Here is a 144,179-nt window from a genome sequence, read left to right on the forward strand (position 1 = left end):
AGCATACATCCTGTCAGCAGTTGCTGGCACAAGTTTCTGGGGGAAAGGCACTGTCCTAGGCTTACTGGGGTTATAAGAAATCAAGAGATACAAAATAGTTCATGTGGCTGTATCCATGGAAGCATCAACTCCCATTTTCAGCATCCTCTATGTCAGCCACATTAAATCATTGCTTTTTATACTCTGAGGTTTCCTCCTTTTTAAAGACAGAGCTTCAGCTAAACAATCTTGTTCATCTACCTATACAACTCCCTGATCACTTAGCACACACACACACACACACATTCTGCACACAACTGGAAACAAACAAATAAAAAGAAACCCAGAATAAAACAACACTACTAGGAAGTATCATCAGTTCCATAGCCAAGACCAACTAGAACACAAATGAGGTAAAGCAGTTGTCATTCAGAGTTCACCTCTCGGCGAACTGAGGTAGATAGTCAGCAAAAGGGCCACCAGCCTTCCCTTTGCTCCAGTGACACATTTTTAACTTTAGCCAGAAATCTTTACAGTCTTTTCACATTTGTTGACCACTGGACATTCAAAATGAGTGAGTTTTTAAAAACAAACCAACCAAACAAAAAATACCAACCAAACAAAAAAGACCAAAAAAAAAAAAAACCCAAAGAAAAACCAAAACAACAAACCAAAAACATTCAACAGAACTATGGGATCACCTGCTAGGTTAGTCAGGCTTCCCACAATAAAACTTTGGCTCCCTGTTCATTGTCCTTCGAACAGACATACTGCAAGAATGTCTGGCGTGGCCCCGAGGATGTCAGTTTTGCACTGCAGAGTGTATCTGAGGAGGTGAGGTAGGAGTCTGGTCAGTAGCAAAGGGCAGAGGAGACTCTGTGCAGTTACTTGTGGCAGCACTCGTGTTCGTACCCACATCGCTGTTGGCAAAAGGACTGGCAGAGGGAGGGGTGGCACTCGTCACAGAGGAGAGGTGTAGCTCATCATTGGACTCATGAGAAAACCTTCCAGAATCACCAGTCTCGTGGCTTCCTTCACTGTTGGCTGAATGCTCCGTATCAGCAGCAATACTGAAAGGCACCTGAAAATCAGACTGCTGTGCAGGAGAGCTGGGGGAGTCATCCTCACTGATCAGCACAGTGGTGCCTGGCTGATACAGACACACTGCCTGGACAAATCTTCTCTGAGGCTACATCAAAAGCAGAGAGAAAAAGGTCATTCAGCCTCTGAAAAGCTGCACCATAATTTGAATTTTTACTGCATTTCCTGTCTCCTATTCCACCAGAGTGCTTCTAACAGCATTGGCTCAGAACAATCTGGGCTTTCCTAGCTTTACAGGAGCTAAAAAAGAATCAATCACAAATCTTGTTCATACTTGTCCATAACACATGAAATAATCCCTTCTTGCTAAGCACAGCTAATCAAGAATGATTTTACAGGAGAGACCTGAAAGGTATTTTAAAAACATGCTTGGTAGAGCTTTCTCCTATCCCTCCTCTCCCTTTATGCATGTTCTTAAATGGGTGGCAGCAAATAGTTTGCTTATTGTGGCATCAGAAATATGCATCTGCTTCTAGAAATATTTTGGAATATGAATTTACAACATGGATATCAAGACTTCCTATTCCTTAAGCACACAAGAGTACAATACATATTACAATGCAATAAACATTAGTTATATGCCACAAGGTGTGAATTTGCATGATAGTGTTGAGTTTTAAATGGTTATTTTTCTTCTCCAAACAGCAAATGTGTCTAGAGCAACAATTTCAGGAGCCAGATAGCTCTGGCTCAAATACTTAATTTCTTCAGAAGTGGGTAAACAATTTAATTTCCTTATTTTGGTTTCTCTTCAGCAAACAAGATTTTAGCTGTCAGAGTAAGAGGGGATTCTTTGTATTTTTACAATCTTTTTACTTTTATTTTTAAATACATATTAAACATATTTAATTTTAATTTCTATCTATGCAAAGTCTCTGCAGATGTAGTACTGTAGATTTTATGCACAGACCGAGTACACAGAAATCCACTTGCTCACAGATAAAAGGGCAAAACCTAGAGAGCAATCCCTTAATTTTAAAGAGTTACAATATTTGACAGCTTGGGACAGAAAATGAAACTTGAAGGAGACTTTACTAGTAGGTAGAACACCATCAGCCTCCACACAAGTGAAACTATCCAATGAAAATGGATGCTTTTCAATAACTAGAAATTGACATCCTTTGCAAACAGTGTAAGATTGTGCATCTCTGTGTATTAAACAAATTACCTCCTCAGGCTTCATCTTCTTAGTATCTTGGAAGAACAGCCACCTTTTCTTGCAGTTAGCCTTTGTGACAGGCCCATAGCTGTTAATAATCAGATCAGATCCCCCCTACAATAGAGGGAGACACACAAGCATTTATTTTAACAAACTAAATTTCTAAGATATTTGAAAATATTTTTAATTTCCCACCTAGTGGCTCCATGTGGAAAAGGAAGACAAAAGAAATCGTAGTGCTCAGTCACATTTTTGTGGTCTGGTATTCATCTATTGCTTGAGACAAGTCAAGAACAGATCTACCAAAACTGGCAAACTCACAGACCAGATACTACATATTAGTAATACAGCTATAGTATAGCAAACACAGGGCAAAGCATTCCAGCCACTGCTCTTGCTCTGTTACTTAGAATGTGGCCAATTCACAGAGAGTGTCTGTGTCTGCACTGGAACCCATTTCTAATTCCCAGCTCTTGCATTTACCCTCAGACAGCAGCTCTATCCAAGTCTGCAGTGTGGCCAGAACAAGCCTCACATCAGTACCTCTGCAGATGCACACCTCAATCCTCAACAGTAAGATTCTACTCATCCACTGATACATCCTACCATCTAGACTAATTTATGATCAAACAAGAGTTACAAAATTTGACTTTACCTTATCAGTAAATATACAGAAAAAAATTACATTTTCATTAATACCTGCTTAGTGTCACACTTGACCAGATCATGCACAGGCATTAAGTGACCTAGGTGCTGACAAGGACTCTGCCACCTATCTCCCTGGACTATCAGACACCACCCAGGAGCCTAAAGTCTATGGAGCTGTTATCCTCTGACACAGTGCCATAGACTAACTGCAGAGTACAAGTGTAGGACAAATCTGCTCAATCAGATCTCTAGGAGAACTTTAAGATAAGTCTTGAAAATTTGACCTCAGATTGCCAAACTTGTGCTTGTCCCATTGAAAATAAACCTGCTGTGGATTTGTAATGTACACATTTTAACTTTTATGACTGAGATGTAATGGCAGTGAATTCTAAAGAAAAATTTTGGTTTGTGAGTGAGTAAAGCTTGCAGTACCTTAGCATCGATGAAGTTGTTTCCCACAATCATTGGCAATAATGATTCTTCATTCTCAGCAATTCCTTCAATGCTCTTCTCCACCTCATTAGCACTGGCTAATGAGATGCTGGTATGTGACAGCTGGTCAGTGCTTTGCTGCACAGGTTTAGGAGCAGATGTTTTCCTACACAATGTAAAACAGGAACAAAATTGACCCACAGGAAGTAAATACAAAAAAACCCCAAGGATCAACTTCAAAGCTATTGTTAATCAAGTATTGATATATTCTTGGTATTTACATTATGCTGTATGATACTCCTAACTCTCTTGTGGAATTTATATGTTGTTGCTTGTGATAAAAACAATATCTGCTTCCAGTTAACCATACACAGGGGGCTACAAGCTCATGTACAGACAGGAATTGTCATGATGAGCAATACTGGAGGAAGTTACCACTCAGACCTTTCTTCCATGCTACACAGGGCCTGTCTCCCAATCCATATTTTTCTCTGCATGTATGCTTAAATGCCCTTGTTACTAAAACATATTTTCAGACACTTTTAAAATTTATTATTTCAATTAACTTTTTTTTTTTTTTTTTTTTCTGATACCAAAGTTATGGGCAGGGTTACTGGGCCAGTTTATGGCCCGTAGAAGCTGATAACATGACAGCTGGTGGCTCACACCTCTGAAAAGAAGCAAATGGATCATGGAACTGCTTTATGTCAGAGATCCTCTTGCCCAGCAATACCAGAGGGTTCCAGACTTGCAAACCAAGTCCGGGCAGGCTGGGATATGAAGCAGGAGGAGGAGATGATGTAAAGCAACATATTTATCTGACTCAGAAGGGTTTGGAAATGAGCTTTATACTTAGTTGCCAAAGCTCCACTGACACACTCTGGGTTCCTCCTTCTTTTTATTGGAGGAGAGACTCAGGTAGAATAGAAAGAGCCAACAAAGTCTTTCTGCTGCTGGTAGGAATATCCAAAGCAACAGAGTATTTCAGAGAACTTTTGACTCTTTGAAAAGAAGGCATGTGACAACAATCAGTGCACTGAGAAAGAGCTTGGTCTACAAAAACAAAAACATACCTTGCTTTACTTCGATAAATTAAGATCAGGATGCAGATAAGGATGCAGGTCAATGCTATGCAAACCCCAACAACAATGCCAGTCATTGATTTCTGGTCCAGATGGTAATAGTCAGAATAAGCTACAACAAAAAGAGCATAGGAAGTAAAGAAGGAGTTACCTCCTGCTTCCTGTCAAGAAATTAACAGTTACAGCCATAACAGAGACAAATGCTCCCTTTTAATGAGATTTCCAGACTTTCTCTGTCATACATTTTGACACTTTCTAAAACAAAACTTGCAGACCAAACCAAGGAGTGTGTGCAGTGTGGGAGGGGAAGAAGGGACTGCCCTACACCACAGCCTCTTCAGTGACCTGCAACGTAGAGCAGAGGAGCTCTCTCCAACACCTTCCTTACAGGATGCTCCCAGACCACAAAGGGAAAAGGCTTGGAGAATTCCAGACACTGTCACCTAGAAGGGTTCACTTTGTTTATGCTTTGACATAATTTGTCTATCAACCTAATCCCGAGGGCATGCGTATTGCTTATTCAGCCCTAAAATGTAACTGGATTCCAGGAAAGAAAGGTTAAAAGGTTCCTGTACCTGAATAGCTCTTGTCTCCCCAAATACCTTTAAAAGCTATAACAAGGCACAAGGATAAATCTGCTTCTATTTCAGACAGTGTGTTCTCCCATTCAACCCACTGATGTTACCTTAATTCCTGCAAGGTTTTCCTGCATTGTTTTCCCCAAACAGTTGCAACTGGGGCTGACTTCTGTGGTGAAATATATGCTGGTATCTCACTGACAGGTTGCTTTGGGTTGCTGGAATACCAGGAACCAGCATATTTCCAGCATATTTCGAGATGCCATCTCACCTCTGCTGAGCTGTCTGGTTCTGCCTGGCCCAGTGCTACTGGTATCTCAAGCCAAATAAAGGACTTAAAGGAGATGCCTTGGAAGGGTGGCTGCAAAGTTGATTTTGTTGTATAATTCCAGTTATGTACTCTCACTTGAAAGGGAAACTTCCAACTTCTGAGCAAAAGAATCAAACCAGTTTTGAGTTAACTGGGATAAAATTCCAAAACAGTTTCATTTAGAAGAAAACATTATGCTCTTGGGACACCTCACAGAAAACAGAATGGTTTACCCAGAAAGTAGTTACCAGCTAAAACAAATAGGGATCTTTTTTCCTGGTACTTGTGACAGGAGTAACTAAAACATTGCTACTGACTTGTGGAATCTCCTGAATCCAAACGTTTCGGCCTCTGATTAGACTCTGATGTCTCCTTTGGCAGGACAGCAAGTTCTACTGCATTTGAGAAGGGTCCTTCTCCCACTTCATTGGAAGCTGCTATTTTGACCAAGTAGACATTTCCTGCTACAAGGTTTTCCAGCAACGCCATGGTCATGGCTCCTGTAAAAAAGATTTGATAAATAGTCCCAGTTAGACAAAATCTCTGGTAACAGACTAAGATTTACACACTGGGACCTACACTTTCTTTCCAACACCAACTTCCAATCTTGTTTGCAGACTGCGATCACTTCCGTACATTCTGAGCTGCATAGAGAGGGCGTAAGGAGAACAAACACTGGGGCTGCCTGCTTCTGTCTCCTGTCCTTTCCTTGCACACAGCAGGCTGTGCAGTGTCATTGTAACTCAAACCCCAGAGTGGAGTAGTGGCTATGACTCACAGCATGCTAATCCTATACCTGGTGCTAATGCATGTCAGTGTTACAGTGTTTATGCTGTGATTGTGTCTGTGCTCCAAGCATTAACCAGACTTTGAGGCAGAGAAAGCAGAATGTTAGACCTCACTTGTATACTAAGCTATGTGAATGAAAATTGTTATAACAAAATAATTCAGGTTCAGTTTATCAATTTTCAGGTCTAGTTGGTAAAATGAAAAGGACAGATTTGGAAGAGTACCTTATACCATGCTTTAAAATAAAATTAAATCCTATCTAGAGCTGTGTAGGCTTCCTTGATTCCTATGCATCTAAGCTGTGCTACTAAAAATATTACAGAAAATGTCTCTCTCACATGCTAAGGATTAATTTCCTAAAGTCCCTGAAGGCAGACAGAACTGCTTAAGAACATAAATAGGATTCACTTGCATCATCCTTAGACAGGCAAAACTCCTGTCAAAGTTAATGAGAACTTTGCCTGTCCAGGGGACTGCAAACTGCTGCTCAAAATTCAATTCCTTTCTCAAATGCCTGTGTTCCTTCCTACCACAGGAATATATTGTGTTTTTTATATATTTTCTAATCTACTGCAAATAGTTGCAGTTAAAGGACCAAATCTATGCCTTGTTCTTTCACATAACCCATTGGCTTTCTCAGACTTAAGTCTAAATTTCAACCTTCCAAATCAGTTTCAGAAGACAGAATTTACAGTATCATGGAAGCATAAAAAATAACAGGTTGTTGTGCTGACAGAGAAGATTGTACATTTGGCAGAAGGGAAGGTACTTCAAAAGCTATTTCAACTCTTCCATAAAAAACACCCATTAGCTGAAAGCATTTGAAGTAAAATGTGAGGGACCTGTAGCCACAGGAGCTGTAATATTTAGCACCAGCAAGGGTGAGAGGTCACCTTTCAATATTACAGGCTCTTTCCCACCAGCTCCTTTCAAATCTGCTGCGTTGCTAAAGCAAGTAAGCACTTGGTACTGATTTACTGCACACCAAGTGTGCAAAGGCTTCAGATCCACTTGAAGAGAACTAAGGAGAAGGGGGAGGTGACTGGCAGATAACCCACATCACAAACCAACAACAAACTGCTGTTATATTTTCTAGTTTTGTCACAGTTAACACAAGCTCAGTCCAATTACAGGGTTTTGTTTTAAGCTGGTGGATTGGTGGAAATTTTTGTGCATAAACTAAAGCCATGTTAAGACTTCCATAGGTGGTAGGGTTGGGTTTGTGGTTTCTGCTTTGGTCTGGTGGGTTTTTAAATCTTACTTAGTTTCTTATTTGGGGGGTTGTCTTTGGAAGTATGGTAAAAGAAAGGGGTTAAGATTTCACAAATCCTCTGCAGAGGATTTAAATTTAAATGTCAAGACAAAACAATGCTATTTATTCCATTGGGTTAGCTGACCTTTTCAGAATAAAGGCATAAAAACCCTGAACCCTGCTTCTGCCTCGAATTACCTATGAAAAGACTTTCACAGGACTATTACAGTATTTGCCCAATTTTACCTGTACATATTTATTTTCTGTCACAGGCATTTCCATCTGTACTTTAACTAAGAGCACTACAGATTGTCCTAGCATGTCAAGGTGACAAAATTCCATGCCATGCTTCAAACCCTAATACAGTTGTCAAAATACAAAATTAGTTACTCTAACATTGATGGACACAGTACTACACTGAGATGTATAGCTCTCCATTTGCTCATTTTCTCCAGCATTTTCAGCATGGGAACACATAAAAATGTTTACAGCTACTGCCATCCCCTCATCCAAAATAGCTATGATAAAATACTGTTTGAGAAGCTCTTCAGATTCATGGCTGAGCTGAAGTTTGTGCCGGGAAGCAATTCAGCCACTTTGCTGCACACAACAAATACAGCATATCATCACTAGAATGATGAGATTTATTCAAATACAAGCTCTGTGCATTTAAAAGCTGCTAGGTTTTTAGTAAGTGCAAATTCTATCACTCATTTCTTGAACAATTTTAATTATGAAAAACCATAGGTTCAATCTTCCCCCAGCAGTTAGACCTTGCTGACATTTCAGAGAGTAGTTATTTTTCACAAACTTTGCCTAAGATGACCATTTTATTTGAGGCCAACAAGGACCATTCTGCTCCAGCAAGGCCAAAGCAGCACTGACACCTTTCAAAATGGCTGTGGGTCCTTTATCTCTCTTCAGGAGCAGCACAAAGGACAGTCCCTGGCTCTGCACTAGCCCAGTTCACTCTCACTGGCAGTGAAATGAAATTTATGTCTTCTGTGAGCAAACCCATTAAGTTTTACATATTTTCTCCACAGAATATTTCCAGACTGAGTCTCTGCTGACAACTAAGCTTTCTGCCATGGAACAGCACAGAGCAACAACACAGTGACTTTTCCTGGGCAATCCTCTTAAATAAGCTACTTAAGCACATGACTTTCAAGTGTAACACTGAGCCTCCCTCTCTGGTTTAACACACTGTTAGAACATTATATATTCTGAACTGACTCTGTCTATTTTGAAGACCAATCAAACAGTAAATGTCTTTTTTTTTGGCTATGATAGAATTCTGTGCTTGATGGAGCTTTTCAAATTGGAGTATTATTCTGGAAAGGACCTATAAAAATTTAGACTATATTGACATCCAATCATGAAGATGTGGCTGCAGTTCATCTCACCACACTTGAGTTCCTGTTAGCTTAGCTAGCTGGGCTCAGCAGCAGAAAAGAGCCAGAGTTAAATTGAATTTGCAGAGCAATTTACTGGGAAGTAGGGGAAAGTTAATTAAGCAAACTGAGCTAACTGGACTGGCAGTGATTGAAAGAAAAATATAAACCCATAAAGCCATACTTACAAGTTTATTTCTGGAGAGTGGGGCATCTCTGAGACTTCAGATTTGAAAGAGTCCATTTACAAAATGAAACACTGACAATCATGGTTACACCAGAACTAAGATGGATGTAATTAGATTTATGAGACATGTCAGTTCATGTGCACGCACTGAGCTCCAAAGCAGCACAGACCTTTGCCTCTCAGCCTCTGAGTATTAATTGATTTTTAACATGTTTTCATTGCAACCATGAGATTAATCCTAAACCAATTGTAACTTTCATGTAAACTTTTATACATATTTCTTTCTTATTGTAGTCCAAGGGACCTGAAAGTAACAAAGTATCTTATAAAGCATCATTGTCCAGTTCATCAGTTTGTAATTTTAGTTTACCTTCTCTGTGCAACACTTGCCATTCTCCAGCAATCCAAGACTTCCTGGATGCATAGAGGATAGTGTAGCGTGTGACAACTGTTTCAGGGCCATCAGGTGGCTTCCAGGAAACCAAAGCAGTATCATCCTCTATCAAAGTCACCTTCACTCCTACTGGAGGGCCAGATGGTGCTGTGAGAACAGTAACACAGTGCTATTAGGCTAACCTCATTCACATGCAATTAAATGGCTCAGAAAGAAAGTGATGTGCAGACCTAATGGTTACTGCTACATCCCAGATAAATAGCATATATATCAACACATACTGCTCCTCAAAAAAAGTTCTCCTTTAGCTCTGATCTGGCCAATAGCTTAGATTTTGTAAAGGTTAATTTCATATTTTTCCTCCATTTCCAGAAGGAAACAGTACTGGACAAATCCCCACATCAGTACCCTGTGAAAAGGTACATCCCAAACATTGCCACACAGAGACCAAGAGGCTGAAGTTTTGAGTTCCACTGACAAAAAAGGAAACCAGCAGCCAGAGCAGCAGATGTGTGTGTTACAGTTTCTAAAACTTCTGGGGTTTAAAACATGTTTTCATTACACCTATGAATCAGCAATGCCTCTTTTTTTATATATATTTTACATTTTTATTCAAGTTACTTCTATTTAGTGGTTACTAACAGTATGAGTATATGGTATTGTATATATTAAAAGTAATTTCACAGTTCCAAAACAAGGATTTTCCTGATAGCATTTCTGTATCTCAGCTTACTGAGAAGAACAGTAGCTGTATCTCAGAGGAAAGTATTTCTCCTACAGACAACTTAAAAATAATACACAATTTTTCAGGTGTTTTGATGTACAGAACTTTCCTTTCAGAACCATGTGGTCCTCTCCTAATGGCTTACCTTCTGGAAGGGTGGTGTGGTAGACTACTGGACTCCAGGGACTGGAGAGCTGGTCCACATGCAGCCGAACTGCAAATTCATACATGGTTTTTGGCTCAAGACCTTGAACTAACATGTGAGTCTCTGAACTGTGTAGATGAAAGAATAAAGCAAATTTAACAGCAGCAGTTGACCTGAAGAACGAAACTCATACACTATCTCCCAGTCACTGTGAGCAGATTCATGTGATGAGTTCAGTACAAGACAAACCAGCTCAAGCTCAGACACAGGTGCATCCATCTGTGCTGTCTACTTGACAATGTAACTGTTACTAAACCTGGAGGATATTGTGTCTTCTGTCAGTTAAATTCAGCTCAGGTTCTCATACAGGGTGTTTGGGCAGCTGGTGCACAAGCAAGTCCAAGAATATTCTTGCCCAGATCATCAGCAGGTATCCCAAACTGAGTTCTTTCCACATTTGTCCATAGCTTCTACCTAGAATACCACTGAAACTACAGCCAGCAGTGCAGCTGAAAACGCACACACTGCTGGCTCTGTCAGCTTTTCCTGGATCTGCTTCTCAGTCCTCATAACAGACGTAGGTCATGATTGCAACTTCCCCTTCTATCACCTCATGTTTAGGGGATCTCTGCAAAATATGTTCCTTACTCATCTTGTAGTCATATTTGGTTATTTATTTATTGTAACATTCATTATAATAATTTTAATAATGCAATTTATTATTTGATCACAAAGTCAGTTATAGACATTCTGCTTTATTTTGATTCTGGGGCAGGTGGAAATCTTTCATCTACACCAGGGTTAAGTCCAGGTGATAATACCCAAGTTGAGATTAAATCTTGATTTAAAATGGTGTTACTCTTCAGATAGCATTTTATGAAATCTCACATATATATACTGCAAAGACAGTCACCAGTATTTGCAATAGTTTTACCCTACCATAAAAAGCAGCTTTATTTATGCTTCACATTGCACACTAAGGATTTACATGGTCATGATACTGTGTCTAATCATTCAGTCAGGAGTTATACAGATGGGGATGTATTCTTTGAAGAGAAAACCATCAATATCAGGATGGAAACTATCTTAAAATAGCATTTTCCTTACTTATAAGGTTTGAGTAAACCCGGGTGTCAAAGGAGCTACACACATATGGGTTCCCTCCCCAGCATCATAGCCCCCAGCATAGGCCCTCATAGTCATAATGGGGCAAAATCTGCTCCCATACCACCTGGACAGAGAGGTGAATGTCAAGCTAGGTGGAATTTCTTCCCTGTTCTGACATTGCATGGCCCATGCATTGCTTCTTGACAAGCAAACTGTATTTCCTACTCAGCTTTCTTCTGGCAGCGTGCCACACACTCAGGAATGTGGCATTCCCACAATCACATGCTCAGCCCCATAAAACTAAAAAGTTCTTGCTTCCAGTATTCAAATCAGACACTGGACTAAGACCCATCTCTGACCAGACAAGAGACAAATAATCTATATTGGTTTGGCTAAATAAGAGCTTAAAATTAAATTTAACTTAGCTAAAAAGCCATTAAATACTCACGAGATGATCCCGGGATCCAACACAAGGATCACAGGTAGAGAACTGTACTGTTCTATGAATACATCTTAAATACCCTAGAAACAGAACTAGCAACCACTGGGCAAAACACACAGTCCTCTAAGGGAGATAAAAGTTGTTAAAGCAACTAAGAGATGGCAGGAAGAGCAGAGCAGAAACTGGAAGTATCTGGAAATGTGAAGCAGAGACTCCTTAGCAGTGCTACACTTACGTCTGAAGGTACAGAACCAGAGAAGCATTCTGCAGCCCCACCGGGTTGCAGCGGATGGTGTAGTTAATGAGCTGTGCAGATGTGAAGGCAGGCTTGCCCCAGTGCAGGTAGATAGAGGACGAGGTGTTAGCTTTGGCATAGAGGTGGTGAGGGGGAGGTGGCGGTGGCACCATGCGGTCACGGACAGCTGTTTAAAACAAAAAAAAAAACAAAAAAAAAAGGAGCTGGAGTTATTTAATGAACTGTAGAACTGTATACAGCTATCAGCAAGATCAAGAGACAGGTCTGAGCCCCCAGGTTTAGATTCCAATCTGTCTCCACCCAGCACTACCAAGGAATCTGGTTCAAGCTATTAAAGATCCCTCCTAACCTGATACACATTACTTCTGTAGTCCCACTTTAGTGAAAAGCAAAGTAAAAACTATAAACAGACACAAGGGAGAGAGACAAATCTCTCATAAGGTACATGATACATCCCTGGTTAGATGATGCAGTCAATCTGTGAGGGGAGGAAATCGTGCTCCATAGCTATCTTGTTTCCCCAGCTGCAGTTCATGAACACAAGAGACTGTATCAGTTGTGGGATGACCAGGACAGTATTTGCCACAGATACAATCATTCTCTTTCTGTGTTTTACACTGTTTACATTAATTGATTGATTCTAGGTAAAAAATACAGAGCTGCTGAGACCTTCAAACAGCCCAGCTCTTAATAAAATCTTTGTGCAGCTATAGCACTTACAGACACATCCTGGAGTGCTGACTGTTTGGTCTGCCTGATAACCTTCTTCCATACTGTTATATGCCAGCAGCCTTACATGATACTTTCTTCTGGGATCTGCACAAAGAGAAAAGGAATAGACTCAAAAAAAAAAAAAAGGAATTCTCAGACTTCTACAGAGAGAGAGATAACTTTCTTCTCCAGCAAGGTTGGTTCAAATCTTGCCCGCTACAATCAGAAGGCTGATGAATGGGCTGGAAGCCTGGAAGCCTGTCACTGCTCCAGCCCTGCAAATCCCCCTGAATCTCTGCTCACACTGCACTAGAATCAGTCTCATATCTCCCAGTCTTGCTTCCTTTAGTCTGAAACAGAAGGTTTTAACACAAATCAGGAAGAAAAGGATAAATATCACATTCCTATCTGTACTGAAACCATACCTTCACAGGTACAGTGTTAGATTTATTAGGATTATTCAGCATTTTGAAAGTGCTTTCAAAATCTAATCAATTTTTTTAAAAACAAACAGCATGAGGTTTACAGAAACCAACATTTATTTCTGGATAGGCAGACTGTAATGAAGCATGGCAATCAAAGCAAAGCAGGAGGATGGGACCCAGCAAAAAAAACGGGAAATGTTTTGGTTCCAGATTCCTAGAGGAGATAGGCTGGAAACAGCAGAGATTGTTAAATAATGCCATTGCCTAACTACCACTTCCATAAGTTTTCTTGAAAGCTGCTTCTGGCATTCTCAGAGGGTCACTGTTCCTAGCCTAAGGATCTCTGTGTTTCCTCTTCTCTGGCCATGTCTTTGGGTACTCATATTGCAGTTTGCTGCTTCTCTCAGTTCTGCCAGTGATACGCTGGCCTTGAGCCAAATGAAAAATAACAGAGAAATCAGTTAGAAAAGTGGTCTTGAGCTTCCTGTAAGTGGGGATGGTGCGGAGTACTCAGAGGTCCCCACAGGAATGCAAATCAGCACCCTCCCTTCTGCTGGTATTTATAACCAACCCTTCCAGGATCATTCACCAGGTGACAGAAGAGGACATTTTCCTCTTATCATGAACCTATTTCTATTAAGATTTTCAGAAAGTCTAAATAGATTTTTTTATAACTGTGCTGTTCTTGTTTGCCCTAAAACACCACCATATTATCCTTTCTCAAAATCAGCTCTCCTCTTTCTCATTTTAGCTGAGATTTGGCTTGGCCTCTCTCATGAAGTCGGCAGGAACACAAACTCCTGACCTTTCTGCACCACAAACCAGAGTTCTGTTTGCATCAGATCGCTGGCTCCCTCTGCAGACTGCCCCAGCGATACAATCTTAACAACTATTCGGTGTTCCTGTAAAGGCAGCACAGCCATTTCCTAACAATGGCTTTTGTAACATTTTCTCTCGTTTATTTTCAAGTAACAAATCTTTCTGCACTGTAGTTATGAAAATCAGCTTTAAATGAGGCACCACTAAGTAGAGCTTACATCTCTAGCTATCTTTATTTTTAAAAGACTCTTTTACCAAAATCTAAATAAAAATGTAAAGGAAAAGGGGCTCCTTATTTTGGATGGAAGTATTTCTATAATGTGCCTAATGTGAATGGCAGAATAGGCAGCAGAGCCCACTCCCATTTTTTAAATAGACTTCAACATCACAAGTAGACAATATAAATAATAAAATGTAAAAAAAATAGTTTTTTTTTTTTTTAAAAAGAGTAAAACCTCATTTGCTTTGAAGTCTTTTTCACTTTAACAACAAACTACATCTGTTTTTTCTGTCCAAAAAATTACAATCAGAGAAAAGGAGGAGATGGACACAAACACATGGGATAACCTTAAGCATGTGATAAAAGAAAATACTAAATATTGAAAAATCAGAAAGATAAAGATTGTAAGATATAAGTAAATTGTTGCAATCTCTTAATAATTTGTAAAAATACAAACGACACATGAAGGGAAGGTGCATTTAAAAACAGAACCCAAGCAAAAAGATAACTGCACTCCAGAGGTACCAATATCAATACAGCAAAATCAAGTTATGGTGACCTACTGAGGCTAATTACAGCACGGATCTCAGAAAAGCAGGAATATATACCCAGGAATATTCTTCCCCAGGCTTCTTCACCTCTGGTAGGAACACATGTATTTAGCATAAAATGGAAATATTCAAAGCAAAGCCAAAATTTATAAAGCCATCAAGACATCTTTAAGATCTCAATAAGATGATGCTCTGGAGGTTATTACAGTTATCAATTCTCCCATCCATTCATAGAAAAAAACTTGAATTCAGGTCCTATTTAACAACCCAGGAGCAGATTCCACAGCAAGAGGCAGCAGCCAAGTGTCACAGCTTTTTCTTTACAAGTTGCTGCAGCAGAGCCCCCCGCTGCACTTCCGCAGGCAGAGGATGACAGACACCCCCATTGATCATCCTGCCGAGCACCTTCAAAAACTCTGTGCCCTTTGAAAGTGCTCACCCAGAACTCCTCATCTTCACTGTGAAATGAAGAATAGCGAAGGTCCAGTGCCCTGCTGAGCTGAATGAGAGCCTGTGAGGTCTGTTTATCCTCATTGCTTTTTTCTTTCTTTCTTTTTTTTTTTTTTTTTTTAAACCTGAATTCCTCATTAACACTTGATTGGGGAGGAGAGGAAGATTAATGGAATGTGGAAGAAAGGCAGAAATGTAACTCCCACAACAAAAATTTAAATGTCTTTGTGAAAAAACACTTCAAAAAAATCTTAATTTTAGGTATCTTTAACACTTAATATTTAGAAAAAGCCCATTGAATACAATTCGTCTTACTCATGTTCAATGCAAGATGTTTCAAAAAGAATGATCTTTAAATAGCAGAACCTGTTTAAAAATGTAGTCTCTCGACTAGTCTCTACCATCTGAAAAAACAAGGTTATTTGCACCTCACGACATCATGGTTCAATTGGTAACACAATTAGTTCAACCCAAACACGACGTTAGAAATGTTAAGCTCTCAGACATTACTGATTCTATGGCTGAAAAACCATCTGCTGTTATCTGTAATTGAAAGAGCAACTGAGGAGGGCTGCATTATGTACTGGCCTAGAAAGGTCTAAATGTTAAAGTAATCTAAAAAGGAGAATGCAAACACATTTTCAAGACAGTATATGGAGCAGTGAAATAAATTAATGTGAAACTTGTTTTATCAGATTCCCTGTGTGACATTAGCAAAGAACAACTCACAGTACCCACAGAGCTGCTCTGCTGTGTTGATCAGAGCTTCACAATGTACAAAACCAGATAACCAAGAGCCTAAGATCTGCCTCCAGTTCCAACAGATACTTGCACAGTGTTTGCTTTATGAAGTGGTGGAAACATTTTTTTATCTGAAGTAGCATCTGTTTAGAGCATTTTTCACAACTGTTTCATTTACAATCTTATGATATAATTCACTCCTCAACAATCCCATAAACTTGATGAAACTCTTTCATCTAGCAGTTCATCAGCTGGATCAAACATTCAAAGCCAGACATAATCTTAGAGAGAAAACAAACTTCAGGAGCTTTCTTATCTTTAGGGATCCTGAATAGTTTACACATAAATCACTGATAAAAGATTGGGGATGGCACGGCCACCTGGGGGGCTGACAGCCTCACATTCAGGGTATGCCATCCAAGCAACAGGAGGTTTGAGAGAGCCTCAGAAATCAGGGATGCAAGGATTGAGGCCATCAGTCATGCTCTGAACAGACCCAGGAGTAACACATCCTGGAACACAGGAGATCACTGCTATTCAGAAACAAATTAGGTGCAGTGATTTACTGAACCCATTCAACATATAAATTCTGTTTAAATAAAAAAAAGAAAAAAAAAACCAACCTCACATTAAGATTTCACCTCTGCATTTTCAAAATCTCTCTGAACAGCTGGTAATACTGAGTCATTTCAATTAATTCTATTGCAACTGCAATTGCCAGCAGTTGTGTTGGGGCTGAAGCCTTGTTCCCAGCCTTGAAGTGAACAGGAACAATTTTGTAGCCTACTTACCAGGTGGATGAATTTTTAAGTTAATTTGTTTCTGTTGAGTGCAGTTTGGTTTGGGTTTTTTTTTTCAGTGCTGCTATCACTAGGTTGTTGTAAAATTTCCACAGCCCCCATAACTTTTAATAGGCATTTTTATTGCTATTATTTAAATCAGCTTGTGGAAAGGACACAAAAACTACACTGTATAAATCAAGAGGCTGGCACTGAAGTTGATACAAATGTGCTAGAACTAATTCATAAGTTTTATTACAAGAGTACCTCTGGAGTACATTGAGACTGTCTGAAAAGACATGATACTGTAGTCTGGATGTGATAAGCTGGCAGAGCTTCAGGCAGTACAACCTATCTGCCTCACACACCCTTTCTCTATAACCAAAACTTGTCAGTATTAAAATCACAAGAATAATAGTTGAACCAGAGTCAAAAATTTCACATCTGACAATTATAGTCCTATAAAATAAGAGTAGGGAAAAGCTAAATATTCCTTATATTGATTATTATCAAAATAGATGCTGTCCCCAAAATCAGTGTTTTACAGTTTGTGTGAGATCAGCCTCATTTTCCTATGGCAGTTTTTGTGGGTTGGTTGCTGCTCCCTGGTGATTCTCCTCTGGAATCCCACGTCTTGTCATTCACTCTCCCATGCAAACTTGCAGTGAGCCCTGCAGGTTGAACCCTGCTCGCTCTTCCAGCAGAAAGACGCATGGGGGAGCCTCCTCGTTGTTTTCAGAGTCTATGAATAGATTCTACACCTTAGAGTAGAACTATGGCAAAGTTAAATACTGAAAGTATGAGCAAAAAAATTGTTGAATTGTCGCTTAAAACATGGATTTTTAACTTGGAAAAAAACATTAAATATTACAGTAGCTGGAGCTTGGTAAGAGTGCAGATGACAATGACTTGCTGCATCCCTGAGATGTAGTCTTGGAGATTAAGTCCAGCATCTTAGAAAGCAGTCAGGAAGCTCATAGCAGTTACTGGCATTGATGCTGTAAAAGCAGACCCTCCAAAAAAACCCCAACAAACATCACAGTGTACACAGATGCTCCAACACTATTTTTTTGACAAGTCATTTCATTTCCAGCTCAGAGGGAGAACCACAGTGACTTATCTTCCTGGACACAAGAAACCAAGAGAAACTGCAAAAATATCAGACAGCATTCAGGCATGATTTATTACCAGTGCCCGTGCTCCACAAGTCATTGGAACATCCACATTTTATTGCACCACCTCAAAGTTATTTATCTACTGCCATCAGCCTTGCTTCCAAGTAAATATTCCACTTCTCTCAGTAAGTTGCTACTACAAAGCTGCTCTTCAATCAGAAACAACTCATATTCTGATTTTACCACTTTCCTTTCCAAAACTTATAATTCAAACATATTAACATCTTATCTATTTATTACTTAAGCACAGATTAATCATACAGGGCCCCGTTTTCAAAGCTCAGGAAAATATAAATGGTTCAGTGACTACATACACAATGGCAGGCAAAAGCAGCTGAAAAAGAGCTGGTATCTTCCCATGCCATAGTGTATGTTGGTGTATTCCATTGAGTTACTGTCTGAAAATTAATTCTTAGGTCTTCTAAAACACTGAGACAAATACACATAACTTATACAACCAGTCTGGTATTGTTCCACAGTAGAATAAATGGTAAACCCTTACTGGCCTCTGAAATACATCCACTGAAAAACTGGGTTTTCCTGGGCTGACTGCTGCCAGCACTTGGAGGAAGGTCCTCTGTTTTGAAGACATTTCCCTAGTGATAAAGGTGATAAGGAGAGAGGAAAGAACATCCCTCCAACCGAGGTAGCTTAGTTCCATCTGGTAGAGTTATAGCTCATTACTGCCAGATGGTGTCCTCATGCACTTCCAATGAACACAGCTGAAAAACCAGAGGCATCAGAATGCCTGTATTAGAAGTTAAAAAGCTAATACCAAAAATGTGCTTCTAATCACTTTGCAGCTGGTGAAGGACTTTAACACAGCTACCTCATTCTAACATGACCAAGACTGCAGAGAGCAAACTTTTAGGAAAAGTTAATAAGACCAAAAAAGTGACTTTCCACACTCAGATTGGAACAAAAATTCCATTCTCAATACATTCTATCATATAATTAAAAATCTCTAAACTTAAAGCAGTGTGACACTAACAGCACAGCCCATGAAAAACCCTAATCCATACACAATTCCATCCTCCGTTCTCAAACAAATACACAGAAATGTGTATGTCCTGATTACATTTGAATGCTATCTTCAAATCAGTTTTCTGCAAAAGATCAAACTGCATTTATCCCTTTCAGATTTTGATAATTTGTCTTCATACAATTCTTCTATTTCTGGTGAATCTAAAGCATTATAGACAAAAACAAAGCAGGTTCCACGGCCACGTTGTACACAGGAGACACACTCCCTGACTGTTCATTCAGCCAAAGCTTACATGAAATGCAAAAGACAGACTCCTAAATCAAGAGTGTTACAGAAAGCCACGTTTGCTGATACCAACACAGCCAAAATTTTGGCTTTCTGGCAAATGCTTCATAGAAAGCATCTGTTTACAGGCTACTTAGCCAAGGTTACAAGAGAGTGTAATATTGCAGCCCCTAAAAGCCCTGTCATTGTTTCCTTCAGCTGCTGCATGTTTGTGAAGCTCTGAAAGGCCTTGAAAGGAGCCAGAGCAGAGCCAACAGGTCAGGGCTAGATAAAATTAAGAAAGAATCCGAGGTCAGACTATGAAAGAACTTTTTTTTTCCCCCACCCCTCCAGAACAGTGAGTCCACCTCCAGCAGCCTTTCATTCCATCCTGATAAGAAGAGACAGCACTTCACAATCTGAATTTCAGACTTTTTAAATCCTCTTTGGGGAGAGGAAAAGATAAGGAGGGCCAAAGAAAATGGACATTTTACTACCATTTATTGACTCATTCAGTCTGGACAGTGAACATACTTTCATACCAGTTTCAAACACCCCCATTCTCAATACTTTAAAAGGAAAACATTGATAGAAATACAGGTACTGGGGGAGGGAGGAGGTGTGGTCTTGTTTCTAAAACGAATAAGGATTGCAGAGAATTTCTAGACAGGAAAAAAGAAAGTTCAGTCACTTGATGTTCTGAATCAACTAGAAACCTTGAAACAACTTGTTAAGCTATATCCAATATGATGACTCTAACAGTTGGGAAAAGGGGACAGGAAAAACATTTCAGTTTTATTCTATCTTACAGATAAAGAAAAAAAAAATTAGTTCTCCTTTAAAGGTATGAAAACCACACCACACTCAGAAGGCTGAAAAATGATTGTTCTAAGGACAAAACTCCTGTGGCCAAATGTCCATTTTTAATTTAATCTTTTGTGCTGCTGGATTTTTTGTGTAACCTACAGGTCCTTTGTTGGGTAGTGGTCCGGCTGGATAGCTCATTGGTCTGGTTTGCCAGGGTGACTGCGCTGCCCCCAAGCCCATCCCTTCAACACAATAAACTCCAGATAATTATTCAAAGAAGAGGCCAGCAGCATGGGCTGCTCTGACATTGGGTCGTGGCCTTTGACATCAAATCTGGGGCTAGCTAAAGTCTGCTCCAAGCAACAGAGGTCCAGGGGAATTATTAAGGGGGAAGGGTGGGAAAGGAAGAGCACTGAGAAATACTATCCTTGAAAATGTACTTTTGAAGCAAAGTAATGTAAATACAGCAGAAACTTATTAGAAAAATAAGCAAATACGTTTCAAATACATCAGAGAAGAAAGGGATGGAGAAAAGTGCATCAAGCCAAACAGCAGCATAAAGCTGGGAAGTAGGAGGATACAAATTCAGGTCTGTTCCTCACAAAAGCAGGTATTCCCTCCCAGATTTTGAGAACTGAGTTTTATTTCTCTCTTCTAAAAATACCTTTTTATCCTGCTTGAGTACATATGAATAAACAAATAAACACAGTCTACCAATCCTGTTCTGTTTTTTTAAATCTTGCCAAAAATCTGGGCATGCAATTTCTAAGCATTATTCTAGGTTTAGATAATATTTAATTACTTCTATTTTAAAAGGAGTAAAATTTCAATTGATTGTACATTTGAAATAATGTTGTTAATATCAGATTAAAACAATTTGAGAGGTTACAAATTGCCAACATTTTACATCTCATGGTTTCTTTTCCACTTTAAAAGTAACTTTTAGCAGTTGGAACAAAGACTGTCTGTGATACTCCTGTTTTCCTTTGCAAACCAAATAACTGAAGTAGAAAGTAAGCAATTTGCTCTTAGTACAACATTGTAGAAGTTTATTTTGGTAGAAACTGAAACATAGGACATAGGTGAATTGATCCAGCTAAACAGTCTGGCCTTCCAGGGCTTTGGATGGCTCTCGCTTATTTGTCTAAATCTGTAAAGGGTCTGTATCCCTTTTGTAGCTCAGCGCTATCCCCTTAGAGGGCCCCAGGACAAACAACACCTCACACCCCCTTGCAGTAAAAACATCACCTCTCCTACTGCCCACCATCAGCAATAGCAGCTTTATACAGAAAAGAAAAGCAGGGGTGGGGAGGGCTGGTGAGGCAGAATGAATTCCTGACAGTTTGGCCTTTTGGGGTCTAGGGAAACAAGAGAACTGGCTAAATGTCCCTAATCTTTTTAAAGAAGTGAAGCAAATCTCCAGGATGTGGAGTTTGCCCCATTTCCTTACAGGTGCAGAGCAAGGCTTTCAAGCAGTCCCCGTTTCTCTTGCACTTTACAGAAATGTTCGATTGCACATGCAAAAAGCTCTCTTCCAATATTATTCTAACACCACACTCAAACCCGCAGGCACCCTTATGTTAACTAGCCTGGCTCACCGTTTTCCAAGTGAGCCCTCAAAAGCTAACTTGAAAGCAATACCAGAGGCCTGGACAAACACCTAATTTTGATCTTTTGTGTTCATCTTTTCTTCTGAGAGACCTTTTCTTTTGTTGCTGCCCAGTGGAAAGCACATAGCTCATTGGTCCTGCTTTGAAAGATGAGAGCACTGCCCCTCAGTCCACCCCTCACAGCACAATCACTTTAATGGAATTATGTAGAGAGGCCATCTCTGGAAGAAGAAAGGGAGCTCGAGGGGGGAGGGAAAGAGTGTCCGAAGGAGCCAGCAGAGCCTTAATAACCCCCAGTTACTAACACAGATACCAGCCACTGAGAATTCATTCAGTGGTCCAACTAGAATGTGCCACCCCACGTAAGGTTCCCTTGCATACAGCAACAGACCCATGAATGAGTGACAAAAAACTGTAAATCAAACATTACAGTGAAGGGCTAGGGGAAAAAAAAACCCAACAGACCACACAAATGCTGCTTAGAGCCTCAAAACAGGAGTGTGCTATGAAAGGTTATTTTCCATGAGATGGAAGAGACTAAAAAGATGATCAGCATTTCTGGGTCACAGAGAGGAAGGAAGTGCAGATAGTTTACCTGACCTTCAAGCTAAGAGAAATGCTTCCAGAAAAAAGCATCTAAATATAATGCTATATGAGCACTCTACCAAGTTTGGCTTAAGATCTGTTTAGTACCAAGCACTATTTTACATACACCCTGACTGCCTGACATCCAGCATCACCTTACAATAACTCATTTTTACACAATGACAAAGGCAATCTGTTCACAGCACCCAAACTTCCCCCTGAAGCTATGAAATAAATTTTCTGTCAGAACCAACATTTTCTGCTGGTCTGTCATGGACTCCCCATGCCATTTTGACCCTTTTGTGCAGCAAAATGAAAACACTATCTATCATTACTTGCACCACAGTGACTTTCTAGGAGGTGCACAATTTCATTGCAAAAACATCTGGGGCTGATGACTCTTCTCAGATCTCAGGCTTTAGGAGTTGTGCTGTTGCAAGCATGACTGCAAGATGCAAAGTTTCAGGTAGGGCAATTAACAATCAGTCCTGCTCTCCCTTCCTTGAGAGGGCAACAAGGAACTGCACCAAAACAAGTTGAAATTTCTAGATGCAAAACAAGTCAGTCATGAGGGGAAAACAAGCAAAATACAAGCAAGTCAAACCACCACTGTATTTTTCTTAAGGCAAATATTGGCTACACAGCTTACATCCAGCTGCATCTATAATTAGGACCCAAACTTCAGTGGGACATTCTGTTATTGCAGGTGTCAAGGGCCACGCATACTCCTGCTGGCACAGTGCTCCCTTTTATTTGCCAGACAGCAGGCTGGGGGTTACACCTACCAGAGACACCTAATGCACACTCTGTGTCCATGGGCCTGCTGGCACGCACACTTGTGCAAGAACCGAACTATTATCAGACATTTTCAGATGTAAATAAAGCAAATGCTTAATGAAACTCAGAATTTGGCACTCATTTGCTGAATACAGGGTAGAGTGGCAAAGTAACCTTGGAGGCTGACAGGTAACTGACACATTTTTCACAGACTGGCATTTAGTCTGATGTGCATTTACTGCTTCTAATATGAAAACTCCCCCACTTCATTTGCTGAAGTTAAATTCAAAGGCTTAAATAAAAGGTTGGCATCAAGTTTCCTTTGCACACTACTTGCAATGCAAAGTATTAATTGAAAGCTCAGCATATAAAGCTACATGTTCTCCATTCACAGAGGTTCATAAGCCAGGAAACAAACAGTGCTAACAGTGCTTGTAGAGTTCAACTCAAATGCCTGAGCTCAGCAGGCAATTCCACCTGAAGTGTGGTTGCATGAGGACTTTGCATTTCCTCAGCCATGAAAAATGATCTCTCTCCATACATAAATGTGTCTGTTACTTTTCTTTCACTATCTTCCTTAGATGATGCCTCATTCTCTCCAGCTTCTCTGACTCGTTATGTATCTGTGACATTTAGCAAGGCTTTTAATTTTAATTACATTTAGATTAGGATGAACAACCTCCCCAGTGGTTTAGCACAGCAGTGTTATTTTTAGTCTTTACATTTTCATGCAGCATATCCAAAACATTCCCTGAAGAAAATTTCCTTTTGTAATGATAATGAAAATATCCAGGACCCTACAGCATCCTTTGCTCTAACATGCACTGCTGTGACAATCAATGGTACACTGGCATGAGCTATTTGTAATGAGCTTCATGGGAGGAATTCGCACAGAAAAATTTATTAAAAACATAGTAAGTGACAGTTCGTCAGCCTGATGCAGCCTGATAGACTACATACTTATATTCCATCTTGAATATTTTCAGTGAGCTTAACTTTGGTACCAATATCCATCTGGAAGGCCAGAAGAATTTGCTGCTCCATAAAACTCATCCTGACTTTAAATTTCCACACTGATTCCATTGAAAACCATATTTTAGTAGCATCTTGTGCTCATCTCTTTTCAGGCCAGGACTCTGCTCTTTCGAAGATAACTCATCAGAAGAATTACTCAGACTCTGCTAGTGGCAGCAGCTGTGCAAGTGAATGTTGTTGTTGCTTTTAGTTAAATAGATGTTAATGGCTGATTTGAAGACTACTTAATTAAGACCAAATTTCTGGAACAGTATTCTTGACAGCACCATAGACAGATCAGGTGGTGTACAAGGGGTCAACATGTGCTAGCTGAATTTGGACCTAATATACTCAGGAGCACAAATCCTTTATTCAGAGTAATTCTCTGAACTGTGTTCTGAGCACTGATACCCTTCAGCAAAAATGTTGTATAATGTCCATACAAGGAGGCATCTAAACAATATAGCAGCTTAGAAGATTTCAGGTCCTGAAACATCTGAAAGTCTTTTCTTCTTCTGGCTTTCAATACAGCACCTACTATTCATTTTACACTTTATGGTGTTCTGTAAAACAGAAATAGATTTTTTCTCCAACTTGGAAATGGATTACATTTTAAATGCAAATACTACTTACCACAGGCAGATGTTAACGAACTGTAAACTATGCTCAGAATAGCACAGAGCAGCAATAACAATGTGGAAAAGCTTTGAAGAATCTGGGAAAGAATTTCACAGATTCTGTCTCTTTTTACATGAATGCTTTTTAGGTGTGTAGAGTATTTTCCATAATTATATACATAGAAACTTGGGCTGGCTAAAATTTTTCCTTCAAAATGTTTTTAGTTTTTTTAATTAAAAAAATAATCACTTCTCAAGGGAAGCAATGCTGCTGTTGTCAAAATGTTTGACCACAGATCAGCTGTATTTTAAATCTTTTTCCATACCCACTAGATTTTTAATTAGTTTTGTGAAGAACAAACATTGAGTACATGTCAAACATTGTACCAACAAACTGAAAGGTACAGAGTAAAAGTAGGAGACTACTCATAATCCAGGTTGCTTTTGTTATCTTTCTTAATGCATTTGAGATTTAAATCCAAGCTATATTCCTATCTTGATTGAAAAAGGGAGAAGAAAATTATCTTGATGTAATTCCTCTGCATATGAAGTTTATACAACAGTTAGAAAATGGAACACAGTCTGACTGATTGATTACTTACTTAAAATAAACACACATCTACTTAACTCTTAGCTGGCTATCTCCCTTTGTACAATTAAAAGGGTTTCCCATCATTAATTCAGTTTTACAAATGCTAAATTGACCCTGCAGTTTGACGAGCATTTTCAGCCAGCATTAGCCAAGACTGCTGCTGAAAGAAGCCAGCCTGCTTCTCTCCCCTTCAGCCACTCACTCCTGCCACAACCTTAATTTGCTATTTTTCATTCAGACCAACCTCCCACCCTGCCCCTGTGCAACCACACGTGTTGATGTAAGCACAGAGAGGAGAAGCACAAAGTAGCCCAGGCAGGTACACAAGGAATGGGGGGCAACTTTTTCCAGCTTTTGCTATTTTATTGTACTCCGAGCTGCACTTTGATGAACTCTAGGAACTAAGTCACAACTCAGGGTGACAGACTGAGCTGCTGGCAGAACCACCTCCCAGTTCCCAGCTGTGGTCAGCTGGTTAGGACACGATACAGGCACAACAAGTTTGTTTCATGTCACACAGCCTGGTGAAATTGTGAACTTCAAACCTAGCCACCCAAATCTTCAATGATAGAATATCCATGTTATGGATTTATTAATAAAAGTAGTTTCCCTCAAGGGGGAGCTGTTATCTAATAGACTGAATGCAAAGCTGGACATCTACAGCTCAGTTCTGTTACTGATGTGTGGTAACTAACACATGCAGTTTAAACCATCAGTACCCCAGCAAGTCCATGAAAATGGCCTTCTCTTCCTTGTATTTCAGGTACCCAGACAGTAAGATGGGGCAGTGAACTTGCATCCACCACCAGTGAACTCACTGGAATGGTCACATATTTCTTGAAGGATGCAGCATGTGTTGCTAGCAGAAATAACAAAGGAAAGTGGAAATAGGAACAACAGCCTAAAGTGGCTTTTTGTCGTGGTGCTCCAGGCAGTGTGCTTCAGCTGCCCTGTGTGGGGCACGAGGAGCAACACAGGCTCTGCAGTACCAGAGGGGAGACACTCCTGGTTTCATCACAGCTGAAGATGGCCCTTCAGAGGAAAATATTCTGGCAGGAAGGCTCAAGTAAAAGAGGGAGGTGCAGGTGCTGCCAGGCCAGCCAGAGTACCCGGGACTTGTGCCTGCACTCCGAGTCATGTCAAGCCCCATGAAAGGGCTCTTCCAGTCACAGCCCATGGATACCTATCTACTCTGCTTGGATAACACACAAATTTAATACACTCAACCACCCCTGAGCAAAGTTTTACAGCAAAAAGAACTGATGGGGACTGCTACAGCTCTGGGTTTTCCAAGGGAAATGGTTGTCATTGAGGCAACAAGGACTGAAGCGAAACTAAGAGAAATTAGATAGAGGCAGGTAAGAAGCAGTAAGAATACAACTAGAAGACATGACTAGAGAACTAAGGCAAGGTTAGGTCAACATTTATAACTATCACAAAAATAAAGATTAATACAAAGGACTAATAGAGTAAGAGGTATGCATCTGAAAGTGCTGGACCAGACCAAGACAAAGAGGATCGGGAAGCCAGAAAATAGCCTGTTCTTCTCCCAACAGTTTCTAAATACACATGCAAAACCAGACGCAGATACAGAGCTGGGCAAGAGGCTGAGGTACATCCCTCCCTGCATCCAAAATATACAAAGAGAGTGAGAAAATGATGGGTAAATGGACACAAGGCACAGCAGTGCAACATGTACCCATCTGCCTCTCTTCCCCAGTACCCACTGTCCTGCCCTGCTGCTTCTAAACATCTCCAGCTCAACTGCCTTAAAAAGGCCCTGGGATATCATATACAGACTACATATTCAAGATGTATTTGCATACAATATTTCATGTCTCCTTTTTCTGAATATACGCATGTCAGTTGGACAAAGAGCCACAATATGCACAACTGGATGCACAAAAGAGGCAGAAAACATGATCCAAACAGGATGGAGATCTATTTCCCTGTCCCAGCTTCTAGAAGCACGTGCAGTAACAAATATTTTTGTTTAGTAATGATAACCAGCCTGAGCAAGGATGCAGCACTCAGCTATGATAATGGTAAAAACACTGTGAAAGTAAGTTCTGAAATACACTTTTTATGCAAAACTTATTTCTACTACATTTTTTTTCTTATCCAAAATTTTACAAGTTTGGAGAAGAAATTTCACAGCAAGAGGTGCTTCTTCAAACAAAAGATTTTTTCCCTATTTCCCACATACCCTCTCTTCATTAGCCACAAAAAGTGTGACTCCAGGCAGCCTAAAAAACCCAAAAGCCAAATAAACACACACCAGAAAAAAAAACAAAAAACTGCCTTTTCCTCAATTGCATCCTCTCCCAAAATACAAAACTGCAATGTTAGCAACAATGTCTTCATGGCAAATGTATACCCAAAGTGTTAGCTGAAGGTAGGAAAGCTACCAGAAAACAGCTTAGCCTTAGAAGTGCATTTACTTATCACTAAACCCAGAATTTGCAAAGAAACCCTACGTTTACCTTTCCCATGCAACTATCACAAGTGGTAGCATGAGCCAAAAAAAAGTTTTTTGGAAAAAACCTCAGGAGAAATTAAATTAACATTTTGATCACAACATCTGGATTGTTGTTTAACAAAGGAAGAAAATAATAAGATATTTTTTTTAGGGGGGGGAGGTGGGAATTAAGAAAAGTAACTAGCCCTGTACAGCAAATGTTTTCTTCTGTCCACTCTGAAGTCTCTTTCATGTGCTAATGGTGGCATTTTTTTAAACTCTTCCCCTTTGACTTACTCAGACCTTTAAAGACCTCACACATCTAATGGTTCCTCACATTCACCAAGAACAATCAAGAGAGGTCTGGGGGTTGACATGCAGTATGATTAATGGACAATGTTGATTTAATTTCCTATAACAGGAGTTTTCTCTAAGCTTTCTCCAAGGGGCAGTTTCTTTGCAATCCAGGACTTAAGTATTTTACTAATGAAGTTCAATAAATAGCAAATTAAATAATGCTGTCTTCCAGAGACAAATGCTCTACATCCAGGAAAAAAGGACAAAGGAAAAAAGAAAAGAAAAATAAAAAATAAAAAAAAGGAAAAACCCCAAAACCTTAAACAAAAAACAAATCAACCACTATATTTAAAGTTCTGTTGAAGTCTTAAAAAGGTTGTACAGGAGGAATGTACATAATTGGTTTGGTTTATTTTGTTGTTTTGTTTAAGAAACTTGAGCAATTACCTGGTCATTTCTGCCACTGCTAACTGCTTATTCTTTTTTCCTCTTTAAAAAGGGGTACACATTTAGCCTAATTTCTACTTCCAAGAAATCAGCCTGTATTTATTGGTCACGTTTACATTATCACTATTAAATGCATACAAATTCATTGTAACACTTACCCTAGTTTCAAAAGCAACTTTGAGGGTTCTTACTTAAGATAATTTACAACTTCCTTGATGTAGAGAGTGATCAGCATGTCCTTTGAATGTGGCAAGTTTTAACTTTCAGCTCCAGCAAGCAAACAATGAAACAGTATTTGCATGCATCCCAACTGTTACTCAATCAACATGACACGATTTCCCAACTGAATTCCCACACAGGTTTAAGCTTTAAATGGAGGAATTTCTACCTGGAGAACACAGAGCAGCAGAGAGCATTTCCTGCAAGATTCTAAACACATTCCCACCACTGAAAAGTTTACTTTTAAATATTATGAAGGATGTGTTTTGCATTACTATAGGCTGGCAAATCGCCTTGCCAGAGTGCACAAAAACCTCCCCTTCCAATTTTCAAGGCTTTGCAGCACCCTTGATTCCAGTTCTTCAAATTGACACAAGTCCTGAGAGAAAACAACTGCATCTGAGTTACAGTGAGAGTTGATGAAGATACAGAAATTCTCTAAAAGACAAGGAAACAACTGTCCATGCTACTCCAGTGGGCTCACAAAACATAAGTTCTCCTCTTGCCTTAGTAGAGCCTGTATCTTTACATTTTTACCTTTAACACTGCTAAAAGGCATTGTTCCATGAAATAATGGAACTTCTGTCATTCTGACAGCTCCTGCTACCTCTTTAGAGAGCCAGGCTTAACTGGTCTTGGAAATCTATTTTGTTTTTTCTAAGTACAGTACATTCAATCTTTATTCTGCACTTGGGAATCTCCTCCCTCACCGTGTCCTGTGTCCTTCCCCTTTAAAGAGCCACTAGCTTAGGAAGTTAAAATGAATTACTGCAAAAGTCAAGGCATTTAAATGACAATGTCAGGACTGTTTTCCCACATAAATGGCTTCAAGCTGGAACAGCCCAGAGAGAACGTTCAAGAAGGTTACATAAAAATATATTAGGCAACCCTTCCAACACACAATCTACCCATTTCTGAAAGATCTTAATTCTGAGAGCAAGAATGCATCTTTCTGACCCAAGACTAAGTATTTAGCATGTAGAGAAATCAGTAACTGTCCATGATTTTTAGAACCACTTCATGACTCTGCAGTTAATTCAAAGAGAGCCTGAAGAGTCCTCCTGGTCAGTGTCTGCCATATGTAACATCGTAATCAACACCCAAAGCAGTTATGCTGCTAATGCAGATGTTACAGATTTCAGTGGCTACTGAAGTTGATTACTGGCAAGATCAGTAACCTAGAGAGAGACCCGATGGTGTAATTTTAAATGGACAAATACATTAAACATTAAAACTTTCCATTACAAATGCACTGCATGAAAATAACATTTACTTCCAAAAATAAAAACATGGACAGAATAACTGTGCTGTAATTTAAAGAGCTGACAAACCCAATTTAACAGAGGAAAATTTAAATGCCCTCAAAAAATTGAGAGCATTTACCTGGAAGCCTATTTTTAAGAACAAAAATTAAAGTGATAATTATGATACAAATTTGCAATACTGCACAATACAAGATAAACAATTGCAAAAATTACACAGGAAGAAAAGCACTACATTTTTACAGATGTGGCACTTGAACTGCATAGTAACTGTGTGGCACCAGCAGCTGATAGTTAACTGGCCTCTCCTCAGCAAATCTGCTCTGAACAAGCTGATACTTATCTGGGATTCCAGGTCATGTTCCCACTCACAATGCTTAAATAATGCTGAGCCTAAGACCTGGTTGTTGTAGTGGATGCCATGGCAGTAAGCTCCAAAGGGCCACACAGCTAAGCTTGAGCTTCTGTTTTGCTCAGTAAGAATTCAGTTTAAAACCTGAGTGAATCAACTTTTCACCTGAACAGAGCAGTGTAGTGCTTGTCTTCCATAAGGGACACAGAAGCCAGTGGGTGAGTCTGTGAATCAGTTTGTCTGGTCAGCTCATTTCAGTGTTTGTAACCTCCTGAGATTCCCTGCTCACTGCTCCTGGGACACATTAAGCCCACGCATGGACCAACAAGCACGGGATCAGTGACCCTGGAGAGGACAGAGGTTGGGTACCTTCCCTGACTCTGCCACCCAACCTACTGCTCACACAAGCCAGAACAGGAAACCTGGATCTAAAAGGAGCTCTCTGCTCCAAACGTAACTACAGAAATTACCAGCACTGACACACATTTGAAACAAAATGTGACAGTTTGTAAATTCTAACAACAAAACAGAAGGAAAACCAGTTTGATCTCTATTTACACTTACAGCCTGTGAAATGCAACATGGTTTCTTAAATAAAAGAAGAAAAGCTTATCAAAGCAGCATTTGCTTTGATATTTTGCAGGTAAAAAAAGTTACAGGCTAATAAACCCCCTCCCTTCTCCCTTTTAATCTATAAGGGTTTCTTTCCCTACCTCTTTTAAACACTTAAAGAAAAAAAGAAAAAATTATATGCAGCTATGCCACGTCTGGATCTGAAAGACAGGCTCAGTGAGAGTGGTGACAGGTTGGCCTGTCATGATTATGAAGTGAGGAATGTGTGTGTCTTGTTTATTGACATGGAGTAGAAGCACGCTGTGGTATCAGGACCAGGCAAGAGCTCGGGTTTGTTAAGTACAAATACACATAAACTGAGATGTCTGCAAAAGAGAAAGAGGTCACAGCTGAGGAAAAGGTTGCTTTCAAACATTCCCAGCCTATTTCTAAGGCTTTTGGTCTTATTACTGTGCAACATGACCAATTCCTCCTGCCCTCTCTCAGCAAATCCCTTATGTTCTAGCTGATAAGTAGTAGTAGCATGCCTGTTACACACAATCAGGAGAATTGACAGATAAGAGGTTTAGTTTAAGGATGTAATCAGCATGAGTAAACACTAGACTGACCCAGCTGTAAACAGTGGAAATAAATGATAATATTTGTCCTGGTCACCTACTGAGCTATTAGACACTTTTCACCATGTTACAATGTAAATATAATGGCTGCAGTACATACAGCAGACAGTTCCATTATCTGCTTTTCTGAGCTGTGAAAGGGAGATTTCAGTTCATCTTTATTAAGAACTAAAGTAATTTCTGATTTTTATTTTGTGGGTTTTTTTTATAGAGATGGGGTTCATGCAAATCAGCATTTTATTAACTGTGAATGTCTGATCTATATGAAATACTTCAAACAGAGATGAAGTATATCTGTAATGCTAGACTGTATTTTATTGGATTCCATTAGAGGACATTAACTATGAAATAAAAATAGACAAGTAATGAGGGAGAAGGCCTGTGTTTCTTTCACACCATTTCATCAAACTATAGGAATTCCTGGCTCCTGGAATTTGTATGGGAATCCCAAGCTAAATTTCAATAGTGACTTTTAACCAAAATGCAGTATTAATTCCCACATACACAATTTTGGACATGCCAGTATTTTCATACACAAGTATGAGAGACTTCTCTTTGACACCAACAAATCATGGGATAAAACTTAAATTATAGCCCTAGCTATAAGAAATAACTATATTAACACATTGAATGTTCTTACACTATTACTTGTCATTATTAAAGCATTTGCAGTACTTACTGAGAAAGATGCCATCAAAGCTGTCAAAGATGTCAAAGTTTTTGAACTTTACATTTTTCTAGCACATCCACTTGCAATATGGTTCAAACAAAACCACCATGCAATATCTGACTATCATACCAACTGCCTAGCAAAACTTCATAAACACTTTTACAGAACTACTACAGGAAACTTAGGGGACTTGCATCAGGCAGTTTAACTGGAGAAGTGTTTTGTATTAACTCTTCTAAGCACCATTATTCTATTGACTGTAGAATCACCTTGCCATCTCCACTGCCCCAGACTAAAGCTTAGCTGTAATCATGGTTGTAAAATTATATAAATAGATCCAGGGAAAATTAAACAGCTGAAGGCTAAGTCTCTGGGGGAATGCTAAGTGTAGTAGGTGGTCAGGTAATTAAGCCCCCTTTTCAGAGGATAATGCCAAGCAGGGCCAAAAAATGTGTCTGTGTTGTGACTTTCACAAATTCTTCATCTGTAAATTTTGTCCAATTTGAGGAGGCCAGGGAAATGCACTTTTCTGTATCTCTCCTTTCTTCAACTCGAAACGTGTTGACCATGGAAGACCTTTCAGGTAGGAGAGTTTTTCAGATTAAGACCAAACATTTTGGAGTAATCACACAAATAAGTCTGACAGAATCTATTTTTTCCAGAAGGACTAGACTGTGGCAGGGGAAAATGCACCAGGTAACGTAAACTGTAGTACTAGGAAAAGAAGCAAGGGATTGGGATGATCCTCATGCTAAACAGCTTAGATGACTCCAGTCAGCAGTCAGCATTGAAGCAGTTTTTCCAGAGACAGAGCTTACAGATTCTCCAAGCTTCAGTGGAATAACAAATAATTGGGGTTGGTTTTGGTTTTGTTTGTAATTTTTTAAAGCAGATAAACTCATTTCATGGCCATCAAATTACTTGGCTGCCTCTGCCTGGTGCCCTCCAGTCTGTAAGTGCCCTAAGCCCTGGTGAGCCTGCAGTGCTCCTGGGGGGCTGTGGGCTCTCCTGGTGAAGGGTCTTCACCAGGGAAAGGCCAAGACCTGTGGGCTCCCCTGCTCAAGGCATTCTCACCAAAGCTAACAGACCAGTTTTTCCATGCCCTGAGGTGTCTGCCTGTAAAGGGTTATTTACTGAGATATCATCTTGTATGCAACAGAAACAAAAGAGCACCTAAGGTGTGCACATCTCTGCCACAGCCTGCTTGCCTCAGGGTTTCGTGTGCATCTAGTAAGACCCCAGGTTAGCCTTGTCACCCAAGTGCAACTTTCCAAAATCCTCACTCTAACTGAAGGTGGTACAGCTCCCACACAGCAGCTGGGGTGAATTCTTGCTGCAAGAAGAATTCTTTTAATGGCACAAACCCATGTTGCTTTTCCTTGTCAGCAGTGGCACTCATTTAAATAATTACTACCATTATAAGAACTGAAAAATAAAAAAAGTTCAGATTGGACGACTTTGAGGTAGCTCGGAGAAGAGTTCTTGTGTTGCAGGCTCAGAATAAATCATGTTTCTTGAGTTTGTTAACCAAGAAGCTGAACTGTATTTTATTCTCCCTAGATGTAGCTTCCAGTATGATATTGCTATTACAGTTACAACCTAGTTACAAAGAGATCTTGGCTTCCCTAAACCAGACGAGTAGTCTCTCTCCTGAGGAACTGCCCACCTTGGGTAGTTTCTACCTTTGTATCAACCTTGTAGGTGCAAATACAGTGAGCTCCACCCAGCACAGTCCCTAGTACCAACAAGACCAAGGCAGAGATGCTTAAGTGCATGCTTAAAATACTGCTTGAAAAAAACAATTTGAAGACATTTAAAGAGGGAGATTAGTTGCTCTGGACACTCCCTTTACTGTGATTTTCAATCTTTGCCAATCCCTCTCCTGTTGCACTGTAGGAGGGCTGCCCAACAAATTCTTCCACCAACAAAAGACATTTCAGCTTCTGAACACACATATTCTGAAACACTACATGAACAGAACCTGTACCAGCACACTCATCAAGTCCCACGATGAAAGACTTTCTGTTAGGGAAAACTTTGTAGAGCAGGAAGAAGCAAAGAAGGAATTAAAAATAGAGGCAAATATGCATGGTATGCACCCAAGGTCTGTTCCTGTGGCAAATACCAGTGATAATGGAATTTTACACTGGACTAGGAAACTGCCTGCTATTGAAAAATAAATGCCAAGAGCTTTAACACAAACAAAAGTCTATGTGAAACTGTGGGTATTTATTTTGAGAATGGAAACAGCGACTTCCATCAGATCATGTACTTATATTTACATAGTGACTCTCATGCTAAATAATCCAGTTTAAAAATACACAGTAGTAACTGGGTAGACCTACACCAAAGTAAGAGAGGCCAGTTCTCAAAAAAAAAAAACCAGCCCAAGAACAAAAGAATAAAACATACAGCATAACATTCATATTGTCATGTTTCATGTTCAATTATAACCTTTTTACACTAGCATTACAGATTCTGCTTTACCTATCATACTTGTTCTTTCATCAGAAGTCCTTAAGACATTTGTAATCATTTACTCTAGTTCTACATTATCACCAATCAATGCAATCAACATTCTTAGAACATCGATGCTAATGTTCTCTTTGATTAAAGAATATTATAAATTCTGATTTTGGGATGCACTTCAATTGCAATAAAGGGAACTGTCATCTTTAAATACACAGATCTTGCACAATTGGCAGTTGTACCAACATCTGCAGAAAGTTCCATGGAGAGACATACTGAAATGCTCCATAAGTCACTAGAAATCTATCTGCAGTTATCAACTATGCAAGAGAATAGGGAACTGTAGAGCCTTAGATCATGACCAACAAAGATAAGAAGAGGGAATCTTAATGGAAGACACAGAACTTCAGTGGCAACCAAGAAAGTACTCCATGTTTGCCACTGGGAATTATCTAATACTATTATCACATTCTTCTAAATGAGGAATAACCTTTTTATTTGACTATGTTACGCAACATATATGAAACCAAGTATCTTAAACCATACCTTCAGGTTTCTCACTTGCAGTATTCTACTAATTCCTGTAGCTCCTAACAAAGGCATTTCTGTTAAAGAGGTTGTCAATGCATCAGTAGTTTAGTGTCCTCAGGAGAGGCAAATGGACAGAACATTAGTCCTCAAAGATTCTGTCTAGTTCATGATGATTCAGTTTACCATAGTCACAAAACCTAGAGTGGTGGCTTGCCTTGTTTCATCTCAATTTCTACTAGGGAGGATCATTTCCTAATAAGTAATGTTTTAAATTTGAAGTACATAAATAAGACAAACCAGTCCAAATTACTTAGATTATTCACAAGAAATGAAAAGCAAATAAATCTCTTCTTAATGCATGGACATTGCTGGAGTCTTTGTGGTTTTATATACTGCATATAAATTTTACCTGATACATTCTTCACGTATGCAGCTGGCACAAGCTGAAAAAGGTTCAGTACTGTTTTCTAAGAAATAATTAAGCATGCACAAATATTTCAGACAGGAAGAAGAGAAGTCTATGTGAGCCTTCCAGGCTTCAACATATATAATCATCTTAGTGGAAAATCATGACCTAATCAAATTTTCTGTGCCAAGTGAGTTTTTTTGTAGCAAACAAAAAAAGAAACCAGCAAGGTAACCTCCATATTTGATACTCACTGCAAAGAGCTCAGCACATCCCATGGAAACCAAAAAGATGACTTCTGCTGAAGTCATTTGGAAAAAAAGACACTTCAGTGGATCTAACTTTGGCAGAATAAAGTGGCAGCATATGTGAAAAATAAAAATTATGGCAATTAGGTTATATGGAGCAAATAATGTTTTGGTCACCCTATTTAGATACTTAGAATTATGATAAGGAACAAACACTCAACCCATCAGGTACACTGCAACTGAGTCATTAACTCAAGCACATGAATTCTTCCATGCCTTCATTTCTTCTGGTTCAGCTAGCAAAGTTACCCTATGAAAGTTGGAATCCCCCATATTTACTTTGCTTTTGTTTTCTCTTCTACACACTTACTGGAAATAAAAAACCACAACAAAACAAACAAACAAAACCCAACCCTAATAAAAACACACAGATAATATACATTATAACATCATTCTGCAAAATAACATTTTATTCTCAAGGGGATTAGTGTACTGAGAAAATCCCTATAACGTGGATCACAAAGTTAACAAGCATGTGTCTGAAATTACCACTGCATAACAAGGAGACCAAGAAAAAAAAAGCACTTACATCCTAGGACACAGACACCACATCCCTTCAACCCACTGCTCTTTTGTCTCACAGCTCTGTTAAACAGTCAGCTGCTGCCAGATGCTCTGCCTAGAAATGGCCACAGATGGCCAGTTGTCCAGTTAACAGACCAGAATGCTCTCCTCAAATCTCCCCCAAAACAGTATCTCAACTGTATGCAGCAGATTAGAATATCTGAGTATGGTCAAGAGGCCATTTGACCTAATTAATGTGGCAGGTCAATTTTGATCATTTAGTCAAGACAAATTTTGCACACTAGTCCCTAAGTAAAACAGCTCAACACACTGCAAAAGCATCAAGTCCTATGCTACTTTTGCTGATTACATTATAGGTCACATCTTTTAGTGACAAATTCTCAGTTCTATAAGTAAGCACCTCCAGCCTGGGGATGACATCAGCACACTGACACTAATACACATCACAAGAGCTACAGAAAGATGCAGCAAGGTGATTAGTGGAAATACTACAGTGACACTCAAAGTTCTGTGCCCTAATCTTCATGCAAATATTCACCAATGCTCCTGAAAAATATTAGCAGGATAACAACACGCACAAGGGCTACTTGCTACTACCATGAGCAAGGAGTGCTAATTGTGTAGAACAGCTGTGACAAAGGATACATAACAGGTTAAATAACAGAGAAAAAGGATAGAAATACCAGAGGAAAATCTTTAGTATTTTATATTAATCTTTCACAGTTACTAGATCAGGCATAAACACACAAAAGCTGAAAAAATGCATATTAAACTATTAAAAAAACATGCCATTTACTGGCAGTATTTACAAACTGTAAGTTCTGTATCTTCTAATAAGTAGTTGTGTGTCCTTCAAACTTACACAAGATTGACAAGATCTGGTTACTTAAGTGTTGTGCAACACATTTTAGGAGAGGAATATGCCATCAGTAGCATTACCCAAGCTTGCAAAGCTTATTTCTGAGAAACTAGATGTCCAAACCTAATGCTGCTGCCTTACAGGTCTAATGATCTAAGCTCTGCAAGATGCCCTTTGACTTTGCTGTCTTACAGAACAGTCAAGAAGCATTTTTTATACTCACCTAAACCACTGACTGTATACTCAAGATCACTGGCATCCAACAGAATTGGTCCATTCTCCTGTTGGCCTTCTTCCTTGTAATACAGCTTGTACCCTTGAATAGCTGCAGTGTCCTTGGAGTCCTGCTGCCACTGTACTGTAATGGTTGTGCAGTTTATTGGCTCCAAACGCAGCTCGGGAGACTTGGGTGCTGGTGTTAGAGAAATATATATAATATTATGTTCTAGAAACAACTAATTTTCATGCAAAAATCTGGGTGCCAACCAGTCCAAAGTTCACTCACAACTTTGATTTTAGCTCATCAGCATACTTGAATAATTATTTATTGATTGATGATTATATTGATGATGTCTAGCTTCCTGCAAGTTAATCTAACATTTTAAGCTAGGATAAATCAGAATATAAATACTTCTTTATTCTGCATCTTAGTAAATGAATTAGTTAAATTTAAAGACACCCCAAAGACAGTTCTCTAGAATTACCTCATTTTAAAGTGAGCCAGAGCAAACATGATTAACAACACCAGCACACTTCAACAAGTGGTAAATAATTCTCTATAGTACATAAAACTCAATGAAATTGAAAGTGGATGGACATGGATTACAGCTAAGAAATTGTTATAAATTGAAATCTACATTTTTCAAGCTATTAATGCAGAGTTGAATGCTCTTTTGCATGACTTTACTTAATAATAATGTAATCCAAACCAATAATAACAACTTGACTTCAAATATCAAGTCAATTTGCATATTCATAACATATGTACATTTTCTTTCTAATCAGACACACATGCATCAATTCAGATGTTTCCAATACATATACACACTGCAAAGGTGTGATATCCCAAATTTGTAGAAAGGTACCTTACACTGGGTTGAAAATATGAACAGCAATGTATAGAAACAGACTGACACCAAAATAATAGATCACATTTTTTTACTGATTATTAACAGAATCATGATTAGAACACTATTTTCTAAATCACAAGAACAAGAGTACATTAATGGGAAAGCCTATTTCACATCCTTGCAGATGTGAAATTTACCTGTCAGAAAAAAACTGCAGCCTTCAGATGAAGCCTGCAACTGACCCCATCTCTAGGCTGCTGGTAATGCTGAGAGTTACCTTTCACACTTGTAGCTTTGGGAGTTCGGTGGGAAGTCCATAAAGATGCCTCACCCCAGCCAATCCTTGTTGCAGCAGTGATACGAACCAAGTACACACTGTCAGGCTTCAGGCCTTCGAGGAGATACTCATCTGAAGTCCCTGGAAGCTCCAAGACTTGAATTTTGGTCTCTGTGCTGAGGCGGAAAGACAGTCGGTACAGGACCACCTGACCCCTCCTGTATTTTGCAGGAATTGGCAGCCAAGAGATGAGGATATCTGTAGGGCTCCTGCTTGTCAAACTAAGTTCAGGAGCTCTCAAAGGAACTAAAAAGGAAAAGACAAAGCTTTTGAGCTCAGGCAAGAGAAATGGAAAAATCTCGTCTGACACTTCAGCCTAGGATGAGGTGCCAGCAGTGTAAGAGTAAATAACTCCAGAAGCTTTGTAGATAGTTCATTTTAAGACCCTGCTCGTACTTCACCTTCTGCATACAGTCTGGCTTTAGCAAGCTCCTTTCTGTAAGGCCCTCAGCATGTTCTCTTACTGCTGCCAGCAGTACTGAAAGGCAGTCAGCACCCGACTGTTCTGATACAGTGGCCATCAGGGTTAGATGTAGCAGCTTAAACTGGGAGTCTGAACAACACCCTGGACTGCTGAGGACTTTGTGCATCTTTTCTTCTGCTGACCATATAATGAGGGTCGTAACTCCTGGCAATGAGACAGGCAGACAACTGGAACTGGCAATGCTCCATGCTGCCAAAGCTTAACCCTGCCAGAATTTATTAATCAGTTCTAATGAATTACACTAAACAGTTTGTTGTTGCCATGATGTTCTGATTAGTTAAATCAGCACAGAAATAAGTCAGTTGGTTCTTATATGAAGTCCTGATTCTACTAACAAGAACACGGACTGTCCTCTCTTCCAAAAAGTGAAACAAAACAAACAAAAAAAAATTTCCTTGATTTTCAATATAACAAATGTTTTTTATCCCAAATTTTCCTTGCCCAAGAGAAAATCATAGAGACTAAATCCTAGGCTATCACCAGCATCTCAACAATGAATTCTTCAAGATCTAGAATAGTTATTTACATGATTTCATTACTGTCTTCAAACATAGAAAAAGCAGCAGTATTTTGTCTTACCATCTTCAAGAGTGTGCTGAGTGACATGATCTGACATCTGACTGGCTCCCAGGGGCATATAAGCTACAATATAGAAGGTGTAGTTGCTGGCTGGTTCCAAGTCATCAATAATGTAATGAGTTGTGTCGTTTCCAATAACCACTTGGTACTCTTCATTATTTAAACCTGACATAAAACAAAGGTTAGACAAACAAAAAATCCTGGTAATCCCTAAACATAACAGTATCTTGGCCTTAAGATCATACAAAGTTATTTCATGTTCTTCTTCAGCCTACCTGCATTTTTCAAGCCCTCAGTAAAAGGTCTTTTATACACGGGAGTAACTGTGTCTTGCTGTGGTTTAGATTATGGTGTTTCAGGATTTTCCTGAATAACGGATGCTGAATGCAACTCTAAACCCTATTTAGAATTAGTCACAACAAGCTGTGCCTAATGTACAGTAACACAACAGACAAGCTTTAATAGCCTTATCATTCATTCTGAGTTTCTAAATCTATTTGTTTAGAGACAGGGAGGGTTTTTTCAAAACCTATTTACAGAGTCTTTCTATAGCAGACTGCATGGAATGTGAGGGCTCTACTCCATTAAAAACAAAACAAACACCACCACCCCCCAAAAAGAGACAAACAGAAAGAATTTATTCAGCAAAAGGATCTCATTTTAGTCCCGTGAATTCTATTACATTTGATTGACACAGTTTTTTTCTTTAATTTGGAGAAAGGCCAATAAGAAAAGACCAGAACAAGCTTCAGAAATGTTTGGCTTAGTGAGTTGTTAAAAAAAAAATTTCTCAGCAATTCACATTAAAATATGCATAGCAATGCAGGCAGCAGTCCTTGTCTTTGTTGAGCATTATTCCTATAGAGGAAGGCTGTAAAGTGGAATAAGTGCAGTGAAAGCTGCTGTGTTAATGAACAATTCAGAACAAGTGCATGTCAGCTTAATCAAAACTCTGGGATAGCCAGCTCCTCCTCTTCAAAACTGAATTTATAAACAAAACGAAAGGCAAATTCCATCATTAAGTTTTCCCACATTTATGAATTAACTTGATAGCATTTTAATTAGACAAGATTAGGAGCATCTCACAACAGACTAGTTAATGGCTTGTTAATTAGGAATTTCAAGGCACGATTTCTGACCTGCTAAACAAGATCCTTGAGCTCAAATTAAAAGGACTTGTTCTCTCATTGAATGGATTGCCAGGCCTCATGCAGAGGCCCTAATGAAACAGCCATAATAGACAACAAGGCTTGCCTTCCACCACAATCAGTGTTCCCTTTGTGCCTTTTCTAAATCACTAACAAGGAATTAACACACTCATCAGACCCTTATTCTTCCCCCTACTATGACCCTGATTTGAATGCAAAATATTCTGCCTAAAGAAACAAAAAAACAAAACCACAAAAACCCACCTGCTAGTTTCTTCAACTAACTAGATTAAAACTGTTTTGTTTTTTTGAAACATTAGAATACTCAAGTTATGAAATTAAACAGAGAATGATGGTATCTTCTCTATTCAAAGCACCTACTACATATGAAGTCTACAAGAAAATTCTACAAAAAACTGTACAGAATTAGTGTATTATCCAGTTTTCCTCTCACTTCAAAGTTTATGGAATCATAAACATCAGTATCACTCAGGAGACTTAAACAACACTGGTTTTCTATAGCAATAAAACATTCCTTACTCACATTGACAAAATGGTTCCTAACTGAAACAAGAGAGCAATATAGGAGCACAAATGTATAAAGTAAAAGGTTACACATGAGAAGCTTTAAGCAGCTAAGATATACTCTAGTTACATCAGACACTTCTTTTAATCTTCACTTTTCATTTTCAATAGGATGTGAGGGCACACTGGCCAAAAGGAATAATAAAATCAGTACCTTCATACAAACCATTTACATAAATACATAATGATCCAGAATTATTAGAGTAAATAACATGCTGACAATGTCAACAGTCTATGTTAGCACCTCTGTAGCCTGGTATGGTGTAAATGCCACCAAGACACATTCTTTTATTTTTGTTCTTAGATTGCCTCTGATATACAGGCAACATACTCAGAAAGGTCTATAAGCAATTAGTTAGAAAGCAATTCTTCCTACAGACATGGAGTCCACCAGCCTTCTAAGTTCACCCATTTCTCTACAAAATGAGACAAAAGTGGTTTTATGTCCCAATGCAGATCTTCTGGTACTACCCCAACATGTTATCACAGAAAAAAATGCACACATCACCTACATTTTGATTCTCACCACTGGAAATATTCCTCTTAACACATCCCTCCCGACTTTCCCTGAGTGGATTTCTTTGCTAATGTGAAAGGATGCACAATGGCACCATATTAAGTAAATTACACAAGACAGTCTGGATTTTCAAAAATGTGCATTTGTGAAAGCAAGTTTAAACCAATCAGTTTTTTAGTTGCTTGGTTGCTTTTGCTTGGAGTTTGTTTTGTTGCAATCTCATTTCACAAGCTGTATCCTTCACAAACGGAAGCAAATGAAACAGAGATTGCAAAATGATTTTGCAGATAGCATTTCAGAAAATATCTCCTTTCACTACTGGGCAAGAATATTTCCTGCACAATCACACACTTCCCTAAGGACAGTTTTACAGTTTTCCTTGAAGTTACCTGGTGTCTCTGCTCTCTGGTCTGGCACTGGACATGCAATTACCCAGATCATTTATTTAGGATGACTTTATTCTTATTAGCTTTAAGACAGGGTTGTGAGCACAATACCTCAATGGCTGAAAGTGTAATGGGTAATTTCCCACACCTCTTGTCCCCATTTTCTTTTAAACCTCTTTTCTTCCATCAAACAAATTTCTCTAGTGTCCTGAAATATCCCACTTGCAAAAGCAAAGGCAGCTATTCCTGCATCAGTATTAGAGTAATTAAGCTGTCCTTCCTGTCCTCTGCTGAGCAGATGGCAGACTGGTATTCCACACAGAGCTGAGCATCTGCAGTCCTGTCCTTGAATAAACCACTTACTGAATAGAAGTGAAAAATAAATCAATTCTAGAAAACAGAGCTGCACTGCAGCTTCTTTTAAGACATGAAACTAACAAATTTTCAAGTCATTTGGCAATCATTTCTCCCGCTTATGAGAAGTTAGCGTTTTCTATCATGTTAAAAATTACCTTAAATTAAAGCAATTGCATGTCTTTAAATGTCAAGTTATTAATTTTTATTCTAACCACCCATTCCCTTTTATATAGTAATTCATCTAACATTCCAGAGACTAGGATAAACTGTTCATGGCTTTTCAGAATATTTTAGAGTTTGAGTATACTTGTCTCATTTTAGGAGACCAAGGGGTAGGAGAGTGGATTTTACCATTCAGACAACATTTGTTGTAAGGGAAGATAGTTAAGCCAATAAAGTATCAGTTATTCTACTCCAAAATATATGGAATCCACTAAAATCACAGGAATCTGAGGATCCAGACAAATGATTTGTCTCTGGTGAAGAGTTTAAGTCTGTAAGTCTCCAAGATTCTGCTGTATGGTCTGTGCTTTCCTACCAGGCCACATACTGTAGAGAACAGGCAGAAGCTCCTGCTGAGGACAGAGGGAAGCCCAGACAGCAGTATGGAGCCTCCAGGCTTTCAAGTCCATTCTTAACTTCAAAATCAGTCCTCAAAATGAGATGATGTGGCAAAAGCACTTTTTCCCAAGTATTTTTATGCTGATATGCTCTGACACAGCCCTGCCTATGAACCATTAACATTTACCAGTCTTTGCAAGGATGTTCAAGTAGTTAAACAGCATTTAAATCAAACTGCTTACCTTCTGCTTTCATGTAATGCACAGAGTATGCAATCACTTTGTCTGAATTATAGAGAGGCCTCTCCCATGACAGCAGGATCGCTGAGCTTGACATGGTTTCAGCATGGACATTGTAAGGTGCACTGGGTCTGTCTTCTGACATAACCACAGTAAGCCTGGCCCTGGAGAGAATTGATCCCTGGCTATTCTCAGCCATGCACTGATAAATGGCATCATCTTCAGGAATGATCTGGTTAATCACCAATTTACTGAATCCAAAAGGAAGAAAAAGGAGGAAAAATGTTCAGCTTAGATAAATTTTGTTCTGTGTAATGAAACAACAGTTATGTTTGCCTCTGCTTCATGAGTTTAGTATAATTGATTTATGAATCACGAGCTCTTTTATTAGAAATGGATGTGCAGCTGTGAAAGATAACAACTTGAATTATTCCTCAAACCTGCCATATATATGTTTATGTCTGCAAAGTCAGACACAGTGAAATAAACCCTGTAAATATATTCCCTGCCAGCAAAAAGAAGGGGTTGTAGTTTATTAACAAGCTCTTTAATATGTCCTGGTCACTCTAAAGAAGTAGTGAAATAAAGCCTCAAACAATTAGCAAGATTCTGGTTTCTGCTACACCACTGTAAATCTAGACCAACTCTGTGGTGCAACTCTTCAGTTCCCCCCTTCACCAACCCCTGGATAAGATAGTGATCACAAAAGCTTGGCTGAAGATTGTTATTGACTAATCTGCATTCCTACGGTCAAAGAAATGTCCAAAACTACATTTAACATCCAATTTCATATTTATTTGAGTTGTATCTCACTTGGTAATATTTAGTTACTGGAATTTCATCCTTTGGTAACAAAACACACACAGGTCTCATATAGCAATTATAATCTTACCTGTTGTACATTTTTATTCTACCATTGGAGTGCATTCTTCTTCCATTTTTTAACCATGAAATTTTGGGGGCAGGATTTCCTTCTGCCTGACAGGCAAAACGAGCAGTACCAGCTCTAGGCCTTGTTAAACTCTCTGGCCATTCCACAAATGAAGGGGGAGCTATAGATAAGTAACAAGGGAAAGAAAAAAAAACAAAAAACACAAAACACAGACATAAAAATCAAGCCCCCACAAACGCAATGACAGTCAGAATAATGACAAACTGTCCACATACAAAACTCTCTCCTCAGGCCACCCAAATACACACATACCCTTGCAGAAAGTACATCCCATGTAAACAAAGCATTTATTATTTTTTTTCAGAGATTTACAATCTGCACCAATAGCAACATTTCTACCCATGTTGTTCATGCATTTACAAATGTAAGCAAGACCTAAACTTCAGCCTACAGCATACTGCTCACAATATACATATGTATTACATACTTCTGCCTTGTCAAGAGTTTCTTCTCTCTGTTGAAAGCTTATCTTCCAAGAGCAAACACTGCACCTAGTTATCTCCAGGTGCAAATGAACTGCTAGTGTGTAACTCAAATGCTGAGTATCTGACACGTCTCATCTAAGTCAACAGACAGAAGAAGGCAGCCAAGGTTGTGGCCACTGTTTCATCTCTGCAATCTTCCTGTAAGCCCTTGGTGCACTATGTTTGAGATAAAAATTCAGCCCAGTGCATAGCTCAAAATTGATACAAGATGTTAAAACACATTGCGGAAGTCAAAGCAGACTCACCCAGCACCGTGAGAGTTGCCATTGCTACTGTGAAGTTCCGTGTGCCTGGGATAGTGGCTCGACAGACGTAGACACCTGAGTGCTGCACCTTTATGTCAGAGATCATGAGGTTCCCATTTCCAAGGACACGGGTATTGAAGACATCAATGGACTTATGGTCTATTTGCAAGAGTGGGAGAAGTGTGGTTATGAGGCTGATCAATGTCTTTCAATAATTTATCTAAATAGGGTCGCCTAGGTAGTAGCAGCTTAGATTAGATTTTAAAAGTTGAGAGATGGAAGGGAAATCACAGATGAGGTCTCAGAGATTTCCATTTTGCATTTGCTTTGCTCTTCATTCAAGTTAATCCAACCATTCAGATGGTTGGGTCCCACCATTTGGTAGGTGGTTTACATCAGAAATTCAGCATCACAGCTAAAATACTAACACGTTTTCCCAGTTAGCCTCCCCAGCTGCCTTGCACCACCATTTAGTTCACCACTGCCAACTTCCACGCCATCTTTACAAACAGGAATCATCTACTTCCTTCTGTACTATGCTCAGGGTAAAATGAGTCTATTTGATTACCACAGATTACTTTCCATTTTCACAGCAAACACTTTACCTTAGGTAACTTTTTTTTTACTGGAATTCCTGTAAGAGTCATTAAATCAGCAAGGAAAGCTATGTTTGTCTCTCCCACTTTTAGAAATAAAAATGCAGGAAAACTTTTCATTATTTGCTTCTACAGATGTAGTCCTGACTTTTACATTTAGGTACACATCAGAATAAAAACATAGGTAGTTTTAATGGAAAAATGTGATGCACTAATGAATGTTTATTATTCTTACTGCACTCCCTCTATCCTCTCCTTCCAGGCTACTCAGGGTTTGACTATACCTATCCATAGTCCAAATCTCCCCTTAACACAAGGTCCAAATCACATATTGCTTCTATGAAGAAGGGGAGAAACCCACATAGCAATATGGAGGATCCACCAGAAGATGCAACCACTCCAACCTGCCCTGGCTTACCAGTGATTCTACTCCGAGTCAGGTCCCTGGAGATTACCACCCTACCCAGCAGAATGGGACTGATAGCAGAAGAGAGAAGTCCAAAGTCTCAGAATACCTCAGGGCTTCTCAACAGCAGTATGGAAGTATGTAGCTAAAAGTGCTTCACTTTTCCTACCTTAACCTTCTAATTGTTACCTACTACATGAAACCTCAGAACAGTAATCTAATTGCTGAAATCCTCTCTTTCCAGTTTCACTTCCTCTTCACAGGCTGAAGGTCATAATGCTGTAATTTTAAGACCTACCTAACCGGCTCCATGAGATGATTGGCTTTGGATTCCCTGTGGCTACACACTCCAGTATGACAGTTTGATGAAGAGATGCTGTAATGTTCTGAGGACCAGCTATTATAGATGGCTTGTGAAAAGGCTTCAAGTCTGAGGCTTTGGAGGGAAAAATATTATTAAAAAAAAAAAATCAAAGAAAGGGAACATGATTAAACAGAAACTCAAATATGAAATAAAGTATGATCTTTTTTTAAGGATGCTTAAATTAAATTTACATCGTCTTATTTCAGTAACTGTGGAAAATTACAATGAATAGTACTTTAGCCACAAGATACAACCAAGCAAAAATGATTATTTGGATGAGCAGTTCAGAGGACAGTTACAGCCCTTTAACTCATGTGTTTTTGCTACATTATTAAAAAAAAAAACCCAAACAATCCACTGGCAAAAAAAGCATCTCACAGGGTACCTGGAATAACACTCAGCACTGCCTCAGTGCTTTTACGTCTATTGGCTGTGGTTGTGGCAACACATCGGTAATTCCCAGCATCCTTCTGTTCAACACCATAGATCTGAAGAACTCCTGTAGGTAGAGCAGTTATCCTGCAACAGAAAAAAACAAAACAAAACAAACAAAAACAACAACAAAGAAATTTATATAAACTTTCAGTCAGAGAACACCACTATGGATTTAACAGCTTGATTTAGAAACAGCCATTCACTGCTGCACTGACCTAGGAATAGCAGTCTGGAGACTCAAAAACATTCTCTATAAATGACTCATCTTGCATTTCTGAACCCCATGCAAAATTCCCCCCAGCATCAGGATGAAAGTAGATTTTTCTCAGCCTCAGAAGCAACTATCCTAACCTTCTTTAGCCAGTTATTATGTTAATTATGATTCAGGTTAGTAGCAATCTCTGATATACTGGCATAACTGGTATATGGTTCCCAGAAACTTACCTATGCTTTCAATTTTTAGGTCTCCCATTTTACCCTCATTTGTACCCTATCTATCTTAGATATGTTCAATAAAAGTTACAAGTTGAGAAGCATGGGAAAAAGTTCAATGAGTATAAACTGGACATGGAAGGAATCTCATAGAGAGCAAGATGTATGCTTCAGGTTAACCAATTCAAAAGACAAGTTCCCCTGTGCAGAAGTTCCCTAGCAGGAAGTGCTTTTAACCAGTTTCATGTACATATATTTCTTTATTAGCACTCTAAAATAAGCAGATGAAGCATCAATTCTCTCAAAGCAATCCCACTACTGCAAAACACTCTCATAGCCAAAGTCTGCCTATTCTGTATCCCACAGCAATTCCCATTCCTGAGGGTGACCTGCATGCAAAATTCACCAATACAGTGATTACTGTATAGACAATAGCAGGAGATTCTGGTCTGCACTCATAACACCCATTTATAGTTCATTAACAACATAATTGTTACTAGCTACTTTAATAGTCAACATACTACACACATTAAATCTCACTTATATATTTGTATTGCAAGTATTCAGATTTTCTTCTTATAGTAGGCTCAACATTGTCACAGAAAATTAATGACATCCTAAAATGTCATTTTTTGTCTACGTACCTGTCCATGACTAAAGGCAAAGCTGTTCGATTCACTTCCCATGTCACAGTGGCAGGAGGGTTTGCTGTTATTTTACAGGCAAATCGAGCTACTCCACCTTCTTGGACCTCTGTTGAAAATGGCTGGACTTCAAATGCAGAAATGGCTAAAAACAACAGAATACTGAATTTAAAAGACTAAAACAAGGAAAAATTCCTTGCTAAACTAAAGTGCAGATCATAGATCAACTTGCAAAAACACCCAGAAATACTTCAGATACTCTAATTACCTGTCAACTTTGCTCAATAGCATTGTTCACCTGGTTGAAGATTTACTTCGAATAATTTTGCTTTAACCTAAATTCAGTAAAAAAACATTTAGATGACAATGAAAATTACACTCTCAACTAGAATTAAGCAACAAATTGATTGACATACAACTGGAAAGCATATAAATTATTAAACTAATGAAGATCAAGTCAATTCAACTAGTTTGGGCCAGTCCCATTATACCTTAAAACAAAACTCAACAGACTGCAACAGAAAAATTCCAAAACAACATATGGTTCCTAGCAGACATATTTTGTTCCTTTAATAATAGTTTAGTAAAATCATTTGCAGAGTTTGTAGAAGTTCATGTTGGATGACAAATATAAATCAAAACCAAAAAATAATGAGTAACAAGCTTAGTCATGTCAGAACACTTGCATCCCACCAGTCTCAGTGGTCACCAAGCAGATGCCTGATGCAAAGAGCACCAAGATAATTTTGAGCATTTGCAACTCAAGTTCACAAAACAGCCACCTGAAGTGGCAGATGGATAAACACTGTCTGTCTTACAAACACCTAAGAAACTGATCAGTACTTCCATTTCTCTCCTTAGAAAATAAAAGCCAAAGGGAAAGGAATACAGAACTCTCTACTTACTGCTACCTACAAAATAATTAACAGAAAGAACAACTCTTCAGAGACAACTGAAGGCAATTCACAGCACAAATAATTCAACAGACATTTCTACCCCCTGTAACTGCAGAGCAAAAAACCTCTGTATAAATTCAATGGTACTGATCTATTTTCAAAAAAACCCAGATCTCAAATATATTTCTACTCCTGTAAAAATCACACAGAAACAAGTTTTCAATAGATAAACCAATATTATTAGTTACCTATCTCTTAACATTCACGTTTTGAGTTGAAAGAGTTCAGCTATTTTACTTGTTTATTAATTATAATGTTTTGCATCCTATCACGTTCTCAAGAATCATCATCATTAAAAAAAACAAAAACCAACAAAAAATTAACAGCTCCTGGGCTACTTACAAAGTTCAGCTTCACAGAACAGAAAGACTCAGTGCAAACAAGTAAGCCACATATAAGTCAGGTTGTTTCTGTAACTCTAAACTTTCTAGATTTGCTTTCTACCAAAACTTGCCTGTAGTTTTTCACCACAAAAGAGAAAAGGGGAAGAAAAAAAAAAAAAAAAAGAAATAAAAAAAAACCCCAACATCCAGGTTTGTCTTACTTCCCCTCCCATCCCTCCTTCTCCATTCTCAGTCTGTGCTACACAGACGTGTGCACAGAATATTTCCCTAATGCTGTTCTGAATAGATTTTCCAACCAAAAACTGTAGTGCTTTGCCTTCTTCATCTATTTACTGTGAGTATGATGTAGCAAACAAGGCAAGACTGCTTAGCTTTCAAAATAAAGTCTCTAGGAATGTGATAAAGGCATAGGCAATACAAAAACCACAAACCAAGTTACCTGGAGCACCAAAGCCAGTGGCAGAAGAAGGGACCATTTTAACATGGCAGAAAGGTAACTATACAGTCCTACTGAAGTCCTACTAAAAGAGCTCTGACACACCTTTAAAAGTTTAATTTTTATAGGAACTATACAATCACACCCATAATTTTCTTATATTGGTATGATTACTTAAAGGGACAGGGTGAGACAACAGAAGCACAATATTTATTTCTTCATTTATGTATATAAAAATAAATAAGTATTTCCAGCCATTCAGTACATTACAGCTGAAGACTAAAGACAGAGGTGATACTCTCAGAAACTACAGAAGAAATTGGTATTTCACAGAACAGAAAATGTCATTATGATAGCAAGCAAGTATGGATTCAGCTAAACCATTCAGAAAATACAATGCAAGTTGTTAACTGAAGTTGGTATTTAAAGAACATTTTTCCACCTAAGCAGCAATAACGTGTTTTAAGTGTGGAGAATTGCATAAAATCTTAAAAAACTCATAAATGTAATTAAAAATGGTTTTAAAAACAAAAATTTCCCATTTATCTCTCATCTAAATTTATATATTGTTTATCAGTTTAGCCCAATACTTGCTCTTCTCTATCTTGCTTCTTTATGCATATCTCTGGTTTCTTCTTAATTCTTACTTTATTTGTTCCAGTAAAATCTGTTTTTACAAGTCTATTGCTGTCTAGTGAAACCTGACCTCTTTGTAACAGGCTTGTTTTCATGGCAAGCACTGATACCAACTCAGAACCCCAAGAACAAGTCATTAAAGCAGTGCTGTTAAGAGGTCAGAGCTCTATAAAATGGATAAGAAACAAAGTCTCAAGAGACATGCATGGTTCCTGAAAACAACCCTGCAAAACGCAATAAATGTAAGTGCCTTTTTATTTGAGTTATCCCCCTCTTCTCCAGTCTATTTAATCATTTTGTTTCCAGATTTATAGCCAAAAGAAAACAATTAATGTTACTCCAAAAAGCTGATGGTCCCACCCTTGCAAGATACCAAACACCACTCACAGAAGAAAACAGCTAGAAACCATATTTAATCTTAAAAATTCCTGCAATTTATGTGATGGGAACATATTTTTGTAAAGTTACTTTTGAGTAGGAATATCTTTGATATGGACAGTTGTGTCTAATAAAGTTATCTGTGCAGAGAAAAATCAGACTAGATCTAATAGGAGTTCCCTCATTTATTATCGAGACAAATATCTAGAGATATCAAAAACCAGTTAATTACTTGCTGTCACATTCTGATCAGAGTGTCAGAGAAACACTGCTTCCTGCACCATATGCACATACTGAAAACTACCCTGAATGCACGCAAAAAATTTTGAGTTTCCATAGTTTCACATGCAAGAGTACAAAAAAGTAAAACTTAAGTTCTTCCCTCACACCATTTGTTTTGTTTGCTTAATACAACAGCAGTCTTTTACTCACTTTAATTAAAAATAAATAAATAATAACGTAACAAACAAAGGCACACAGAAAACTGCAACACACACCCACTTTATTCATTCCTGAAATGATGTCCCAAAGCTCATTCAAACACAAGTCCAGGTGACAACTCCCTTCCATGCTGCTCTTTCTACTCACACATTCTGTGCCACTGAGTGAAATGAAGGAAAAGCTGAATGAGCTTTCCTCATAGGCAAAAGAAATTCCAACAGCCTATATGTTTATTATTGTAAAATTTCTTCACAAGTTTCTTCACAGCTGATGGTAGCCCAAGACTGGACTGCAACTGTATATAAGGAAACTGAAAGGATGCAAGATGAAACCCCTGAACTGAAATTACTCCCTGAATGAAAGGGCAGCCCAGAATTGGGTTTCATCTAACCAGAATGCAGCAGATATTGAGAAACTCTCCAGCACATGATACTGGCCACTTAAGTGTTTGTCAAGAGATAATGGCCACTCAGACAGATGAACTGCTCAGGTGGGAAGAACTAAAGTGCATCACACCATTTCTAGAACTTACATGCTAATGCTATTGAGAGTTGCACAACAGCCCTAACCCTTCAAATGAAATGATGAATCTTTTCCAGTATTTTCCTTTTTTTTTTTTTTCTTTTTTTTTAATTCTCAGGTGAAGGGGTTTCACTTGAGAAAAATAAACCTGCATGTTAAATAAAAGGTATGGTTTTTTCCCTGAGAACTGGATACCAGGACAGTAGCACGTAATAGGGATTTTTCTCCTTTGATTTTAGTTTTCATTATGTTCTTTCTCCCTAAAACAGTGTTTACAAAGGCAACATATACAAACATGGTTTAGATTTTGGTACCAAAGCCAGCTTGCACATACTGTCCTTAAGTTTAGTGTGATTTCTCAGCCCTTGCAGGAGCAAGGCTTAGAACAGATCATGAAAGGAGTTCTGCCACGCCTTTTGGCTATATGGACATCTCTTTCCAAATGATTTGCTATTCATATGGCACACTTTGGTCTGGATCTCTGTTGGGAATAACCTTTACATGAGCACTGACAGATCCAGACATGCAGCGAGACTACAGACATGTAGCTATTCTCCTCATGGCTGATGAAGAATTCGGAGTACATAGAGCTGGAGCACTCATCAAGTCATCAAATGGGTTCAGAGCTCAGGTTCTGCTTAGTACATACAGTTCAGAGGTGAATGTCACACCAACACAGCCATATGGGTAAAGTTTTTCATAACAATTTGTAAAAAAGGATTACTGTGAAACAACATTCTGTATGTGATTTCCTTAAAATTTCCATCAAGTGCTGTTTTCACCTACAATTATTATTTTTAAAATGTAAGGCATAAAAATAAAAGGAAGCATGCAAGGAAAATCTCTCCAGATAACTGAAGGCTCATAAAATAGGTTTTCTAGGATGCAGGTAGATGACAGCTCTTTAGAATTCCGTGATTTCAGTAAGCTGCTAAGGAGGCAGCTTATCCATCAATCCATGCATAAGCACATAGTCTGTAAATGTCACCTAAGAGGATGTGTTTTTTGCTGAAGGAGTCAAGAACATGCTGCTCCTAGCTCACTAAGAAATGTGGCTACAAGTATGATTTAACTTCCATTATAGATACGAGACAAGCATCTCCTTTGCACTATTCTTTAAAAGCACTATAATGTCCTCCCAATGAAGTCATCAAAGTAGCAGGTGTCTCCCAACTGATTCTAAACATCTCCAGCTACTAACTATGAGCATAAAATAGTGGATATGCTCATACAAAGTATGAACATCAGAGAACTCTCAGTTCTAGCAGGGACTGCTTTAAGGTTCTTGACCTAACTTGTCCTTGTGATTCACTGTGTCATACACTAATAAAGTTACCGAATGGTTTTGGGTTAGAAGGGACCTTAAAGAGCATCTGGTTCCAACCCCTCTGCTATGGGCAAGGACACCTCCCACTAGACCATGTTGCTCAAAAGCTCCCATCCAGACTGGCCTTGAAGGCTCCCAGAGATGGTGCATCCACAACTTCCCTGTGCAACCTGTGCCAGTGCCTCGTCACCTTCACACTGAAAAATTTCTTCCTAATGTCTAATCTAAATCTACCCTCTTCCTCTCTAAAGCCTTTACCCCTTGTCCTAGTGCTATATGCCCTTGTAAAAAAACCCTTCCCTACCATGATTCTGTTGCTTTTCTCTGAAATCAACAGTGTACATTTGCTGGGGACCAAAACATTATTTCTCCAATCTTCGTGATCACACCAGGGGGATCAAAAAGATTTGCTCTGGAACTATGTGCCCCGGGTAGTTTAGCTCATGCAAGCATCTGCCAAGACTTTCTCTTCTTTCAGCCTCATTGTCTGCACAGATATTATTGTAATTATTATTATTATTATTAGCTCCTATTTAAGGCAAACAACTGAGTCTGAGACAGAACCAAGTTCCATGTGTAAGAGGAAGTGATATCATCCAGAACACATTTGGCCCTTTCAGACACAAAGGAAAAGTGTCAGTTCATTCTGACTCTTACAAAAGAGTAAAGAGGAAAAGATTGTAATTGAAACATCATATTGGAAGTGGTGTTCTTGTACATTACTACAGATTCAACTCTTCTGGTAAACTGCAAGGGTGGCTTTTTCCTTAAAGCCAGCTGTTATTTTTCATTTCTGCCACAGTGATTGGAAAAATAAGCTTAACTAAAATACATTTTTTTATATCCTTGCATTTTAAAGAAAAACTCTGGAATTGCATAGGTTTGTGCTACTATTTAAGTTTTAGTTTAGTATATTTTAATTAATAACTAAAGATGTGTACAGTGCTGAAAGCCTGATACTTAAATTCAGCTGGAACAGTAAGAGTATTTTTCCCCAGAAATCAGAAGCACCACAAAAGAAATACTTAAATAAAATAATCAAATTAATCATACAAGCTGCTGACATCACTGCTAAGATTTTAAGAACTCAAACAGGGAAGGGATTGTAGTTGTGCTGAATCCACAGATTTTAATGTCCTTGAGCTAACCTGAGCCCAACCACACCTTCAGTCCCTGGGAGAGTTTAAGAAACCAGTTTTTGAGCAGTCCCACTTCATGACACTGGTATGTTAGAAACAGCTCTTCTATAATGGCACCTTGTACCCTCTAATCCCAAATTAAACAAAATAATTTTAATGTGCAACAAGAATAGTGCTGCTATTAATCTCTGGATTTTAATGAGGTACTAATACTGAAATGTTAGACAAGATTTTAAAATCAGTATTCGGTTCAACTGCCTGGAAATGTGGTCATCCCTGCTAAAAAGCATTTGTTTTACCTTTCTCTTCTACTTTTCAGCTTCATATTTTACTTTTAAATTCTGCCGTTCCTTTGTTCTATCAGGCTGGTTCTTAGAAAGAAGACAGGGTACAGATACAAGATGGCATGATAGAAACACACTGGTTTGCCATTAGTGAGCATGACATTTAACTTCCCTGTATGGAAAATAACATCATTTCCTGTGAAAACATATAAGATGCACATCAAGACCTAGGGGGGAAGGAGTAAAAAAAAGAACTTAATTCAAGTAATATATCAGAAAAAGAAGATGGGAAAAACAAAAAAACACACAAACAAAAAAACCAAAAAACAAACAAACAAAAAAAGACCACAAACAAAACAAAACCCTGAGAGAGATGGAATCAAACAAACAGTAGTATCAGATAAATAAAGAACTCAAACCACAGTATCCTGCCAGTTTAAAAGCCCTTCTATCCAGGAGGAACAGTTTTTCCTGTTAACATTGCTACAAAGCAAGGCTTGGTTGGCACTTACTGTTTCTACAAACAGAAATATTTCAGTACTTTTCAGATTTGCTAATACCTTTTTCCAAAACCTTTGAACATGCAAGTTAATATCTAGCAGTGAGACTTTTCCCAAGACAAAAAGCTCATGTATCTACAGAGGAACTTCTATGCTGGCAGGATGAAGTTTCTGCAGAAAAACTAACTGTACATGTAATGCTAAATCCATACTGCCAATACTTTCTAAAATCAGGTTTTCCTCAATAATAATTTTGAAAAATGCCTCTATAATCACTCCAAGCAGCAGTGGAGCTTCCTTAAAAGCAGTGTTTCTGTCTTGACTTACTGAAATTAAATGAGTAAGAAAATCCTTCCCTCTAGTAATTAAGCAAAAGGTTTAAGTATACATTCATCAAACCTTTTTCCATGAAAAACACTAGTCTGAAACAAAAAATGTTAATCTGAGTATGGTAAAGAATGATATTTACTTTAGTCTACACTGAAATGAAAAGTAGTCACAGAAGTGCAAATAATACTCCCCTTTTTAATAAATTCTGTGTTGTTCAGGAACATACAGAGCAAAAACCCCAGCAAGCAGCATAAAATTTAGCCTATCACTGTGCTATTTGTGAAACAGATTACACTGTACTTCTACAGATATTTGAGTTAAACTTATTTTCAGGATAAACCTAATACACCAATTTTCTCTCTCTAAATGAAAACAAAAAGATAAAGAAATGTTCCTCTATAACTTAGCCAATATGAAGAAATTATTAGACTGTGACAGTACAAACATCATAGCAGTAGTTTTGAAGACAACAGTTCAGAACTGTATTGAAAAGGAGCCAGTCTCAAGGTATTAGCTTAGACTATTACAATTACATAATAGGGAGGTGACATAAGATGGAAACTGCTGCAGTGACATTATCAATAAATGATATGGGACACCTATGTATCTGCTGATCCCAAAGATTTTCCTTAACCATTTACCATCTACAATCTCCTAACAGGCATTTAATATTTTAAAGAAGGGGGCCAGAATTAAAGCTTGCACAGAATGCAATCATATTCTATCCTTATTATCCTGATGCTTTGGAAAACCCTTCAGAGTGGGAAATTACAGAACTGCATTATTAGGAGCCACCAGCCTAGCACTACAACTTGGATTCCTCTTCCCTTCCTACCGAAGGATAGATTTTATCAGACCAGGATGACATTTTGGGAACTACTACTGGCATAGCTTGTGGGCACACATGCACTTCATGCTCCCAAATCCAGAAGGTTTGAGAGCCAAATATTTAAGACTGCAAATACAATTTTTTCTTGATTGTTTTCAACCTGTTGCCAAGTAGGAGTCTTATCCTCCATTTCAACAGACTCTGAGTCAGGGTCTAACCTCAGAGAGATGAGACCTTTTATTGAGAAAATACTGTGCCTCCTCAGTTCTCTAGATGCGTTACTCCAGAATGCTGGAATATATACAGAAGGATCACAAGGGAAGAAGAAAACTAGAAGGGAAAGAAGTTGTTCTAGTTTGTTTTACTAATCTTAAAATATATATCTCAGTGCAAAATACGCCAGTACTTCAACTCAAAACATGAAACAACAATAAAAAAAAAAATATTTTTAAAAGGTTGACATACTGCAAAGAGCTAATTAGCTCTTTGATTAGAAATCCCATTTTTATAGTGTGAAAGACATGTAAGCACACAGAATGAGCCATGTTTGTCTATGAAATTTTACATTCCCTACAGACACAACTGATCCTTCATACTACGTGCTCCTCGCCTTTCAGTTCACAGAACAGTATTGGCAGGTTGTAAGCAAGGAGCAAATCTGAGGCATTAGTCTGCAAGGCCCTCTAAAAATCACATTTTGAGTTTTGGAGGGACGAGAAACTGCTCTGCACATAGGGGTAATTACCAAAAGGTTTCACTAATAAATACCAAGGAGATCCCAGATGAGATAATGATTGAGGATTTGGGCCATCTGCCCTTTTTGCTCTTCTCAATTCATTACCTCTGCTATGGACAAATCTTCTTCAGGGCCCTGATTGCTAAGCTAAAGCATGAGCTCTTTTGCAGAGGTTACTGCAGTTTCACCTCCAAGAAACTGCCAGTCAATTACATCCCGAAACAGTCTGCTCTGCTCAAACTTAGGGTCACCTTATTGCAAAAACATTCACTTCTAGCCTTACAAATACTTAGTTCTGTCACTAATACAAAAGAAAGAGAGGGAGTTGCAATAGAAGAAGGAAAGGAAAAAAAGGCAGAAACAATTGGCTGGTTTAATTTTCCCTTTCATCTCTCATGTTCTTGCCAACCTGCTGACAGATATCTAGAAGTGTAATTTTTAGGCAATTATTTCCAAACTCAGATGGAGTTCACTAGGAATTACTGTCCAATCTCTGATAAGGAGAAAATGAAATAAATCATTATCCTCATACATAAAAAGTACACCTTTAAAATACACTGCAAAACTATTTCTTATTGCATTAATATATTTGAACAGCAATGTCCAAGATTGCCTTCCCCACCAAAAACAAAAAAGAAAAAAAAAAAAAAAGATAGCATTTGCCCAGTACAACCTAGCCATTACTTTTGGGCACTGAAGAATACTATAACCTAAAGCCAATGAAATGGAGATGCAAAGAGGTCAACAGCCTGAGCACCCTTGAACAAAAGTTCCCTTGTAGATGTCAGCTTCAATCTCATTTGTTTCCTTTAACACTTTCAGGTCCCCCTGTTCCTTTCTATAAAGCTCCTAATTCAGTGGTTGGCAAATGATCACTTCAAAAAATCTTTGTACAGGAATAACCAAGTCTGAGTATGTCCACAGAGGATCACAAGGCTTTCCACCATTTGGATTGGGACTGGATTCTGTACAAGTGCTTCTGGTCACACACAGACATAAGCACAGTAAGACACCTTTCACCACCAGCTTCTCAAAGTTAAGACCAGTCTCAAGCTGTATATGTACAATTTTCTCTTCCTGAAAACTTTAGAAGTCAAATGGACTATGCTGGACTAGGTTTTTAGGGAAGTGTACTTTCTTTCCTACAGTATCCTCAGGAAGTAGGGAAGTATACAGTCTTCTCCACATACAGAGTGAAAACTATTGTGAAAGAGTTTCTAATATATCCTAGTAAAGCAAGCACAGAAAAGAGGGTTCAAAGAGATGCATGCTAAAGACATGCTAAAGGCAGTTGACAGGAAAGGAGAAGAAACTTGACAAGATAGGTAAAAATTCCACCCTCCCAGGAAGGACTGAAACCAGCCTTTTCCTTGTAAATCCCGACTTTCCCAAGCTCGTTTTAGTTTTCATTAAAAATCAAAACTAAGCTTTCTTCCATTCTTTCAAGAGCACTTTACTTTTTTTAGTGCAAGGTCTAGAGACAGAGTCTCAAAGGCACAGTATTATCTTTGGGTGCTCCAGAGAAAAAACAGCAGAAAAACAACCCCAGATGAGTCATGTGGTTTTGAAACAGCAGCCCTTTGGTAAAGCAGTTTTGGAAAAGCAATCCCTTCCTACACACATGGACACCACTGAAGGCAGGAGCAAGCCCTACCATTTCCATTTTTTTGTCTCTGAAGCTTCCAGTTCTATAAATGTTTGATTTCTAGGCACACGACACATCAAATGGCATGCCAGCCCCTCAACATTTAAACACGTGGCTGTCTGTCTAAGCTTTCCTTCTTTGGTAAAACTGTGAATTCAAAATTTTTATAAGCATCACAATACACAAGAAGTCTTTACAATATGGATCTGTTTTCTCAAGAATTAAACATTTTATCTCAGGACATATTATACTTCATAAAGATGCTCTTTCCTTTTGTTAAGTAGGCAGTACATGTTCACAGTAAATTTTGGAAAGTGTTAACTGTAGTGACAGAAAGAGTTGATAATTATCACATTTGCTGTATGTTTAGAAAGAAAAACTTCAAAATAGTTAAAGTGGATAATCACCTTTCAAAAAGTTCTCCTAATTGCAGAACCATGCATGCAAGAACAGAAAATTTGTATCAATTTGACAAGGTGACTATTAGATTCTACAGGTTCCTCCTCACTTCTTCAGACAACTGAACAGACACACGGCTTGTTATTCCTGGCATTCCCATACCTGGGACAATAATTGGGATTCTGGGAAGCATCAATGTGGTTGAGAAAATAACAGAAGGATCCCAAGTGACATAGAATGATCAACCCATGAGGACCTTATTTTACTGTTCATTCTCTGGCCTATCATATGCTCTTATAGCCACACCAAGATGACAGTCCAGGAGAACTGCAAAGCAGGGTATGCATCTAATTTCCCAATCTGTGAAGGAAGAAAGTAGAAGATAATACACCCAAGTCTTTCTATTTTACCTTGTCCAAAGCAGTTCATGATATTGTAACAACAGCACTTTCCACACCTTGCAGCTATGTGTGAATTACTGAAATAACCAAATATATTACCTTACTGCAACTCAACCATTTACTAAGTGGCTAAAAACACACTGCTGTCACCCATCCCAATGAAACCAGGCATACATATTGCCTCAGGAGTTACCAATAGCACTATTTTCAAGGAAATAATACGCTTCTATACATGCATCCCATTCTCCCTTCTCAGTCTACCTAGCAGGTAAAAGTGTGTGTCCATAGAAGTGCACAATAAATGTTAATGCATTTATCAAGGAATTCCCCTCTGCTCTTCTGCAGACAAATGTAGGAAATAGTACAGAAAAGGTACACAGTAAGCCACATTAAGCAGCTACAAAGCTGTTCTACTTGTGTGGCTGCATGCATTCAAGAGAAAGAATACATCACTTTCTCTCTTGCAAAGACCACTTTCCTTCAGCAGTTTGCCAAGTGATTGCTTTTTGGTATCTGTGCTTAGTCCTACAGATGCCTTTCTTTGGATTTGTTTCCATTCTGTGAAGAATTAGTTCTGCTTAACAGCCTAACTGCTGCGTGGGGAACCACCAGCACTTGTTTGTACTTTACAACTTGAAGGATCAGAACACAAGCAGAATTTCGCAACAAAAAACATAGCCCTTCACAACTATCCTAATTTGGGATCCAAAACAAAATAGGAATAGAAAATCAAAGATTTCCTGCTATGACTCTAAGATTTCTCAATGAACAATCCCAAAAAAGAACAATGAAAATGTAATAATCACTCAGTGCAACACAGAAAAGACAATTTCAGCACTGTGCAACAAGAGCCTCCAGCACTTTGAGTGCTAAAGCTGCCCCATTCTGGTCAATGAATTTCACTGCAGATGCCAGCTGAAGGGTAAGACCACTATTTATAAGTCATGTACCTTTAAAAATAAATAAATGCTATTCCTGGCTAAAATAAAACAAGACCCCAAGCAGAATGCAATACTGGCTGTTCACCTCACCCTGCCCAGCTCATCAATCAGAGGAAGCACTGCAGAGCACATCCCAGGACAGGAGTGGGGCCCCACACATTCCTTGGCCACGCCGCCCACCACTGCTCCTTCCTTCACATCTGGGGGGAGGCGGAGGAAGAGGTTTCATTTCATACAGTGGCAAACTGACACCACCCACATATGAATAAGGGTAAGTGATATGGTGGTGCTCTAAGTCTTCAGACTGTCAGAAATGCCATCCCTGAGCATCACGAGCACTCTCCATTTTCTGCTTACAGTGTTTCAATATCAGCATCCTAGGATGAAAGACAGTTTCACTGCAAAATGCTAAAGGAGAAGCACTGGGAATTTAAGCCCTTCAGCCTCCTCTCCAAGTGTCAACATTTCGGCGTTCCCATGGGGAAGGGAAAGGAGAGATGCCTCCACTCTCAAGGGCCAAACGCCTGCAGCTCATTTTCCTGTCACCAAATGCCCCCCTACTGCATTACACAGTCCAGAGATCTCTCCCTGTAACAGTCTTTCCACAGAGGTTGGTAACTCACAGCAAAATTCTGCATGTCTAACAATTTAAGAGCAGCATGAAGAAAAACTGAAAAACTTCACACACACACAGAAGAAAATAAAGTAACAAAAGGCACTGTCAGTATTGCTTATTTTTTTAAGCTACTTAAAACTTCTAATTAGAAGTTTATCTGAAAATTTCAGGAGATAGGGGAGGGGGAGGAAAGGGCAAGAGTTTAGAGCTCTTGTAATTTTCACACAAACCAAATCTATGGCTTCCAGATAAAAATCATATTGCCTTCAATGTCATAGAAATCCCTATATGTTTCCCCAGGTATATTACTCTCACTCCCTTATGTGTCTAAAAAATGTCCTACAAATTTATTCTGAACACACCATCAAAGTCTGCATATCAAAGGCAAACAGAAGAAACCAAAAATTTTTGTCTTTAGAGGAAGTCACCTTGCTATGTCTATAGATTGCATGGATGGAAGGCAACAGTTGGCTTTCCACTTTAACCAGCCATAGTGCAAGCAAAAAAACAGGTTTTACACCAAGTAGGTAATACCCCTGGTTAGTAGATTAGATACTGTAATACACACTAACAGCCCACAACACATTGACATTTTTCTTTGATTTTCAAAACTCATTATTTATCTTCAGTTCAAGGATGTGAATCAAAGCCACCAGGAAGGTACTGAGGGAAGCATTATCAGGAGCACAGAGATACTCTCCATCTTGGACATCATGGCTCAGCCTGAAAAATGCAAGCTCTGAGAAAGGGGAGTTCCTGGGAAATGCAACTGCAGACATAAAATAATACCACCAGGCCTCTGTGAAAGGTAGACCATTCAACAAGTGTAATTCTTATTCCAGATTTTTGATACATATGCAGAGGTGTAAAACAGAGAAGAGTTAAGCAAGGCTTGATTATCTCAGACTTCCTTCCACTCATGTGCTCTTAATATAGTTAAACCATACATTTATCTTAACAAATACAAAATTGTCACTTTTGCCTTAAAAAGAGGGAGAGTAAAGAACACAACAGGCCAAGCCTCCCTGTATTTTCTTCTAAATTATGCACTTGTACTGCCATCTGCAGAAGTGTAACACCTTGGCCTGAAGCCAATCGGAAATCCCTCATAATGTGTTCAATAAGCCAAATCAAAACAATACATAGCTTATGAGAGTGGGGTAAAGAAACTTGGTGGTCATATTTCATCTGGTGCTGCTCATCATGTTCATTCAAATAGAGGCAGAAGGTTAACTGGCAGGATCTGCTCTCTAATGCCTGTTATTTCCAGTGGAAGGAGCTAAGCAACAACATTCTTTCCTCAGTACTTCATGAAGGGGATCAGCAAATAAATTCTAATGTTAGGGGAAGAAAGCCCAGCTGAAGAGAAGGTGGACAGAAGACTGGCAACACGATAAAGAGGAAACCCACCCTCCCTAGTGTTTTGTTGGACACATTAATTATATAATTGAACACATGATTCAAGTTTCAGAATACATGGAAACACCTTCCTCTTGTTTTAAAGAAAGGGATTCTTAACCAGCAAAAAAATGAAGAGATAGCACTCTTCAGTATTTGGAAAATGTTGGGTTTGTACAACAAACTTTTGTTCATCACATGAAAATGAGGACTGGACAGAAAACACTAGGTACTACCCTGAGCTTTACAGCTGCCTGTGTTGTCTGTAGGGAAGTGATTTATTAGTTTGATCCTGTACAACTTTATCTCTTCTCAGTTTTCTCCACTTCTGAAGAGAGGTACCATACCAATCTTTTACTTACTCTAGGCTTTTCTGGATTGCTTAACACCATATATGAGGCAGTAGGAACATTAATATTCATATATCATACACACTAAAACTACGACTGATATTGCTAGAAATTAATATTCTTAATTCTCTGTCATATAAACTAATAAAAAAATCCATGGATTTATTGGCAAGAAAATGGGGGGGGGGGGGGAGGGAACAAATCACAAAAAGGAGGGGGGGAAACAAACAAACAAAAAAACCTAAAATAGCCCTATTGCACTGATGGAATTGAAACGATCTGTCCCTCTTCATGAGCACCACACTGTGCTGATAAACTAAATCTCTCTTTGATTGAAGGCTGAATTAAAACAGAGCAATGCAGGAACTCTTCTGACCCAAAAGTAATCCACTCAATCATATAATGCATCCCTTTCCTTTTAGTAAAATGAATAGCCCTCCATAGAACCATTTTCTTCCTTGACAAGTCCTTGACAGAAGAATGTGAATCTGGACAGTTAAATGAATCAATCACCAGCTGCTAGTCTAGGGCCAAGATGGTGAGCCCAGGGGCCTGCCAGAGTTCACTGACCACTGGTCAAAGCAGGACAAAGGCTTTGCCTCTATGAATAGCCTGCTTCTGGGATCCAAAGGTCACTTAGCTGCCTTGGAAACGGTCCCTTTTGGTTATTTAAAGTTCTCAGGCTATTCTGCCACAGATATTGTTTCAGGTGGTCACCATCTTTCCTCTTCACAAGTTTGTGAAAGAGCAGGCAACCATTATTTAGGTAAACACAGGACAATGGTGAACACGGCAACAACTAAATAGTGAAGAAAGGAACAATTAAAATAGTACCAACAATACTTTACATTTCCTCCTATTCCAGCTTCTAAGCATGCCTGTGAAAACCATCCTCAGAGAAAGAAGGTCCCAGGAACCAAAGGGCCAGATCCCCAACCAGGATCCAGGTGCTTACCCTGCACTGAAGGTGTGAAGTGTTGAACACTTCACTGCCTTTGAGGTTCTTTTGCATAAATGTGTCAGAAAAAAAAAAAAAAAAGAATCAAAACAATATTATCAGGGATTTTTCTCTAGTCGTGACTTCTAGACTGTATTTCCAGAAAGCTGCCCTAGGCCTCAAGACAAGACCTGTAGCCCACCAAATGGGTGGTATTCTAGGCTACATACTGGAATAAACTCTTGAGAAAAGAGACAGACCAGATGAAGAAGGAGGTGAAACCCATAGGTGCCAATTCCTCTGCAGCACTGGAGCCCTCAGTCCTCCCTGGCACCTACCTGATATCATGGACCACAACAAAGCTTTTCTCCCAGAAATCTCAATAAACCAATTTTCCCCTCATTCAGGTCAAAGAGAGTGAAGTTTGCTCTGGTAAAACCCAGTGTACAGTCGAGCACTCACCTAAGCTCTGTCCACACACAGGTTGTTGTCAAATGTATAAATTTAATGTGGGTTTTCTTAACACTGTGTTTAAATGGTTTCCTAAGTCAGATTACACTCTGATAGAATACTAGCAACAGGTTTATAAATGCTGCTGTGGACCCCTACAGTATCATCACTGGTCAGTAAACCTCTATGTAAAAAAAAAGAAGTATGTGTGTATATATATATATATATATGAGGATTATCATTATTAAGTGAAAGTTATTGGTAAATACATGCTTAGAATCTATCCCATGTTTTGGTTGAATAAAAAAGTTCAGATGAACTTTTTAAACTCATCTCAGAAGTTGTTACAGTGTCTCTGTTCCAAGTCTTTTTCCTGAAACCTTGCCTATATATAAAGCTCTAATACTTTCAAGCATATTTATTTCACTTCTTGTGAAATGAAATACATCGTTTTATAAATGGAACTAACCCCTAAACTTTCCCACTAACACATCATTCAGAATATCTACCTCATACATGTGTTTATACACACACACAAAAGACAAAAAAATTTCCAAATGCAAATTCTCAGATGTTAGGAAACTGAAGAAATTAAGTTGCTTATGTAACTGATTTACTCTGTTTATATACATGCTTTAGGAAACAATCCAACCGCACAATCACACTTCCCTCACTATTCACAGCACCAAATGAATGGTGCTCACATAATGAGCATCTATTCAATATTTTGTTTTCTCTGTTCAGTGTGTGGCCTCATGCCTTATTTATTACACTCTATTAAGCAGTGCACTGAAGACAGAGTTATTAACTTCCCTATGGCCTTTTCTGCAGGGCTCTGCTCTACAGTTCTTAACAAATGTAAATGCATCTACTCTCACAGTGCCTCAGGATGACATTCTGTTAAATAATTATTTTAATTTTACAGTTGGGACAAGCATTTGGATGGTGGCCCAAAATATTCACCAACTTAGGTGTCCAAGACAAGATACTGACCCCTCACGGCACTCCATGTGTTATCACCACAGCTCCAATTAATCAAGCCTTGGATCAAACACCAAGACAGTAAGAAATATGAAATCACAGACTTCCCATAAAAAGTAGGACCATGCTGACTTGTGCCACATATTGTAGAAGCTTCTTGCTGACGCAGTGATCCAATTTAAATCCTTCAAAGCTTCCAAATGGGAGGTTATTCTTTGTCCGAAATTCTCAAGGGAAATGCAGGACTCCTGAATCCACATTTCATGTCCTCAAAGATCAGCTGTTCTGATGGGCACACATTCTTGAGTCAGTCTTCGCCAGACCCTCAGTCCTGTCCCTTTCCCAACCTGTGCCCATGGCAATCTCCAAATCAAGCCAGCTCCAGTTCTCATTCCACAAGCTTTTCCTTAGTACGGAGCTACTTCCCACCAATGTGTTTTCTTCCCCTCCCTGACCTCTAGACACATGAGACCCCTCACACCTCCACCTCACCCACTTCCCCTCCCAAACTTCCTCTCCAGGTAATTAGAGCATTGTTTTCACTCACTTCAGCTTTCGATGCCAGCTGGTTTCTCCAGGCAGTGTTAGATCACACTTTAGCTCCTCATTAATTCAGAACAGGAAAAAAAGGCAAGTCCACAGCTGCCTGGGACTGCTTAGAGGGAAAGCCCAGCTCAATGTTCACAAGCAACATCCTCAGCAAAAACAGCATCGTGAGTGTCTCTAGTCAGTCAAGCTGAGAAAGTCTATGCTGAACATGTGCTCAAAAAAAAAAAACAAAAACAAAAAAAAAAAAAAAAAAAAAAAACAAAAAACAAAACACATTGAGTTTTCCTCAAAACTTACAGAACAGGCAAGTTTGCAAATGTATTCATAGCAACAGCAAATGCTTCTAGCAGACAGAAAGACCACCTCCCCAACAAATTCCCCAACTAGGCATTCCCATGCTATCCTAGTAAAAAATAAAACCAGAGAAAAAGCAGCTTCATCTTAAGATTTGTTCTAGGTACCAAGACAAACAGTCCTGCAGAAGTAAACTGTATTTAAAAATAAAGATAGAAAATAAAAGCAAAGACATGGATGCTAACATGACAAATTTCTATCCAAAAGGTTAACATGTCAGAAGCTTAGGAGCTACAGTCCTGCAATATAAACATTTGGTAAATTTAACAGCAGAGTGTCACCAGCCCCTTTAGAACAAGACCATCATTTGCACAAAACAACAGAGCAGAAGAAAAGGAAACCACTTGGGTATTTTTTGCAAGCATCATGATTAAAAACATCAACAGGCTTCATCTCTAGCATGTGAAAAAGTTTGGCTGCAAATTCTCTTTCTTAGGGTAGGTGATGAAAAGACTTTTTTTGTCTTCTCAGAAAATCATGGAGTTATTTTTCCCATTGATACAACTTCAGGCTCTGCTGCTCTTTCAGAAACAGCCCTGCTTCAGGACTACAGTGAGGCCCGAGAACAATTCAAGCTCATCCCCTTACCTAGCACAAAACTTGAGTTTTAAATCAAAATAACACCTTCACACTGTTGTTTGTTGAGAGGGCCAGAGCTAGCTAATCTACCAGTTAGTAGCTGCTAAAAAGTGAAGACAAACTCTTCCAGATGATCCCAAATCCCCACTACTCTTGCCTACTTATCTCCAGACAGCTCTAGCACAGAAAGCCTGTTCAATTCATTACCTCTAACCACATTAGTTAGATAACTATTTATCTAAAAAAAAAAGTTTTGTTTTGTTTTTTTTTTGCCAGGCTACCAAAGACATGAGCACCACAGACTACACAGGGGATATGGCATTAACTGCATTCTATTCATCCAGTTCTTCATTTCCAACATTTCAGAACTAGCTTCAGTCACTTGTTTTTTAAAACATGACTGTTCTTTCTCTTTTTGGCAAATTAGAGGATGAATTAAACTTCTTTAAATTCCACTGCAGTTTCTTTTTAAATAACTTTATGTTTATATCATCAGTGGATTTCATATCCAGTACACACCAAAATCCCACAGGCTACTAGTAATGATGTCATTTAAGAAAACGTCAACATTTTTAACATTTGTCTAAACACAAAGCACAGATTTGGAATGTTCCTCATTCTCTCAGTAGGATGTACTTCCAGTTTCACCACTGGTGCACACAGTGTAAAATACCTTTGACACAGCTCTAGAAGGAAAGAAATACTGCTTCTAAATTGAAGTGTAATAAAATGCTTTGTGAGAAATGTTTATTATATTCTTTAAATTGACAGTTTTCAATACAATCTCTGACCATTAAAGAGCCTATCATACTACCATGTATCTCATAATACTTATTAGCAAATTAGGTATGTTGTCTTTTGTGCAGAGAAATAGTTTCCTCTAGTTATTTTATGACATATAGTATAGGGTGTTTTTTTAGTGTGAATATTTTTATTATTTTTGTTTATTTATCTTAAATAAATTAATGAAAAAACAGTAATTATATTAGAAGGGAGGGGGGAATAAAGCACTTTGTGGATTTCAGAGATTCACCATCTAAAACCTTTTATTCTTCCACAGTGAAGGAAAGTTATGACCTTTGACATGTGGCCATGGTACCAAAGAAACTGCTCATAAATGTGTGTCAGTAAAGAAGCAGAAATCAATAAATTCATTTAATCCAGTGAACTATTATGTAGTGAGACACAATATATTTTAAAGAGCCAACTGTTCTACTATTCCTCTTGAAAGACAAAAATTCTATGTAATGGATTTTTGGATATTCAAATTTTTGAAGAGTTTCACAACCTGAACACTAGCTTTGACCCACTAGTAAGTATTTGTCAGTTGTGCCACAATTTGCTAGTACATTCATTCCTGCTTGAAAAATCTGATACAGTTGGACTCAGGTAGCACAACAGAAACACAAGCAGGTGGGAAAATATCCTATGGAGAGCCTCTATGATTATTAGAAATAGCTATCCATAGGAACCAAACACAGGCAGGTGTTAAAAGTGCATATTTTTTTTCCACACTGGGTGCTCAAAAGCAGAAGACATGAGATATTTCTCATCATTCCAAACATAGTAGTTTTAAAAGACCAAAAGAAGAATTGCTCTACAATGTATATTTAAAAGGCTTTCAACAAAGCTTTGGTCATCTACCATATGTTTTATGAAAATCAGCAATAAGCAACATCAGGTAAAGATGATCATTAAATACAAGTACTAAATGCATGTGCTTGGACTGTCACAAAACTCCCACTAATGCAACCAAGAATTTCAAAGTTTCTCTCTTGTAAGATATATCAGTGCTTACCTCTCCTACTGTGTAGTACATCTAAGAATTTCAAACACTAGGAAATGTAATTATTACTAGAAATAAAATTCAGAGCCTTAAAAGGAAAAAGAAAGAAAAATAAAATTACTAGTTGAAATAAAAAAAAAAGTCTACTGATGAGAAACAAAAAGAAAACAAAAAAACGTACCAATTATGTCTCCACTTCTTAAATAAAGAAATACTAATTCTAAGAGCACAGGCTAATGCATCTGAATACAAACTCAGATGTACTTGTTCCATGAGCCACTGTGAACAGAGCACTGTGGATTTTTACTATGATCATTTTTACAATAGTTTGGTCACGTGATAAAATTGATCTGCCTTGCTGGCACAGACTGACTGAACTAATATAGCAGTATCCACTTTCAACCTCTATTGAAGATCAATGATAAATCTGCTCACAAACTACAGGCCACAGGGTTCCTTGCATAAATAAGCATTACAAGCAAGATAAAAAAAGAGCTAGTCACATGCTCACTTAGACTTTTGGGAAGGGAGTGGGGAAAGGTAGTTCCACCCGTGTGACCTGGGACATGCTATGTACAAAGTTTGTCTCTTCTCAGGCAAAACAAGGGACTCGTGCCAGAACTCCCAGGGAATATTTCCAGTTAACATCTATTTGCCAGATGTCACAGACAAGTTTAATGAACAAATGATAAATATCTGTCAATGGCTTCATAAAGTCAATGAATTCTCATTACTAAGAACATACATAATGCACAGCTCTGCCTCAGGCACATGTTACAGTTATTAGAGGTTTACTAGAGATCTTGATGTGCACCGTGAAATGGTTATTTAACAATTTACACTAGTTGATTTGCTGGTTAATTAAACCATTATTTATATGTAAAAGATTGTAAAAGCAAAAAATTATTTAAAACTCTTCTGCATGTTCAATGACCTTAAGATTATTTTCAAAGTTTCTTTGAAGAGATAATGGCTTATTTGATAACTTGCAATTTTAACAAGTTGTAAAACAAACAAACAAATAAACAATACTGTCTAACACTAAACTAGTTTTATTACACACTATCATGTCTATCAAAACAGCTTTTTCCTTAATCATAATCAGTATCTGATTTTGAAATGACAGCCAGACCACTGCCACAAGGCAGTACACTTCTGTTGAATCATTTTTACCTCACCTAAACTTGGGGTCAAAACTGACCTCAGAGTATCTTATGACATTTCCCTCCTCTGCCACAGCTGTGAAAATAACCTCCACTAGCAAACAGTACCTCTTTCCAGTCATCAGACAGGAGTAAGAGAGGCGTGGTCACCAGAAGCATTTTTGCAAATCCAAAACAATTATATAGCATATATGTGACCGTTTATAAAAAGAAGAAAAAAAAAAAAAAACCAAAAAACCCCAAGTGACCACATGGCAGGAATACAAGACTGCACCTGACATGAGGAAGAGTGGGAACATGGATGAGGAAGCTGAGTATTAGAACAGATCAGAAAATAAATTAAATGCTTTTCTATCTGATACTTTTTCCTCTCCATTTCAAGGTGTACAGGAAGTGTGTGTCTCCCAGTACAGCTCAAAAGAACTGACAATCCCAGTTAGTAAACAGGCTGATGGATGACTTCCATGATTGTAGTGGGAGAAGGCTGACCATTGCTATTCCCCATGAGATACACAGACTGCAAAGGCTGAGGAAATATAGAACAGCAAGTTATTTTTCTAATCCTATTTTATGTTGTTTTGTCTTTAGTCTAATGGCTCTAAGAAGAAAAAAAATAATAATAATTCAAAACTCTCCTGAGTGAATGGTTCAGAAAGATGCTTAATGTAATGCAAGATTTTATAAACGAGTTGTGTATCTATTAAGGTGTCCAAAGATAAGCTAGTATGCATGTGGTAAATTTACATTGATTAACTAAAACAACATGTTTTCTAATCTACTTTTTATAAATCTACTTTTAGAATTCTATCAATTTGCCAACGATACCATTAAGATATGAATATTTATACCATATGTGAATGTTTTACATAAGAAATTCTGATCCACTGAAACGAGAACAATATAATCAATCAATGTGAACAGAATTACTATCTGAAGATGCTAAAAAACAAATCTGAAGATACAGTGCTGCTTCTCTTCCCAGAATCCCCCTTCAGTTTGCAACTTTCTTGCATAACTATATACAAGATACACAAAGCTGTCGAGTCTTAGACTAACTGCACCCTTGCTATGTATTAGAAGAAGCCAGCACATAGGAATTTTCCTTCCTAGGATTCTATAAGTGGGAAAGGATATCAAAGATTCTCTTTGCATTTAAATTCATACCTTTCATAACAGATTTCTGTCATAATTCAGAAACAACAACAATCTTATTCCTTGCAGTGCAGGAGAATTTTACCAAGGCTCTTATGGCAGGCGCCACTTTTAAAGCTCAGTACCATTGAAAAAAATGGTACAATAGAAGTCAAAGTGTAACTGTAAAGTCTTGAGAGGGAGAAGTGTTAATTTTTGTATTTGTAGCAGTATCAGCTGCTGTTTTGCTTTTTTTTAATGCTGAGCAGATGGTCAAGCTGTATTTTCTCCTGTAGCAATGTCCCTTAAAAATGGCCAGTGAGAGAATAGTTTAGCTATCTAAAGTCAGGACTTCAAAATTTGCAGATTAATAAGATTTTTTGCATATTTTTGTAAAAGAGAAGCCTTGCTCTTGGATTTTCATTTTTCCAGTGTCTCCTTGGTTTATATTATACAAGATAACATTATATGACCTGCATGACCTGGATGTTTCCTGTACACTCATTAGTTTGAGATAATGCCCAGATTTAGTGACAGAAGAAATAGCCCAAGTGAAAATATTAAAGTTGCATTTCTTTATTTTAATTTAAAAAATAGCTTATAATCATAGAGATGTAGAATGTGAGTAGGACACAGTAGACATTATGGGCAGGTTTCTAGAAGGAGCTGGTTCAGAGTGCATCACATGTTCTGTGAGTCTCATACCCTGCAGGAAACTCTAATGAGGTTTCTACCTGTTTTCTAATTTTATAGCAAAGGTTATTGTCTGTTATCAATTTTACTAGAACTTTACAATCAGTGTATTTCCATATATTTCATATTCCTTTCCTCAAAACTTTGCCTACATGCAGAAATAACTTTGTAAGATCATTTTAAAAACAATTTACAGGAGTGTATATTCTTACTACTTACTTACTGTTAGAAAAAGAAGTAAGTTTATAGAAGTATTAAACCAACTACCATAGTTACAGAAGATTAAATAACTGCACTCCTTGATGACTTCTCCCACATCAGTAGTTAAGTGTCCAGTAACTCCTCCAGAAATGGTGAAGTAGTACCTTGGTACATTGCAACTCTGGCCTTAAATTAATGATTAAGTTCCGATAACGGCTTTGGATATAAAGCTTGTTATCAGCATTCCTATGTCTCCTACATGTTTATTTTCAGTATTTCATTTTTCGTGTAACATTCTACTGCTCTGACACCCAGTATAAGGAAAGTTACTCACTGAATACTATCACTGTTGTTAGGATGAAGGGATCAGGCTAGAAGCAGACACAACTTCCTCAAGCTTAACTAATGAAAGCTTACAGCTTTCCCCTTAGCCAAACTCAGGAATACCCTTACCACAGCAGGAGTTTTAAAAGCTGTTTAGATAACAGTAACACAGAAAGACTTGGTAGCCCTGAAATTTTTACCCCATAAAATATAACTATTGAACATTGTCATTTTAGGGTTATGACAATAAGAATCTAAGTTAATTTCATGAGCATACTGCAGACTTATGTGCATCTGGGAGTGGAGGGGGGAGTGATACCTAGATCCCATTCCCCTAAGCTGCAGATGCACTGATGTGCAAAGAACTCCTACCAGAAGCCAAACAGAGATGGGCAGTTAAGAAACAAGTACTTTGGAACAGGGCCTCAACGTAACAACTGTATTACCCAGATGCCACACAGTTTGCCTTCATGAGTGCTCATGTTGTTAAAAGATAAAAAACCCATCCAGTCACCTAAGGAAATCAAATTCCAATTTACTGGGAAAAAACAAAAACAAACCAACAACAAAAAACCCCCAAACCAACTCAAACTAAAGAGTAATTCTGGCAAGAGCTATGAAACAAAGTAAAAGCAGTGAACTGTCTAGTGCTGCTCACTAACATTTTCCTCTAGTATATTAGGAAAGCAATCTCTCTCCAAAACTTTTCCATACAGAAAAAGCATCATAGCACAGGAGATTACAATAACTTCATGGAGTCACAGACAAACCCTCCACACTTAGGTGGTTTCATAACCATTTCCCTCCTCCCTCTGCCGTTTATCTCCATCTATTAAAAAAGGAAAAATTTCATCCATTAAAACAGATTTAAAAAAAAAATTCCTCTCTTCATACAAGTTTTGGAAGGCAGCCAGATGGTTTTCTGACTCCCAACACAGATAATCTAATTCTATCTTTTTTTCTCTTTTAACTCAATTGCTAAGACAATCAACTGTAAAATGTAGATGCTGCTTACAATGCTGTTTAAATGCTACAGAGGTTGACCCTAGTAACTAATGTTGACCATTCAACCCATACTTACTCAACAAAATGTGGAGACTTGACATTGTTGATTACTTTTTCACTTAGGTGGTGATTACCAGTTATAAAGACTGGAAGTAATCAATCCCAATTTAACAGCTGGGCCTATTGATGAAACAAAACAAAATAAAAACAATGCAAAACTAACTAAAATATTGTGTCTGTGATTCTGTGGAAGAACACAGTCCTGAGGAAAAGAAACAAAAACTAAGTACAAATTTTCCCAGCAATAGAAATTCCCATATTTTTGTAGGAAAATGCTTAGTAACTTTTAAATTCTTCCTCTTCTCTTTTGTCATTGTCTTAAATTGTTCTGCACACCATCAATAGCCACAGCTGTTAAATTGTGAAGACGTGACAACAGGTCTATAAGCAAACAACTGCTCAGAGTGAGATCCTTTTCTTTAGGATAATCAGAGCTGGCTGACAAAAGGGGGCCTTGCTGAATGCCCTTTCAACAATTTCTACACCAAGAAATGCAGAGGGAGAGGGAGCTGGAAGAAAGAGAAGGGAGGGGTGGGGGGGCACCACACTGCAAGAACAGAACAGCATCCTTTGCTGCCACACACTGCTTTGCAAGTAGAAATCTCAATAGTTGAGAGCACATACCACACACAGAACTTAACACCAGGTAAGAACTGAGCATCTCTGAACAGCTTCTTGTATGGTACCATGTTTTCCTTCAACATGTCCCATGGAGGTGAAGGTTTCATTTGCTACAAAGTACATTGTCAATAAGTCTGAGCATTCCTTTAAAAAAGAAGCTGGTCAAAACTTTATATGTTATAAAGTTACGGTGGTAAAAACTAGTAAAGACCTTAACAGCTTTGGCCTTACTACACAGCGAGAAAAGGGCATAAAATGTGGTAATTCGGCATTATGCTTGACACAAATTTGAAACGGAGGTGTTGAGGAAACCCACAAAAAGCTCACTTCTCTACTGACATGGTAGCAAAAACAGAAACTGTTCATGAGCACCAAGTAAAGTTTCATACACTTTTTGTCCTGGCAATAGTAAAGAAGCCCATTGTTTAGTCTGTGGAAGAGTTGTTTTAAGTGTAGGCCAGTCATTTCCAAAAATACAAAGAACACCCTAGTGCCAAAAAAGTATCAAAAAAGTAACTAGTAGTTGTGTTTTAAACGGATATTACAGTTTCTTCTTTAAAGGTATTGTATCAGCTCAGGTCAAAAGATGTCTGTGGGAGTTTTAAAGGAAAATTCTGCAAGTTAGTAAGTACCCACAAATTTTCATATTTCTTCAATGTGTTTTAGTTAAAGAGCAAAAATCTTATGGCTTTTCTTCACCATTACCAACTGACACTTCCAACTGAGACATTAATCGTTCCCCCCCTTCCTTAAGTACTTGAATTTAAACGCACTAAGGATAACCCATGTGCACCCTCAGCATAGGAATGGATCTCTCAGAACATTCAAATCAACTAATCAAAGCAATAGCAACAGGGCAGCACTTGTAAAATACCAAGCTTCAGGCTGTCTGTAACCACACCAGTTCTATAGCATTGAGACTTTGCTATGTCTTTTGATACAAGACCATTGTCCACAACAACCATTTCACTTCCACCTCAACCAAGAACCCCATCTGCCCCATAACCCCAGTCTGCCATTTCAAAATTTGTTCCTCTCTCCACTACTATTTAAAGTAATTAAGCGTACCTTTGATCTCTATATACATTTGGAATATACCTGAAATGACAGAATCCATACAAGATGAAAACTGCATTGCTGTACCACAGCTATTAATCCCTTCACTTAAGGCAAGGCACTGAATTTTATTTTTTAAAAAATCAGTAGGAGAAGGGCAAACTTTTTGCCTACACACATGTTCCATAATACCATATTTTGATGAACACTTATTTTTGTAACAGCCTAAATTTCAGTAGCCTTCCTCTGAGCTCACTAAGCCTTCCCACCTCCACATCATTCCTCTCAGGTACACCAGTGTAATCAATGTGTGTGGCTCCAGGACAAACAGCCTCAGGAAACTAATTTGTGTTAAACACCTTCTTTTGTTTTAATTCTATTATTTTAAGCCAGATTGGTTCCCTCTTCCCTTAGCCACACATGCTGCTGTGCCCACACAATGTGAAGTGGGAACAAACAGTTGGAACTGCCAAGAAAACACATTTGTCACAGTACAGAATAAAGGCCAGCTGGATGCACTTTTAGGTACAAATATATGAAAGCAGAGCAGAACAACTTATTAGAATATTAAAACATAAATATTGCCAACTGTTGGTACAACAGTGGGACCAGAAATCACATCACTGCCACAGCAAGGGAGCAGTATTACAAATTCTCCACAAAGTATAATGTCTAAAAGGCCCAGAATTTCACCAACTGCAGTGGAGCCTGCACACAGCTTCCCTCCAGGAGCGTGGTTTAAGAAGCCTGCTTGCATAACCTTTCACTCTTGTGATATGTAGAAACCCATATACAAGAACTTGCTTTATGTTTCCTGTAATTCACAAACATGAAAATAAATTCAGCCAAGTTACAAGAGGAGAAAGGGTTACCTAGGAACACTCACACCCAGCTGTTTATGTCCCATCCAACCATCTTAAGACTTCAATTTCCACTTTTCATGAAAAGGAAATAAACATTGAGCATCCTATCCAATCACTGCCTAAAACCCATGTTACTAGCTTCAGAACATGATCCATCTTCTCCATTTTTTCATAACACTATCTTACTTGAAGGCTAGCTTTATTTACAGACAGTGGTTAAACAGTTTAAACTGCGGTAAAACAGTTGGAATTTAAAAATGCAGGATACAAAAATAAATCTCAGCTTGTTTATTTTTGGCTGATTCAAAGTTGTACCAAAAGTACTTAGACTTTCTCCACAGTCTACATCCCTTCCATATTCTACAAGACCTTTCTTCATAGCAGTGGCAGCAGTAAGTTGAATTTTGAGTAAGTCATAATCTTCACATTTTATCTCTGCATGTTGCCCCAAAAAGAACCACATAGTAACCTCCTCCTCTCTCCCCTGCACACCAATGACCCTGATTTGGAAGTGACTATATGCATGTACTGAAACTAATATTAATTTTCATATAAGCAATACCTCAGCCCCACCGTTTCCTGTAAAAAACTAGGGAGATCTCACCTAAAAAAAAAGCCCTAAATTAGTCAAATTCTTTTGTGCATGGATGAACAACAGGAAAGCAGAGCCTTGGGGCCTCTGGGGAGGAACCCTGTCCCTGCAGACCTACTCTGATGTGCTGGGGAGATAAGGCTCCATAGTGACACTTAAGGAAAGGCCTGCTCACATTTGAATTTCTGCATTCCTCAAGAACAATTCGTGGCAATCACTAACTTTGCAGAGGAGCTACATGAAAGCTTTGGCCAATGAATGAGGGTCATCTGCTCTTTATCACAAGGGTAAACCTCATCCTGGCCAGTTTCTAACCTTTTAACCCTGTGAATTCTTAATTTGCACATGAATAATGGAATTCTTGCCAAGAGTGCAACCTTCAGCTTCCAGTTCCTAACTTTAGAAACCAAGACCTGATCTTCTTGTGTGTTCAAATCTTAAACTCCTGAACAGATTAAAGTTTTTTGATTTCCAAATGCAACACTAAACATTACAATTCTGAGGCAAAAGATAAGCTTACTGGCAAAAGCTCTGACCAGGCAAAGTAAAAGAACATCCTCACACCCTGCTGCTACCAGAGACTGAAGAGAACATTTGCTTTCTTTTTCCCAAAGAAAGAATGCCCATTTAATGCCTATTCTCCACCTGTTTAATATGTATAGTTCCTTCTGTGCCTGACCACAAGGTAATTTGCAGCCAACTACTGCTTCTAAACAAAAATTATAAGCCTACAAAATCCCCCCAAGTCTTTATTTTATTTCACTTAAAACACCAGCAAAGTTCTCTCAACTCACGATAGAAAGTAGAAACACTAAAAACGGGATATAAAAGTAATTTGACACATTTTATGGGCTGCAAAATATAATATTACAAATTACTGCCTTATTTCACAGCTTTCTTGTAAAGATGACATTCTGAAACTGGTCAGATTGGAATATGACTAAAAAGTGGAGACTGCATCATAGGATAACCACATGTTTGGTCACTAGTTAACCACTTAATCACTAAGTCAACAACACCTACTGTGATTATTATGGGCCCACTATCTCTTCCAGTTTTCTCCAACAGCAATAGGAAACCTTTCAAGTATTCAAAGAAGAAAAAGAAACCTTTTGTCACAGTCTTAGATGGCAGGGAAGAGGAAGAAAAAAAGAGGCTGCAAAACAAGAGTCTCACTACACAGAATGCAATATACTGGTTCACAATTCTTCCTTGGTGAAAGTCTTTCATTATTCAAAAACCATAACAAAATTTATTCCTGGTGGAATAACGTGCATGCAAGAAACAAGCATTTATAAAAATTCAATACCATCTGAATAAAACCAGATACTACAAGTATGGATTGCTATGCTGTACTACTACAGCACTCTGTACCGTCCCTCCTGTTGTATCTCAGATGGCCCTGAATTTTCCACAGTATTACACATAGAATCCATCAGCCACTGCTTTGCTTTATGCTCCTTAATAACAACAACTGCTGACACTCCGAAACCTGATTATGTGAATTTAAATGTCAACAATATTAATACTTCATTTTCCATCATCTTATAAAAAGTATTAAAAACCTGCTTGGTCGATTAATCCTGTTTGTGAGTAAGATGCCACAATACAAAGTAAGAAGTAGACAGGTTTTGAAGTTGAGAGTTCACATATCAACTTCTTGCAGCACGTGGGAAACTCAGTGTTTACTTGAAGCCACCTGCTTCCAGGCTGGTTTTCAATTGCCCAACACTGGCTCACTGAACAAGGTATTTCACACCTTCCTGGGGTATGTTATGCATAGTTTTTATAATAAATTTGGAAGCAAACAGAAAAAAAAAATTTTTACATTCAGATGTTTTTTTAATGTAAGCTATTGGACCAACTAGTTCCAGACTGAATTTGTTAAAACTTGCAATTTACGACTAACATCAAGCTTCCATAGAGGTATCAGCACCAGAGTTCTCTGTATCTTGCTACCATGAACAGCATTGAAGAAATCAAAGGAAGCTTTTTCCTGTTAGATTAAATTCACTAGTTAAGTCCTATTATGGAGAGAACATGAAAAGTCCACATTAACAGTGTAGTCTATGCGTTAAACTTTCTTTGAAATGACTCCATGTTCTTTTGGAAGGAAAAAAAATGGTGATGTAGAAGCCAAAGCACTGCACTGGCATGGAAAAGGACATAGCACTTGGTTCCTAACACACATCTCTTGTTCAGTCTGTTTAAAGATGCAAGGAATATGGAGTACAACACACATCCAGGATCAGGCTGTTAAAGCCATAAAGGCACTTACACACAACTGCTTCCTTCACTATTCATCCCATAGCAGGGTGTCACCCTAGAAACGTCTTTTACTTCCTAGCAGAACAACCACGTAGCAGGCCTCAGTTTCAGAGGACCCTGCAGCAATTCCAAAAGAGACAGCAGCTGCATCTGCTTTGCTGAACACACGTGTCAAAAAAGCAAGGGCTTGGTAATTTAACCCTCATGGTTGCCCAGAAAACCTTTTCCCTCTCAAGGATAGCCATCTATCATTGCTCTGCCCTGCCCCAAGATGATGCAACACACCATCAAGATATTGAACGGGGAATCATGCTTTCTAAATCAGATTTGAAGATAACTCTTGCAAGGTTGCCTGAACAGCAGTTGAGAAACAAGACCCAGAACTTTTGTGGCAGGTTGCTTGCAAGGCTCTGCATGACCACCTGCTCTGCAGACCAGCAACTTGCACGAGGCAACCGAACAAGGCACCACTGGCCAAGTCGTCTCAGCTCCTGCCACAGGAGGAAAGGACTTGAAAAAGGGACATCGCAAGTTCTCCTCATAGTTTTCACACATTTAAAAAGAAACAAATCTTCTGCAGAATTGACTTGCTCTTTACTTGTATAATTTGACTTTTCAGGTACACAGTCAAAACAGATTGTTGTGTATTGTTCAGGGAATTGTCACTAACTCAGTAGCAGGTTAATGAACAAGTGCTGGAACTTACTTGCTAGTGTGAGGTGGCTTTTTTGACTGAGAATGGCCCCGTATTTGTTCAGAGCTAAACACTGGTAAAATCCTTCATCAGACAGCTCTCCTTTCTTTCCTTCCACCTCACTGATATATAACGAGCCGTTAGATAAAGTGTAGATCCGTTCATTTTCAGGTACTTTTCCTCCATTTTTCAGCCACGTAATAGTTATTGGAGCTTCACCACGGGCCTGGCAGTCTAAAACCACCGGATCCTTCCTTGAGACAGTAACGTCCTGAGGCTCCTTCACAAAAAAGAGTTCACTAAAGCACCACAGTCCTAATAGAGGGAAACAAAAGATTTTGCCTGTGAGTACAGACGTGCAAGTTACTTAGCACACTTGTTTCCAAACGCATTACGCGAAGGAGCTCGAGAAGCAGGACCTGAAGCCCCGCGCAAAGCCATCGCCCGTGGCGGGGGCCGAGGCAGCACCGCTCCCGCCGCTGGAGCTGCCACACAGGTGCGGCCGGGGCAGCACCGCCCAGGGGAGCGGGGGCGCCCGAACCGCTCGATAATTTTACGAGCCTGCCAAAGGAGCCGGAGCGGGGAGAGTCGTTAAAGGCTAATTTTACAAGGAATCGTTAGCGAGAGCCCCTGGCCTGCCAACGGAGCAGCGGCGAAGCACCGAGCCCCCCTCAGGGCCCGCCTGTCCCCGCGCCCGCCCCTCACAGCCCGCACGCCCCGGCTCGCGGGGGCGCGTGGCTGCCTAACGGCCGCTCGCCGCCTCACGTGCCGGCCGGCGGTTACCCGCCGCACGCGGGGGAGCGCGGCCCCGCGACCCTCTGGCGCCCCCTGCCGGTGGGGCGAGTGCCCGGCAGCCCCTCCGCGCCCCCCCCCCCCCAGCCCCGTCGCGGCGCGAACAAAGCCCCGGGGCCGGTCGCCGGGTCCCGCTCCCGGGTCCCGCTCCCACCGATGCCGGATAAATAAAACCACGTGCGGCGGAGCGGGGTTGGGGCGCGGACGCACAATGGGCGCTTGGGGCGCGGGGCGGACAGACTCACCTGGCAGCGGGAAGAGCAGCGCCCGCAGCAGCGCCCGTCGGCGGAGCGGCGCCATTCAGCGGGAGGCGGCTGGCATGCCCCGCCGGCCGCCGCCAGAGAGACCGGTCAGCGGGCGAGGGGAGGAGACAGAGGACGGACGGAGCGGCCCCAGCGCGCCCGTCCCGGCCCTACTCTCCGCATCTCGTCTCCATTGGCCTTTGGGGAGGAGAGGGGCGAGGGGCAGGGCCGGGCGGGGGGCGGAGGGCGGGACGCCGCTGGACGGGGCGGGCCGCCGCGGCGGACAATACCCCAGGCGGCGGGGGGGGAGCGGCTGCAGGACCCAGGCCCTGCACACGAGGGGCGAAGGGCTACGGCGCCATACCGGCCAGTCACGGCCGGGGGGCTAGGCCCGACCCCAGCCCCGGAGACACCACCTATCCCGGATGACGGCGTCTCGGACAGCGCCGGGGTCGTCGAAGGCTCAGGGGGCTCTGCCGGGTCCCGTTTTTGGCGGGCAGGGTCAGAGGCTGCCGGCCATGCCTTCACCCGGGGCCTGGGTGCTCGTGGACAGCACAGAGCGCAGCGCCCTCCCCACTGCCACGGCAAACATCTGCCAAACGTGCACTTACTCCTCCGGACCCGTCTTTACCAAGGGTCACCGGTGCCAAAGCTGCCGGTGGGCATCCAGCCGGGGGAGGTGCTCAGCCTTGGGCCCCATGCGGCAGACCCTGCTGTGCCTGGAGCAGCGATTTCCAGGTTCGGCAGAACCCCCGTGCCCTGGTGAAAGTGTCTGTCTCACGCATGCAGACCAAGTTTGGAACGCAAGGTTGGGAACTGATCAGCAATGGAGTGACATTTTGGTCAGTGGTTCTCGCTGACCCCTTCATACAGCACCGATAAAACCACATCCAGGTGGCCGTGGGGAGCAGTGCTCTGCTGCCAAGGATGAACTGCCCTTTATTTGTCTTCCAGAAAGCCCCCAGTATGTACATAACCATCTACATCAGTCCAAAATGTAGCTTACCAAAATGGAACCTAAACTGCAAGTAGCCCAAGAGCCATGCTACCACCACCCTGTGGACAATTTGCATTGGAAATATCAGATTAAACGCTGCCACTATCATTTAAGCTTTCATCTCCACCCCCAAGTTTACTCCATGGCTGCAGCCAATGATTTCTAAGCTCGTTTGTCTGTTCGGTTTCTAAAGTTACCATGTAGGAAGGCATCTTCTTGCTCAGCAGATTTGCCCCTTGTTTGCGCTCATTGTGAGAGCTGCTGACTTCAGTGACAGGCAAGTTTTTACTGCTTTTTGTTCCTGCCAGCACTGCAAAGCTCACAGAGCCGGGAGCCGGCAGCCAAACTTGGTCCCTTCTGCTGCATCATCACCGGGACTGGCTGCAGCCTCAGTCACTGATTCCTCTAAAAGCCTTCGGGAGAAAATCAAAGCTATTTAAACATGACGTGAGTCGTAGTTTGACCTATATCACCTTCCTTACTTGTCAAAAGCACACGAGGAGGAGCATTCAGCTTGGTCTGATCTTAGCACCAGCTTTCAGGAAAGGCAATTAGGAAAGATTTGCTTTACATGCAAATCAGTCACCAAAAGGCACCCAAGGCAGTTTAACAGTCTCTTAGCACACCCACAGTGTCCAAATAGGAGTAAATACTGCAACGGGATCCTTTCGATGGAATATTTTTTAATTTTCCTCAGTGTTTTACTTTATCCAGTCAAAAAAGTACGAGCTATGACAAAAACTATCTCAAAAATTGTTTCTATTATTTTTAACATTAATTATTAAACACTCGCACTTTCTTGTGGCAAACTCACGACTTCCATCTGCAGTTCATGCTGGTATTGTACTCTCTCCAGCTAAACTCTGCCTTCACGTATCAGAGTGACTCGAACCTGAGCTTTCCTTGATGACTTTGGCACAAAAAAGCACCAACAGAGAATGCAATACCCAGTAACATTTCTATGCCCTGTGCTTTGGTCAACTGATAGAGAAGCTGAAATTGTGCCTGGTTAGATGCACCATTTTTCCCTGTAGCCCTTTGCTCTGTGCAGCAGGGTGCCTCTTCCCCCAGGCAAGAGCAGGCAGCTTGTGCTGGCTTTACTGTCCAGTGCTGGACACTGTCCCATCTGTCTCAGAAGGGACACCTCCTTACCCCCATTCACCAGTCCTTTTTGAAGCAGGAGTTTGTCCTAGTGGAATAAGGAACAAAAAAAGCCATCAGAAAGCGAGTAGTAGTCCTCCTTGTGGGCTGATTTCCATTATCTGTGCTGTCTGTGCTCACTGCTGCATTCTGCTGTGGCAGGGAAACTGTTGAACAACACGAATAGTAAATTGCTGACTAGAATTAAGCAGCCCTATAACTAGATGAGTATAACTCTTCCTCCTTAATTTGTCAGATGTCATTATTTTATCATAGTTTCCAGTAATTAATTGGATTAGAGACAGTGCAGACTTGAGATAATATATCTAAATTAATACTTCACTTCAAATGATAAACCCATTGAACCACAGTTTAAAGGCACTGCCCATAACTTTGTCAAGTACAACATATTAGTAAATATGGAGCCAATAAACACAATTATCTACTTGGCTAACCATCTCACTGAAGCATTATCTCAAGAAACCCAGAATGGCAGTCCAGGATGAGTACAAGGTATAGCCAGCCAACATAAACAAAGCTGCCTACTTTGCTGCAGGGCAGCAATTCTTCTTCTGTCACCAACACATTTTCCTGACTTGATCTGTATTTTTGGTGTATGTGGGAACTGTGCAATCTCCCCCAGATTTTGTGGCTCTTTTCACACCCATATAAACCCACTTCTATGCTTTCTCTTAGATTTTTGGGGTCTGCAAACAAGTTGCACACATCTTTCAAAGAAATAATAATTTGTAATACTTGATCAGCCAGCTCCTCAATGAGTTAAACCCCAAGTCAGTATTCAGGGCTCTCTTTGAAGTGCTACCAACAGCTGGAATAACAGCATGTTGTCCAGGTTCTTGCCTGCAAACAACCTGATTTACCTTATGCTGTGTTTCATGCTCAGCCTCAGCTCTGGCAAGCCCAGTTTGTATGTTTCCTGAAAAGAAAGATTTTAAAAATCAGATTGACAGGAACAGATCTAGCTGACAGCTTTGTACCACTGCACTTCTTCATGTGTGTGAGGGCAGCTGTCAGTCCATCCAGGACTGCTAAACTGGGTTGAGGCCATAAAATTCAGAATTTTGGTCCCACTATGAACAAGCAAGGAGAGAGAGGGAATTCACAAAAGTGAATGAAGTCTCACCACTGTGGTGTTGATACACTTTGAAGTGTTACCAGCATCTCTTGAAAGGAAACCAATAGGCAGGACTCTTCTCTGGTATGGAATGTAGCAGCCTCAGGAAAAGGAAAGATTTTTCTAGTGTTAGAGAATTCACATTTCCTTCAGCTTAAACCATAAATTCAGTTAACTCTGAAGTCAGTTTTGCACTGAGCATTTCAGCTCAACCTGAGAAAAAGAATAGCATCAGGTTAGCTCTCTCCTTCCTGTGGTCTGCGAAAGGCCATTGCAGCACCATGGATGGTGTTTGGCACAGCCACAAACTGCCTGAGCTGGGGGCTCACACACTGACCTGTCCCACCTGATCCAGAAAGCTCAGAGATGGGAGAAAGTGGCTTTGCCCACACAATCCATTTCCACAGTTTGTCTTTGCACAGCTCTGCTCTTACACCATAACATCATGGGACAGAAAAGGATACGGGTGAGCACCTCTGGGTGGGAAACAGGAGAGACAGGGACTGAAGCTTACAGCAGTTAAAGTGTCCCCATTGCCACATGTGCAATCACTACACTACCCTCATTTAGCTACAGCCTGTAAGAGGCCATAACAGGGTCCAGGAGCCCAAATCTGTTCTCAAGACAAGATGAAATCACCATCCTGGTGCCCCCAATGCTCTCAGTCCCAAAGGCTCAACCTTTCCCCGCTACCAGTGCCAGGTCCCAGTGCCAGCTCTGCAGGCACCAGAGGAGCTGCTGGGGGTCTCTGCTGCCAGGAGGAAAGCTGCAGGCATGCAGGGCAGAGAAGGGAGTATAACCACCACGGGTAGCTTAGCACAGCTGCAGTGGTAGTGAGACTGCAGCAATTTTTCAGGGCAAGCTGAGAATAGTGGTAGTTGCTGGAGTCCTATTAACTGCAGGGAAATGAGGGCAATTTGCACCAGCTCAGCTTTGCCTTCAGCCATAGTCCTGAAAACCCAACTACCTAACAGGCTGCCACAGCACTGCACTCCCGGCAGGGTGTCATTAACTCTTCTTCTTAGAGAAGCCCCTTTTTTCTTTACAGTTCTTGCTCCAAGTGTTTTTGATCTGGTGTCACTGTAGGCACATTTAGACACTTGTTTCTCATGCCAAACTCCTGACCTAATCACAACTGTATCCACAGATTTACAATTTGCTAAGCTAACTCTATTAAGACCCACCATACAAATGTTTGCTTTCAACATCCTTGGTCACTTAGTGGATTCTTGCTTCATTTTGAAACTGTGTACAGTTGCCATCTCTGTTGCCTTCTCAAAGGACACTCTTTCACTCCTTCAACGAGCAGATGGGCAAATACACATTGGGCAGAGCCCTTGGGATGCTAATGAACTCTCTCCAGGGAGCCTTCCTGTAAGGGAAAAGCACACCTCCCTGACAAAGGGATTTTAACACAGATCTCATTTGGTTATAAACCAACAAACACCAAACTGGAAGGAATACTATTATTTGCCACACTAGCATCTAAAAAAACCCCCATCCCTCTAGTCATCTTTCACAATACTGCTTCACTGCCCCATACCAGTGGCTGTGCCTTGGCTGTGTTGTTTCACAGTGCACCAGAGGCAGCCCCCAGATGTTTACCCCCACCCCTGAAGGCTCATAGCACCAGAATGAAGAGGGACCCTGCCACAAATTTCAGCAGGATAAAGAGGACACCCCAATCTCCTTCCCTGCTGCTGAAGGTAAACACAGGCAGTTCAGAAGAGAAACCTCACAGATCTGGCAAAGTACGTTTCCTTGCTCTTCCCTTTCCACGTGCTGTTGTTGGAAGGTGTAAAATTTCTCAAGTATTTTTGGCCAGTGATTCTGCTGTTTCCTAGAACAAGCCATCAGATATGCTTGCTACTTTTAAGAAACCATGCAGCCACATTTGCAGAGAGTAACCACCTGAAGGCATACCTGATCACAGGTGCACTCTTCCCCTAAAACACAGAACAGAACTCTCAGGGTTTACCACAGCTCCATGCTCTCTCTTCATGCCACAGCTGAGGCTCTTTTGCCTGCAGTGATCTCCTCTGAACAACTAATAGAGCTTGTTTTCTTCTAATTTGTCTCCCTAATCTGTCTCTTTGTACTGCAAAATGAATGGTGAAACACCAGGGGCTGCAACATGCAAGTATGGCAAGAGCATGGGACAGCAGCTGCCCTGCCTCACATCAGCCAAACCATCATGAGCATTTCCCAGGCCAGGGCAGCCTGCACACCTCTGCTATGCCACCTCGGGCTCTCACACAAGATAGTGAGCACCATTTATTTCTTCTGATCTCTGGAATGCATAGCACTCCTGGGAGATAAACCCTCGGTGCTCGGCTGGTTTGGGACCAAAGTGACAGCAGATGGTCAGCTGCAGCTGGAATCTGTGCACTGAAACACGTGGAATAACTTCATTATGGGTTTATGCATATGTGGAAAGTCACAGCAAGCAGCAGGAACGGCCAGCAGGTGGAGAAGAGCTGCCCCATGAACTGCATTTGCAGTGTATATACATTTTAAATTGGCTCAGTACAGTCCCTTTTTCTTAAGCCTTTCCCCAATAAGAAAACAAAATCCTGGAAAAGCTACAGTACTGTACTCAGATATTATCTTCCATAAATCAAAGTGTTAATACACTGAGTTGATACAATAAGTATCAGACCAGGAATAACTGAACAGAAAGAAAATATCTCCTAGGTTACAGCTCCCTCTGTTTGAATCTACAAAGGAATCTCTCGAACCTTCCAGACAGAGGCAGCTTTTTGTTAGTGTCTCTCTCACTTAACATGACAACCCACTGTTCTGCAGCTATTTGTTTAGCAACAGGCATGAAATATGGTCTCCTTTCATCCTTGTATAAGTTACCTTCATTCTGCTGTTACAACAGGAAATACGCAAATCATTTCTGCCTCCTTTCCTCTACGTGTCTGCAATCAGGAAACAATTACTGGAAATAAAATAAATGAAAAACAAGCCAAGTCAGAGCCTGACTAGCAGTTGGACATAATGCTGAATATGCCATGCTACAGATACCTATTTATTTTTGCTGTGAAAGATTGCAGCCCTTTCCTTTGTCTTTGCATTCTAAGGTTGTTCACAATGCAGTCTCTCCTCTTATCTACAATTTATCCTAAGGAACTATTAAAAAGAAGGATTGGAGGAGGCTTCCTGCTGCTCTTGTCCCATTTCATCTCACAGGGACATAAGGAATTGCTGGTCAGGGAGAGGCCACTTGGCCAAAGCAGCCTGTGCTCCGTAGTTTTATCTCCTTGCTGCCAGTGCAGCTCCCTCCAGCGCACTGCCCTGTCATGGGAGAGCGATCGCCTCTCAGGAGTGTGAAGATAAACAGATTTGAAGCCTTCAAGGCATATTCCCAGCACCTCCTCCCCCTCACACACACACACACACATACACACACACACACACACACACACACACACACACACACACACACACAGGCTCGTCCTGCAAACGCCCCCGTGCCCAACACGGCTTTGGAGGTGGATACCGTGATCTCTGAAGGGTCACACGGAGCTGGGACTCAGAGCAGAACGGCTTTACCAAGAATTCGGGCTGAACCCCTAAAAGCAACACCCCCATTGCAAGAAGCAAACCCAAAGGGGTGCACTGAGGGGAGTCAAAAGCTGGCAGCACGGGGATGATTTCTTTTGATGCCAAAATTACCGCTGCCATCAGCTGCTGCTGGAATCCCTTGGCAGCCCGCTGGGATTTCTCTTTGTCTGGATCACAGTGCCCTGCATAACCCGGGGGGCTGAAGGGAAACGGAACAGCCCCCTCTGATTCCTCTTCCCCCTGTGCTGTCACTAACCTGGCTGAGGTCTCTCTCCGGCCCCAGGATAGAGGTGCAGCAGGGCAGGAGATGGGAGGCAGGAGCACTGCCCTGCAGAGAGGCTCTACTGGGAACACCCCCATAGGCACCCTCCATTTCACACAGTTCAACACTCCGCAACTTGCAGTGCCCACGCTGGGCTGGCAAATATTACATGTACAGAACACACACCACGTGCATGCCAAAATGTTCATCCTAAGTAACTTAGGACAAAAGATTGTGTGGCAAGGGAGGTGGGGGGGAATTTTATGACACATTAGTGAATGAAATTTACCTAATGTCAATGAAATTTACCCAATGTGCTCAACTGCGGGTTGGGCCAGTGCAAGTCACAGAGTGGAAATGCCATCTGGAGTGGCTGGGGCCACAGGGGCATCCTGCTCAGCATCAGCAAACTGCTGCAGCACTGAAAGCACAATGCCTTAGCCTAGCTAGAGGAAAGAAAACCTTCAACATACAGAGAGCAGTACAAATCCTCCTACTGGCTTCAGGAGGGGCAAAGATGGACAAATACCCTTTCTGAGGCTACCTGAGTGAGCAGCAGCCCCCTGCCCATTAACACATCCAGTGCAGGATACCCTGAGCCACATTCTGCAGCTCAGCTCCCTGCCATGTCCCATCCTGGCTGCAGTTGCAGCCCCAGATCTACCAATTTAGCTGCTCAGTCTTCAAAGTTTGATACAGCGTGATTAGGATTAATTTCTTTCTACACTGAGTGGTCTGTTTGCATCTTGAGTCCAGCCTTTTTCCAGTACAAAAAAGTATTTACCTGACTGCAATGTTGTTCACTTTCCTAATTCAGGTTTATGTACACAAGGAAAAAAAATAAAATAAAATAAAATAAAATAAAATAAAATAAAATAAAATAAAATAAAATAAAATAAAATAAAAAATCCAACCTCACCTCGTTTATTTTCAAAAAATTGTAGATATTTATATAAGTGAAATTCTGATCTTAGAGTGGTTTACAGTCAAATTTTGAATTCTTGGTGTAGACAATAGTAAAAATTAATTATTTTGAAAAAAGGCATAACTTTTTGGCTGAGTTAATAAAACTCAAGTATATTTTTTTGCCTTGGATTAAGTAGCATGCTTTCATAGCTAACTTTTAATTACCCTAAGAGAAGAGCAGTTATACTGTTGTTTTTTTTTTTTTACTAGCCCGTGAAAAAATTATTCTGTCTTCATCACACACATATATATACATAAAATACCTTTTGCACAGAATGCCTATAATTGCTGGACTGAAACTCAGCATCTGAATTAACAGCTTCTCAATCTCCTGTTTTTCAGTTCATTTCTGTAAGCCTACATAGAAAGGAAGGCATTTATTAAAAAATCTGCATTACAGCAAGGGTGCACAAACGACTAATTAGTAATAAATGTATTAAGGATGGACAATTAATTGCTAGGCAGCAATTTATAGAATTGAGGAGACTGGGAACTCCAAAGACTTTCCACAACTGATATTATTATATAATGTATCATAAATAGAAGAGAATGTACTTTAGCTATCCAAAATAAAGAAAATATACTCACAGAAACCCCAGTTTCAGCTAGAGAGTAATTGTACAGCAACCACCCAGACACTCAGTTACCTGAGCAAAGGAAGAAAGCAGGTTTTCAGGGCAAAGGGATGGCATGGCATGCCCAGGGTAACCTCCATCAAAGTGGCATAGTTTGTCATATCTGACAGTCCACTGAAGAAAGTTATCACCAGCTAAGGGCCTGACCCTACATTCCTTAAGGAGACAAAAATCCCTTTGAAGTCAATAAAACATCCTGCTCAGATAACTATATCAGGACTTGGCAATTAATGAAAACTTTTAATTTCTTTAGTAGATTATGAAAGGTTTTTTCCTGAAAAATAAGTATTACATGTTACTCACAGCAGCTCCTGGGCAGTGTGGGTTTCTTTCCAGCAGCTCTTGCAGCACAGTAGCTGTTTCTCACTAACCAGGAATTACCAAAAGTCAGAACCACATTGTTTTCTATTTGCACTGATCTGCCTTAAGTGTTCTCTAGCTGATGTCTAGCTGAAGGTTTTGACAGCTTTGCATTCAAAAGGTCAGTAAGCAGTCCTCGGGGCAATTTGATTTAAACCTCTAGCATTTTCCATGCTCCCAAGCAGCAGCGTGTAGTGGGACATGTGTGTTCAGAGACTCCAAAAGGTCATACATCCCAGCCCTCGAAAAAAAACCCCAAAAAACCCAACCTAGTCAGAAATACTTCAGTTTCCAGAAAATATCAGAAAAGCTCTCAGACAATTATGAAAGCATTTTCCATTAAATTAAACTCAAAAGGGCTTAAGAAAAACAAATTGTGATGTATGTTTTTAGACTGTGGTGTATTTCAAAGGAAAGTTTTACATTCTGTCACATTTAGGAAGGCTGCCTTATCTGTCTTTCCTCAAGAGGCATGCTCACTTAATGTCTGTTCAGGTTTTCTGAGCCACTTTGCCTCCCCCCTCCCCAAAATCCCAAGCCTTGCTCTGGGATGAAAACCTGAAACCTACAATGCAGAATTTGTTTGAAGTCTCATTAAACAAGAAACCTCAAATTAAGGACAGCTCAGTAAACCAAAACATTTTTCTACAGAGTCACATGGATGTAAACCAAGCATTACATGGAAGTTCTCCCTCATTATCTCCTTTGCAAGCTGTTTGTATTCTGATTAGTGTGCTAATGATGTATGTTCCACACAGAAAAGCAATTAAGCTTCCACTTCAAAGAAAAATGATTTAGTACAAGAGCACCAAAGCCTGTGCTTGCTCCGACTGACTGTGTGGTGCTGCAGAGCAACACGGCAGCTGCTAAATGCTTAACTCCCATTTATAAATACGGAGGATGTATGGTGTTGGTTGCCTTTTAAACATATATGGCTCAATAAGGTGCTTCTAGCAGACCAGGTGGGGTTTCTTGGTGGTGGTTTCACTGCAAATAAAAAAAAGGGAGCTCCTCTCCATTCACGTAAGAACTGCTTGTTAATTCTTTATGGAAATGAGATTAAAGAAAGATTAAAATAAACAAACTGCCTCACAAAAGCATAATCTCATACAAAGACAAGAAGTTGATAAAACATACGTGAAGAACTCAAGCACTACAACAAGCTAATTAATGAGAAACAGAAAGGAAAATACAAATAAACAGACAGCATGAAGAATGACAGAGAAAGGAAGCCTGCTCTCCTAACAATCAACATTCTTTTTGACCACACAAGAAATCAGTAAAATGAAAACAGCACTTAAGACTATGCATATTCAGCTTTAATTTCTGCACACATGTTTTAGCATGTAATCATAGCAATTCCCACTCTTATTCCCTGGGAATTGATAAAAGTATCATGTAGCTGATAAGCAACATTTAAGTTGCACCAAAATAAAGTACACAAGAAAAAAAGGAAATCTGTCCTGACCCAGCACATGTTTCACACTGATGGTTTGCCAGAGCCATCTGTGGATTTCACTGTAACACAGGCAAATTTTTGTGAAGACACCATTAATTAGTGAAATATCACTGAGGTGTGCTATGGATTTACAGAACAAATCAAATGCCATGTCACTAAGTAGTTTATAAAGTAAATTTATGTATGAAACAATGAAGTTAGAGAAGGAAAAATTGGATAGAGAAGAAAAATGAGCAGCCTACAAGTGTATTTTTCCTAGGCTTGATGCATAAGTATGCACCCATGTCTCTAGTAAAACAGCTTGTTTAATGTGCTACAGATGTGACTTATTGATAGCAATTTAAAATAATTTATGCAAAGTGTCTGCTGAGCAGCATAAATGAAGCCCAGTTGCAACTTAAAAAAAATGTTTTAGCTTTCTATTGACCCATAGCTCTACCTCATGATGAAAGAAGACTCACTTGTACCTCCTTGAGAAGTGAAAGATTTGATGCAAATAACAGCCAGCCTAAAAATTAATTTTGAAGGAGAAACCACAGTCCCCACTGCACCAAACCTCCAAGATACTGTTGAATGCTTCTTATCATAGAATCATAGAATTGGCTGGGTTGGAAGGGACCTCAGAGATCATCGAGTCCAACCCTTGATCCACTACTGCTGGAGTTACCAGACCATGGCACTGAGTGCCACATCCAGTCTCTTTTTAAATATCTCCAGAGATGCCCTTCCTAACGCTGTGCTGGCTGGGTCTAATCCCTTGCCCATCCTGCAGGTGCTGTGTGATTGCCCCCAGGATGATCTGTTCCAAGACCCTGCCAGGCACTGAGGTCAGGCTGATGGGCCTGGAGTTTTCCGGGTTCTCCTTCCAGCCCTTTTTGTGGTTTGGTGTGACATTGGCCAACTTCCAATCATCTGGGATGTCCCCAGTGAGCCAGGACTGTTGGTAGATGATAGAGAGAGGCTTGGCGAGCTCTTCTGCCAGCTCCTTCATCACCCTTGAGTGGATCCCATCCGGTCCCATAGACTTGTGGGGATCCAAGCAGTTCAATAGATCACTGACTGTTTCCTTTTGGATTACAGGGGGGCTGTTTAGATTCTTGTTAGTAGCTGAAGTATCATTTTTGTAACACCAGGCTCCAAAGCCAGACTTTGTAACACCAGACTTCCACATACACAATAACCTTTGGAGCAAATGAGAAATATGAGAGAAACACAATTTCAGGCAAAAACCTTTTAAAGTCAATACAAACGAAATTATTGACACTGACTGAAAAGCTAAGAAAACCTCAGCCACAGCAGTCTAAGTAGACTTTTGGATTATAAACAGTTCATACTGCAAGCCCTTGTTGAGGTTCATCTACATTCTTTACCTTTTCGAGGCTAAACAAACTCACTTCTTCGACAGCATCACATTGATGTATTTGGCAGCAGCTACACAGCTGCAATAACCGATCCAAACTACCAACACCGCCATCCTTATTAAACATCAAACCCAAGCCTTTTTTCTTCCCCAGCGAAGTTAAGCCCCTGACAGAATACCCGAGGGATTTTGCCCTGTGCTGGGATATCGGGATATCGGAATATCGGGATATCGGGATCCCCCCCTGCCCCCCGCCAGCTCCGTGGGGGCCATCAGCCCCGCGGGTCGCGTGCCCAGCAGGGGGCCCTGCGCGCGGCGGCGCCACCTGGCGGGCGGCCCCGGGCAAGGCGGCGGCGAGCGGCTGCGCGAGGGTCCGGCCCGGATCCGTTCGGAACACATCGGGCCCAGCGGTGCCGCGGCGTTGTGCTGCTGGCAGATCTCAGGCTCGGAGCCGTCCAGAGAACCGCTACGGAATCGTCACGGCCTTTGAAAGCTGAGAAAGGCGAACCCACTCGTGTTGCAGCCATCTCGTGTTACATTCCTGCCCCTGCCCTACAGTGAGCACCCGGCTCAAGTCTGCCCTTCAAAGAGAGTTCCTGCGTGGATCCATGCTTTTTAGCCAGACCTGCACAAAATCTCTTATCAAATGTCAACCCTATATACACTCTTTTTCTACAGATCAGTACATTTAGCTTTTACCTTCCCGGGGAATTTTTCTGCCTTACCCTTCATCTGGCACTGCTGGGTGTTAGGAGTCATTAAATGGCAGTGTAACAGAGATGGTCCCTAACACACAAGGAAGCAGCTCTAATGCCCTGGTAAGGGCTCTGCAGCTGACACACGGCCTGGCTCTTGGAATAGTGTTCCTGGGGGACAAAAAAAGGCAAGTGTCCATAGTAGCATCTTTGGAGCAGCACCCCGAAGTCTAAGCATGTATGTTTCGGGAAGACAGAGATGTGATGTGTGAAAAATACAAGCACAAAGGGACATGCAGCAGATCCAGGAGATGGATCAAGCCAGCACCCTTGCTCAGTTGTTCATGCCTCTCTCCACAAACTTCCTGGACTGCATCCCCCTCATGCTGCCCTTCCCACAGACATCAGGGCATTTGGCCTCCTGTAAGAGCCAGGGTTTGCAATTTCAGCATTCCTTGAGATGCTGCAAGACCACTCTGCCCACAAGAAACAGATGGCTTAGGTCAAGTCCTCAACAAGATGTTTCCCATACTGGTGTCTCCTCTGACCCAGGCCCACATAGCTCTGTACCAGCCTGTCACTCCTTCCACATGCCCTGCATATCCAAAGGGCTCCAGCCGTATGTGCCATGGCTTGTGCCCCTCCCTGGTCTTTCCCCAGCTGCTTGTGGGTTTTTAGGGACACGAGGTGGGTCCCCTGCAGCCTGTGGCACCCTCCACAAGAGCTGCCTTGCTCCCATCACTCCCAGTACTGAGTACCAGTCACCTCCCTTTATTAACCAAAAGCTGTTATCACCATTACTCAGCAAACCAAGTTTAAAGTCCACAGTGGAGACTGCACTCTGCCACCCACCACTTCACAGTGTGAACACTTGGTTCAGGCCCATCTGGCTCTGAACCCTTCCCTTAATGCAACTTGTTCCTTTCTTGGTCTATTACAGCACAATTGCAATTTTACAAATTCACACCTAAGGGTGGAGAAGAAGCCTTTCTTCAGATGCCAGAAGTCACAAGTTTCCAGCTATATTCATCTCAGGAATCTCCATCCACCACCTGCCCAAATTTGTCCTTCAGCTGACTCTTACTACTACTGCACAATTTGGTCCTTTGCTTCCACAAGGTCTCTGAAAAGACCCTTATGACCCTTTGCTGCTCATTTGCACTGATCCTACAAGTCTCCTGACTTCTGTAGCCCTTTCATGGGGCATCTCAGCACCTTGCTCCCAGCTCCCCAGCTCCAGGGATAGGCAACAGGTACTCCCTATGGCCTAAGACCAGGCAGCAGCTTCTCCAGGAGCTTCCCCAGGAGCTGCTTGGCCCAGGTTGGCACTGGGGACCAAACCCTGCACTGCACCCCCAATCAGTGCTGGGCAGTCCATGCTGCCTGAAGCAGTTTCTGGTCCCCTTTTGCACCCCTGCTACACTCATCACTGCAGTCTGTTGGCTGGCTACCTGTTGAGCAGCTGAGAAGGGTGATCCTACAGCAGGAGAGAGAGGAGGGCTGACCCTCCCTCTGCAGCAATCAGTGGGCATTCCTGTGGGGCCTCCACCTCTGCCTGTCTGCCAGGTGGTCTCTCTAGGCTGGCCATACAATGAGGGCTCACAGCAACCTAGAGCTTTTACAAAAAACATGGTATTAATTTTCCCAAGACTGCATGCCTTGGAAGCAGAACACTAGCAAACAGCACTGCTGCACCTCAGCACCAGCATATTGAGATGGAACTGCTGGTCTACTAAAATTACTGAATTCTTGCTATTTCAAGACTACTGATTTGCACTTCAAAGAACAGAGTCACAACTTATTAGAATAAACTTTTATTTACTGCTCTCAGGATCCTTATTTTATACTTAAAAGTACGCAACAAAACCTGCTACATTCAAATCTATACAGATTTACTGATATATCATTCATGTTTTACAAAACTGCATATAGATTTGGGAAATTTGTATAAGTTACCTTTATTTACATGTAATATTCTCAGCCATAATGACCTGGTCAAAGAATAAAACAAAGTGGGATTTTAAATATCCCTTAAGACCCATTACATTTCTTACATAATTTACATATCTTTATAGAGAGATGTGCTACACTTCGTTTTTGCATATTTATAAAGACTGACTAAACAGAAATTTGCTGGCCAAAGCTAGGTACTGTTATTTCCTCAGATCATACTGGTAATAAAATGTTAAAATCAGAGCAAGCCAGGTATATAAACTGATTTTTTTTTTCTTTTAGAACCAACTGTGCTAATAATTTTAACCAGCACTTGCTCAAAAAAAGTCTTAGCATTAATACAAAAGATACCCACATTTACAAAAGAAACCAAAATAATATTTATATGACAAGTTGATCTACAATAAATTGCACATTGTTGGTTATGACTTTGGTTATATTGTTAACAAATTTGGTTTCTAGACTAACAGTGGAGAAAAAATATAAAAACGCAGCTATAGAAACTAGCATAACCTGTAAACATATTATAGAACCAAATTCTGCATCTGGTTACACATGTGCATAACCTCCCTGCTGTTTAGAGAAGTCTGCACATATCAGACTGCTGAATTTGGCCCAGAAAACCCTGTAAACATGTTCTTTATTGTTATGTAGTGCAATACTGCAAGAATGGATAATAAAGGCCTCTACCTACCAGTAACCAATACTGAGTGATATCCATACAAATTTCACTTTGTTTCAAAAGGCTGAAGTGAAAATCTTATCCATCACTGAACTACAAATGAATAAAAAAAAAAAGTGATGAACACTACATAGACCAACAACAGTACAGAAATTCAGACCAAGAAAGGATATAATTTCTTCTTAAAATTCAGAATTACACTGCTTCTCTGTTTTATACAAAAACCCTGGTTTTGTTACACTGTTTTGACAAAAGGAAATGATAACCAGAAATCTAACAAATACAATGTGTCAGCAAATCAACGTTCTGCAAACAGATGGCTGATAATGCAAACAAATGCTTTCCAATATTTTACCTAATATACTGAATTATAAGGTGCCTTGGACGTATCTGTAGCAAACAGCCTGAAGCAGCACAGGTTATGGTATTGTATCACATGAAGTTTGTTGGTTTTGTTCTGTTAAGCTTTCTTCAAACAGTTTAACAATTTTAGTTGTTCCTCTTAAAGCAGCAATGTGAATTTACACCCTCTGCAAAGATTTATTCACAGTTTTACTTCAGTAGTTTACTGCAAGACAGTCCGTCAAATACTGTAGAAGAGGCAACTAATTAAAAACATTTTAGTTTTTCACTTCCTTGGCACTGGCCCACCCAAAGTGTATTTTGTGGCTGTTAGCAAAATTGTGAAAATGGCAAAATACATTTTCAACAGTTACTGAACTTTTAATACTTATTTTACAAGTAATACTATGAGGATTCAATAGCCATGTGACTAAATACAACGGCAGTCCCTGGAAAATTCAGATTTGATTTGTTTGTAAACCCTTAAAATGAAATTGCAGCACAGGACTGATATAATTTCTGTCTGTGTCTTAATCAACCCCATCAAAACCCTGAGTATTTTCAATGGCCAGAAGCAGCTTATCCCGTAAGTCTTCAAACGAGTCATACGGAGGCAAATCCAAGCGATTAAAGCTGAAAGACAGAGGAAAACCTGTAAGTATTTTGTAGAGAAACATTGTCAACCAGGTGCCTTGAGTTGCCAAAGAGTGGGTGTGAGTCCACCTGTGCCTGATTAGGACAGGCCCCTATTGGGCATGAGCAAGACCAGGGGGCCAATAAAGGTGGGACACACACCCACAGAGCAGACCTCAGCTCACTCTGGTGCGAGGCATGGAGAGGCCAGCAGCTCGTCGAGCCTCTGGAGCAGGAAAGGCTCTTCCTGCTACACTTCTACCCTGGAAGCGCTGTGTGGTGGCTGGAGTCCTGGAAGAGACCAGCAGCTCAACGAGCTTCAGGAGCAAGAATGGCTCCTCCCGCTACAGTATTTTATCACTCTTACTAAATCTCATCATTTGTCTCAATTCAATACTCACCAGGTATGAGCTCTTGGCAGTTTTTCAGGGGTACCCCACTGTTCAACAGTAAACAGCTGTGGCCCATTTGAACCTGCAGAAAAGAATACTCACATTTTTACCCCGATATGATATTCTTTAATAATCAGAATTTCAAATAATGAAATATTATTGGGTTTTGGTATTCCAATTCTGACATTAATAGGAGCTACCTGTATGAATCGAATACAATCTGTACTCAGTAACTGTCAATAATCCTATTTGACTTGTGGGTTCAATTATTTATTGATGTATCTTAATTTTGAGAGACTTTCACACCTGAAGCTCAAAAGTCTGCAACCTAAATGCATTTGCATACTCGTTGGCATTGAAAATTTTATGCAGAGGACAATTTTAAATTGTATGAATTTTTGCATGTAAAAATTAAGACGTTTCTTACAATGTATGTGCCCAATTACATAACCTGGAAGAAAATACTCACAGAACTGTCACAGCTGGAAAAGACCTCTAAGATCACTGCATCCAACTGTCAACATTCATATACATATATATATATATAAAAATATATATACCAATATCTGTATCACCCACTAGAACATGTCCTGAAGTGCCTCATCAACATCCACCTTCACCTATCCAACAGCACAGAGTGACTGAGAAGCTTTTGACACGTGGTGACCATGTGTACTCCAGGGATGTGCATATTGCACCAGAAAGAACCTTTCTGGCTAGAAAGTTCTAGCTGTTCCAGCTATTGTCTTCAGTAACCATCCTGCAGCATGCCAGATCTGAAAGTTTCTTAGACTCTCACCAAGTAAATGCAAAGCACACTTAGTAACCATTTTCTTAAGATGCTGGAAGCATTGTGTAACTCTGGAGAAGACTCTGTTGTTAAAAATAAAAATAATAATAAAAAATATCTAGCTTGTCAGAGACCAGGAGATTGATCTCTGATGGTGGGTATCCTCTCACTGCTCTACAAGGAGACCATCAACACAGTTAGAGAATTTTATTCCAAGGCAGGCAGCTACCAGAGTACAAGTAGTCTTCTGCTTCTGAAATGGAAGATGTGAAACTTTTTTTGGATTAAATATATTCAGAGAGAAAGATATAAAATATTTTATATATATATAATATATATTTTTTATATAATATTAATATATTCAGATGAGAAAAAGCTGATCTATGAATACAGCTGAGGCATAAATGCAGCACAAAGTACCTTTACATCTACGAAATTAATTTGTCTTTATAACATAGGCAGGCACCTTCCCTTTTTTCATGATTCCTCAGAAATGTTAGGAGAACATGTAATAATGCACATTGTAGAAGTGGATTTGGAAGGTGTTAGCCAACTTAGAAAAAAAAAAAAACTCCAAACAACAGAAAATCCCAAGACAATTCATGCCAAACATGTAAATAAAACAAGAGGAGAAGAAAACTCAGAACTAACAAACACAAAAAGCTAGGAAATGCTAATGAATGGACAGAAACTACACGAGTTTAGTGAATGAACTAGACAGATGAGAATAAAGCCTGAGCACTCCATCCTCAAAGATTATCAGTGAAAAAGTAGTTATGGGAACACTCCCACCTCCTTTTTACTTTCTTCTTTGGGTTACATGTTTCTTCAACACAAAAGGTTGGTTAGAAATGGCAAGTGGTAAGAATGCCTGGAATAAGAAGCAGGTCTATGACTGGTAGTAGACAAGATAAAAACTCCTTTTAATAGCTAGGTAAGAATAAGTCTGCATTTTAGCTATCCAACTAGCTAAACTAGAGGTTGAAAAAAGAGGATGTGGAGAAGACAAGAAATATAAGCAAGCCATGTCTGTTTAGTGTCCTGGTTCTCCAATTTGGGTATATTTGCTCATGGGCACCAAGCACTCCCTCTTTAGACCAGAAAAAAAAATGCCTCTCTGGGCCACAAGATGGAGATCTCCCGCTAGAAAGCAAGCTCCGGGACTGCAGCCCCAAGGTGGGAAGAGCCACAGGGGCAGCCCGGCAGCAGCAAAAAATCACACACCAAGACAAAGCACTGAAGAAGACCCAGTGTTCTTCAAGAGAAAAGGAGACTGAGGGGTGACCTCATCAATGTTTTCAAATATGTAAGGGGTGAGTGTCAAGGAGATGGAGTTAGGCTCTTCTCAGTGGTGACCAGTGATAGGACAAGGGGTAATGGGTGTAAATTGGAGCACAGGAGGTTCAAGTTGAATATTCGAAAAAATTTTTTTCCTGTAAGGGTGACAGAGCCCTGGAACAGGCTGCCCAGGGGGGTCGTGGAGTCTCCTTCACTGGAGACATTCAAAACCCGCCTGGACACGTTCCTATGCGAAGTGCTCTAGGTGGCCCTGCTCTGGCAGGGGGGGTTGGACTAGATGATCTTTCGAGGTCCCTTCCAACCCCAAGGATTCTATGATTCTATGATTCTATGAAATACAGGCAAGTATGGAAATGTGATTGTGATCATTACTGGGGTTTTGTGAGGATGGCATCCTGGCCACAGGAAAGCAGAAATAAGTGTAAGAGAGAAGAAACAAAGCACTGTGCAAGACAACTAAATTTTTCACTAACAGAACTACAGAAACAAGAACTTGGCCAGAAGACTGCCCAAGGTTCTCTGCCCTGGGCAGAAGAGGGCCAAGAGCTTCAACAGTTTCTTCTCCTATATTCCCTCCTTAGTTTTTACTTTAGTAGTGTTTTGAGACTGATAAGCAAAGCTGTGGAGGCAGCCCAATTCTGATCAGGTTCCCCTGTGATGGGGAGATGCTGTAGCTGTAACAGTACCAAGGTTCTGGTACAAGTGCAGACACGAAGTCTCCTGAGGGCACTGTGCTACCCATTGAACTCACAACTCATTCACTGATGGAACAGAAAAAAATAAACTGAGTACTTACAACGAAAATAAAAAGGAGGGAAATGAGGACACATTGTGGGTGGCATTTATTCACAGTTCTACTGTTCTATAAACAAATTACTGTCTGGTTTACAAAGAGGAAAATTTTTATTCAAATACACAAGTTAGGCCATTCAGTCATCTGCATGCAACGTCAAGGACTTTTGACCTTAATAAACTGGCCTAGGAGAAAACATAATAGCTAATGGTAGCTGACAACAGACTTCTCATAAACAAAACAACCCCCGCACCCTCTGTGTGAAGTTCTACCCACTTGCCAGCACCCTTTCCACAGGTGGCTTTGGTATCAAAGTCTGCTCCCCATCTGTTTGTTTCAGACTCTGCATTGCAGGTTCACTGCCGTTTTTTTTTTTGGCATTAAGTTTAACTTGTGTCATTTCAGTGGTCCTGTTTAGAGCATATTCTTAAAAATAATTGTATCTGTACAACTGTGCTTTGTGGGCAGATAAAAGCAGCTGGGAAACTTGTAGGAATCCCAAGTCAGCGACTGATGCCAGCATGTCTTTGTAAACAGATAACTGAGAATTTTCTTTAAGCTCAATCACATGATAAACAGGGATTTTTGCAGCACTCTGGAACTTCAAACTCCATGCTTTTTGAGAAGTCCTATACATGTAAAAACTTCAAAAACCCAAATTAAAATGAAGTATTTATAGAACATGGGAAACCTGTGCAATCTGACTCCTCTCAAACCTTGCTTCTTATACCTGCCTGTATATACTAATTTTTAAAGCAAAATTTGAAAAGTAATGTGCTCATGTTTAAGTCAAACACCATGACAATGTCAGTAATATGTTCTCTGTTGCTTTTGAGCACAATTGTAAGTACTCACCATACAGCTCAGCAAATCCATTCATAGGTACACGTGATGTGCCAGTAACAAACTGAAGTAATCTTATTCTCTTTTCAGAGTCCATCATTAAGACTGCCTATGTATAATGATTAAAAATAAAGATTTACCTTTAAGTTAGTATTTTAGCTAACAGATTCATGCATTATAGTTTCTCTCTCTAAATGATGATACTTCATAAAATGCAATTTTTCTAGTGACACACATAGCCTACTTCTCTGCCTACTGCTAAAAGCTATGAAGTCAATTTTTAATAGCACTGTAACGAGAGGATGGCTACTGGCCTAGCAGACTGTTAAAATACTTCCCTTGAAGACTTGGCCCCTACTTCCTTTGAAGTTTCCTAATGTTATGAACTAGTGGCCAAATTCCTGTAATTTATTAAACAGAAGAGTTTACCACCTCTTCAGTGTAACCATGCCAGAAAAGACCTACCCAGGGACATTTAACCCTAGAGAGACATGGATTCTTTTGTAAAAGCAAGTATCAATAGTCTGTTTACATTCTTACCACACATCTCATCTTTAGTTTTCTTACTATCTTTCTCAGGAGTTTTAATGGTCAAATATTTACCTACCTATCCATGAATCACACGATAAAACAACATAGCTGTAATGCAGCAGCTTTTGAACAGGTTTTAAGAAAAAGGAAATAGAACTTCACAATACCTTCCAGAACCACTGTATTACTTGATGGTTTATGTTGTAGCCATTTTTGTATTTTGTATGTAGTTTCCAATCAGCCACATCCACATCTCCCAGTCCACACATAAGTAACTACACAGACAGAAAAACCAAACCACCAATGTTTAAGTCAGTAAGATTAAGTTTCAACATAATTTCTTCTTTTTCCCATGATACACTTACCTCTAGCTCATTTTCATCAAAAATTTTAATCAGATCCTGGGGTATTAGTTCAAAAAAGCCCTAGAAAGATGGGTGAAAGTTTTAAAAATCAAGTCAACATTATTAAAGCATTTTTGTTTGCTAAGAAGGGTATTTAGATGTGTTAGTAAACAGAGCCAAACAAATACATCAAATACAGATGTCTGGACACCAGCAGTCCTGTTCAGTTACAGTACTTTTAATTCTAACTTATTTCACATATTTACTAAATGATGAATACGTAACTCTGGATATTATATATGTAATGTCACTTATACAAATGAGGATAAACCATCTAAATTGAATGCAATTCTATTAGCTGAATTTAATTTTCATTTCTGCAGGGGTCAATGAACAGTTTGCACTGCAACTTAAGCTGCAAGCCAGGACTGAGCAATGAGCAAATTTTTCAATATGATTTAAATACCATAAAAATATATTAAAAAGATAAATTTGAAAAACAGAAAAATGACACTACAAACAGTGTCACCACCTTTTCATACCCATAACATTATCTGTGGGTCTTCAGGATGTCAATAAAAGCTTGCCTTAACATTAGATGCAACAAATGTTTTAAAGAATTTTGTTTGTAATTAAAACTATACCTCTTTGAAGGCTGCCATTTGTTTCTGTACTCTGCTCACAAATCTCCACTGAATTACAAGACTGCAAAAATCCAAAACAAGAACATTAAAAGCAAAAGCCATATACAAAGCAACAACTTTTTGTGAATACAAATAACACACAGCCCCTCTCTATTACTAGAGGGGCAATCCAGTGACAGACAGTGCACATAGTGAGGGATGCTTACTGAATGTAGTCTCTCTTATTCTTGTTGGTGACAACGATTTCTGATCCACCACTTTTCAGCTCATGTTGATGGGTCTAGATGCAACACAAAGAATAGGTTGCACATTAGAACAAGGGGAACAACAATTCAACAAGGGGAAGTGTAGAGTTTTGCATTTGGGGAAGAACAACACGATGTCCCAGTATAGGTTGGGGGCTGACCTGCTGGAGAGCAGTGTAGGTGAAAGAGACCTGGGGGTCCTGGTAGACAAGAGGATGAGCATGAGCCAGCAATGTGCCCTTGTGGCCAAGAAGGCCAATGGCATCCTGGGGTGCATTAGAAAGGGTGTGGTTAGTAGGTCAAGAGAGGTTCTCCTCCCCCTCTATTCTGCATTGGTGAGGCCGCACCTGGAGTATTGTGTCCAGTTCTGGGCCCCTCAGTTCAAGAAGGACAGGGAAGTGCTTGAAAGAGTCCAGCGCAGAGCTACTAAGATGATTAAGGGAGTGGAACATCTCCCTTCTGAGGAAAGGCTGAGGGAGCTGGGTCTCTTTAGTTTGGAGAAAAGGAGACTGAGGGGTGACCTCATCAATGTTTTCAAATATGTAAGGGGTGAGTGTCAGGGAGATGGAGTTAGGCTCTTCTCAGTGGTGACCAGTGATAGGACAAGGGGTAATGGGTGTAAATTGGAGCACAGGAGGTTCAAGTTGAATATCTGGAAAAATTTTTTTCCTGTAAGGGTGACAGAGCCCTGGAACAGGCTGCCCAGGGGGGTCGTGGAGTCTCCTTCACTGGAGACATTCAAAACCCGCCTGGACACGTTCTTATGTGAGGTACTCTAGGTGGCCCTGCTCTGGCAGGGGGGGTTGGACTAGATGATCTTTCGAGGTCCCTTCCAACCCCTAGGATTCTGTGATTCTGTGATTCTGTGATTTAGATGCTTCTTAATTAATTATTAATATATTAATTAATATTAATATTAATTATTAATTAATATTATTAATATTAATTAATATATTAATATTAGGTAATTTCATTAACTCTTGAAGACTGCAGAATTTGAAACCTATGAGAAACAACCGGTTTCACAGGGCACCTAAAAAAATAAGAAATTGGTCGATTGTTTTTAAAAAACCACATTATTCAGGGATGCCAGATTGCAATAGGGCAACCTCCATATTTTCTGACCTACTACAATAAAACACCAAAGTATGCACACAAGGTCTCAGGAATGTGAACGTCACTAACTGCATATTCAATTACTCAATCTCTTTTCCAAATCCCAGGGAAAAACAATTACAGAACAGTTTCAGCAATGACCTCAGTCAGTAAGTGAATCAGTATGCAAATCTGTTACATATTAATTTTTTACTACTAGAACCTCAGAAGACAAATATTTGATTTTCAGTTCATTACTGATTGGATGAGCACATTCATGCTTCTGCTTAGAATCACTTAAGTTACAGAAGGCCACAAAGGATTTTGTCCAATTCAGGTCTAGTTGGCAACTGTCACTTGGAATTTTTATTCAAGACTTGTGGTTTTTCTACATAACTTATCTTGGATAGCTTTCTACACAACTACAAACTTTTTTATTCCGTAGTTTTCTAGTACATCTTAGAGAAAAAAACAAAAAACAAAACCCAACCACCTATGATCTCTCAGTGAAATTTATGATTCCAACCATTTCCAAAGAAGCTCACCCTTCCAGCTAGTCACATGAACCCAATCTCTACTCCAGATAAAGTAATAGCACTATGGATATCTTAGGCTCAGTTGCATTCACAGCAACAGCTACATTTCAACACAAATATGAGAAATCACCAGCTATTTTTTAAATCTCTGCTTATTTCCAAGTCATTTTATCATATCACAGCCAGGCTAGCAGAGCACATCACAAGCATGTGCCACCAGCTAAAAGAAGAAGCTAAAGCAACATTAAGAGTCAATTAAGAGTTTTTCTTAATACTACAAAAATAAGCTAATTTCATAAGTCAAATATTTTATTCCATGCCTGTCTAGTCTACTTTACATAAACATACTAACCTGACCAAAAAGTTCTTCATCAACTATAAATCTGAGGTCCAGTTCTGTTGGATCATTTTCAAGAATCCATCTCAAAGAATTGTAATATTCACTGTCCTAAGGGAGAGAATTACAAAATAGTAAACAAAAAATAGAGTAGCCATCTCTTGAGCTGCAAAAGGCTCCATTGTAGTGAATGCTGCTACCTAGGATAATCCTGTACTAGATACAGAGACTCTTAAGACCTTTAAAGACATTTGAAACCTGAAGACTCAGCAATCTCAGGACTACAGGTTTCTCATGTAGCAAAACAGTGATAAGATGTCACTGCATTGGTTAAGTAATGTATTCTGCACTCTTCTGTCTCTCCTCCTGTATTTAACTTCCCTGTATTGCTAGACATAACTGCAAAGAGCCTTAGGTAGTGAAAATTAAGAAAAAGTCAACTGCATTCTGTGCTGCATTCAACCTTCACCATGTCATTAAATCCCAACATACACTATTAAGCAAATGACATACCACAGACTCCATATCATGAAGCGTTATTGGTTTCTGGAGCATCATCTTGTAAAAAGGACGTATAAAAAAGGCTTAAAAGAAGAACAAATAAATTGAACAGTATGTAACTTAACATTCAAACTGTGCACAATATTAATCTAAATATCATATTACATAAAATAAATACTAACCATCCAAAAGCTTGCCATGGTAGACGGCCATTCCAGCTACACGACCTATAAACTTGAAATAAGAGAGATGATCTTCATTGCAAAGTCCAGAATTTGGATTGATCTGTAGGGTGTAGTTATCTCTGAAGGTGAGAAAGGGAACAGGAAAAAGAAAGAAAATCAAAATGTTGTACTACTGGCATATTTCCACATCAGAAGATTTGAAAGACATCACTGATTAAATCAGACATTACTTTCAAAGAAGTTGAAAAATAATGATATTTGGATTAACACATCTCTAATGTATTATTAAACAATACTCAATATAAAACTCTACTAGTTTAGCAGAAATAACAGTTTTGAAACACCACAAACTACCTTTGTAAGTTAGAGATATACCAAAGAGAAGAGCTTAACTCTTATTAACAAGTAGTCAGAATAACATTCTCTGCATTATATGTTGGATACTGCCCCTTTTGTAAGCAGTAGATGGTTGCAAGCATATGCTTGGCTATGTGAAGATGACATGACTGACTGCTAAAATAAATATACAGGTACTGTTCTCCACTTTATTCTTCTGTAAAACACAGAACCACGTGCAGAATAGTGCAATTATTAACAACTAAACTTTCCTACGCAGTTTAGGAAGCAGAAAAAAAGTTATTCCATTTTTAAAGTAGGTATGAGAAATACAACTGATCCCCTAACTAGTGTTCAAGTCTCCCAGAACTATATTACTTACGTAGCTGAATATTCAAACAATCCATAATAAGGATTAAACATTTCTTTAGAGAGAAGGAAGAACCATTCCCTGGCCACTCCTCCGTAGTCTAAACCTTTTTCACCATCAAATTCAATCCAAAGTCTTGCTTTAAGGAAATCTGCTCTCTTTACAGCTATAATTCTTCTATAAGAATCTTCAAGGATTGTTGTGCGATGAATTTTCATTTCAAATCTGTTTGGAATATCACTCTGAAAAAAAAAGAAAAAAAGAAAACACAGAATAATAGATTAAAACCCAATATCTTTTAGTCTTGCAGAGTATCCACATTCATTAAACAAAGAATGGCACACAAATAGTTTTCTTAAATAATTTGGATATATATCACAATCTGATTGACAAGAGGCTCCATTTAAACAATTCAAATATCATGGAGAGTTTCAGATGTTATTTCATATCAAGAAAATAGGGTTAAAGTAAGTTTTTTTACCAGTAACAGATTACGCCCAGTTACTCTGCACTCAACAAGGCATGGAAATTTTTTTAACACTGGAACTTCATCATATTGTAAGATTGATTAAAAATAACAAAATTAAACCTCACAATTAAAATAATTTTGGAACAATTCCACCTTATTTCACCTTCTAGTTCCATGTGCTAACAATAAGGCCAGGTGTCCTGTTCTCTTAATTACAACATACATGAGAAGCAGGTATCCCCACAGTACTAAAACTAAAATCAGCTCACTTAAACTTTGAAGTCACAGGAGCAAATCAGAAGGCTTATAGTTACTATCATATAGGAAAATACTTAAATAAAAATATGCAAGGTGCTGATATTTGCTGCTGGGCTTTCACAGTAAGCCCCTAATAAACCAGGAATAAAACTTTGCTGAGTCATTAAACCACATGAGAACAGAGTATTTTCTTGATTTCACTTGTTTTTTAGACAGTTCTTTCCAGCAATTACTTCAGGCAAAACTGAGATTTTAAGTGAAAGTGGGAGCAAAAAATGTCAATGCATGTCTCTCTGACCAGTTTAGGATAATGCAATGAAGCAATATACTACAGATTTCAAGCAACTAGACACACACTGAGTAGAAATAATGAATTTCTGAATGCATGTATATTTAATAAATAAATCTGAAGACCACATATTCAGATATGCTTCCTTTTTATTTTCTTTAACTCCTTAAACAAGCTACCCTAAATGCATCAAGTAAAAAAAAAAAATCAAATTCCATATTTCAATGTAATGCCTTTTTATATTCAACAACAACTTAAACCAAACTACAACAAAAAAAATAATTACTTGGGACTGGGGAGCACATTATTTGTCATTTTCCAAGTTGCAAAATACTGTACTATTCTAATATACATGGTGGCTCTAAGTTACATGGCTTTACATAACTCTTTGTCATCATTTCAGAAAGCAGTAAATAAACTGAAAAATAAATAAATTCCTAGTTTCAGCCGCAAATAGATTTTACAGAAAAAAGTTCAAGCAAAAGAAAATTCATCACTCTAACTGTAATTTAGGAACTTATGAATGCTTAAAAGGCAATAGTAATGTGTGCTTTAAAAATCTACATTTGTATTTAATTCTTGAATTACTATGATTATGCTGAGTTTCTCAGATCAGGGTAACAACATTTGAATGTCATTACAAGCCAAGTTTGTTTGAGTAGGAACACAAAAAATTAGGAGCATATGTAACTGTGTGCAATTTACATGTCAGCTCAAAACGCATAGGTTTCAGAAAGGCTGGAGACAGACTTGGTAATTAAGAACTATGGGTCTAAACTATACTATATATAAAATATATCCTCAAAATACTAAACTGGATTGCAGTTGTTCAGAGTCTCATTGTTATCTGGATATCCAGATGCTATTTCCAGTCTTTTGTGCTATGGCGTTATAAATATATCTGGCACTGCCACTTCAAACTACAACTTGCAAATAAGAGCCAGAAACTTAATAGTTTAAAGCTCTAACAATTTTTTTAGTTCTCTAGCCTTGTCAAGATGATAATACAGATTTCTATCTGAACAGTCTAAAACCTGTTCTGAGTTCCAAAACATATGCTAAATCAGTGATTTCCAAACTTCTCTCTTGCCAGCCTACTTCCAGGTTCCCAACTTTACACTTTAAAAATTCAGATTTTTTTCAGTAAGATTGCTTGCAGTCTCTTCACTGCATAAAGTCACAAACCCTACTGCTGGATTAAATGCTAACCAAGTCACTGCTTCACAAACAGATTTGTGATCAGACAGTACATCTGCCTTCTCTAAGCAGGTTACAAAGTTCCCTTTCCTTTCACTCTAGCCTAAGCTTTCCTATGTTTAAGGGTGTAAGTTTCTTAATTGTCTGCTGGAGTCCTGCTGTTATTCATAGAATCATAGAATCCTTGGGGTTGGAAGGGACCTCGAAAGATCATCTAGTCCAACCCCCCCTGCCAGAGCAGGGCCACCTAGAGCACTTCGCATAGGAACGTGTCCAGGCAGGTTTTGAATGTCTCCAGTGAAGGAGACTCCACGACCCCCCTGGGCAGCCTGTTCCAGGGCTCTGTCACCCTTACAGGAAAAAATTTTTCCGGATATTCAACTTTAACCTCCTGTGCTCCAATTTACACCCATTACCCCTTGTCCTATCACTGGTCACCACTGAGAAGAGCCTAACTCCATCTCCTTGACACTCACCCCTTACATATTTGAAAACATTGATGAGGTCACCCCTCAGTCTCCTTTTCTCCAAACTAAAGAGACCCAGCTCCCTCAGCCTTTCCTCATAAGGGAGATGTTCCACTCCCTTAATCATCTTAGTAGCTCTGCGCTGGACTCTTTCAAGCACTTCCCTGTCCTTCTTGAACTGAGGGGCCCAGAACTGGACACAATACTCCAGGTGCGGCCTCACCAATGCAGAATAGAGGGGGAGGAGAACCTCTCTTGACCTACTAACCACACCCTTTCTAATGCACCCCAGGATGCCATTGGCCTTCTTGGCCACAAGGGCACATTGCTGGCTCATGGTCATCCTCTTGTCTACCAGGACCCCCAGGTCTCTTTCACCTACACTGCTCTCCAGCAGGTCAGCCCCCAACCTATACTGGGACATCGTGTTGTTCTTCCCCAAATGCAAAACTCTACACTTCCCCTTGTTGAATTTCATCATGTTTCTCTCTGCCCAACTCTCCAGCCTGTCTAAGTCTCTCTGAATGGCAGCACAGCCTTCTGGTGTGTCAGCCACTCCTCCCAGCTTATTCACTAACCTGTTTCTTCAGTTTCTTTCTGAAGAACTCATACTTCCTCTTGTAGTCCCGGGAGTAAGGCACAGCCTTTGAAGAAAATAAAAAAGAAAGAGCTTAAGATATTCTAACGATTATTGCAGTACAAACGGGTCTGTATTTGTGGAACACAATCAATGCATTTAAGTTCTGAGAAAACAGAAATACATACTATCAGGGGAGACTTTCAATTTATAAATATATGGACAGTTCAAAACACCTGGAATGAAAAGTACTTCTTCATTCAGATCATTAATTCTGATCACTTCCACAGCATTTATCCTCTATTTCACTATTGGCTGATGTAACCAAGCTCACTGCCTGGCCCAGATCAAAGTGACCAAAATGCCTTTGGTGACTTACGTAACACATGGTCTTTCACTGCTGTATCATGACAGACCTGGCTACAAACACCTCTATTTTCCAGGAACAGAGAAGGTTGTTTACATATGTGGGCTATTAATAGACACAGCTATCAGCTGAACACTAAAATCCATCTATAATTATAATGTGTACTGTCTTTGCAATTAGTCCTGGCAATTTCGCACTTCTGATTAAGTATCAAGGCTAAGATAATTATTTTTCAGGTGAAAATGAATTTGAATTTCACTCCTTTTAAAGCCATTTTCTCTTGGGTTTACTTCCTTAAAGACCATTTACTTACTTAAAGACCATTTCCACAGAAAGCTTTCTAAAGAGTTTAAAAAAAGAATAAAACTGCCTTATTCAAACATCCTAGAAGTTTCATCTTCTAGACAAGTACCTGATAAATGACAAGAGTTTGCTTGGATTCTAGTATCAATATTCTCAAAAAAACCCATGCAAAGCTATATAAGGAAATCTTACTGGTCCAGTTATTGCCACATTCTGCAGTCGAGGATCCTCCCATTGTGTTTTCTTCGTATCTGCAAGACATTTCTTAATTAGCTCCATTAATTTAGATAATGTTCAGAAATAAAATTATGAGCCAGAAAAGAGTACTAGATTGTACATACTGTGGTTTATGAAGAATATTCTTCCATCTGTGTGAGTTCTCTCTTCCCACCCTGGCTGTAAGAAGGAGATGCTTTTATTATAAATTTCTGACCATATGGTTTGCATAGAACTCTACATGATCTGCACTTGGGGGCATTCCCCCACCTCCATCTATTCTCAGCACTGGACCTCCAAATAGAGTATATTTTGTATGAAAATAGCAGCTGCACTTTCACATGAGCAAGTTTTGATAGTCCTAATTTTTGTACTTAAATTGCTGTATCTGCAGAACAGTTAGTTGACTTACTGGTAATGGTCCAAGGTCTCCTGGATCTAGGGAAGTTTTTCTCCTTGGATGAGCAGAAATTTTCAGTCGTGGATCTCCCTTTGAAAAAGAACCAAACAGCATCTTAATACCCTTTTTTAATTTTGCTTTTATTTTTCTCCTCTTCATTAATGACTGTGTAAAGACTACACCTACAACTACATAACTGTTGCATATTCTGCAGCCAGGTAGTTCCTTGGTGATTCTCCAGTGGTTTACCATCATCTTCTAATGACCTCTCACTTCACAATATATGTAAAACCCTATTTCAACTCAATTTTAGTACAATTGAATTGAATTAATCTTTCTACGTGGTTTCTGGCACACCTTGTGTTTTTTTGGTTTGGTGGTTGGTTAGTCTGTGATTTGAGGGTAAGAGGAAAGTGGTTATGATAAATTAGGTCTTTCCATAATCCTGAAGAAATTAATACTGATTTTTAATCTATTTAATGTATTTCCCTGTTTCTCTTTCACCAGTAATACTGACCTACCCTTTAATTGCTTACATCCATCTGTTAGCACTAACTAGTGGTGTGCAGTGCCACTCCACAGAACTGTAGTTGTACAACTCCCTCACCCATATTGCAGATGGACCTGGCCTGCTTTCATAAAAATTCACAGAAATTTGCATGTCATTAATCAGGTGGTAAGTTCAAGGTAATGGATTTCCTGTTGAAGGTAAGTTTAAAAAGCTGACTTCAGTTAACAGTGTAAATAAGCTGTCACAGTTATGCAGGTATGACAGAACTGCAGTTGCTTTACATCTGCAACACATATTTCTATATAGATTAGTACTTCCCTTCTTTTAAGCTAAACTCTCACATACCAACACCATTTCCAAAATTCATAACATTCTACTCACAACAGGTATTTTAAATGACTTTGCATTTTTATTACATATGTTCCTTAATAGACTTGGCATTTCAGAAATCTACAGAAGCTTGCTTAAAGCAGCAAAGCTTTGACTTGAGACCAAGGAGAATTTCAGTCCATGAGAGCAGTTTTTCATTACCCATGTTGTAGTTTTGGTATTGTGATCAATGAAGAATGGTCTCCCATTGGGTGCGTGTCGGACTTCCCAGCCCTTAGGGAGAAATCCTTGCTCCATTTCAGGCTGCTGTTGAGAAGATTGTTGTGCTGAATCACTTGAGGTTGCTTGTAATTGTCTTCCCACAGGAACACTTTGTGCAGCTGACAACTGACCTGCTTCCACAGCCACCTATGGTAAATGACCAAAGCCAAAAACAAAAAACCAAAAGCTTGTAGAAGAGTGACTCTTTTCTGTTAACCTGTATTTTTCACTCCTTGAAAGCAGGTTCAAGCAGGTTCATAAAGCAAGTGCCAGACAGTACACAGATTTTTTTTTTTTAGTTTAACAACACTGACTAACAGTCATTGATTATACCAGGACAGTTAAAAAGTATTTCAGGTTTCTTGATCACTTATCACTCTCCAGAAGGCTTTAACAGCTTTAATAGTAGAGTGGCTTGCCATAAATACTACTATTCCTAACTCTTGTTACATTATCTATCTTATGTAGTGCTTTACCAATTTATGCCTTTCATATGTTCTATTTCAAAAAGCTCTCTAAACTTTACTTCTATTATGGAAGATGTTCACAGAACCTCTTTAAGATCATCAAGTCCAGCCATCAACCCAACACCACCATGCTCACTAACCCATGTCCCAAAGTCTACATATTTTTAAACATCTCTAAGGATGGCAACTTCACCACTTTGATGGGCACCTATTCCAATGCCATACTTTCAGTAAGTCATTTTTCCTAACATCCAATCTAAACCTTCCCTGGTGCAACTTGAGGCCATTTCCTCCTATGCTAAAAAGGCTTAAAAGGTTAAATGAATAAAATAATTAATAAATTATTAATAAAGACCAACATTACCTGTACGACTGGCTTTATCCAGGTAGTGGTTCTAGAATTGTGATCTATATAATATGACCTCCCTTTTTCATCCTGTCGCTCTTCCCAGCCTGGGGGTAATCCAGATGAAGTTGGCAGTAACTAAATATCAGTGATACCAGAAATAAAACATGTAAGAAAACTAGAAAACTGACTCTGAAAAAGCTTTCCTCTGTCAAATTAGAACAGAACAAAATTATTAATCATTTTCACAAACTGAGTAAAATAGAAAAGGTCCTTACTGAAGAGTATGAAGTGACTTTTTTTTAAAATTTAATTTTATTTTTTAAATTCAAGCTCTTCATCTAAAAGGTATATAAATTATTCCAGCCTAGTACTTCTGGCTATGAGCTCATAGTTTGCAGTACCATCATGAAAAACACAATATAAGAATAACGGTGCAGATTTAAAGCAAAGAATATGAAAAACATATTCTACCAGCTCTACCAATGCAGCAAGCTAATGTTAAACCAAAAGCATAGAGTTGGGACATGAAATCTTCCAGATAAACTCCAGCCTTGCTAGGCTCTTAATTGTGATTTTGTCAGGACAGCTACCTCAAGCAGAAGGCCAGTTCTCATTTAAAATGTCAACACATAATACAGTTTTAGAAAGTTTTACATAAAGAAAATCTTTCAGCTTCTCCATGCCACAAGCCTGTGTTTTCTGAAAAATGACATACCACTGGCTGTGCAGGCTGCTCTTCAACTCTGTATGTCTGCAGACTACCTCTTCTGCTGGAATGGTTCTTGAAACAGTGAAGAAGAATGACATATTAGCTATTATTACAACTCTAAGGATGGCAACAACAGTCAACAATTATAACCACACTAAAAACTATCACAGTTTTCATCTTGAAAAGTGTGTTTTGCTTTGAAACATCACTTCAATATAATATTTTTAAAATTCTTATTTTAACACTGCTAGAAGCAGTAAGTGCACCATGCTAATTTTAACCCTAAAACAGAAAAACACAGAGGCTTGTGAACATTCTGAAAACCCTGACAACAGATGTTTTGGCATGTAAAACAGAGTTGATTGCAAACTGCTACATTACACTCAAATTTACAGTTTAGGATTTACTGTGTTATCTTGCCAGCACACTGAACTCTGTGATATAACAGAACTAACACAGCTTTCCAGAAAGCAGGCTAAATTAATAATTACAAGATACAAGAGTGAGACATCCAGTTTGAGAGTTTTTCATTGCCTGGACTTCACATAATCTTTTTGCCCATAGACATATTTAGATCTTATCTGCTACAATTAAGCAACTGATCCAGACTTTCACCAGTTATTTGAAGGATTTTTCCCTATCTACATGCCTTTCCATAACACTCCAAAGAAAAGTAATGGTTAAGCTTTTTTATTTATTTTTTGGGAGTGATAGGGGTAAAGAGAGATAAGATTGTCATTCTAACTGGCTCTTGCAAGCAGTTTGCACATCCTTCCTTTGCTTAGTCCATCCAAGCAAGCTGAAATTTCAGTTTTCTTGCTATCCACAGGATTCTGAGCAGCAGAGATCAAGTCTTGTTACTCTCTTTGCTATTTCCAGCAGCACTAGGGATGCTTTGGTACAAACTTAGGAAAACATAGTCAATTCCCAATTTACATTTGGAAATGCATTCTCAGCATCACAAAAGCTAATTATTTTATTTAAATTCCAAAATCTTACAGATGGCCTGGGTCACCATTATAGGCTCTCTTCAATGGAGAGAGGATTTTTCAAGTGACTATCAGGTTACAAGAATGCTTGTGGAGCTCAAGTTTCACAAAACAGCTGAACTTATTTAATTGCTTGCTACCATCAAAAAGATAAAATCTCACTCCTGGCAACATAGTCCTGCTGCTTCCCCATTGCCACTGCAGTATTTGTAAGGAACTTAGCATGCTGTCTCAGCTCACTAAAACCACAAAAAAGTTGGAAGAAAAAAAGTTTTCTGCTGGATTAGCAAACTGTACAGTAGATGACAGTCAGACAAGTTTCATAACTGGTGCAAAGGCTGCGGAGCTGTATGAGTGAGGTGCCTTTTTCTCTGCTAGGGAGTCACCAGGTTTAATCACCCCAATTCTAAAATTTGATCCTTATATTCACAGTGAAACGTGAGTCATCTTAAAACTTGTCCTAGTGGAAAAAGGAACCAAAACAGTACAGCTCCATTAGAAAAGAAGTTCAGGATATAAACAACTTCCTTCATCACTCGTTTTCAGCAGCCCCCAGTATTACACCAGACTAAGAGGCTGATTTACAGACTGAAAAAGAGCTCACTCAAGTCTGTTTTCATCTCAGACAGAAATTCATTTAAGTGGGGAAGAATATAATGTTTGTTTAGATATGGTTCCATAGTTTAAAAAATTAGTCTTTAAGTTCTCTGCGTTGGAGATGAAATTAAAATATCACTTAATATGAAGTATTTATGGATCTAATTCTATCAGTAGTAACATCTTGTACTAAATATTAGAGATATTTCTGTACAAGAAAAATTGAGCAAAATAATTTACAGTGTAGGCTGCTGACTGGCCAGTAGCTGAACTTCCAGAGGTAGTAAGTCTGGTATTCAATTCCTCTGCAATTTGAGTCTGTATATCACAATTACTCTGTGAGAGAGGTATCTGAAGGTTCTGATTGCTATACATTGTTGCCTCATCTTCAGTTATGATTTCCCAGCTCTTTAAAATGAAAACAAAGAAAAAAATAATTTTAAAACACAGTTCCAAGTTACAAATAATTAAGATTAAATTTTTTTACTACACTAGTAAGTTACTTGCATTTTAGAAACATTTAGAGATTGTTTTTACCTCAGGGGAATCTCTGTTGTCAAGATTTTCTGTATCCTCTGATATCTGTCGCCGATGAGTGAACACATGCTGGGCCTCCAGCTGCACACTACCAAGATCTGCAACAGCTACATTGTCCCTGGTGGTGGGGGGAAGCCAGCATACAGTAACCATATTTTATCTTTCAACAGTAAACTAGACTAGCAGCAAAACCATACATACTTGTCATTTTGTCAGAAGAAAAAGAAACAGTCATAAAAAACCAAACTGCTTAAAAGGAATAAGAATTCACATCAGTGTGACATCTAAGTTAAACTAAAGAACTAGATCACATTCCAGGTATAATTCCGTAATCCACATGCTAAGGAGAAAAAAATAAGCTGAAAAAAATACCCCAGGGTAAGTAACTAAATGCATTCCCTGCGGGGATGGAGGAATCAGGCACAGAGCTGGTGAATAAATTCCTTCCCATCACTGTAGTTATCATACCTTACAATTGCAACCAGTTCCTACTTGAAACCACACTTCCAGGGAACAGAAGGTGATGGTGCAGTTAAAATGACAGCTAGCCAGTGACAAGTGGGTGTGAAGGTCAAGCTATGGAAAGCTCTCTACTAATTCTCAAGCTGTTCACTTTCTAGTTCTCCTTGTTTTCAAGCTAGCTAGATTGAATTGGTTACACTGCTTGATATAACACTTGAATTTTCAGGCCAAAAGACATACTGAGCAGTTGGTCTTTTCCACTGTGTTCTTCTGAACTCATGATTGACATAGTAGGTCCTTCCAAGGATGTCTTGCCTTTCTTCCCATCCTGAAGGCAGCGGAGGAGATTCTTGCTGCTGCTGTTGTGGCTGGCTAGCAGCATCTGGTTGGTCCAATATTATCCATCCAGGCTAAGGAATAATATTAACTACCCTTAATATTAATGAAGTTGAAAAATATTTTCATTTATAAAACCACCCTCCTTTTCACGAGCCATTCCACTACATCTTGAGCCAGTCTGACTGGCTCCAGTTTTACTGTGTATATTTCTGCAGAAATGACAGGACAAATTATGCATCCAGATATTTTTAACTCAAAGTCTTGAAACCTATTAGTTAGCATCAAAATTTGCTTATCCAGGGAAAATAAACAGCATTAATAGACTAGATTTTAAATAGCAAACATTTCGTTTCATACATTTGCTGCAATGTATAGTCAGATAAACATACCCTTTTGTAACACAAAGTTTAATTGCAGCAAAGGTGATAATCCTAGAATCACAGAATGATTTCTGTGAGAGGATCATAGTTAAGCCTTGCAAAGAAATCCATTGGTTCAAAATTGGACGTGCTTATAGAAGACTAAAAATGTTAAGTAATTAAAGATCAAAATATCCCCATAAACTGGAGAGTGGAAATTTTAAAACAAGGAAGATGTCTGTGTCTGGCTGGCTGGGGTCAAACAATGTCCAAGAGCAGGGAAATACTAAGCACTGATACTTGCATTAATTCTAAAACAAGGAAAGTTATTGACATGGCAAGTCAGTGGCAGAACAAAACCAAAACCCTAGTGTATGTTGTCTGTCTTGGATATATTGCAAAAGCCACTCCTTTAGGTAGAAAAACTGCTCCAGAATTTTTGTGCAGCCTTACAGGTTTTATGTAAGATCACTTTTAACTAATCCCTTTTAACTGGTTTCTAAAACATTATCTATAGATTCCTATAGATTTCTCCTGTGACTACCCTGTAATAGCTGAAGACATTTGCCAGGTTTACAGCAACAAATACATCTTTACCTACCTCCAGTTCTTCAGCCTGTTCTGTGGTTTCTTCTTCAGACCCATTGCTTTTAGGTAAGTAAGTCATTTTTAATCTAAGGTGACCTTTCACTCTTGATTTATGGCTGCAGAAGAGAAAATAAAATGTTCTTATTGTGCACATGTGAAATTGTCACCTGGAAATAAAATAGCTGAAAAACCACAGGCAGAGGATTATTCTTAAAATTTCTCAACACAAACTCAATTTTTTATGGTTTAAATTAATGAAGTTCTACAGTGGTACTGAGTCTTTTTGACTTCTGAATACATCTTGATACTAGGTAGCAACTGGGAACCTTTCTTTCCAACTCACTCTTGGGAAAACTTCCTTAGTATCCAATACATAACAAAAATGAATAAGAACAATGATAAAATCCATTTAATGATGATAATTTCTGTGTAGGCAAGCTATAAACCATTCTTTCAACCTACTTTCCCTAAAACTTTAAGTTACAAAAAGCCTATATACTTCAATATCTGCCTATCTGTATTTATCTTAGTGCATCACCTTATTAAAATAAACAAATAACAGAAAGCCACAAATCCCCCACATCAGTCAGGCTTAATGCTTTGGGGTTCATTGTGTTGCTTTGGGTTGTTGTGGGTTTTGTTTTTTTTTTTGTCATGCAAAAAGAGTTAGATTTTATAATATCCAGAAGAACATTTCCTAACGTGTTGTGAACATGTTCATTCAGATAGTTTGGTTTCAGGAAAGCCCACATCCCTTTGGAAGAGGAAGTAACCTACTATGTCACTTTCCAGCACAACAGGTAAAGGAATTAACTTCAGAGTATTGAAATGCAGACATGCACATTGTGGTTTTTCATCTCTAATAAAAGTTACTAATGACTGCTCAGATTTAGGTTCAGAAACTACACTTTAAACATGAAACATGGAACAACAAGACAACTGTCAAAGTGTTAGCTATTATTTTTAAATTCCTTGGCTTTTTCCAGCACAGACCAGCAGCAGCTTTTACCTTTAAGTTTTGTTTTGCTTACAATTAAGGTCACACAAAACTGCTTACATGGACCAGGCAAACAAAAGAGGAAGGCAGGGAACAATTTAAAGTTAAAAATGAATAAATTAGTTATGACATAACATTAGTCACTGATTTCACTGTTCAGTGAAACAGTAAATGTTACAAATCAACTTTATCATGGCAGGAAGAAAAATGGTTTGTTCTTACCAAATAAACTGTAAGCAATGAAAGAAATGCTGACTTTTAAAACCACAATATCCTGCTCCATTCATGCTCAAATTTCTTTGGTAAAAAAATAGAAATTTAGACAGAAGTTACAAATGTACAAATACTCAATGAATCAGCTGTTCTGTGTGGTATTTACTAACCTTCTTGGATGGAGAACAAAATCCTTAAACGTATATGGTCTCTCCATACTTGGATTTTCTGTCTGGAATAAGACAAGTTTTTTCAATAAAAATCTGTATAAAAGACTTGAAATTGAAGAATATTACCAGATATTTACAATGAGTTCCTATAGAGTCCACAAAACATTTTAAAATTTAGATTGCAGATTTAGGTACACTACTAGCAATACCAGCTTTAATCTTATTATTAAGGCTGACTTTCCCTGGTTCAAGGAAAAAAAACCTTGCCTTTCAATGTATAGATATATTACAGTCTCTAAAAAGCACAGAAAAGAAAAAACTGCTTAGCATGAAATCAATAAATACATTCTCCACTTTCACACTCAAAATAACTACTATAACTCTTTTTGATCCCCCAGTATTTTTCAAATATTTTTTTATAAAAAACACACCTAAAAAGCCATTTCTAGCTTTAGGATTTGGGGGATAAAAAAACAATCACAGAAAAATCCATTCTGCAAATATCTCTGTTCTGGTTCACAAAAGTGAAGTTGCTCAACAGAAAGAGGCACAGAGGTGAAGAGATACCACTGAATAAACATATATCCCAGCCTCCCAGGTATAGCCAGAGAAATCTACATGAAGTATCATTGAAAAACACACTTATTTTTCTGGTTAAAAACCACATATAATCCATCTGAAGTTCTGCAATTCTTACAGAGACATAAGATTTTTACAATACTGTATGCTTAGAAACATTTGTAAAAATAAATATTTTTTCCCCAGCTGCTTGTAAATGGTTGCTGATAAACCTTTGAGACCTCAGAAAAAAATAAAATATATTTTCCTATTTACTTATTTTTACTTATTTCAGTGTTCTTGGTGATCGTCTTTAAAATTAAAAACATGCTTTGCAAAAGGGATAAAAAAAAATACGTATATAGCAACACTGTTTCCCACTTACCCTCTTCTGTTTCTGTGTATGGGAATAAACAGCATTAAACATGTAAATATGTAGACTAGAAATAAAATATTTTAATAAATATGATAATTTTTGCACTTTCCTTGTCTTCAAGACTGCTTCAAACCTTGTATTTTCACTCCTGAGAAAGCCAAAAGCACTTCTCACACAGCAGTAGAAACCAGTATGTAAACACAAAGTAACCTACTTTCTTTTATTTTTTTTTTTTTAAAGTATCAACTGTGAAAAACCCTTTATAACCTACAAAGGAAAACCAAACTAAAAACCCACACAGCAGGGGAATTTAATCTCTTATCAGTATGGTTAACTTCCTTAGATGAGTAATACAACTTGCATACAGCATTATTTTTCCCTTTCACACTCTTAAAACAAACAAACAAAAAACATACAAACCGGTAACTGATAAAGAGGAATATCCACTTGCCCAAGAAAATCATCTCGAGTCTACAGAAGATAAAAACAAACAATAACACAGAAGTTGCAAAGTGTTTTAAATAACATTGTTCCAAAGTCCTGATAGCATGGCATTACTTCTTAAGAATCCAAAGACACTCTGCAGTGACAGACAATAAAACTTCTTGGAACAAGTTCTAAGTGACCCAGCACTTGGTCCTGGACAGTTGTGCCTTCCTCACATTGTATGAGGTTTCATGGAGCTGGAGGCAGAGATTTAGATTGTTTTATTAAATCATACAGACTAATGCAAACCAAACAGGAGAGAGTTGTTCAGTATCAGGACTGAGACCGTCAGCATCTCCAGCAAGAAACACTGTCCTAAAGGCAAAGAGTAAAGACTTTTTCCCTTAGTGGTTACAGTAAAATAATTGTCTTGGCATCCACTTGAGCAAAACATTTATTACTGTTTAACACATAACTAAAGACATCCCTCCTAGAAGTGTGTGACTATTTCTGTAAGGCCAGGAAGCTGTTCAAAACAGGCATACAGACAAAAATATTCTAAAATAATACAGCTACTATAAAAATATAATGAAGTAAAAATAAGTTTCATCTGTGATAAGTGCTTTGGAAGTTTCAGCAATTCCAGCAGTTCCAAGCCTGACAGCAGGAAATTCAGGTTCTGCCCAACATTCCTTTTGACATCTGAAAATGTGCAAAAATCTGTTATATCTATGAATAATACCATTTGCCTACACACATTGCAGAGTTCAGTTTTAACATCTAAAATCTGAAAGACTGTGCCCTTGGATGCCTTGGCTGTCCAACTACAGTCAGACTCAGCAGCTGGATTCCCTCCAGCCTATGCTGTAGAACCAGAAGAGGGACCCACAAAACATGCTATCACTGTCCAGTTTGCTTTTGATCACTGATTTTTGCCTGCCCGCCAAAGCAATTAAGCTTTTAGTAGTTAATAGAGGTAATTTCAGTATTCACCAATAGCCACCACCACCAGTCTAAGTACTTTACTTGACTTCTTACTGGATGACCGGAGCAGATGCTGAGTTGTTTCGACTTAATTTGTGATTTGAAAGCCTTTGAGAACCTCCAGAAAAGCAGGAAAATGTATCATGCGGGTCATTTAACACAAAGATCTATCACTGCCTGTGTGCTCAAGTCCAAATGGCAGGACATTTTTTAAAGGCATGTAAGGTATGTATAAGTTATGGCATTTTTCACAAATCTGTACAACACTTCTTTGCATAGACAGGGTAAGTAGCTGAGAAGCCCTGTGCAGCCTCGGACTTTCTTTTCTTCCTGGTTTTTCCAGCTAACAAAAGATTTGGTGTCCACTCTTTCCAAGTCTGTTGGTGTACCACAAGCTTTTATTGGAACTCATCACCCACAGATATTTATACCTTTCCTCCACAAAACATCCCATTCTGAGGCTCTGTATCTTGCTGACATCTATTGCCTTCACTCAGAGCAAAACCATGTGCCTCACCTTTCTTCTAGCAGAACTGTATTTTTTCATTTTCAGTGTCAGTTTTGCAGTGTTAAAACTCCAGTCCTCTACTCTTTTTTTTTTTTTTGTCCCCCTGACAGCATACTATGTTTCAAACAATTCTGACATTAAAGGCTATAGGTGTTTCTTGAAGAAGTTCCTTCTATTTTAATAACTCTGGCACCTTTTCTCTTTAGCTCTGTGGTCCATAGTTTGCCCACTTCATCATTAAATTATACATATATTTGGAGAACTAGTGCCTCATATTTGTATAAGCTCTAACTTTTACACCTCAAAAAGCACAGCTGCAAAACTGGTTGCAGATGATAGCACACTGGAAATGTAAAGATACATAACTTGAAACTGAATTTGGAGTGTGTACGTCTTCAGATTGCAGGGAGAGGAGGAGTGGAAATAAAACCAGAACACCACCTTTTTCATACACAAATGCAGTTGAGATTGAAAGTTTCAACAGGTTTTTCGTACCTTGAGTCTGAAACTTCCCTGAACTACTGAAGCAAAACTTTCTGTATTATTTACAGACCACAAGCTTCTGGAAAAACATAGCAATCATTCTTCATTTTTGCCTATGATTCTGTTGGGTTTTGGTTTTGTTTGTTTTGTTGGGTTTTGGGGTTTTTTGGGTTTTTTTGTTTGGTTTTGTTCTGGTTTTCAGGTTTTTTTGTGTGTGTCTTTTTTTTGTTTGTTTTGGGGGTTTTTTGTGGTTTTTTTTTTTTTAATGGCACAGCACATACCTTGGACATGTTAAAAGGCTTAGTATTCGTATAGTTCTTGGCAATGCTCAAGTGGAACATGCCTTTCAAATAAATTACTGGAATGTGGGACAAAAGTCTGCTGTATTTTAGAAAACCTCAGAACATTGTGTTTGTTACCAGCATTATTTTAGAACAGGCTCCTGTTATTCACTTTATTATTCTGCTGTCTCTCCTGCTATTTTTAGCAGAGCTCGCCTTGATAACCAACCTTTAACAGTACCTTCTCCTCCAGCCAGAGAGTCAAATCCTCCAGTGGAGATTTTTGTTGACCTTATTTAATTAATGATATAGTAGACTAACAAAGAAGCCTTTTATTTTACTTATTCATTGGTTTAGTCTATAGAAAGTTATTAAAAACATGTCAGAACATGTTTTGTGAGACAGCTGCTGTATACAATACATTTAAAGAAGGCTAATGCAATGCCAAAGCAACTGCTCAGAGAAGAAAAGTACTGAAAGTAACCCAGCCCAAAATTAATTCTCATCTGTTTTATAAATATATAATTAGTAGATCTTAACTGTTAAGATATTGGATTTTTTTTCCCTGCAATTCCCATCAGAAATCAGAGAGAAATAAATTTTAAGAAGACATGCTTACCTGAGTCACACATTTTAAAGTAGCACTGAGAATATTAACCACAATTTATAAGGTTTGAAGACAGCAAATTTAATGCCTTTCTTAATTGCTGGATCCATCACAGAGTCTTTTGAAACAGCTCTGGTATAGGACCAGAGTGCTGAAGTAACAGGTATTTTCTCTACTAGTTTTTGTTGGTGTTAGTGCATGAATTGGAACCTAAGTATATTTCCAGTCTTTTTCTAACTGAACAGACACCTAGTTGTGCATAAGTTGGTCTTTGCACAGAAATCTACAGCTGTAAGGCAAAATGAGAAAGCATTCAGTTTTTATTGGGGGGAATATAAAGTATCAATTCAAATTGAAAAAACAAACAGTGATCTGGACTATCGCTGCTTAAGAAAACAAGAGCTCAATAGATCCCTTATAAAACCAACATTCTTTCTGCTTAAACACCCAAACATCAACATCAGTTACAAGCTTCATGAGAATGAAAAAAACTTTCAGGAGCTACACCAGAAATGTCAAGTATTTTTCTTTTCATGCTGCTGTGAGTATATTATTTAGTTCTCTTGAGCTCTAAATTGAGAAAAGAGAACTTTTTTTTTTTTCTTGCACAAAATACTGCCAGCATATGCTACTCATCATGGGAAAATAACAGCTTCAGAAAAGCAAAATTCAATTACCATGCTAAGATTGTAACATACCAATGAATTCTAAAAGTAATATTTTCCTTGCAAAGCAATAAATACTTTGTTGCATTAAATTCAGGAAAGCCCCAGTCTACTGCATTTTTAAGGGGAGAGGTAGATGGTGCCGAGATATTTTTTTTTTTTAATGTCAAGTAGGCATTTTTTTTTAGTTGGCATCTCTCATCAACCATCTCTGATAATGAGATCTAAGAACCTATCAGTATTTTCAAAACAGAGAGAATTTGTGCTATTAGATCAAAGGTTATTACAGAACATATGTTTCTGCAGGACCTTCAGCTCTGCTGGCTGCTTCAGCAGCAAGGTGTCAGCATAACATGCCTCAGCAGTTTTACCATCTGTTGAACAGACAGCATTTAGAAATGACACTGAAGTTATTTTCTCTAATTCTCCCTTGCTTCCAAATATATTTTCAGAGCTTCTCTAAAAAGCCCAGAGCAAAAGTGTCTGGTTTGCCATTTATAGCTCATACTTCTTATATAGACCCCATCTTATATAGAGCTTCCTTAAAATTCAGTCTACAGTAATTTTATAACAACATTTGTATATTACTGTACTCAGTGCTTGCTATGTTGAGAACCTGTGATTAAAAGTTCATTAGCAAAGTAATTTAAGACAGCCTTTTTAATTGTTTTTTTGCATACGAGAAGTCATTTCTACATAGGTTACAGAAAGACAAGAAGTCATTTAATATAGCTGACACATACTTAAACAAAACGAACAGAGAAGTTGTCAAAAGTTAATAATGCATGTTTTATTTATCAGGAATTTGAGTTCCTTTGTTTCTATAGACAGATGTGCTAAATAAGCTACCATCCACAAAGCAGGGATATTAGGTTTTATAAAAAGCCAAGATTTGGCCTCCAATATTGCACCAGCCAACATTTGAAAAAAAGTCAGAAAACAGTACCAAATATTTGGCTAGGTTGTATTTCAACAAGCCATTCCAGATATCACCAGTTAGCTTCATAGTAGTATAAAAACATACAACTTTTGCATGCCTTTGTGGAAGCTTTTGTTCCAAATCTTCAGACTTCTAATGACCTCTGAAAAAACCACTGCTGCAGAAACAGTTCCAGGTGCACTTGTACCTTTATCACCTAACACTATACAGTTTAACACAGCCAAAAAATGCAAAACTCTATCAGATAAACATTAAACTGCAGGTAAAACTGCCTCACTGAAATGAGCAATAGATAAAACAGACTTTAAACACACTGACAAATTAATACACTAGGCCAAAGTACTCAATACACAGTCAACTTTTTGGTGACTTGTCAGAGCAAGAAGGAACAAATGATTTTCAAAAAAATTAAAAATAACAATAATGACAATAATAATTTAAAAACCCAAACAAACAAAAACCCCAACAATTTGCCTCCAAAAGGCAGGCAGGCAATTGGAGCATCTCTGCATCACAGTCTCACTCATGGGCAATTTATTAGGTCCAGGTAGAGTGCCACACAGATGCACAGAATCGGGTTGAGTCTGGAAGCTGCTTTTTCCAGCCCTAAACATAGACTGGAATAGTCAGCCCAGGCTGTACAAGTAACTGACCCCTTCTAAGAAGTCTTTGTGAGCATGGGCCTACAGCTGGGCTGTATGCAGACTGAATAGCCTCGGCCTGCTCCCATATTTGTCCAGCATTTCAAAAAGCATTCTTTAATCTACTATTCTCAGCTACTGTTGATCCAAATTCAACACTAACTCAGGATTCCCCAGTGCCTTTGCACCAGTGGGCAGCTGGTGGCTGCTGCCAGCCATGCTGCAATCTTCCAGCTGCAGTTTTCCATGCCCTTCTGCATTCCCCCTCAGCCTTCAGCTGCTGCTGATCTGAACAGGAGCCCTGAGCTCTACCTACTGAACTCTCCCAGCTCAAAGTCTAAAGCTACTGCTGACAGTCCTAAATGTAGACACAGATGACCTGGCTATGGCAGAACTTAACTGTTTTGCCTTGCACTGTGCTATGCTCAGATTATAAATCCTATCTGTCCAAAACCAGTCTGCAAGAACTGCCCTTGGATGCCTCAATATCTATGACACAAGGCAACTACAACACACATAATCCATCTATAATGCTCATACAACAAAAGCAGTATTAGTATTTACTTCAGTTAAGTTCAACATTTCTTAAAGTCACACTCCACTTCCCACATTAGACATGGGTTTTATTGACCTATAATTTGCCAGATGTTAACCAATTTGGATTTATTCTTTATAAATTACATACCTGTGCCCAGTCAAACTCACCAGGAACAAATGATTACTGCAAAAGCTGGCTGAGGTAGAAACTCTATTAAATTAAGTAATGTTCATAATCAATTCTGCAAATTTTTCTCTTCAAGAAGTCCTTATACTTCTTCATCACTGAACAAGGCCTTCTCCCTTACACTAGGAAAAATCACAGCCAGATAAATCATCTAGGTCTAATATAACCCAGTTCTGTTTCTTTATACATTCCTCTTACTGAGCAGTTGGAGTGTCTCATTTGCATTTTAATCACCCTAACTTCAATGACTCCAGTTCAGGTTTGTATGTAATTTCAGCCAGCAACTTGCTGATCTCCTTCTTAGAATTGGCTGGGTTGGAAGGGACCTCAGAGATCAAGTCCAACCCTTAACTTCTTCTTAACTTCTGCTTGCTTGTGTTCCAGTTGATACAGCTGAGAGAGGTCCCAGGTCTCAAGAAATATCTATGTCCATCTATAGGCTTTTCAGTTTATTGTAAACTGCCACAAGGGGAAGAAAGCGATGCACTCTCTTCAAACAGAGATGATTATAGATACAGAAAGCAACACTGAAATGAGCAAACAGCATTTTGCTGGCATGTTCCCAAATCAGCATGTTCTGTTCATCACGGGGAGTGATGAAGAAAGTTCACTTGAAACAAACACTTAACAGAAATGCAGGGCACCCTTCAGACAAGGGTGAAAGTCAGTTGTAAGCAAATGACTTGCCTGAAAAGGCCAGACAGTTTTGCTTGCTTGCTCCATCTGTGAAATTCATCTGCCTCTTGAAGATGAGAAAACATGTGTTGGAACAGAGGGACATTCTCAGCCCAGGGTGAGGGGAGAACTTGAAAGACCATTTCTACCATTTGATCCTAGGTGGCTGCAAGGGCTGGGCAGGCACCGAAGAGCCCAGCAGGCAGATTAATGCTCAGCATAACCTGGTATCCTTTCCCTAGTAATGGCTAAGAGCAGATGCTTAAGGAAATAATAAAAGCAGCAGTTAATAATAGTACTTCCTCTGATATATTCCCCAGTTTCTAATGACTAAGTGGTCAGGAACTTTTAAATCCTGACATTAAAATACATATTGATGATGTAACACCCTTTGATGGACTTATCTGACCTCTCCTTGAAATCCATTTCTACTTCTGGTATGCACATCTTGCAATGTGAGCTCAGAAAAACATAAGAGAACTTTTTTGTTTTATGAGTGGATTCTCTGTTTTAATTCACCTCCCCTGAACTATGGTTTTATAAAACTCCCTTTATACCACTTTTTTCCCCCCCCCCCCAAAGCCAAGAAGCCCTTGGTCTATTTAGTGTCTCTTAATATAAAACTTATCCCAATCTTGTGATCCCTTCCTGGTATTTTTCTAATTCTTTTATACATGCTTTCTGAAAAAGGATGACCAAAAATGCCATGCAAATATGTGGGTTTGTACAATGCCATAATGGTGTTTTTAATTTTCCTAGTTTATTCCTTTCCTAATGAATTCTAACCTTCTATTTGTCTTTCAACCATCTACAACATTTAAGCTGACATTTTCAGCAATTCACTCACCATGACATAAACTATTTCCTGACCAGTATGGGAGACCATTACCACACATGCATCATTAGCTGTTTTTCCTCTGTGTGCTGTACTTGGCATTTAACAACACTGACTTTCAAATTGTCCATTCCACTCCCTAGTCACTCACTACCATGAGATTTTCTGCAACTTCAGAAGTGATAGGTAATTTCTCACTTTTGTTTCTTATCTTTTAATTAGTTGTTAACCAAAGAGGAAGCATTTCCTGCACTTACGTCTTGAGAGTATTTTTCAGAACTTCTACTAGGGGTTCTTGTCAAATATTTTTAAAATCTTGAGTCCTGCAGTATCCAAGCTCACCCATCTTTGCATGCCATTGCTCTGCATTTACAATTCATTGTGTTTGACTTGTAAGACAAAATTCCACTTTTGTGAAAAGAGACCTATTTCCTTCCTTGTATACACAAAATGTGTCCTATGGCTACCAATTCTATTCCATAAACTCTCTCTTCCCAGATGGTTGAAGTAGCCTGTAGTTCCTGTTTTGGCAATTTAAAAATATTGGTATACTACTAACCATCTTCCTTCAGTAAAGGAATTTAATAGATTAAGATATTATTCATTATAATCAGGATTTGAAAAATTTTACAGTTGAACTTCTTGACAATTCTTGGGAGAATATGTGCAGGCATTATTGTTTGTTAAGAGTTTGTCTTACGCTATGATGCTTACAAGGACAATTATTTCTTCATCACCATAATACATTCCAAGAATTTTTCTTTTACCCTGAAGTGTTGCTCACATAAAGCAAAAAGGATGTAATAGTAAAAAAAAAAAAAAAAAAAAAAAATCCTGCCAATGGTCATGGCCTCATATCTGAAAGCCTGCAAGTTGTTTGGTGAGTCAAGGGTAATGGGAAGAAGGTCTCTATATTGCCTTTGGAACAACTTTTACTTTAAACACATCCTTAAATGTATACTAAGCCTTAAGAAACAGAGTAACTCTAGCTTGTGGCTATACCAAAGAAGCCACACCATCAATGCTTCTCACTCTTTCATGGTAGATCAAAAGAACGTAAATCAACCTGAAAAACAGATAATTTAGTATTTATATCTGCTGTTCCAGAAGCTCTCCTCTGCTTAGTTCTGCAGTTTCAGTTTTCCCTTTTGTTAGCATGAGAAACCCACACAGACTCAGTTGAGCAGCACACTATAAACACAATGAGGTTAATCATAATTTGTGCAGAGTACAACCAAGCAAAACTCCTTCTTACTATGTACATGTAGTACTTGCTGCTGCCTCAAGAGTGCTAGAGCTTTGATACACGGGGTTATTCAAGTATTCTGCTACAGCCCAGACACTGTTCCTTAACAGCATTATCATATTCTGAAAGTTACACATGGTTCACTGTTGCCAAATACTACTTGCTAAAACTGACAAAAAATTTTAGGGATAGAGCTGATACCAAATAGTATTAATTGATTGCTTCTTTAACTAATGCTTCCACATATTCACAGCTAGTCTTGGCTGTAGGATTTATCCCATCCCTTGTGTGCAATCTTCTCCCCTCTGAAAAAGTTTGCTAATTAAAAGCTCAAGGCAAGAAGAAAGGTGAAGAAGCTGCAACAAAATTCTACATTTAATCAAGATGGAAACAGAAGAAATCAGTATAAATTACAAAAGCACTACGGATCATTGTTATATAGACAGTGAAAGTAGGAGATCAACTACTAATTATAACTTGTTAATCAGTGATTAACAGTTTCCACCATCTTCCCTTTAGTGCTTTGATGCATAAACTTCTAAAATTTGTCTGAAAGAAAACACAGAATAATATTATGTGATTTAAGTCTAACATAGTTGTCACCATGATTCCTCAGAAACAACAGCACCTTTCTTTCAGCCCCAGCTGTCCTTGTGGGAACTACCTCCTGTGACAAAGCAATGGTTCCACAGACAATCCTGTAACACAATTCTTCAAGATATGCAATACTGAACAATATGAAAATTATTAGGTGATGAGGTTAACATAGCACACCAGTATCAAAAGATGTCAAATTGTGCTTTGCTTTATTTTGCCTCTAATCTTTAGTTCCACTCGTCTCTTCCACCTCTCTTCCCTGCACAGGTCAGGGACACTGATAGCCATGCAGCCCCTTTCTCAATATACAAAAAATGGAGATGGCTGGAAATAAGCAGCACCAGTTATCTTCCACTTCCCTTGGCATTTCTCCCGGGTTGGACCATTTTCTTTTGTGAAGTTTTGCTACAACAGAACCTCTACACTTAAAGAGAATGCAAGAGAGAAGAAGATCTGAGACTGTTCGGTGCTAACTTGTGGTGCAGCATTTATTAAACATATCAAGATCTTCCAGTCACATGTTTAGATCAGCTGGAAAATAAGTTAGTGAAGTGAGACATTCTCACACAGAGTCCCTTCAAATTAATGTGCCCAAAATTGAAATTTAGCACTGAAAGATTAATATAGCAACTGCCTTTACAAATACAAAGAGCAAAGTTCCAGAGTCTGGTGAAAAAAGACTTCCAACTAAAGGTTTCCTTCATAGGAACCTAACAGTAGAAAAAAATATTTTGGTTATTTTATACCACCTCTGAAGTTGGTTTGCTTTTGTTTGTTTTCTTTCTTTCACTCACTAGAGACAAAATATGAATAAAATCACTTGTCAACAAGAGGACAACACAATGATTCCCTGAAACAGGAAATTATTTAAAGGTATACAGTTACAGAAAGAGATCTGCAAGTAAATTTATGATATTCACATTATCTAATCAACAGTGATACTGATGGGGAAGGAATGGCTAATGTTGACAGGGATGTCAGCATAGTATTATCCTTGTGGAAGAGATTAACACAGGTTTTTTGTTTGCTTTTTTTTTCCCCCCCCCTTCAAGTTTATGGTCTACAAGAAGTGGAATTGTACTCACTGCTTCTGCTGTCTCTGTACCTCTTGAAATTTACATTTATAAAATGACATGTGAACTGTTCCTTTACTCACTCCTATCCTGCCAATCTACATCTGTGATGTCAAAGTGTTTTAGTTGCAGATGTATTTGCACTTTAAGCAAAAAATAGATGCAGTGAATAAAATTTTAAAACAGAAATAAAAAGTGAAAGACAACCTTCAGTGTTGCAACCCTGGACTACCTCTTCCTACTGCTTCACATAAATGAAATTCCACCATCTACTGCAGAACCTATTGGGTATTTTTCCAATAAAGATCAGCAGTGGCATGCCAGCCACCACCATCCCGCATGTTTCAACTTAATTAAAAATAATCCAAGGCCAGTTGTCACAAAAATGGTGTTTTGATTTTCTTTTTTTTTTCTTTTAAGTCAGCCTTTAACAAGCTGTTGATTATAGAAAGCAGGAAATCTGATCCGAGGTGGCTGAAGGCTGGTAGCTGGGTGCGTAAGAAAAGAATGCACAGACCTTTTGCTGCTTCAGACCCTGGAGTCTCTGACCAAAGCACTGATTTGATTTCATGACTGCTCTGAACAGATAGCTGACATTACTAAACACTACTCCAGTATCAACTCGTTAAATTTGAACCCAGACTCAGCATATCAATATACTAGGCCAGACTAACTGGAGTCAAGAGAAATATTTTGGGAGTTGTTTATTTTTAAACCATGATAATTGACTGGACTGTGTAATTAAATTATTGCCACAGAATCTATTATATTTGTCACAAAGATTTAACAGCAAATACATTTTTTTAGATTTTATTTTATTCCAGTGAACTGCTGAACTGCTGAAAAGTCAACTATGGTTTTTCCTTGGTATGGTGGCAGAAGCTTTTATTGTGTTTGACAACATTTTTAAAGGACATTCTATAAAAACTGTTTTTACACAGAGTGAAAGGACCATTTCAGGACTAAAAGGCTCCTGTGCCTGTTGTTGCATAAAGGAATCTGAAGCAAGTATACTGCTATAAAAACTTCAGTGTCCAGTTTTCTGATGTCAGAGATACTTTTAATTGGTATGTAGACATGGCACAAACCTAAATATCTGCAAATACACAAAAGGTGCATCATAATTACAACAATTTGAGATTCGGATTCTTTTTTCTATTATTTTTTTATTTTTTAATTTGTCTCTCATCTTCTACTCAGAAGATGAAATCTCAAGAATTCAGGAAGCTTACAACATGCTGCCCAATGACACAGAAAAACAGTCAACTGCCCTGACAGAAGCAGTCAAGCTATCAAGTGCTTTGAAATGTTAAGTCCTTAGATTTTATGTCAATCCACTGTAAACACTGCTCCTGGGAACTGAAACAAATATTGTCAGGCCAGCATCTTATTATGTTTTCTGGAAACATTTGCTTACAATCTAATCCTGGACTTTCTTTCTATCTAAATATAACTTACTAAAATTCACTCGGTACTAAAAAATATTTATCTTAGATATCAATTGCCATTAAACACACAGGCTAGCACTGCAAGCTGACAAACGTACTTCATGTGCATGACTCAACATGGTTTCCTTTTTACAAAACACTTTTTAAAAATAACTAGAGCCAGGCTACTTAAAATATGTCATCAGATGTTTGGGCTTATTGTGGAGTTTACCATCAGCTTCATGTTTTGATTTTGGGATAAGTAACCACCAAACGATGCACAGTGATTATCTGTGATACGCCATAATTTTTATAATCAGGCTTAAACATTGTTCACTGTTTACAGGAAGGAAAATGTATTTTTCCTCAAATTCTCTTTAACCAAAAAGTAATACAAAATGCTAAAGAAGTCAAAAAAGTGTAAAATCATCTACTCTAAGGACAGCCTGAAAATTACAGGTTAATACCTCCAAGGTATTTATATTACTGATTTAGAAGGGGACTGTCATAACCCGGGATTTTTGGCATAAAGCCTTTTGCTTAAATAAGCATGTTAGTTAAATGGTAGTAATGTCAATTTAGAGAATGAGATCTTAAAACAACTAAATTGTTTATATTTACAACAAATTTGCAATCATTATATGTTGCACTTCCATTAACATTCACAGTTAATACTAACACACAATATTGTCTTCACAATGTTATTTAAACAAGTCTTAAAATCCACATTTCACACAGAATTAAAATTGTAAACTTAAGAGTTAAAAAGAACAAACATACTTCTGCAGTTTAGTTGGACATGAGTTTCATTACAAAAAGATATATTTCAGCCTCCTATTCCCAAGTACCACAATCTGAACAGTAATGTTGTTGGGAGAGGTATTAAGTTACCATGTACTGCTCAGGCTGAAGTAGTGGTTGGAAGAGGGGGAAAAAAAGGAAAAAAAAAAAGAAAATAAAAAAAAAAGAGGAAACTGAAAATTCCTGTGGTTCAGGGTATATACAGAAACAAATGGTACTTAGAGTTTCTCTGTTCAAATATTACTTATCTTTAATTCTACATAAAGCAAACTGTTCTATAAAATGAAGCCTAAATAAACAGACTACAGTAATTCACTCATTTATACCTCTTTTATGTAAATTATATTTGACTGTAAAGACTTATTCACCTACACTTCCGCGTTTACCAGATTTTAAGAAATAAATCTTAAAATAAAACATTAGATTTTTTAAAAATCCTAATGCTGACAGTATGACACCAGGAAATTCTGAAATCATTGTGTTTATGTCTCAATTGTAAATTTCATTTTCCATCTAAATTTCAGCTGTAAAACACTGTCAAATTTTTCTATAAACCAGGACACTCACCTTATGGGGCTTCCACAACGAAGTGCTAGACATTTCCCTTTTAGATGTTCCATATCTTTTCTTAATACCAGTTGTTTTTCCTTCATTCCCAGGCTTGAACTGTATGTGCAACTGAGACGTCCTTGCACTATGACATTTGTATTTAGGGCTGGATAAACAGCAAGAAACTTTTTGATGGGATCCTTCCAACGAAACACTTCTTTGCAAAACATAATGGGTTTTGCTCATCTGTGCATTTGGTCTTTCTAGTTGGTTGATATTAATCTGAGACTCTGAATCTATTTTTGAGGGCAAACATGCAGATGTGCTGCGTGCCAGTTTTAAATGAGGATATTTTGCACTGGAGTTCAGATTTAACTCTGGACTGCAACAGCCATTAACCATTTCACTGCTTGAAGCAAATGCTCTTTGAGTGAGATGAACTGAAATACATGAGAAGCCATCAGATACATCTTCACAAGTTGCCTGCTCAGAACTATCCAAAATTTTACTTTTGTCCTGTAATGATGTATTCAAGTAAAGTGGTCGAATGTCTCTGACTTCACCAGAAGAGCAAACTGTTTTAGACAGTCGAAGTCCACTGACTGCTGTTGAAAGGAAGCCCTTGGAAAAGGTGTGATCTTTTTGTGCCAGATCACTAGGAGAAATAATTAGTTTATGGGATGTTTGATAGGAACCTCCATGTGGCAGTTGACCCGAGCTTACTGGAGAAGCTGGAGGAGTACAGGAAGGACTCCTAGGAAAGAACACCAGTGACGAACAACGTCGCAGTGGGATTTTAGTTTTCTTTCTCACCGACAAACCATCTTGGTCAAAAGCAGTATTACTTCTACACTGATTTTCCTGAAATGAGTTGTTCCTAAAGGGATTACATTTGTTTGCAGTACTTCTATACGTAGAATCACCATGAACAACACTACTACAGAAAGTACCATCGCTCGCTGAAAAAGTGCCACTACCACTGTCACTGATGACACTGTTGCTATATGAACCTCCATCACTTGTGGTACTTGCACATGATCCGTAGTCACTGCCAGCACTGCTGAATGATCCACTGTCACTGGCTGCAATACTGGTGAGACTGCCATTGCACGGAGCAGCACGGCTAAGAAGGCCATCATCAGATTGATAATCAACCACAATTCTAGTGCCACAATTTCCTTCATTACCAATCCCAATGAATGAAGTGTCTTCAGCAACAGCTACAGCATCACCAGACCGAAAATATCCACTATTCCTTCTAGACTGCAGAGAAATGTGCAGGGAGGTGCTCTTTTTTATTTGCAATGAAGAAATTGCTGCATTTTCCTCTCGATTAACAACTTGCTGCATTACAGGTGCACAAGCAACTTGCCTAGAAGTCAGTTTCATTTGGGTAACATTAGGTGCCAAATTCTGAGATTTTGTGAAATAAGTACAAGTGTTACTATCCAGAACATCTTCAGAGGCTTCCGATAATGGATCCGTGTTGCTTCTTTGGGCAGCAAAATGCAATCTTAACCGTCGTGCCATTTGTTCTCATTGCCACGCATGTTAACAAATGAAAACCACAAGGATCCTTCAGCAGAAAGGCTACAGGCAGCTGTACGGAACCTAGAGCTAGTACATCACAACAGTAAAAGCCCATAAAAGTCGCAGTCTCTGTCCTGATTTCTACAAGATACTAGTGTTAAAAAAATACACACTGTACCTCTTGAAATAAGTCAGCCATTCGTTGAACTGCAGTTTCTGGACCGTCTTTGATTGCTTGCAGTCAGAAAGCATTCATTTACAAAGCACTTGCATTCCAACAACCTCAGCTGCAACACACTCACCAACAATACTGACCTTGTTTCAATTATGTATTCTGTAATTTGCATAAATGAACACAATAATAAACTTCCAGTCCTTCCAAGTTTTAAGGAGCAAGTCCTGCTGCAGCTGCACTAGCTGAGTCAATGTGTCCGTACTTTCCTAAGCAGCGTATGACTACTAATATTTTTACCCATAGGTTTAGAATTACAGGAAGTTGGTAGGAATGAAGTCCCATATAATTGAGTATCAAGTCTAGGATTGAATTTCCAAATAGTAACCATGCTAGCAAACTGCTGAGGTCTGATTTATGCATAAACCAGTGAAATAAGCCTCTTCTCCCTTCAAAAAAATATTATTTCTGTACTATTACATAAAACGTGAAAAATCTGGCATTATCTCACAATCTACAGGCTGTTAAACAATCACACTTTTAAAGAAACTCCTGCCAGTTCAGTTTTCAGCAAGGTACAACTGAACTAGAATCACAACAAAAGTTATTCTCATTAATAATTTGGCATTTATTTTCTGCCAGCCATATTAACCTTTTCTTTCATATTTAACCTTTCCAAATTACATCTGTTAACAGTAGAAAGAACCAAATCATCCTTCCAAACTGAACTACCTCATATTCTTTGCTGGAATCCCACAATATGTGGGCATTCATCTGAGTTCAATATGGCATGCAAATACACAACCAGCTACGCAAACTTCAGAACACTGATCCAAGTGTGCACAGAGATAAAGCCAATTACCAAGCACAATTAGAGAACAAAGCTATTCAGTACAGTTACACATTAATTCTCTACGACTATATGAGACAGTTAATTTTATATTTTAGATAAAATTATCTGCATGCCAAGAACTTAATATGCTGTCAGTTCTTAAAAGACTAAGGGGATTGTGAATTCTTAAATATTTTACTGGCTTGTATCATCTGAAAAGGTCCTTTGCTGGCACCTAGTGGGACTTTCAGAAAAGACAATCTTGAATCTTAACATTTAAGTGGTGGGTTTTGTTGTGGGTTTCTTGTTTAGGTTTTTTTTTTAAACAAACATTTGGCTATGAATGTACTTTTGAATACAGAAGCCATGTGTGATTCAGTATTAGACACCACCACGCTAACATGAAATTACTTAGTGCTGCTGAAAAAGTGCAAACAGAAGAGAACAGTAGGCCATTTATACTTTTATAGGTCATACTACTAGATTTTTTTCTGCTCAGTATTTGTTTAACCTTTACTGTATTTTAAGTTCGAAGGCAGTAAAATTACCATTTATACCTCCTTCCCAAAAAAGAACTAAGAATCAAATTCACAGTACCCTGTTTGCAAGCAACAAATTTGTTTTCTAATTATACCCCAGGGCCAACTTAACCTCCGTTACCTGAATTCCATTATTAGAATGCAGCAATAAATGAATACTAGCTTATTCATAAAAAGCCAACAAATACAATAGCTTATTTCATTATGCTATGCTAAGTAGACTTCTTTTAATGTTATATGCTGGAAGCAGACTGAGATGGGAGGAGAAGAGGAAAATACCATCAAAGATTCTTTTGGTCATAGGTTCAAGGAGTTACATTTGAACTTCAATCAATGTATTTAAAAAAAAAAAACAAAAAACCAAAAACCACAACAAAACCCCACCCTAATATATGTGAGTGAAGGGTAAAAAAAAGTGCAGTTTTCACCAACTCTTTTGTGCCTGACAAATTTATTAGTAACACAGTTTGTAACATGGCCATGTGATACATAAGAAAATACAACCACTTACAGATACTGCTTTTAGTAAAAGAAAACAAAGCTTTCTCTTCAACAGATTATCTGAAGTGTTTTCTCTAACTTTACTGAAGAATTTTTCTTCAATAAAATGATACACTGACATATTTTGGTCTTAAAGCTTAAGATTTAGGTGAAATTTCTCAACATGTAGTCCTCCCTTGGGTATAATAACTGTATCAGTATAGCCAGCCAAGTACAGCCTCCTTAGCCAACATAAAATGACTTTAAAATGCAAAATTCTGTCTTACTGACTTAGAGTTGACATAAAAATAAAATGTTTAACATCACTGCCTTCTCCAGTATCAATAACAGAGTCTGGCACTTGATTTGAAATATACATAATTGTGCCAAATTGTTGTAAGACAGGAAGAGATAGCAAAGTGGTCTAACCCCTTCAGTGGTCTATCTCTTCAGAGGCATCTTACTGACACTTGTGGTCCATTTCTTACTGACAGATTTTTCTAGTGGGTTTTTAAAGAGTATCAGAACTGAGGACTCCCTAAAGTGATCAAAACCCTTACCCTACTAATGGTTTGTAACAAGTCAACAAAACCAATTGGATTTGCTGTTCCCTTATAAAATACAACACCAGTGTTCTTGCCAAAGTTTTAAAGGTATTACAGAAAGATTTCAAAACTCCAATTGTTGGCTATACAACCAATGCAGAATGACTCTGAATTTAAGAATAGCACTGAACAAGAAAAAAGTTTTGAGCCTGGTTTCCAAGATAACAAGGTTTCTAGAAAACAAAACTGAGGTATTACAGGTTTCAGATTACCCACAAAAGTTACAGGGAATAAAAGGACTTCAGACAGATTTTTGTAAAGAGGAAATGATCCATTGGGAGGACGTGTCATAAGTGTAAGAGACTTTCATAAGAAAGGCAAGCTGATTAACAATTAAACCCACTAGAGTAATGAAAGATGAAACACCTTCTGATGATGGCTGCATCCTAGTAAAAGGACTGCAAGGCACCTATGATTTCTGACATGTGAAGATAAATTATGGAAGTGAGGGAGCTTGAGAACACTAAACCATCACAGCTAAGGCAACAATCTGACTTTTTTAAATAGCTCAAAGCACCTGGGATAGAAACTTAGTGTTTCTGAGAACTAGAGAAAAGTACAGAGACAGATTTTCCCATTGTGCCAGTGAGGATATGGAACAGATGAGAAACACTGGGATTACTGCAGAACTACACAGTGACTGACAAGGTCATGATGCTTTGATCTCTAAATATAATCATACACAAGAAACACAGCACCATTTCCAACTCACTACTAATAAAATGTTATATTTGCACCTCAGAGTAAATAGGTCAAACAATTTAGCATTCTTTCTTTAACCTAGACTAGATAGAGAGTTCTTTTGGTGGAAACCCCAAGGAAAGCATATGCTTATTCCCACGAAAATCAGGAATGTAACTCCTGGGAATCATGTCTCCTGGCTTCCAGTGGGTGGCAGTAACATCCCAATGACTAAGGGACAAAGTACTGCGACTTTAGGAGACTACACTGTAGCATCATCTAACCTGCCATGTAAGCCACAAACTGTGATTCTTTTTTTTTTTTTTTTTAGTAAAGAGACACCATACTTTAAATACTGGGCACAGGTAACACCACCGCTCAAGAGGTAAATGGTTTGGGTACTGTGTGATGCAGGACCACCATAAAAGCTGGATTACTGAATATATGCAGAAAGTATTAGGAAAATCAGTAAATTTTCCATAGCCAACACACTATTCAAGCCCAAAATGATCCTTTGTTAACAACTATCAAAATCAAACTGTGTTCAGGGTACAAACTAGAGAGTACTCAAGCCCTGCAGTTAACTTCAAATTACAGCAGAAGGAAGAGTTGTATATTCCAGTGAGAAAAAACACCTGTGAAGTGGTCCTAGGATACCAGTATCAGGACTGAACTGCTACCAGCCTTACTCATTTACAACAAAACATACAAGCAGAAAGACAGACAAGGAGACATGTTCACATGTAAAAAGGGTAGGATTTTTTATTTCCCTGAGAAAATAAATGCACAAGCTATCCCTATCTTATTCATGAGTTGTCATTCAGAGAGTGGCACCTATCTACAAGATCCACTGTCCACTTGTCAACATTTCCAAAGAAAATGCACACGTGATTTCTTTCATGCAGCTCCCCACAAACTGAAGAAGCTTCTCACACCACATACAGAGAAACCAACATTATCAATATTACTTTGTGGAGAAAAATAAACATTCAGTCCAAAGCTTTCAACATCAATGAAGAATTTGGCTATATCACTTGAAAAGCACTCTAAGAGACTGACACCTTTATGAGTTAAAGCACAGAAGTTAATAATAGTAATACAACTGCTTTGGAGCATTGCAAAGTCTGGTAATGTCAGAAAAGTAAACAAATCAGGTCTGCCTTGAGCTTTAGGTTTCATTATAGAAGTTAAGATTGTTTGGTGTGGGGTTTTTTAATCCGTGTTGAATCTAGATAAACTTACTTTTGTTCATGATTAATACATTGCAATATTAACACAAGGACCTACCAAACGGTTTTCATCAAATACTTCAAAAAGGAGTCTGTGTTTCTGAGGATTAACCTGGGAAAGAGCAATGAGTTAATAGTTAATATTCCGAATTCCAGCAGCTGTCTTCAGCAAGATTTCTAATATTTATGTAGTAGGAAAGAGATACATAAAACCTAAACTGAACAGCATATCTACACCTTACTGCTATTCCACTATGCAACACACTTCTATCGGAACCAATGAACAAAGATTGGCGCTATCCCAAACTGTTTTTAAATCCATGTTTGTGTTTTTAAATATTCATGGAATAAAGACAAAGACTAAAAATTTGAGTCTAGCACAAATAAAATTGTTAACAAATGTATTTTTAAGAAAAGCAGCTTGTGAGCCCTTCTAAACACCAATCATAGACATATTTCTGATTTTAAGCTGAAGTAGTGATAAAACATTTTTCCTGATATGTTCTTATATCCAACATAGGTAATAAGGCTGTAAAAAGCACTTACTCTAAATAAGTGTTCTTCATTCCACTTGGGGTTTAAGGACTACAGAGAGGGGAAGAAAAAGAAACACAGCATTGGTTATAGTAACAATTCTCTATCAACTGTCTTATTTATTTTGTTTTACATCTGTTCTATTCCACACAACAATCCACTTACATAGTACAAAAGCTTTAACCTTGCTATTGCAGATGTAAGTCATAAGAGTCTTAAACCATTTCATATATTGCAGAATAAAGACAATTTATGCATTCTCAGATTTTGACTACGAAAGGCAACAAGGGTCCATTATACATTCCAAATCAGTTAATTTACACTATGCCTTCAGTAATAACCACTGCCTTCTCCTCAGTCCACCATTCACACTGCTCACATGAAAAACGGGTTAATCTAGAAATCATGAACTCCTAGCAGATGCTAAATCTGTAAACAGTGTAACCTAGCCAGGTCAGCTACAGGTGGGCCAAACACGATATAAACTCCTCCAATAAATACATCTTCCAGTTGTAGCTACCTTAAATACTACAGATACTTTGAACACCTAGAGTAACAGTTTTAAGTAAGAAGGGAAAACACGAGTCATCTCACAATCACATACAATAATCACAGCCACTGTCTGAGAGCAATAATTCAGAAGAGTACTCTCTCTCTTACATATACAGTTTTTCATTTTTCATTGATCTATAAGTTACCAGTGGTAACACTGACTTTTTCCTGCAGATATTCTAGAGAAACAAGCAGTCAATACAGGTGAACTGTGCAATTTGATGTTGAACCACAAAAAATTCATAGAATCATAGAATTAGCCGGGTTGGAAGGGACCTCAGAGATCATCTAGTCCAACCCTTGACCCACCGGAGCAGCTGCTAGACCATGGCACTGAGTGCCACATCCAGTCTTTTTTTAAATGTCTCCAGGGACGGAGAATCTACCACCTCACCGGGCAGTCCATTCCATAGCCTGATCACCCTCTCCGTGAAGAAATTCTTTCTAATATCTAACCTAAACCTCCCGTGGCACAACTTAAGACTGTGTCCTCTTGTCTTGTTGAAGGTCGTCTGTGGAAAGAGTCCAGTTCCCACCTCGCTACAGCCTCCTTTCAGGTAGTTGTAGACAGCAATGAGGTCTCCCCTGAGCCTCCTCTTCTTCAGGCTGAACACCCCAGCTCTCTCAGCCTCTCCTCATAGGGCCTGTGCTCGAGTCCCTTCACCAGCCTGGTTGCCCTCCTTTGGACCTGCTCCAGGACCTCTACATCCTTCTTAAACTGAGGGGCCCAGAACTGGACACAGTACTCGAGGTGTGGCCCAACCAGCGCTGAGTACAGGGGAAGAATCACCTCCCTGGACCTGCTGGTGACGCTGTTTCTGATACAGGCCAGGATTGTTTGTATGTCCAAGATGAATATTGTACAGCAAGAGAGACTCATTTCATTAAGTATTTTTTTAAAAACAGAACAATACAGTACTCTCACAAATGATGCAGTTTTGAAAGAGTACTCACCTTTTTAGTATTTCTCTACCTTTCACTCAAACTATTGAAGGGAAAATACCAAAACAATGCCATAACAGTGTAGGTCATGGAACATTCCTTTCCCCGTGTCCTTTCACTCACGCAACATATTTATTCTCATACTTCCTGTAGTATTAATTTTTCCTCTGGAGTGTGACCAAAAAAATAAATAAAATCACGACATGCACAAATTTAAGGTGGCTGACCTTTTTAATAGTTTTTGTCTGAACACTGGTAAGGACTCCATTCACTGGATCATACACTGTCACTTTCACGTATGGGTCACTGGGATGGGGAAAGAAAAAGATAAGCATGCTGCTATACATCCTTTTTTGTCACCATTATTAGCATTTGAATTTCAAAAGGCATAAACTTTAAAAACTAATAAACTTTTAAGCTAATAAAAGCTGTGAAACAAGGAGTTGCAATTACTTTATGAACACCATACACATTTGTACTTACAATCATTTTCTAAATAGTTTTAGAGATAAAACCAATCTAATAGTTGTTACTGATTATGCCCATACTAGCTATGGCATTTTATACCATCACTACGTATTTATTCTCTCTCCTCTTTTACAGTTCCTATTTTACTTGGACAGACTTAATAAATCCTCATGCATTTCAACAAGACACACATGAAAAAAGATCAGTTGTGACCAAAATGTGACCGACTCATGAACAAAGCCAAGACATTCACTTACACAGAGAAGTAACAAAAGGTGACAAAGACTGCCTGCCATACAGCAAAAGAGCATATTGTTTTCACATTTAAATAATTATGAGAAAAGCCACCCTACTTTTGTTTAAAGTAAAAAAACAAAATGCAAGTGAAAAATATTTGAGAGAGACTGTCTGGCTTCTTCTTGCAGAAGAAATTTTTCTAATGCTAAGCTGGTGTTGCACATTCTGCTAGTGCTAAAATAACAGCATTCCTCTGTGTATGCCAAAGCAGCTGACTGCAGAACTAGTACTAAACCCATCAGTACTTTTCTAGACATTGTGTACATGGGTCAGAAGAAAAAGTCCCTTAGTACAAGCAGCATGCTGTCACCCAGCAATTCCACAAGATCCTACACAAAGCATTTCAGTTTCAAAGTCTGATTTTTCCTGTAGTAAATGTTACACCACTTGGACTGTTTCTTCCCTTACACTGTTAACTTTTAAATTTGTACTTACCCAGAGCCTGCAGCCACTGGCATGGGTTTACCACATCTATAAAATTGGTGGATGATGTTCCTTTACATATAATTTGAGTTGAAATACTCTTGTTGCTACCAGTGCTTAGGGTTATGTTCATTCCAGGTCTTAAAAGCACAGATGAAACAACTTGGATTTTAACTGGACCCTTTTTATTATGGCTGCAGTCTGAGATTTGCATCTATCCTCCAGGACAGAACAAACTTCACCTGGCAGAGGATGAATCCTTCCCACACACTGTTTTGCCAATGCATAAGATCTGTCCAAGTGACTCTTGGGCAAGGAAATAGCTATCTTCATGTTTACATAGCCTCTAATCATTTTATGATGTTACCTGTCATAACAGTTCTGATTATTTTTTTCTTTTAAAAGAGGCACAGCCATATTCACCAAAACCTAAGTAGCTGTAGAAAGAAAATAAAGCAGCAACTGTCCTCTAACATGTTAACCACATATATTCTTACCTTGCTCCTAAGATATCCTTCTTGGCCAGGCCAAGCCCAGCTATAACCTTCACCCTGACAATTCGAGTGTTCTCCTAAAATGAAAAATAACATATTCAGGATGCATTCAGATTTATTTTTCAGATCTATTTTCAATTTATAAAGCTAAAGCAATTATTGGCATAATTTTGAATTTACACTGAAAGCTACAGACTAAGCAATGCAGTTACTTTGCCTGACAGAAAACAGCTCCAAGTTTTATTAACAAATGTATTCCATCTTTTTGCCTTTTGAAGTCTTACCATCATCATATGATATAGACAAGGAATCCAAAAAACTGTGTAATTCAATACATAGGGTTTTGGGTTTTTTTTTAAATTAGTTTTGTTTCTTGGTGTTCTAAAGGAGTGGAATTTTTATTTGAACTCTGGTGCTTAATTGATCCCACAGGACAGGATTGTTAACCTAGCATGCAAGTGCTCCTGCCAGCCTTTTTTCCTAAATTCTAAATTGTTCTGGCAGTGTCAGTCACCATTTTCCCCCTTGCAGACTGGACACAGTATGCATGAACTGCATAGCACACACATGAAGACCTTCTCCTTGGTCAATAGTAACAGCACCCTGTTATTGCCACATCCAAACAGCCCAGTGACTTCTGCTGCTCCCAACTGCTCACAGAAGGAGAGAGTCTGGGAGCAGCTTCCACAAGCAGTCCCATCTTTCTGAGTGAGCAATTCTTAGCTGTCTTTTCTACAGAGCAGACAAGAACCTTTGTGAGAACATGCTCTGAACAGTAAAAGCAACTTTGGTGCATGTGTGCATAATCTGTTAGGACACAAGGAATGGGTTGCCATTGGCAAGTTGCATTAAGCACTCAGACAAATGCAGATGGACAGAGTAAGTTTTCACCTAATGGTATCTTGGCATTCAGAGGGTGGGAAATAGACTCTGACCATAAATTTATTTCCTAGGGGAACGAAAAGGGTATCAAATTTACCAGAGCAGATTAATAAAGCAGTAAAGAACATGGGAAAAATGCAAGAGTAAAGAATTCTTGCATCTCTTTATTTTACAACACAGAGAGACCATACTCAAAATAGTGGAATTTCTGAAATAACACATCAGCAAAATAAGAGATTTTTAAAAACAAAAAAAATCTGTTTCAGTTATACATTAATCAAATTATAGCTTCACAGGAGTGATTCCACCCCTCCTATTAATTAATAAAGCTGTGCAGAGTCTTATGGCTCATCTGATATGCCACTGAACTGAGGAGGAGAAAAAATCCCTAGAGTTGTGATCATGTCAGAGGAAGAAGACAAATGAACACTGTTTCTCTGAAAAGCAAAAAGCTTTGCAGAGGAAGGACTGTTTGTTGACAATGGCTAGTCAGAGACACGTGTGAGGAAAGATGATCCCATCTAAGTGCTTGAAAAGTTAAAAGATACCAAAAGCAATGGATGAAGCAGATGTTGTCCCTGGGGCCTTCCTGAATTCCACATATGATTAAAAGTGCTTTCAAAAGGAGACATGTAGGAAGCCCTTAGATAATTTGCTTTATCATTGGTCTCCTTTATAACCACAGGGCTGGACTCTCCAGCCTATACTGATTGGAGGGGTTCATGAAGGTGACAGAGAAAACTGTATGCTAATCCTGAGGCAGAGCCTAAGCTGAAAACAAACCACTAAATAACAATTAAATCAACAACAACACAAATTAGTAGCTTCTCTCTACCTATATAGCTAGAGATTGCCAGTGGACTGGGATAAACATCTACATCATCATCCACTGACACTCAATTGGTCAAGACAATTCCAGCCAAAACACAAGCCTACCTTCCACCTTCACCACAAAGACAACTGTCTCCTACTAGGAAATCCAATAGTTCAGAAAAGAGAGACCTAACAACCAACCTCACCCAACAGTGACCACTAGCATGTGTACTAAGCTTTCAAACTTCTTAGTCATGATCAAGCTTTAAGGCACATAACATTACCAGTGTTTTATGGCAGGAACAGAACCAGATTTAGGACAAAATAAGTAAAGAACTGTTGACATCAAATTAAGAAGCATCATTTGTTAATATTTTTGTGTATCACAAATACCCTAAAAGTCCACCCTTGCCTTACATTTCAAACCAGCATGCCATTTATCTTCTGCACATTCCTTGGCTTCAGTGGCACTCAAAATCAGGCAGCCTGGGAGATTGCTCAAGCTGCAGAGCACCCTGTGTGCATTTCCAGTCTCACTGAGCACTTCTGCACTACATTCATTGTGCCACTGCCCCCTCCCAACAAAATGAGGGTCTT

General features: G+C 38.9%; 2 protein-coding genes across 3 annotated transcripts in view; both read right to left on the minus strand.

The window, feature by feature from the left end:
* Positions 1–781: 781 nt before the first annotated feature.
* PRTG (protogenin) lies at positions 782–79,941 on the minus strand. Its single transcript, XM_030457290.1, is given in 20 exon segments — positions 782–1,168; positions 2,249–2,353; positions 3,320–3,485; positions 4,393–4,513; positions 5,607–5,789; positions 9,279–9,449; positions 10,172–10,299; positions 11,956–12,142; positions 12,697–12,792; positions 37,315–37,503; positions 38,439–38,744; positions 39,562–39,726; positions 43,358–43,605; positions 44,247–44,406; positions 45,037–45,195; positions 46,337–46,474; positions 46,788–46,921; positions 47,914–48,058; positions 78,841–79,143; positions 79,866–79,941. Coding segments are annotated over 20 exon segments (3,567 nt in total).
* A 14,304-nt stretch (positions 79,942–94,245) lies between these two features.
* The window catches only part of NEDD4 (NEDD4 E3 ubiquitin protein ligase), a 59,338-nt gene continuing 9,404 nt past the window's right edge, over positions 94,246–144,179 (minus strand). Inside the window, exons 2-29 of one of the 2 annotated variants that reach the window (XM_030456946.1) lie at positions 141,891–141,964; positions 140,433–140,511; positions 138,724–138,762; positions 138,236–138,289; positions 119,068–119,118; positions 117,714–117,775; positions 116,347–116,449; positions 115,288–115,457; positions 114,586–114,703; positions 114,289–114,456; positions 112,469–112,534; positions 111,769–111,888; positions 110,878–111,084; positions 109,848–109,925; positions 109,561–109,615; positions 109,412–109,470; positions 108,551–108,616; positions 105,305–105,534; positions 104,584–104,705; positions 104,414–104,484; positions 103,916–104,011; positions 101,894–101,967; positions 101,688–101,748; positions 101,065–101,124; positions 100,867–100,974; positions 100,181–100,277; positions 96,453–96,525; positions 94,246–96,051 (exon numbers count right to left, since the gene is read on the minus strand). In XM_030456946.1, the coding sequence (XP_030312806.1) occupies positions 95,949–96,051; positions 96,453–96,525; positions 100,181–100,277; positions 100,867–100,974; positions 101,065–101,124; positions 101,688–101,748; positions 101,894–101,967; positions 103,916–104,011; positions 104,414–104,484; positions 104,584–104,705; positions 105,305–105,534; positions 108,551–108,616; positions 109,412–109,470; positions 109,561–109,615; positions 109,848–109,925; positions 110,878–111,084; positions 111,769–111,888; positions 112,469–112,534; positions 114,289–114,456; positions 114,586–114,703; positions 115,288–115,457; positions 116,347–116,449; positions 117,714–117,775; positions 119,068–119,118; positions 138,236–138,289; positions 138,724–138,762; positions 140,433–140,511; positions 141,891–141,964 (2,664 nt within the window). In that variant the 3' untranslated portion in view covers positions 94,246–95,948. Of the gene's footprint in view, positions 96,052–96,452; positions 96,526–100,180; positions 100,278–100,866; positions 100,975–101,064; positions 101,125–101,687; positions 101,749–101,893; positions 101,968–103,915; positions 104,012–104,413; positions 104,485–104,583; positions 104,706–105,304; positions 105,535–108,550; positions 108,617–109,411; positions 109,471–109,560; positions 109,616–109,847; positions 109,926–110,877; positions 111,085–111,768; positions 111,889–112,468; positions 112,535–114,288; positions 114,457–114,585; positions 114,704–115,287; positions 115,458–116,346; positions 116,450–117,713; positions 117,776–119,067; positions 119,119–132,127; positions 133,725–138,235; positions 138,290–138,723; positions 138,763–140,432; positions 140,512–141,890; positions 141,965–144,179 lie in introns of those variants that run through there. The other variant, XM_008493897.2, reaches the window with a different exon arrangement.

Source organism: Calypte anna, chromosome 10 (genome assembly GCF_003957555.1).
Source record: "Calypte anna isolate BGI_N300 chromosome 10, bCalAnn1_v1.p, whole genome shotgun sequence".
In the NCBI taxonomy this organism is placed as follows: Eukaryota; Metazoa; Chordata; class Aves; order Apodiformes; family Trochilidae; genus Calypte; species Calypte anna.